This window comes from Gorilla gorilla, chromosome 13 (assembly GCF_029281585.2).
Source record: "Gorilla gorilla gorilla isolate KB3781 chromosome 13, NHGRI_mGorGor1-v2.1_pri, whole genome shotgun sequence".
In the NCBI taxonomy this organism is placed as follows: Eukaryota; Metazoa; Chordata; class Mammalia; order Primates; family Hominidae; genus Gorilla; species Gorilla gorilla.
In genome coordinates, this window is record NC_073237.2 from 16,572,608 (window position 1) to 16,699,145 (window position 126,538).

At 37.6% G+C, this 126,538-nt stretch overlaps 1 protein-coding gene and 1 pseudogene across 1 annotated transcript; both read right to left on the reverse strand.

Moving 5' to 3' along the window:
• Nucleotides 1-28,996: 28,996 nt before the first annotated feature.
• Nucleotides 28,997-90,534, reverse strand: LOC129524667 (B melanoma antigen 3-like). The gene is made up of 6 exons (XM_055350944.2): nt 90,475-90,534; nt 87,578-87,678; nt 48,056-48,218; nt 39,353-39,524; nt 37,385-37,499; nt 28,997-29,353 (listed from the first exon to the last, which is right to left on the reverse strand). The coding sequence occupies exons 1-4, from the start codon at nt 90,532-90,534 to the stop codon at nt 39,474-39,476; spliced, it is 375 nt and encodes a 124-aa protein (XP_055206919.1). The 3' UTR covers nt 28,997-29,353; nt 37,385-37,499; nt 39,353-39,473.
• A 9,976-nt stretch (nt 90,535-100,510) lies between these two features.
• Nucleotides 100,511-101,739, reverse strand: LOC129524500 (putative vomeronasal receptor-like protein 4; annotated as a pseudogene).
• Nucleotides 101,740-126,538: the final 24,799 nt, after the last annotated feature.

The following is a 126,538-nucleotide window of genomic DNA, read 5'->3' on the forward strand; positions in this document are numbered from 1 at the left end:
TATGTGGTCCTTAAGAAAATGGAAATAAACCAACCAATGAGACAGACAGACAGACAGACAGACAGAGATTCTGTTGCCCAAGTGTTCTGTCCTGTCCTCTGAATCCGCTTCCAAGTCGCAAGACGCTGTGAGCTCCAAGTCCACACAGAGTCCGCCAAACGCTCCGGCCGCTGCTCCGCTCTGCGAAGATCTGAGTACAGGCCAGCCAGGGTGGGTTTAAATAGCCTCGGGCACAACCTCGCAGCGGAAAGGGCGGAGCTTCACTCCTCCTTTCCATCAGTCACCCCCAACTTTCCCAGGCTACACCTCGTAGGAAACTGTTCTCCTGATTTGATTTCATGCGCCACCTTTGGGACAATCTGAGAACTTACAAGTTTTCTTGACCAAAGGTATGATGAATTAAATGCACGGAAACACTGAAAACCAACTAGGGGTTCTGTGGTTCCCACGTGGTGGTTTTGACACCAGCAGCATGCTTGTCACCCTAAAACCCCGGAGATCCACAGATCTGTGTGGTAACAAGCCCTCCCCCTGACCCTGATGCATGGCAGTTGAAGAATTACGCGTGTAACCGAAAAGACTTTGAAGAAGAGGTGAAGATAGGAGTTGTAGAATCATCCTTTGCTCTGGAACCCCGTAGAGGCTTGGGAGCCAGTTGGGTGGAGCATTCGTTGGATGAGGGTGCTCGGGTTAGGAATATCAAGGTGTGGCTCCAGATAATTCCATCATCTAGTTAAGTTTCCAGTTATGCTAATCTGTTTTAAAATTCCGTTTGTGTAAATTCTTTTACTCAGACTGAGAATGGCAAAGCCTCAACCCCAATTTCCAGGGAGGGTTGAGAGCCTCAGGTTGAGTTGATGACCAATAGCCTATGGTTTAACCCATCATGCCTATAGATGAGGTCTCCATAAAAACCCAAAAGGACTGGGTTTAGAGAGCTTCTGGATAACACTTCCTGGAAGGCAGTGCGCCCCTCCCCACATGCTGGGCCCAAAAGTTTTTTCTGAAGTTTTTGCAATATCCGCTAAGTACAGAAAATGGGAAATGTCAGTGATTCCCTGCGTGCTGTGAGCTCTTCCAGCAAATGGATGCAACTAAAACTGGGAGTGGTGGAAACCTGATTTATAGCCAGTTGCTGAGAAGCACAGGTAAAACAACGTAGGGCTTCCCATTGTTAAGAGTGTGGGAGGCCAGTCTTGCGGGACTCGGCACTTTGGAATCTAATGCTATGTACACCTGCTGTGCAGCTGCTCCTGGCTCTGTGGGCTGCCAGGTGGCAAAGCAGCACGTGCGGGACGGCCGCAAGGAGAGCCTCGATGGCTTCCTGGAGACCTTCAAGAAAGAGTTGTCCAGAGACGCTTATCCAGGAATCTATGCCTTGGACTGTGAGATGTGCTACACCACGCATGGCTTAGAGCTGACCCGCGTCACCGTGGTGGACGCCGACATGCGAGTGGTGTACGACACCTTCGTCAAGCCCGACAACGAGATCGTGGACTACAACAACAGGTTTTCCGGAGTCACCGAGGCCGACGTCGCCAAGACGAGCATCACCTTGCCCCAAGTCCAAGCCATCCTGCTGAGCTTTTTCAGCGCCCAAACCATCCTCATCAGGCACAGCCTGGAGAGCGATCTGCTGGCCCTGAAGCTCATCCACAGCACCGTGGTGGACACGGCCGTGCTCTTCCCGCACTACCTGGGCTTCCCCTACAAGCGCTCCCTCAGGAATCTCGCGGCCGACTACCTGGGACAGATCATCCAGGACAGCCAGGACGGCCACAACTCCAGCGAGGACGCAAACGCCTGCCTGCAGCTGGTGATGTGGAAGGTCCGACAGCGCGCCCAGATCCAGCCACGCCACCGGTCCGCCTCTCCCTCCGCCCTGGCCTGTCCTTAGCCCCAGGCCTCTTCCAAAACCGCCATCAGTCCCGAGAGCTCACCCTGTCCACCGCGCCGCAAAGCGAAAGAAACTGGAGCAGCCGGCGGCAGGAGAGGGCAAAAAGCCAAGAGTAACCCCAACCCCCCACTCCCAGTCCCCCGGAATCCCCGCCGCTGCCCCTCGGGCCTGTCCCCATCAATAATAATGGATTCTATACGTGGGATGGTTTTAAAGTACGTGGAAAAATTCTTTGATGGATTTTCCTTGGAAAAGTGAAACCTAAATCCACTCCGTTTGGAGGTGGGACTATTTACAGTTGGTGCTTACTAAACATAAACTACGTTTAGGCTGATATTTCAGACAATGAAACCTTTGAGTGCCCGTAGGGGGAAGATCTCGGTTGCTGAGTGCAGGGAAGGAGGATGTAATTCCATCATATATACTCTCTGTGCCTACCGCATTTTGAAAAATGCCAGTGATACCTATTTATAAAATAAAATCAACCAAGGAAAAGTACGAACTTAGCAACACTATATTTAGTTAATACAACGGTATCTTGTATTTCTTACGTCCAGGTATACTTATAAATGCCTAGAGGGATTTCACCACCTCAGGATGGAGAGACTGAATGCTTCTGAGGGAATTAGGATGGTGGAATATTGGTGGTACCAGGGAAGGGGGAGAGATGTTTGAAAATACTATGTTTGCTCGTTCTTGGGTTCCAATAAAGAAGGAACAGGGCACAGGAGTCGGAAGGACTAGTGGCAATAGTGATGAAGGGACCTTCTTATCATGCTGGCAGTGTTAATTACCCAGGTGTAGGATGCCATACACTGAGGCGGAAGATCGCAAGTCAGAGTGGCCGGCAGGCACAACTTCCTGGCACACCAGAGGCAGGTCTTCAATACCCACTGGTTTCCCCACCAGGCTGCATAAGCGAACCTGAGCCACAGGGAGTTGGTCAAATCCTCCTGACAGTGTGGAGAAACCAACAGGCAAAACGTGGGGGCAAAAGTGATGAGACCCCACACTTTTCACTAGTGGTCACAATGAGCTATGAAGTAACAGCTTCTCAACCTGTGCTGTTTCCTGTTGGATGCACATAATCCATTTGCATTGCAGACAATTTTAGGATGTGCTTTACAGTAAGGTGGAAAGTACCTTATGGCAAAAAACACTCAGAAATTTATGTGTGGATTTCAAGTCATTCCAGTCCTAGAACGTTGTGCTTTTTAGAGACGCCATAGCTGTTTTTCCCTTTGTAATATCAGAGCAGTAATCTCTTCTCTGGAGGCCTGTTGGGTGAATTTCATGGAATCAAGTTAAGTAGGTGCCAGAACCATTGCCGTTTTCCCGCCATAGCCCTGCCACCCACTGAAAAATGTTTGATGAGATTACTTAATGATTTCCAATTAAGTCGTATTTCCAAATATCATGATTTCCATTTTAATGTAGTTGGTACGGAGCTTTGTGAGTGTGTGCTTCTTTTATTATGGATCACGTTCAGCTCCTTTTTATTTGCCTCCCAGTTATAATAGTAAAACTCTACTCCTCTACTCCGAGGAGTCCCTACCACCCATATCATCACTTTCCAGCCCAGCACTCTTCACGCTCATTCATTTAAAGCATTCAACATTGTGTAAATGAATCTTGGAAGGCAAAAGCTACTGAATTTAGCGAATTTGTGGAGGCATTCCCACAAATCAGCCAGGTGAAGTTTCACACACCCGAAGACTGCACAACTCCTCTGAGGCAGCACTATGCTGCAAACCCAGACGGCCACTTTTCTCACCCCTCGTCCGTTTGCTGTTCTGGGTAATGAGGTTCAAAAGTCACCTAGGCAACTGCAAAAATAGCTGAAATGGAGAAAGGGCTTCAGGCTGGTGACCAGCAGAGGTCCACCTGACCCCCGTAAGCTGCTGAACAAGAAGGGCTGCCAGAAATGTCCCCCTAGGGAATTTGGTGGAGACGAAGACCCGCTCACTGGACAAGGGTTCCTCCCAGGATACGCCCGAGCGGAAGAAGCGGGCTCTGAGCCACGCCCTTTCACCCACCGCTACCCCGCCCTGGGCTGGTGAAGGTGCGCGTAAGGATGTGGACTACTGAGCCCTGAAGAAATAAGTCCTTCCCCTTTGACCCCATGGAGGATTGCCTGTGAGGATCTTAAATGAGTCTACCCGTGTCTAGACACGGGAGTAGGTCTGTCCGGTACAGCACCTCCCTCAAGGAGGAGAAGAGTGAGGAGAAAGGAAACTCAAGTCTGACCATTCTGTCCTGGGAGAGAAGAGGAGGATCTCATCTCTCATCTGTCCCAGCAAGGCAAGGAGACTTTCTCTCATCTTTCCAAGCAAGGCAGGGTGACTTATTATAATTAGGAATCAAAAAGAGTCTAGAAGGAATGAAAGCAGCCCGTAAGGTGAATTCCTAAGGACTGCCCATTGAAACTGACAAAATTGCCCTTGTTTGATGAGAGGAATGAGCAGAGCACTGAGGTGGTGAACAAGGATCTGGTGAGACTTTCCCAGCATGTTTCTACCAAAGCTTTATCTAAGCTTCTCAGATCACTCTCCTAAAAAGCAGATGTTTGGCCCTTCAGAAAGTCAGCAAGCAAAATGCCTTGAGTGTCCCAAAACACTGATGCCATGATGTTGGCTCCTGACTGGCCTCTTTTTCCTTTGACTGGACCACTGCCACCTCTTGGTAGCCACCGCTTTGATGATGCCTTGCCCTCGAGATCATATTGGTAAAGCCATGTTCCAACTTCCGGTTATAATCTGTCAGAGGGATGCGTCAGGATCGTGATCCCTCCTGTTTAAAATTTCCACTGATAGCTCTCGTCGTAACTGCAGCTGATCTGGGCACAGTGGTTTTCACAGCCACTGCAGGATTCATCTTCCACATCTTCTCACCTCTTCTTGAAACAAGCTATACATTCGTAGAGAGTTCATTTCTTTGGAGTAGTGTCCTTATCAGCTTTTCCGAAAACATCAATGATTTCTTCATTCTTCCACCCAAGCTTCACCAGAAATTTGATGTTTGCTCTTGCTGCAGTTTTCGTGGAATTCATGTTGCTCTGATAGGAGTCCTTTTCAGTGGATGTCTCATCCTTCTCAGTGCCTCAAACTAGATCTAGTTCAGAAAGGTGATAAGAAGTTAGGACAAGTTTATTTGAGTGCAAACCAGTGGAAATCCATGCATAGTTTCTTCAGCATGTGCATTTTCTATGAACCTTTGGAAGACCCCCTGTGTTGAACATTGCCCGAGTCCTGGGAGAGAAGTGGGTGCGGTCCACTTCCTGTCCTCAATTTGCCCACAGCGGAGGAGTGCACAGAGCAGGGAAAGGCAACCCCAGAGAGATCCTGCCCTCCAGCATGCAGCAGACTGCTGGATCAGTCCTGGCTCCATGGGGTGCTGTGTGGGCCCAAGCAAGTTGACCAACCTTCCTGAACCTTCATTTAATCCTAGGTAGCCCAATTCCAGTAGCCATTATAGGACTGCCCTGCACGGACAGTTAATTAACTCAGGAAAAGCAACCTAGCTCCAAGGTTAGCAACCAGGAGTTCCAGTTGATTCCGCTAGCGCACCCCCTGGGGCATTCCCAAGCTGGAGTCTGGTGGAAGATGAGGCTCAGTGTGATTGGATTGAAGCAGCAACCTATCAAGGAGAAGTCCCACCCACTCTGCCCTGTGCGTCTATAAAGGCGACGCGTGGCGGCCGCGGCACTCATTGAAGCCGCCAGTTGGGAGAGGAGCAGAGCCAGGCCGGTGCTCCCGAAGGCAGCAAGATGTTGCGAGCCACAGCTCCCTGCTGGTTCCCACCTGGATACCCAGAAGCTAAGAAGGTGGCCGAGGAGGCGGCCCTGGAGGCAAGCCGCTAGCTGGGAGTGGAGCAGAGCCAGGCCGGTACTCCTGAAGGCAGCAAGATGTTGCGAGCCACAGCTCCCTGCTGGTTCCCACCTGGGTACCCAGAAGCTAAGAAGGTGGCTGAGGAGGCGGCCCTGGAGGCTCCAGAATTCCCACTGCCCTCTCATCAGCCTGCCCAGAGCTTCGGGCTCCGGGTGCCCCAGATGCACAGCCAGGCCTCAGCATTTGTGGACATCCAGGCGGAGCCCCAGAACAGGGGTCCGGCGGTGCCCCCAGCGTGGCCCAAGATGGTGACGGAGGCGTGCTACTTCCCTGCGCAGAGGGGATCGGCCTGCTGCTTGCCAGGCGCCCCAAGGCTGTCAGAGAGGCCCTCGGGAGTCCGCATCGCAGCCCCCAGGAAGAGGAAGACGATCGCCCACTCTTCCAGCCCTTGCTTGGTCACAGGTTACACAGATGCCAAGAGAACCCGGGTGGCCAGCAGCAGCCAACGCTCCAGTGGCTCCAAGGTCGGCAGACAGCCAGGGAAGACGCGCAACAGGTCAGGGATGGCATGCAAGACCACCACCACCATCAGCTCTAAGCGAATCGTCCGTCGTCCATCCTTACCGAGTTTGAAGGAACCCATTATCCTCCGAAGTTCTGGGTACCAAGTCCCCACCGTCATATATATAATTTATACAACATATATTATTTACATGTCATAAATTATAAAATATATTGTATGTCTTTACATAACAAATATTATGTAATATATTTTGTCGTATTGTATATATTATATATTATATAAAATATAATATACATAATACATTATATATTATATATAATAAATATTATATATAATATATAATGTATAATTATATGTAATATATTATAAATTATACGAAATAAATATTACATATAGTACATATTTTATACAATGTTACCAAATATATATTAAATATTATTTATATTATGGTATATTATATCTTATATATGTATTATATATGACATCTATAATATATTATAGAATATATAATGTATATATGGTATATATTACATATATGTAATTTATTTTTAGACAGAGTCTTTTTCTGTTCCACAGGCTGGAGTGCAATGGTGCCATCTTGGCTCAGTGCAACCTCTCCCTCACGGGTTCAAGTGATTGTCCTGCCTCAGCCTCCCAGGTAACTGCGATTACACCGCACTGGGACTACAGCAGCTGCCACCATGACTGGGTAATTTTTTGTATTTTTAGTAGAGACACGGCTTCACTGCCTTGGCCACGATGGTCTTGATCTCCTTTCCTTCTGATCCTCTTGCCTTGTCCTACCAAAGTGCTGGGATAACAGGCCTGAGCCAAGATACATATCTTTTAAATGAAGAAAAATTTCAAAGGTACTCTGCTTGGTACAATAATCAAATATATAAGTTCAGGAATAAAACTTAACCATGAAACATATTTATAACTGCAGATGGAAAATACAGAGGACAATTTTTAAAATAACATATTTGGAAAGCATTAAATAGTAATTTGAAGAGATCGCATTTGACAGGCTAGTATGAACATACCTTGAATGCAGCAACACAGGCTCCCCAAAAGGAAAATCAAAATCAGGGAAAATGAAACCACAATCTGCTCTGACCTTTGAAAAACTCAGCACTGACAGTGGCACTGAGGACCAAGAGCAGGAGATCCCTAACCCCTTCACCATGGCGATAGGGCATAAACATTCCAGGGTGAAGGTACAATCCACATTGTGATGTGCAACTGCTGCCAGGCAGACAGCAGTGCTTTTACATGTACAGGAAGGTCACTGAATGCTCAGTGTTTTGTTCCAAAAACTGAAAACCAAGCCCACATATTACTATGCTGTGCTTCTTGAAATAAGTTATGAGATTGGAAATAGGGCAACCCCAAATATATATATAGATATATTTATATATGTGTGTGTGTATGTATATATAATTATACAAAACGTATTATATACAACATATATAATATGTATCAAATATATATAATTTCCTTTTAAATCCTGCATACTTATATTACATATAATATATTATGTATAATATAATACATAATAATATATTATGTATAATATAATACATAATAATATATTATGTATAATATAATACATAATAATATATTATGTATAATATAATATATAATAATATATTATGTATAATATAATATATAATAATATATAACTATTATGTATAATATAATACAGGTAAAAATATATAATTATTATATATATTACAACATATATAATTACATAAATAATTGTATGATTATATATTATTATATATAATATTTTAATATATAATTTATATAACATGTAACATATAATATATCATTCATTATATAATGTCTAATAGCTACTATTTAAAATATCATATAATATATGATATGTAATATATAATATACTATATAATATAATATATAATATATAATATATATTTCATATAATATGTAATATATTATATATTTCATATAATATGTAATATATTATATATGATATATAATATATTATACACTATATATTATTTACTAATATATGTTATATCATAATATAATATATAAGATTATATATAAGACATATATTACATTATATATAATAGGATACATAATGTTATACAATGTATACTAATGTAATGTAATATAATATATTATGATATATTATCTGTAATTTGTTATGATATATAATATATAAAATATAATATAATCGTTTATAATAGATTATATAATTATGTATAATACATAATACATATAATGTATATTATATATTACATAGTGTATACCACATATATATCATATATAATATATAATATATATCATATGATATATAATACATATCATATATAATATATATCAAACATGATATATAATATATATCATATACGATAAATAACATATATCATATATACTATATAATATGTAATATTATAATGTATGTCATACGTTATACATAACATATATCAGATATTACAAGATATATATCACATGTTTTATGTCATATATTATATATAATATATAATATGTTAAATATATATCATATATTGTATAATACATATCGTATATTACATTATATATCATATATTACATATTTATCACATATATGATATGTATAATGTATTAAATATATATCATATATTATATATGATATATATTGTATACGGTATATATTACATATAATATATAATTTACACATATAATATTTTTATATTACATAGTAAATTGTATATATTTTTTAACATATATTATATGTAATCTATGTCATATGTTGAATATATATAATCTATATTAAATATATAATATATATAATATGCTATATATAATGTATGTATCATGTATTTAATATATAATACATAATTAATATGTAATATGATATATTATATATAATTTATGTATTTTAAATGTCATAAAATATAATAAATATTATATGTCATTACATAGCATATATTATATGTTATATATTTTGTAATATTATATATTATATGTTTTATAATATACAATATGACATATATATTATATATTCTGTATATTATATATGATATAATATATAATGGAGATAATATATTATATATTATACCTATTAAATATATATAATATATATTATACCTATTAAATATATATAATATATATTATATATATTATATATAATATGACATAATATATATTAAATATTATATATGTTATCATACATCACATATATATGACATATATATTATATATGATATATAATATATGTGATATATTATATATGATATATAATATATATGATATATTATATATGATATATTATATATGATATATAATATATATGATATATTATATATGATATATAATATATGTGATATATTATATATGATATATAATATATGTGATATATTATATATGATATATAATATATGTGATATAATATATGTGATATATTATATATGATATATAATATATGTGATATATATTATATGATATATAATATATGTGATATATATTATATGATATATAATATATGTGATATATATTATATGATATATAATATATGTGATATATATTATATGATATATAATATATGTGATATATATTATATGATATATAATATATGTGATATATATTATATGATATATAATATATGTGATATATATTATATGATATATAATATATGTGATATATATTATATGATATATAATATATGTGATATATATTATATGATATATAATATATGTGATATATATTATATGCATATAATTCTTTTTCAGACAGAGTATTGTTCTGTTACACAGCCTGGAGTGCAATGGCGCCATCTTGGCTCACTGCAACCTCTCCCTCAAGGGTTCAAGTGATTGTCCTGCCTCAGCCTCGCAGTTAGCTGTGACTACACCACACGGGGACTACGGAAGCTGCCACCATGCCTGGCTAATTTTTTGTGCTTTTAGTAGAGACAGGGCTTCATTGTATTGGCCATGATGGTCTTGATCTCCTTTCCTTGTGATCCTCTTGCCTTGTCTTCCCAAAGTGCTGGGATAACAGGCCTGAGCAAAGACACATATTTTTTAAATGAAGAAAAATTTCAAAGGTACTCTGCTTGGTACAGTAATCAAATATATAAGTTCAGGAATAAAACATAACCATGAAACACGTTTACAACTGCACATGGGAAACAAAGACGACAATTTTTTAAATAGCATATGTGGTAAGCATTAACTAGTAATTTGAAGAGTTCGCATTTGAAAGGCTGGTATGAACATACCTTGAATGCAGCAACACAGGTTCCCCAGAAGAAAAAACAAAATGAGGGAAAATGAAACCACAAAGGTCCAATCTGCACTGACCTTTAAAAAACTAAGCACAGACAGTGGCACTTAGGACCAAGGGCAGGAGATCCCTAACCCCATCACCATGGCGATAGGGCATAAACATTCCAGGGTGAAGGCACAATCCGCATTGTGAGGTCCGAGTGCTGCCAGGCAGACAGCAGTGATTTTACATGTACAGGAAGGTAATAGAAGGCTCAGTGTTTTGTTTCAAAAACTGAATCCGAAGCCCAAATATTACTATGCTGTGCTTGTTGAAATAAGTTATGAGATGGGAAATAGGGCAACACTAAATATATGTTTATATATATATATATGTATATATACATATATATGTGTGTGTATATATATATAACTATATATAATATAATATATATAATATATATCATATGTATAACATATATATAATTTCCTTTAATATCTTGCATCATTATATTACATATATTATGTATGACATATAAAAATATATAATTATTATATATAATATATTACATATTATAATAAATAATTATTATATATAATACTATATATAATTACTTATATAATTATATAATTATATATATAATTGTATATGTAATATAATAACATAATATACAACATATATCCGTTATATAACATATTATATAATGTATAAAACCTAATATCTAATGTATAACACATAATATAGAATATATTACATAATATATAATATATAATATATTATGTAATATATAACATACATATTATATATCTTATAGTATAGGTAATACATTATATATTATATATTCAGTAATATGATATATGATATCATAATATAATATATATTATAATAGTATATATGACAGATTATATTATATATAACATGACATAATATACTATGTGTACTAATATAATATAACATAATATATTCTGATATATATAATCTAGTATGATATATTACATATCATATTTAATATAATTATTTGCAGTACAATATTATATAATTGTATATAATATATGACATATATGATATATGTCATATATTATATATCATATAAATCATATATGATATATCATATATCATATATCATATATCATATACATGATATATCATATATCATATACATGATATATCATATATCATATACATGCTATATCATATATCATATACATGATATATCATATATCATATACATGATATATCATGTATCATATACATGATATATCATATATCATATACATGATATATCATATGTCATATACATGGTATATTATATATCATATACATGATATATAATATATCATATATTTAACATTCATCATGTATTATATATATCATATGTTTTATATAATACATATCATATGTTATATACAATGTTTATCGTATGTTATAGATAACATATATCTTATGTTATATGTAATAAATATATATTATATGTTATATATCGTATATTGTTTTATATCATATATAATATATATCATGTTACATAATATATATCATATATTATGTAACATAGATCACATATTATATTATATATCATATATTATGTTATATTATATATCATATATTACATCATATATCATATGTATCATATATTAAATATATATCATATATTATATATCATATATTATACATATTGTTGATGGTCTATATTACATATAATATATAATTTACAAATCATGTAATATTTACATATTATATAATAAATTTTATATATTATTTAACATATATTATGTATAATATGTATCATATATTTAATATATAATGTATATTCAATATTTAATATGTATAATATATTAAATGCAATATATATCATATATTTAATACATATAATATATATTTAATACATTATATATAATATATTATATACAATGTATATTATTTACATGTCATAAAATATAATATATATTATATGTCATTACATAATTTATATTATGTAATATGTTTTCTCATATTATATATATTATATATTATGTAAAATGTGATATACTATATATTATATAATATATGTAATAAATATTATCTATAATACATAATATATGAGTGTATATAATACATTGTATATTACATGTAAGAAATATTATATATAGTATATTATATATATTACATATAATGTGACATACTATATATTATATATTATAGATATTATTATATATATGTATTGTATATGACATATATTACATAATATATTTTATATATTATATATATTATATATGTAATTTATTTTTAGACAGAGTCTTGTTCTGTTGCACAGGCTGGAATGCAATGGCGCCACTTGGCTCACTGCAACCTCTCCCTCACGGTTTCAAGTGATTGTCCTGCCTCAGCCTCCCAGGTAACTGCGACTACACCGCACTGGGACTACAGCAGCTGCCACCATGCCTGGCTAATTTTTTGTGTTTTTAGTAGAGACAGGGCTTCATTGTATTGGCCATGATGGTCTTGATCTCCTTTCCTTGTGATCCTCTTGCCTTGTCTTCCCAAAGTGCTGGGATAACAGGCCTGAGCAAAGACACATATTTTTTAAATGAAGAAAAATTTCAAAGGTACTCTGCTTGGTACAGTAATCAAATATATAAGTTCAGGAATAAAACATAACCATGAAACACGTTTACAACTGCACATGGGAAACAAAGACGACAATTTTTTAAATAGCATATGTGGTAAGCATTAACTAGTAATTTGAAGAGTTCGCATTTGAAAGGCTGGTATGAACATACCTTGAATGCAGCAACACAGGTTCCCCAGAAGAAAAAACAAAATGAGGGAAAATGAAACCACAAAGGTCCAATCTGCACTGACCTTTAAAAAACTAAGCACAGACAGTGGCACTTAGGACCAAGGGCAGGAGATCCCTAACCCCATCACCATGGCGATAGGGCATAAACATTCCAGGGTGAAGGCACAATCCGCATTGTGAGGTCCGAGTGCTGCCAGGCAGACAGCAGTGATTTTACATGTACAGGAAGGTAATAGAAGGCTCAGTGTTTTGTTTCAAAAACTGAATCCGAAGCCCAAATATTACTATGCTGTGCTTGTTGAAATAAGTTATGAGATGGGAAATAGGGCAACACTAAATATATGTTTATATATATATATGTATATATACATATATATGTGTGTGTATATATATATAACTATATATAATATAATATATATAATATATATCATATGTATAACATATATATAATTTCCTTTAATATCCTGCATCATTATATTACATATATTATGTATGACATATAAAAATATATAATTATTATATATAATATATTACATATTATAATAAATAATTATTATATATAATACTATATATAATTACTTATATAATTATATAATTATATATATAATTGTATATGTAATATAATAACATAATATACAACATATATCCGTTATATAACATATTATATAATGTATAAAACCTAATATCTAATGTATAACACATAATATAGAATATATTACATAATATATAATATATAATATATTATGTAATATATAACATACATATTATATATCTTATAGTATAGGTAATACATTATATATTATATATTCAGTAATATGATATATGATATCATAATATAATATATATTATAATAGTATATATGACAGATTATATTATATATAACATGACATAATATACTATGTGTACTAATATAATATAACATAATATATTCTGATATATATAATCTAGTATGATATATTACATATCATATTTAATATAATTATTTGCAGTACAATATTATATAATTGTATATAATATATGACATATATGATATATGTCATATATTATATATCATATAAATCATATATGATATATTATATATCATATATCATATATCATATACATGATATATCATATATCATATACATGATATATCATATATCATATACATGCTATATCATATATCATATACATGATATATCATATATCATATACATGATATATCATGTATCATATACATGATATATCATATATCATATACATGATATATCATATGTCATATACATGGTATATCATATATCATATACATGATATATTATATATCATATACATGATATATAATATATCATATACATGATATATTATATATCATATATATGATATATAATATATCATATATTTAACATTCATCATGTATTATATATATCATATGTTTTATATAATACATATCATATGTTATATACAATGTTTATCGTATGTTATAGATAACATATATCTTATGTTATATGTAATAAATATATATTATATGTTATATATCGTATATTGTTTTATATCATATATAATATATATCATGTTACATAATATATATCATATATTATGTAACATAGATCACATATTATATTATATATCATATATTATGTTATATTATATATCATATATTACATCATATATCATATGTATCATATATTAAATATATATCATATATTATATATCATATATTATACATATTGTTGATGGTCTATATTACATATAATATATAATTTACAAATCATGTAATATTTACATATTATATAATAAATTTTATATATTATTTAACATATATTATGTATAATATGTATCATATATTTAATATATAATGTATATTCAATATTTAATATGTATAATATATTAAATGCAATATATATCATATATTTAATACATATAATATATATTTAATACATTATATATAATATATTATATACAATGTATATTATTTACATGTCATAAAATATAATATATATTATATGTCATTACATAATTTATATTATGTAATATGTTTTCTCATATTATATATATTATATATTATGTAAAATGTGATATACTATATATTATATAATATATGTAATAAATATTATCTATAATACATAATATATGAGTGTATATAATACATTGTATATTACATGTAAGAAATATTATATATAGTATATTTTATATATTACATATAATGTGACATACTATATATTATATATTATAGATATTATTATATATATGTATTGTATATGACATATATTACATAATATATTTTATATATTATATATATTATATATGTAATTTATTTTTAGACAGAGTCTTGTTCTGTTGCACAGGCTGGAATGCAATGGCGCCACTTGGCTCACTGCAACCTCTCCCTCACGGTTTCAAGTGATTGTCCTGCCTCAGCCTCCCAGGTAACTGCGACTACACCGCACTGGGACTACAGCAGCTGCCACCATGCCTGGCTAATTTTTTGTACTTTTAGTAGAGACAGGGCTTCACTGTGTTGTCCATGATGGTCTTGTTCTCCTTTCCTTGTAATCCTCTTCCCTTGTCCTCGCAAAATGCTGGGATAACAGGCGTGAGCCAAGATAGATATTTTTTAAATGAAGAAAAATTTCAAAGGTATTCTGCTTGGTACAATAATCAAATGTAAAAATTGAGTAATAAAATCTAACCATGAAACATATTTATAACTGCAGATAGAAAATACAGAGGACAATTGTTTAAATAACATATTTCGAAACTATTAACTAGTAATTTGAAGAGTTCGCATTGGACAGGCTAGTATGAACACACCTTGAATGCAGCAACACAGGTTCCCCAGAAGAAAAATCAAAATGAGGGAAAAGAAATCACAAAAGTTCAATCTGCTCTGACCTTTGAAAAACTCAGCACAGACAGTGGCACTTAGGACCAAAGGCAGGAGATCCCTAACCCCATCACCATGGTGATAGGCGTTAGACCTTCCAGGGTGAAGGCACAATCAACATTGTGAGGTCCAACTGCTGCCACGCAGACAGCAGTGCTTTTACGTGTACAGGAAGGTAATTGAAGGCTCAGTGTTTTGTTTCAAAAACTTAATCCCAAGGCTACATATTACTATGCTGTAATTGTTGAAATAAGTTATGAGATGGGAAATAGGGTAAACCCAAATATATATATATATAGATGTGTGCATATATATATGTAATTATATATAACGTAATATATATAACATATATCATATGCATAACATACAGATAAATTCCATTTACCTCCTGCTTCCTTATATTACATATAATACATTATGTGTAATATAATATATAATATATCATTATATATAATAAAATAAGCATAATAATATAAAATCATTATACATAATGCAATATATAATTACATATATAATTACATATGTAATTATTTATAATATAACAACATATAATATGTATAATATATATCTAATATATAATATATTATATAATGTATATCTAATATCTAATATATTATATGATATATATATAATATTGAATACATAATAGGTTATGTAATATATAATATATTATGTAAGCCATAATATATATTATATATTTTATATTATATGTGATATATTATATTATATTATATATAATATATTATATTTTCTATATTATAAGTAATATATTGCATATGATATAAAATATATTATACATTATATGTGATACATTAAATAATATATTACATACATCATATGATATATATTATAACATTACATACATGACATATATTATACTATATATGATGTATATTATAGAATGTATACTAATAATGTAATATAATATAAAATATATTATCATATATTATATATAATCTATTATGATATATTATATATAATAATAATATAATCACTTTTAAAAGAATATTATATAATTATATATAATATATAACAAATAAAATACATATCATATATGATATATAATATATATCATATATGATATATCATGTATGATTTTTAATATATATCATATATGATATATCATAAGTGATATATAATATATATCATATATGACATATCACATATGATATATAATATATACCATACATTATATCTAATATATATCACATATTATAATATATATATCAGATATTATGTTTTCTATCATATATTATCTATGGTATATATCATATATTATGTAATACATATCATATATTATGTAATTACCATATATTATATTACATATCATCTGTTACATAATTTCTCACATATTATATTGTATGCATCATGTTTTAAATATATATCATGAATTATATAATGTGTATCATATATTATATATTATATATGGTATATATTACAAATAATATATAATTTACATATCATATAATATAATATTTATAGATAATATAATAAATTACATACTTTATTTAGCATATATTATATATTATATATCATATGTTTAATATATATAATCTATATTTAATCAAAAATAACTATAATATATTATATATCATATATATCATATATTTAATATATATAATATTTAATATATAATATATAATATGTTATACATATAACATATATATTTTACATGTCATACTATATATATTATATGTCATTACATAATATATTACATGTTATATATTTTGTCATGTTGTATTATGCAACATAAAATATATACAAAATATTATATAACATATAATATATACAATATATTATATAACAAATAATATATACAATATATTATATAACGTATAATATATGCAATATATTATATAACGTATAATATATGCAATATATTATATAACGTATAATATATGCAATTTATTATATAACGTATAATATATGCAATATATTATATAACGTATAATACATGCAATATATTATATAAGGTATAATATATTATATCATATATACAACTTATTACATTATATATATATTATATAACATATAATATATATAATATATTATATATTATGTAATATATATGTTATATAATATATAATATACATAATAATTTATATAGTATATAATATATAATATTTTATATATAATATATATAAAATATTATATTATATATAATATGACACAATATATATTATATATTATATGTATTATGATATATTATATGTATTACATATGTATTATTTATGACATACAACATATTAATATATACTATATATGATATATATTATCTACATATAATTATTTCTTAGAGTCTTGTTCTGTTGCACAGGCTGGAGTGCAATGGCGACACCTTGGCTCACTGCAACCTCTCCCTCACGGGTTCAAGTGATTGTCCTGCCTCAGCCTCCCAGGTAACTGCGACTACACTGCACTGGGACTATAGCAGCTTCCACCATGCCTGTCTAATTTTTTGTATATTTAGTTGAGACAGGGCTTCACTGCATTTGCCATGATGGTCTTGATCTCCTGTCTTGTGATCCTCCGGCCTTATCCTCCCAAAGGGCTGGGATAAGAGGCCTGAGCCAAGATAGATATTTTTTAAATGAAGAAAAATTTCAAAAGTACTCTGCTTGGTACAATAATCAAAGATATAAATTAAGGAATAAAACATAAACATGAAACATATTTATAACTGCAGATGGAAAATGCAGAGGACAATTTTTTAAATAACATACTTGGAAAGCATTAACTAGTAATTTGAAGAGTTCGCATTTGACAGGCTAGTATGAACACACCTTGAATGCAGCAACACAGGTTCCCCAGAAGGAAAATCAAAATCAGAGAAAATGAAACCACAAAGGTTCAATCTGCTCTGACCTTTGAAAAACTCAGCACAGACAGTCGCACTTAGGACCAAGGGCAGGAGATCCCTAACCCCATCACCATGTCGATAGGGCATAAACATTCCAGGGTGAAGGTACAATCCATATTGTGATGTCCAACTGCTGCCAGGCAGACAACAGTGCTTTTACATGTACAGGAAGGTCATGGAAGGCTCAGTGTTTTGTTTCAAAAACTGAATCCCAAGCCCACATATTACTATGCTGTGCTTGTTCAAATAAGTTATGAGATGGGAAATAGGGCAACCCCATATATATATAAATATATATATATATATGTGAGCGTGTATATATATATAATTATATATAACGTAATATACATAACATATCATACACATAACATATATATAACATATATATTATATAGCTTATAATATATTATACATGTTATATAAAACATATAATATACAATATGTCATAATATATACACTATATGTAATATATACGATGTCATATTTTATATAATATATATTATATGTATTATATATATTACATATAATATATAATATATATAATATGACATCATATATATTACATATTATATATTATTTATATAATATATAAAATATATAATATATATTTAATATTATATATGAAATCTATACTATTATAAATATTATATAACATATATTATGTATCATATAATGAACTATAATATATATTATATTTTATGACATGTATATAATATATATTGTATATAAAATATTAAATATATAAAGTATATATTACATATTAAGTGTACACTATATAAAATATAATATATATTATGTATAATATATGTTAAATAAAATAATGTATTATATAATATATAAATTATATATTATATGATATGTAAATAATATATTATAGGTAATATATATCATCTACATTAAATATATGGCATATACTATATAATATATGATATATATAATGCAATGTATAATGTATATTATATGATTTATGTTATATAATATGATATATGATTTATATTATGTAATACGCTATATACTATATAATGATATATAATATATAACATGCTCCATATTATATAATGTATAATATATAGTATATATAACATATGATATATATCATTGATAATATATGAAAAATAACATCTGATATATAACATATATGATATACATTTTATATAATGTAAGATATATGTAATATGATACATATAATATATGTGATATATATTATATATTATATATATCATATATTATATAATATATGATATATATTATATATAATATATGATATATATTATATATGTTATATAGTATATATAATTACATAACAATCTATTGTATATGATCATACTGTATATTATATATCTTAATATATACTATATATTATATCATAATATATTATATATGTCATAATATATCATATATTGTATATTATTACTCTACATAATGTAAGATATTATATGTTTAATCTAATATATCATATACGTAATATAATATATATTATATTATGATATAATATATAATATGTTATTGAGTATATAATATCTTATACACATTATATAATTTATATCTATTATATATTATGTATATTACATATTATATGTAATATACAGTACATTATATATTATATATGAAATATTACATGTCATATAATGTTATACATATATTATATATTATATAATATATTACAAATTATATATTATGTATTATAGATATTTATTCTATTACATGTAATTATGTAATTTTATACTTATATATATAATTATATATTATGTTATATATAATAATTATGCATTATTATATGTATTATATTGTATATAATAATAATATATCATACTATTTTATAATATACATAATATATAGAAGGATGCAGGATGTAAAAGTAAATTATATATGTTATACATATTATATATGATATATATATTACATTTTATATAATTATATATATATATATACACCCATATATATTTACATATATTTGGAGGTGCCCTATTTCCATTCTCATAACTTATTTTAAGAAGTACTGCATAGTAATGCTTGGACTTGGGATTCAGTTTTTGAAACAAAACACTGAGCCTTCAATGACCTTCCTGTACATGTAAAAGCACTCCTGACTGCCTGGCTGCAGTTGGACCGCACAATGGGTATTGTGCCTTCACCGTGGAATTTTTATGCCCTATCACGATGGTGATGGGATTAGGGATCTGTTGCCCTTGGTCCTAAGTGCCACTGTCTGTGCTGAGTTCTTCAAAGGTCAGAGCAGATTGAACCTCTGTGGTTTCATTTTCTCTGATTTTGATTTTTCTAATGGGGAGCCTGTGTTGCTGCATTCAAGGTATGTTCATACTGGCCTGCAAAATGCAAACTCATCAAATTACTAGGTAGTGCTTTCCAAATATGTTATTTAAAACATTACACTCTGTATTTTCAATGTGCATTTATCAATATGTTTCATGGTTGTTTTATTCCTCAATTAATACATTTGATTATTGTACCAAGTAGAGTACCTTTGAAATCTTTCTTCATTTAAAAAATAGGTATCTTGGCTCAGGCCTCTAATCCCAGCACTTTGGGAGGCCAAGGCAAGAGGATCACAAGGTGAGGACATCAAGACCATCCTGGAAAATACAGTGAAATCCTGTCTCTACTAAAACTAAAAAAAATTAGCCAGGCATGGTGGCAGCTGGTGTAGTCCCAGTGTGGTGCAGTCCCACCTACTTGGGGGCTGAGGCTGGACAATCACTTGAACCCGTCGGGCAGAGTTTGCAGTGAGCCAGGATGGCGCCATTGTACCCCAGTCTGTGCAACACTAAAAGACTCTGTCTAAAAACAATTATATATATATAATATAAATTATATATACGTATTATATATAATATATATAATATGTAATATATAATATATTATCTAATAATATAAACAATATATATAATATATTATGTCATATTATATATAATATATATTATATGTATTATATATATTGCATATATTATATAATATATAATTTATATATGACACAATATATATTATGATATGTATTAAAATTATATATAATATAAATAATAAGTACATTATATATATTATATAATATATGAGATGCATACTATATAATGAACTATAATATATATCTTCTTTATGACATTTATATAATTTATATTATATATTAAATATTATATACATATATTATAAATTTTATGTATATTATATATATTATATATTATATATTATGTATATATTAATTATATATTACATATATTATATATTAAATACATCATATATAAAATATATAATATATATTATATATATCATATTTTAAAACATATATTATATAATACTTAAATTATATATTATATATGTAAATAATGCATTATAGGTAATACATACCATATATAATAAATATAATATACGATATATAATATAACATATGATATATATGAGGTATGATGTATATTATATGATATATGGAATATAATATGATGTATGATATATATTTTATACTATATGCTGTATATTATATAATATGATATACATTATATATCATATGCTACATATTATACAATGCATGATATATATTATAACATATGATATATATTATGGATATAATATATGATTCATATAATATATGATACATATTATATATATGATATATCTTCTATACGTTATCAATTATACATAATTATATAATATTCTGTTATGTATGATTATATTATATATATATTATATAGATATATAGATATATATAATACATCTTAATGTATAATAAATATGACATTATATAGTATAAATAATATATCATAATGTTTTATATATTATATTATATTATTACTAAACAAAATATCATATGTAATCTAATATATGTCATATATATTATATATATTATATTATGATATATGTTATATAATGTTATATATTATATGATATATATTATATACTATGTAATATATAATATATTATATACTATATAATATATAATATATTATATATACTATATAATATATAATATATTATATACTATATAATATATAATATATTATATACTATATAATATATTATATATTATATACTATATAATATATTATATATTATATTTTATGTATAATATATTACGTGTTATATGTGATATATAATACATCATATATTGTATTTATTATATATTATATATTATATATTATACATATGATATTATATATTATATCATATATCATATATTATACATGATATATAATATACTATGTGATATATAATTATATGTAATTATATAATAATATATATACTCATTTAGTTATATAAATAATTATATATTATGTTATATATAATAATTATACATTATATGTATTATAGTGTATATCATAATTACACATTATTATACATTATATTATAGATAGTATATTATATAGAATGTAAGGATTCAGGATGTGAAAGGAAATTATATATGTTATACCTATTATACATGTTATACGTATTACATTATATATAATTATATATATATATACACACATATGTATATATGTATGTATATTTGTGGGTGCCCTATTTCCCATCTCATAACTTATTTTAAGAAGTACAGCATAGTAATGTGTGGGCTTAGGATTCAGTTTTTGGAACAAAACACTGAGCCTTCCATGACCTTCCTGTACCTGTAAAAGCACTACTGCCTGCCTGGCAGCAGTTGGACCTCACAATCTGGATTGTGCCTTCCCCCTGGAATATTTATGCCCTATCGCCATGGTGGTGGGATTAGGGATCTCCTGCCCTTGGTCCTAAGTGCGACTGTCTGTGCTGAGTTTTTCAAAGGTCAGAGCAGATTGAACCTTTGTGGTTTCATTTTCCCTGATTTTGATTTGTCTTATGGGGAACCTGTGTTGCTGCATTCAAGGTATGTTCATACCGGCCCGTCAAATGCAAACTCTTCAAATTACTAGTTAGTGCTTTTGAAATATGTTATTTAAAATATTATCGTTATCGTCTGTATTTTCCATATGCAGTTATCAATATGTTTCATGGTTATGTTTTATTCCTCAATTTATATATTTGATTACTGTACCAAGGTGAGTACCTTTGAAATTTTTCTTCATTTAAAAAATATGTATCTTGGCTCAGGCCTCTAATCCCAACACTTTGGGAGGCCAAGGCAAGAGGATCACAAGGTGAGGAGATCAAGACCATCTTGGCCAATACAGTGAAATCCTGTCTCTACTAATACTAAAAAAAATTAGCCAGGCATGGTGGCAGCTGGTGTAGTCCCAGTGTGGTGTAGTCCCAGCTACCTGGGAGGCTGAGGCAGGACAATCAGTTGAACCCGTGAAGCAGAGGGTGCAGTGAGCCTAGATGGAGCCATTGCACCCCAGCCTGTGCAACAGAACAAGACTCTGTCTAAAAACAATTATATACATATAATATATATTTTATATATGTAATATATAATATATAATATATATTATATATAATATATATAATATATGTAATATATATTATATATATTATGGTATATTATATGTAATATATATTATATATATTATGTATTATGTTATATTATATATAATATATATAATATATTATATATTATGTTATATTCTATATAATATATAATATATATATTATATATATTATATATTACATATAATATAATATATATTACATTTATTATATATATTACATATAATAAATATATATTATATTTATCATATATTACATATTATATGTAATATAAATATATGACATAATCTATATTACATATAATATATATTATTTATATTATATAATGAACTATAGTATATATTTTATGGCATGTATATAATATATATATTATATATTATATATTAAATATATAATATATATAATATGTATTATATATTATATATAATATATAATATATATAATATATATTATATATAATATATGTTACATAAAATATATATTATATTAATATATAAATTATATATTATATGATATGTAAATAATTTATTACAGGTAATATATACCATATATAATAAATATATGAAATATATTATGTAATGTATGATATATGTAATATAATATATGATATATATTATATGATATATGGTATATAATATGACATATGATATATATTATATATTATTCGCTATATATTACATAATATATGCTATATATTATGCAATATATGATATACATTATATAATACATGCTATATATTATACAATATATGTTATATATTATATATAACATATGATATATATTTTTTTAATATATGATATATCCCAGCACTCTGGGAGACCCAAGATGGGAGGATTGCTTGAGGCCAGGACTTTGTAACCAGCCTGGTCTACACAGCAAGACCCCCATCTATATAAAAAAATAAAAAATATTTTTAATTGCTGAAAAATGAAATACTAAATTATTTATGAATATATAACTTCAATAAAAGATGAGAAAATGCACCTAGGTCATTAGGACAATTTGTATGAAACAATATCCAATTTGCTGTCTGTTACTTCTCCTACCTTATCGTGTCTAATTTTTTCTCATCTTTGTGAATTCCTGCATCTACAGTAGGCAAAAAAACAAAAATCAAAAGGAATCTTATTCTATTCACAGCCATCAGAAAAATGTGTTACTATTCCTGTAGTCAGTTAGGTTCTAAATCATACATTTGAGAAATATTTGAAACACGTCATAAAGAAAATAAGCATCATATTTCTCACTAAATAGCACCTGAAATATTCCATATGAAAGGAAAAATACAAAAAACTTAACTTTTAATTACTAACCTCCTTAAAGAAAAAGAATTCTATGCGATTAGATATTTGATAATGGATGTCCTATACCTGAGATTTAAATCCCATTTTCTGTGTCCTAACATCTCACCTTCAGAAAATCTCCAATATTGGGTTATTTGGATTATATATTTAAAACTGAATATACTTGAAGATGTGAATGATTTGTTGCTGCAACAAATGGTTTAGCAATTATCTGCATTAAAATGTGTTCCATGAAGAACAGAAAAAGAATATTTCTACTTCAATCCTTAAAAATTGTGAAAGCACAGCCACAGTCTTAGTTTGTCAATCTTGAATTCTTTTGGTATTTTAATTTCACCAATAGTTCTGGAACTGCTCTTTTTGTATTTCTCAAAATGTTTTGTCTTGCATCGTGCAATAAGGCAGCCACCATCATATGTGACCACTGAGCACTTCTAATGCAGCTAGCCAGAACTGATGTTTTAAGTATAAAGCATCTTGTTCATTTTTATACTAAATCCTGAAATATTGTTTTGAATATACCAGGTTAAATAAAATAGATTAAAATTTATTTCACCTGTTTTTTTTAAGTGTAACTACTGGAAAATTTAAAATTACACATATGGTCTGCATCATATTTCTATTAGACAGCACTGGCTCACCGTTCTACTGGTTGGCTAGCTTGTACCTCCAGATAACATCTGATAATCCAATCACTAGCTATCACAAAATAGATCTTTCAGATGTTTCCTATTAAAATGTTCGTTTAATTTTGAAATGAATTCCTAGAAAAGCTCATATAATACTATTATAGAAAATCATTAAAATCAACTTAATAATTTGCCCAACATGAAACAGAACTTAAGGTAAATCTACATTTGTTTGGTTAGTATTTATTGTACTGGTAAAGACCAAAGAATTGGTAATGTTCAACAAAATATGAAAATGCCAGTGACGTTAACAAAAAATAGCTGGAAACCAAAGAATCTTGCTTACGTCACAATCACAGCCAGGAAAATGCAGCTTATTTTACAGCCAGTCCCCAATGTGAAGAATACGTAGAAGCAACAGTAAATAAAAAAAGAAGTATAATACAGAAATGCCTAATATCAAAGAAATTCATGTAACAGAATACTGAACTTCAGTATTTCTAATACATGTATATACACATTCCTGCTAACTGTAGAATATTTCCTGCAAGTTATGGTCCCAGTGCCTCACCAATGGAAGATCTATCTTGTACTATTCAATTCATACTCTCCCTAATAACAGCACTATACTAGCAGGTTCATCATCAAGTGAAGGCTGTTTGCTAGATAACCAAAACCAAGATTGGAAAACTAAAAAGCTGGAGGGAGGGAAAACACAGCCTACAAAATGCTTACAAGATTAGCAGCAAATGATGAAGTAGTAACAAGAGGGGCAGAAAAATAGAAAGATTATCATCGGACTTGGGAATTCAAAGAGAGCTCAGCAAAATACTAGGACATGGCTCATATAAGATGGAATAAGCCTGGAAATACACCCCCCTCCCCAATATTTCAGAACATAAAATCTACAGAAAGAGAGTCCTAATGTATTGAACCTGGTTTCTCCATTGAAACAAAAGTCTTCAAGGAAGGAGAGATACATAAAATTTAACAGGAATACATATGAAGCAGTATCTTTAAAGAATGTAAATATATCAACCAAAAGTAAATTTGAGATTCAAATTTCCATTGCTAAAGTCTTTTCAGAGTCAGAACGACATAATTATTATATAGCTATTCAAAACAAAACCAAAAACTTACTGGAAAGGAGAACAACTGGTTTGAGAAGAAAAACTTTTCGTGGTAGAGCAGAAATAACTGTCAAGGAAAATACTTAGAAAAAGGCATATATAAAGAGTGGCCTAGTTTTACTGCACACGTCTTTGCCATGCAGAAACAGCTAAATCCCATCTGACAACTACTTTCCCTTTCGTGTACCTTGTCTTTAGAGAATAAAATATATCTGGGTTTGATATAGAGGAGACTAATTTTCACATTAAAAAATGATTTTCTTAAAAGCCTGGCCTTACAGTTTAAAAATTATACGATTAAAATCAAGATATTATTCCTATAAAAAGCCAAACTTTAATCCATTTAAATCATGAAACTTAAAACTTAACTTGAAGCGATTTCAATCATGAAACTTAAAACTCCAAATTACTATTGTGAATTAACACTTCTCCACTATTTATCTTGCAATTTTAAAAACACTTCAGAAAGTAGCAAATTTGTAAAACAATAAATAATTCGTACCTATAGTATCCTCATTTTGCCATGCAGTTTTATTTAAATCTCACTTAAAAAGAAATGGAACTCATTCTTAAAGGGTAGAATGTACATGATGTAAAGCAGACACAGGAAGATTTATCTTTACTTACTGAAAATCAATAGTACAATTCTAAGATTTTTTCCATGAAACTATTGAAATAAGTCCTACTTGAAAAGAGAAATCCCACAAGAGTTAGCAATTAATAAAAACACCAAAATGAGAAATTCCCCAGCATGGAAAATTCCTGTCATAAATGTTGATGTTTATCCAGTTAAAAATATATACAACGAATAATATCAATAAATAAATGTATTAGAAGGAAATAATAGATGTTAGTTACGTATACCCAAAACTATACGTATTTTAGGCTCTATATTTACTGAGGCACAGAACTAAAAGAATTTTTAAAGTTCTTTCTATTAGAAACTATTATCAATAGGTTGCATCTTTATGGCCCAACTGAGTTGAAATTCCAAATAAGATCCCTTCAAATTTAATAAATGGCATTCTTCATTAACAGCATTTAAAAAATAATGGCTGAAACACATAATCAACATTACACTGAAGTTCTATCTGAAGACAGAAAAAGTTGCCATCCACACCAAAACTACACATATACCTTCTGATTTTATAGAATTGTTCCAATGTCTTTTCTCTCAATATCATTAAAATCACCCTACCTGTTTGGACCGAGGTCTACCAGGAGAAAATTTTCTCTTAGTAATAGCTGGTTTACCCATGCCAATTTTTGGAGTGACTGAGATGTAAGTTGTTGGCATGATGTTTCCAGCAGAGGAACTAAGAGCTGAAGGGTAATTATGCAGCATGTCATGTGAAGGCGAGTCTGAAGAAGGTGTTGGGGAGGAAGACACATCTGCCTTGCTTATGTCTGCTGATGATGAAAATGATGACTCTGTCTCAGATGATAACTTTATAGATTTGCCTCCTTGGTATGAAACATCTTTCAAACAACCCTCAATTTTAGGAGTCATTTCAGAGTCCATCAATCCAGTAGAAAGCTCAGAATTTTCTTTATGTTCCTTTTCTCCTTGTAGCCTTTCTATAACCAACTGTTCCTCAGGACATAATGAAGTGCTTTCCTCATGTGGGGACACTAAGGTTTCTAGTGGAAGAGTGACAGATTCAATGACTAATTTTGGAGGCCTTGATTCTTCTTTGGATACCACTGTTTTAGGTTCCTCTAACAACTGCAGTTGCTCTTGCTGCACAGTGATCTGGTGTGTAACGACTTCAATGTTTTCTGTCACTTCCATTTTATCTTCAATTTGATCTTCACCACAAATATGCTTCACTTCAGAAGACATTTTCATTTCTTCACTATCAACCTCATTAGAAATCTGTTTTTCCAATTCGGTATTCACTGTATGTTGGGATGATACTACAAAATTCAGAACATTTGTTATGGTAAGGTACAAACAAATTTTAAATTTTCTAACTATAGATATATAAAACATTTGGCTACACTAGAACTTAAATCAGAAGGTATTCATCAAAGCAGACAATTATTAAGTGAATGAAAGCCAAAGTATACAAGGATTTATGGATTAGAATTAGCCACATACCAGAAAACCTAATGAAAACATGTTTTATAACTTAAGTACTTCCAAATGGATTGAAAATTACACAGGAAAAGTTCTCATACTCATTTTTTAGTTAAGAAAATGAGGATCAATCATGTTATGTGAGGTACCTAAGTTAAAAAGTAAAGACTGATCTAGAATGTGTAGGCATTTTCTAATAGTAGATACCCAGATGTAACAAAGTTACTATAGACTCAAAAGCACAGACAGAAAAGATTTGCTAACCACCAATATTTATTTTGCTTAACCATACCTGCCAACCTAGCCAAAATATTCTTTGGATATAATCCTTGCTCTTCATCATTGTCTATAAATTAAAAGACTAATCTCAGAAAATCTAGAAACTTAGATATCAGAAACATAGTCACTGGTAAATTTTAAATCAGGATACCAGTATGTTAAACCTTTAACTCAATCTCATCAAGGTAATTTTTAAATTATAGTAAAAAGACACTGCTAGCCTCATTTACCAATCAGTGACTAAAATTTATCTATTTATCTATGTTCTTTTTTTTTTTTTGAAACAGGATCTCAATCTCACTCTGTGACCCAAGCTGGAGTGCAGTAGCACAAACATGGCTCACTGCAGCCTCAACCTCGTGGGCTCAAGTGGTCCTCCCACCTCAGCCTCCCAAACTGCTGGGACTGCAGGCATGTGTCACCATGCCCAGATTTTTTTTTATTTTTGTAGAGACAGGGTCTCACTATATTGCCCAGGCCTATACATGTTCTGATACCAAACTGAAATCTCATCTTCTTTCCCACTTTATTGAAAGACTACAGGTAAGGATAAAAGAAAACTACCAAATAACAGATCTGATAGTACAAAATATTTTTAATCATGACCTCCCCCCTCCAAAAAAAAAAACTTTCAAGAGAAACTAACCTACTTTAGATCCATTGTCAATTCTTTTCCAGAATCTCTTAACTAAAAGATTTAGTTACTGTAATGTATATACATACAGCAATTGCAAAAAAATCTTTGGGATAAAGACATTATCTTATGACTCAAACAAATTAGACAATATGAACATACTGCTTACCAGCAATGAGAAGACTATCTGTGTCCTCTATACCCTCAGTGTAGGGAAAGGCTTTCTGAATATGACTCAAAAATCCAGAAGCAAAAGAAGATTAATAAATCAACTCCATAAAAAAGAAACTTTTGCATGGCAAAAAAAATAATAAAAACAAAGTCAAAAGACACATAATACAGCCTGGATAACATGGTGAGACCCTGTCTCTACAAAAGTAAAAAATTAGCTGGGCTTCGTGGTACACATATCTCCTAGCTAACTCGGGAGGCTGAGGCAGGAATATTGCTTGAGCCCAGGTCAAGACTACAGTGAACTATGACCATACCACTGTACTATGGCCGGCGTGACAGGGTGAGACACAGTCTCACACAAATAAGCAAAAAAAAAAAAAAAAAAAAACAAGAACAAATAAGCTAGCAGAAAGTATCTGCATCATGTAACACATATAAGGGCTTACATCCCTCACTTATAAAGAACTCTTAAATTTAGGGAAAAATGCCAAAATCTTCAATAACAGGCAAAACACATGAACAGACAATTCATGAGAAGAAATAAAAACTGACCCTTAAACACATGAAAAAATGATCAACTTCACTCTTAGGATAAACAAAAATTAAAACTACATTGATACACTACTTTTCACCCAGAAGGCAGACAAACATTCAAAAGCTGAACAAGTCATCCTGTTAGCAAAGACGTAGGAAAAGTTCTCTCACACATCTCTGGTGGCAATGCAAAGTACCGTAAGCCCCAAAAAAGGGAATTTGACGGTATCTCACAAAGCTACATATGTGTACACTCCTGAGGCAATAATCCTAGGAATTTACCCTACAGATTTGTCCCTGAGAATTCAAAAACACACATGCACAAAGCCAGGGAGTGTAAAATCATTTATAATGCAAAATATCATAAACTACTGAAATACCATGGGTTACTGAGTAACCCATAGCACAGATACACAATGGAGTGCTATGCAGCTGTTTAAAAGGAGAATGAGATCTCTTGAACTTGCCTAACTTGCCTGGAAGTGATTTCCAGATTTTATTACACGAAAAAAGCAACATGCAAAAGAACATATACAACATGCTACCTTCACTGAAAGAGCAATATATCCTCTTATTCTTAGATGAAAAATAACAGGAGGTTTAAAACAGAAAACAATGAAGTTAGTTACTTCCAAGAGGCTGGGGAAAATGCGGCATAAGTAATAAACAAGAGACAGTGACAATTCTGAGTAAAACTTCATATAGTTTTGAGTTTTGAAAGTATACTCATACCTTCTATATTTAAAAAATTAAATCACTAAGAAAAGAAAGGGGAATAAAATCTATTACTGAGAGCAAACTGAAGCAGACTTGCTTTTTAGATTGAGCAACTGAATAAATGTGCTGTTCTACAACCCAGAATTTTTATTGTAGAAGAACAGACATGCAAGAATGAAAAGGCAAAGAACTCAATGGAGAAGGATAAGAACTGGAGGTGCTGGTATAAATTCATTATTTCTAAGTTATGTATATGTATATGAATATTTATGTGTATATACATAACATGTAGGGGTGTTCAATCTTTTGGCTTTCCTGGACCACATTGAAAGAAGAATCGTCTTGGGCCACACACAAGATACACTAATACTAATGATAGCTGATGAGCTACACACACACACACCCACACACACACACCCCCCAAAAAAGAAACACCTCATAATGTTTTAAGAAATTTTATGAATTTCTGTTGGGCCACATTCGAAGCCATCCTGGACCACATGTAGCCTGCGGGCCATGGGTTGGACAAACTTCTGTAAGTGTATACACAGGCATGTATTTCCTGACGTCACCTACTGAAAGGGTGAAGAAGCAAACACCCTCCGGTAGCAATGAGCACACCCAGCACCCATTCCCCACTAAAGGAATGTGGGTTACTTATTTAACAATGGACTTATTCCAGGACTGGGGCACGGGAGGTATAAGATGAGCTTGTAACATCTTGTTACACCAAAAAGTATGAAGTGTTCAAATAAGCAGTGAGAGCAGAACACCAGTGCCAGCTTGAAGGAGCAACTGACAGCAAGTATGGGACTATTTGAGCCAAAAAATAATTAGGTAATGAGTTGTAAATGATTGAAGATAATAGGAGTTCATGAGCCAATATTAATAGTAAGTAAGTTTAACATGTGAAAGAAGTGTTCTTGCTTACGAAAGAAAGCAGAGGGCTAACTGGTAAATGTGGTGGGAGTGCGAGAGCTGGAAATGCATCATTTGCAACCAAAAGAAAGCATGTTAAAATGGCATCATCAGGCAGTAAGTTTGTTGTTGTTGTTGCTGTTGTTGTTGTTGCTGTTGTTGTTGTTGCTGTTTTTTGAGACAGAGTCTATCTCTGTCACCCAGACTGGAGTGTAGTAGCATGAGTTCGACTCACTGCAACCTCTGCCTCCCGGGTTCAAGCGATTCTCCTGTCTCAGCATCCTGAGTAGCTGGGATTACATGGCACCCACTACCATGCCTGGCTAATTTTTGTATTTTTAGTACAGACAGGGTTTCACCATGTTGGCCAGGCTGATCTTGAACTCCTGACCTCAACTGATCCACCCACTTCAGCCTCCCAAAGTGCTGGGATTACAGGTGTGAGCCACCACACCCGGGCTAGGGAGTAAGTTTTTCAAATCTAGAAGGAAATTCTGAGGAAAAGCAAGATATTTGCATGGTCTTAAAGTATCCTCACATACTGCTTTATTAGATACAAAGGAGTGGGGAACAGAAATTGGGCAACAGCCTGACCACGTGATTCTCATGAGGGAAAGTGGAATAATGTGTGCTTCCAGCTGTGATACCCTGAGGATGGATCAGCACTTTGCAGTATTCTGGCCAATAATGCATGCCTCTCATCTAATTGTAAGGGGTTATCAAAAACAACATGGGGAAATTTCTGTTTGAAAAAAGAAAAAAGAAGTATATCGAGAAGAACTCTATTCTTCAAAAATACCAATGACAAAAACTAAATCCTAGAATCTACTTGGAGGAAGGGGTAGGCTATGAAGGACATAAGATCAAATGACATAACTGGAACATGGCTAGTACATTAGATAAACATACGACATTGATGTAAGTTTAGGAAGTTGATAGCAGGATGGTGATTTTTTTAAAGAATATTCCTACTATTAAGAAATACATACTGAAATGGTGGTAAAAAGGCACAATGTATGTAATTAACCCTCAAATAGTAGGGGGTTGGGGGAATAAAGACACACACACAGACACACACACACACACACACACACACACACACAGAAAGCGAGAGAGGGCATGCCCAATGATAATGAAATGCTAACAACTGATAAATCTGAGTAAATGGGATACACGTATTATTTTTATTTTTTCCAACTTTTAGAGTTTGAACTTATTTTCAAGTAAAAACTTTCTAAAAACGCATAATATACCAACGAACAGACATTCCTGAGATAAAAATAGGAAAAAGAAACCCATCTGACAATGACTGTTTTACAATAAAGATCCTGAAAAGATCACCCCCACTCCAGCTCACCAGGGAGCAGCCCCAAACTAGACTGACAGCCCTGTGGGGGCACACTGATTTGCCCCAACATCTCCAGCCTTCACTACAGTGATGTTCGCACACAGTAAACACTCAAATGTTAAATGCAAACAAATGAGCAAATTATGACTCAAGACTACAGAGAGAACTACAGAAGAATTCAACAGCAGAGAAAGATGATCATTCTTCAAATGGTTCAAAGGACAAACCTTTCAATCCATGAAAAACTCTATGGTAACTGTTTCTGTACTTACTTTGTGTTAGGCATTGTGCTGGGCACTTTATAGATACCACTTCAGTAAATCCAACATCCCTGTGAGGTAAGTACCGTTAACCTTCTGTACACTGACTTAGGGAAGTTCAACAGGTAGCCAAAGATCATCAATTTAGTAACTGAAAAAACTGCAGTTTGACTCCACAGCATAAGCTTTGAACCACCACACTATAGTGCCTTCATTGAGCAGAATAAAAAGATTAAGTATCCAATAGTATTCCCAGAATTTATGTAATTCTGTCACTCTCAAAAGAGAATAGCAGATTACAAAGAGCAAATCGAAAAGAAGCACACCAAAGGGGAGACAGAACAAGCTGAGAAAGACACCCAGAATTCTCTACCAGTTCTCAAGACAATGAAAACCATAATAAAGAAGATTAAGAGCAAGAGACAAAAATTATCCAGTAGTTACTAGACTAGATATTATTAGAGAGTGTAAAGAAGGTAATTTTTTAAGTGAATATATTTTTTTAAAAAGGTGCTGGGGCGGGGGGTGGGGGCGGGGATGGGGATTCACACATCTCCCAAAGCTTTCAGGAAGAAAAAAAGGATTATGATTAAATTTTTTCAAGTTAAGATTTTTCTCGTGACAGCATAAACTGAAAAAACTGAAGAAAATGTTTTCAGAGTATAAAAAAGAAAAATTTGTAATATGAAACATTATACTGTGCCAAGTTCTTATAGCCTAAAAGGAACAGTCTCTTTCCGACATGTAGGGTTTCAAAAAATTTATAATTATTTTTAAAGGATCACAACCAAGACTCCAAAAGATTGAGGGTAAAGTTGGAATTAACAGAGGAAATATATTTTTGCAAGAAAATTGTGACAAGGTTTACAATCTAGGTTAATCGAATCAGAGAAAAGGGGAATAAAAACTTCATTTTCAGTGGGGAATGGGAGAAAATTTATATCTTTAATATTTATAATCATTTACATTCACAAAATGAGATTCTGAATTATAAATCATTGCAGGAAGTAAAAGAAGAGAAAAATAGAAAGAAATTATAAGAAAAATTTTGCCTCAAAACAGCCAAGCATTTCAATTGCAACCATCAATCCAAACAGTGACCTCTATTAAGCTTTCAAAAGATACATTTTTATAACACAAAAGAATCCAAAATAAGATGTGAAAAGATAACCATTCAACTGTTAAACTAACACCCTACGTGGCCATAGTGTCAGGCAAAGCAAAATACCTGCCCTTCCTGATCCCTCAACAAAAAACACATTACATAGAATAAAGAACAATTTTATACTGGTAAAAAGCACAACATATTAACACTGTTGCTAAATAACAGCCACAAGTTATTTGTTTAAAAATATGATAAATTGATAGGAACAATTAATAGTGGTCAGTTGTAACTTGTTGAATCAACAAGTCAAAAAATAAGGTAAAAGGACTTCATCTAACTAAATGAAATTAATAAACACAAATGCTACACCTTTAAAAAGTCAATACTTCAAGTATCAAAACATTTATTTTAAAAAACCTACCTTAGTTAAATTCTCTGTTTAAATGAAATGAAAGCATAAATTAACATACTTCAGCACAACTTAAAAAAACATAAAGTTATTAGCTAAGGTATATACATACATAAAGTTACAAATACAATAAACTTGGCTTCAGCCAAAGCTATAGCCTAAGGTAAACTTATAGTCTTAAATGTCCTTTTTCCTTAGGAAAGAAAATGAATTACAAATTCAACTTCATATTAAAGTAAAAAGGCAAGTAGAGGAACTGAGTGAAGATAAGAGTGTAAATATACAAATCAGTCAAACAGCAGAGTTTTTCCTTTCCAATGATAAGTCATTCAGCAAGAGAAGGAATCTGAACTACCTGAGGAAGCAGGCCAGAGTTCATCACAATCCTTCAGCCCTCAGGCCCCACTTCCCAGGTAGCCACAGCTGAGCACAGTTACCCAGCAGCTCTTTTTCCCCCAAGGAGAGAAAGCCCCTCCCCTCAACCCCCACCACTCAGGCAGATGTCTAGTAGAACTTGCTGAAGACCACAGCAGAACCTGGTAATACTGCTTGCAGTTCTAGGTGCCAAACCTCACTGGCGAGGACAGGGTGCAGGTACAGGATCTCTCTGCGTCTGCTCCCACCTCCTCCCCACACCAGGGACCAGGGGTTCTGGCCACATCACCCTCCTTTCCCAGGCCCTCCACCTCCTCCCTAGAGAAAGCAGTTCCGAGAAGGGCAATGACAATGCTGTGCCTTCCACTCCCGCACACGGGCCATCACGCCCTCTCCAGCTCCAGGGAAAACCCGCTCCAGGCCCATGCAGCACCTGAGGGTCAACTCCATCCCTCAACCTCGCGACACCAGCAGCCCAGGAAGACTAAGCTTAAAAGCTAAACCGCACCTTGGATTCCAAGGGCTATCTCCACTACCCCACTGCCCCCAACCCGGCTCTGAACACCTCACCCTGAAGGGGCAGAAGCCAAGTGAGGTAGGAAGTTAGTTAATGAGTTCATCGGCATTTTTTATAATAGCTCAAAATTTTAACGACCCAAATGTTCACCAACAGGTGATTCAATACACAAATTGTGGTATCTCCAGCACTCAGTAATACAAAAGAATCACTACTGATCTGTGCAGCAATAGGGATGAATTTCAAAATAATTACACCGAGTTAAAGAAGCCAGACCAAAAACGAGTATATACTATATGAAGCTTTTATTAAAAATTCTAGGAAGTGAATACTAATCTATAGTGAAAAAGCAGACTAGGAAGACAGAGGGTTTGGGTTTGAACAGCCACAAAGCAAGCCAAGAGGCACCAGGAAACTTTGACGGTGATGACTATGTTCATTATCTTGAAGAGTGTACAGTTTGCTGTATGTCAGTTATATGTCAATAAAGCTGCTTTTAAAAAGGTGATGGTAATATATAGATTTGAATAGATATCCGATTTGTCTGTTCTCCATATAAAACATACAGAGGATTTAAAAAAGTAAATAAACAACTTACTTTGCATTTCCAGCCATTGGTTGGTACAGATTTCATAATTCGTTGAAGACAAAAAGTATGATACCCTTTGTCACACGTGTCACACACTAGCATCTTGCTATCTTCTCCCGATTGTCTAAAAAGTAAGATAGCATTAATGATGGCTTATCTTTAAACTTATGTTTTGCAACATAAGTAATCATGAAAATCATCAGTCCTGGGAACTGCACAGTTCATAAATACCTCAGTATCTGTTTTGTCTCTGCAGATAGTAACAGAGGTAACCCTGCTATAAGGATTGCCTCCTAAATGGTGATCTTTACTCAATGCTCACCTACGGTTAACTTGCTCTAGCCATTTTAGGATTCCTGCAAAGGAGGAAGGGTTGAGGCAAGATGAATAGCCTCTGATCTTTACTTTTAAAATATAATTTTTGAGAGGAAGGCGCTATAACTGCTAGGTGCTACTGTGTGGAAAGAACAAATCTTGGCACAGCAAATTGAAAAGACTGTCATATAACGTAAAGAGGATCAAATTTGGCATCAGATCTCTATTTGTATTCAGGCTGCTGTTTTCTAGCTGTGTCACTAAACAACTTAGACTAAAGCTCTCTGAGTTTCAGGTATAAAACGGGAATAATAAACATTACTGTGATAATTAAATGTAATGCAGTTTCAAGTGCTTAGGATGTCTATTAAGCAATTAAACGCTGAATAATTATTACAAAAGATGAACCTTGTCATAATTATTAAGAATTATAATTGAAAACCTAAAACCTTTCTTTAAACACTCTTCTGCCCCCAAAGATTGGGCCCCTGTCCTACAGCGTTATCTCTGTTGAGATTTTTGACTATAATCACTTTCAGATACTATGATTTTAAATTCAAGAGGAGGGGAAGAGAAAAAACGGGGAAAGCAAGAAGAGCTGAGAGAGGAATCTCTGAATGAAATCTGTGGGATAAACAGAAGTCAACAGGAAGATGGGTCAGTTGGCCTCCAATTATTATTCAGTTCAACCTCTCCATAAAAAGTCACATGTTTTATCTCTTCAGCTACATGGAAAGATCTTGGAGGACAAGTACTCTTCCTTCAAGTTCTTTTAATCCTTCCCAAGAAACTGATTGCAGATACAAGGTATTGAATAAATGTTTACTGAATATTTTATCTAATTTTTACCAAAATATGAAGGTACATATTCCTATTTATGTCACGTAACTCTAAGATATTGATGCTTATTTCTTATAAAACTAAATAATAAAAACAGGCTGATCATGGCAGTTGGGCATAATTCTTGCTGGTTTCAACAAAAATTCTCAGCCTGTAAATGAAGATGCTGGTAACATCCCCAAATTATCATGCTCATTAGAATCATGGGGGTGCAAGCGGAAATCACAGAAAAGACTGGAGAAATGACCAAGAGATGAAATACAATAGGAAAAGATAACCCCCTTACAAATTTTTAAATGCTACATATTTCATTTTCGAATTATGCTGACCAGGATCTATTCAAGGTGCCTTTTAGAGAGATGCAGATGTACATTAAAATAATAGTAGAAATTGTCCTTCCTGGAATGGAAATTCAAACACATGACTGACGTTTTGGCTCAACTCTAATTCTTCTACGTCTGTAGTAACAGGTTTAAATCCTATCACATCCCCTCCCCGGTGCCCCTGAAGACAAGCTACTTTATTCTTCTCATGCTTGTTTTAAATTGTTAATATCGCTTATTTTTTAAACTGTTGGTAAATTTAAATTAGCTCTTTAGACTACCAGAGCAATTTAAATGATTAAAATCAGTTTTGTTTAGACTTCTTTCAAAATAATATAAACGTTAATATCCAGTAATTTTCTTAAGTATGATGAAGTTACTCTGAATGAATACAGCCAAAATATGAACAACCTCTATTATATTACACAAACCTTTAGCGCCTAGTAATAGGGTCCCTCTTAAACCCAATACACAGCTTTGAATTGAAATGAAAACTTACTTGCAATTCTGGCACACTTTGCACTCAGGACATTGCCAACCTGCACGTTTTAATGGAGTAACCGCTATATCCAGGCACATTCCATGATAGTGCTGACCACAAGTAATACAAAAGAACTGATCTAAGAGGTCTCCCGGGCTGTCGCACACTGCACAGTTTGCATCTTCCTTCGCTATAATTAACAGTAAAACAATGAAATTGTTGTATAAGAATTTAAATTTTTTCTGACTATACAGTAAAATCATTTGAAAGGATTTGCATCATGAACCTTTCAGACATTTGAAGTTATTCACCTTGAATTGTCATCTAATCAGAAAGAGGCATCAATAAAAACACTGTAGGGTATTTAATCTAAATGTAACCACATTAAATTTAATCGTATAGTTTTGCAATTATTTGTGGCTATATCTACTTGAGACCATAAGCAGGTCTTCTTTAATTTTCTATTCCTAATGCCAATGATAATGCTGGACACCTAATTAATGCTCAATATATGCTCACTGGAAAGAACCAAACAAGGAAAATACCAACTAAGAAATGCTTTGCAGTGTAACATAAACATTTTCTTTGAATGTTAAATATATTTTGAAATTACAAAATCAGACAAGAGACAAAATTAAGAAACGTTAATATCAATTAGACTAAGATGCTTCTTAAGCATAAACAGACTATTCAAATCACATAAGGGCTTTTTTTTAATTACTGGAAAATGTCTTATGTGGAAGAACATTAAAGACAGAAGCTACATATTCATACACAAACACATTACTTAATATACTAATTATATATTCTTCTATATTAATTTCTAGTTGTAAAAGCATTAAAATCCACATCATTATGGGCATCATCCATCCCTAAATGTGGATTAAAAGAAAATGTACTAACAGTTCTTTTACCATAGAAAACAGAAAATATAAGGATAAACTGCCCTGCGAAATATACAGTTAAACTTATGCATATTGCAAAATAAGAAGGAAAATAATGTATTCTAAAATCATACCAATCTTAGATAATGTATAAAAAATATGCCTGTATATAACAAGTATCACAAAGTATATGAATCTTTTCATTTTTCGAAGGTTTGATCATTCCTATCTACTATTCTGACTCATATGTTCTTTCTTTTCCAGTCAAGCTTATCATACCAACCTTCGATAATATATATAAATATGCCTGTATTTAACAAGTATCACAAAGTATATGAACCATTTTTTTTCCTTTTTTTTTTTGAGACAGTTTCACTCTGTCACCAAGGCTAGAGAGCAATGGCGCGATCTAGGCTTACTGTAACCTCCGCCTCCCAGGTTCAAGGGATTCTCACGCCTCAGCCTCCCCAGTAGCTGGGATTACAGGCGTGTGCCACCATGCCCACCTAATTTTTATATTTTTAGTAGAGACGGTGTTTCGCCACATAGCCCAGGCTGGTCTCAAACTCCTGAGCTCAAGCAATCCTCCTGCCTCACCCTCCCAAAGTGCTGGGATTACAGGTGTGAGCTACCGCACTCAGACTTTTTTCCATTTTTTGAAAGTTTGGTCAATCCTATCAATTTCTCTCTGACTCATACATTCTTTCTTTTCCAGTCAAGCATCTTGAAACAGAGTAAAAATATATTTCTTTTATTTGTACCGGAGTCTGCAAACTTTTCCTGAAAAGGGCCAGACAGTAAATATTTTAGGCTTTGTGAGCCATAGCAGTCTCTGACAAAAAGTCAGACCTTTTGTTTTTATTTACACTCTTTTAAAAATGTGAAAATAATTCCTCGCTTGAGGGCAGTACAAAAACAGGCTTCAAAATGTGGACGCTGGCTGGACCTCTGACATACTTCACGAAGGCTGGCTTAGCACCTAATACTCATCTGAAGCTACATTAGTGAGGCTGCCAATGCCCATAGGAAACCCGATTTAGTCTTTGGCTTTTTTGCACTTTGCAGCATTTGCATTGCTAGCCACTCCCACATTAAAACGCCCCTTTCCTTAGTTTCTATCATGGCAACTCTCTCCTAATTTCTCCTTAGTTTTCCCCCACTTTCATCTCATCCTCCTTTGTTGGCTTTTGTACCTATACAATCTTTCTAAATGCTGGAGTTTCTTAGGATTTCATCCTTTTCCTTCTTTCCTAATCCCCCATAGTTTCCCTTTGTGATCACATCAACTCTCATGCCATAAAATGCCACCATGATTCCTAAATCTGTATTATTGGCCCTAGAATTCTTTCATAAACCCCAAACCTTTATTCTTCAAGTCTTACTGGATCTCAATAGCCAGGTGTTCTAAACACTCAATCTCAACTGCTCTAAAGTGAAACTTTTTTAAAAACCCGAAACATCATCCATTTTTCTCAAGAATAGATAAAGGCAGAAACCTTAGTATCATTGTTGACTCTGAACTCAGCCCTGACCCAACACATCCAGCCAGATCCCAATTCTTATGTATTAAACTTCCTACACATCATTCTTCCTTATATGTTTATAGTTTAGTCTATCATATTAGGTTAGTGCAAAAGTAACTGCAGTTTTTGGCATTACTTTTAATGGCGAAGACTGCAATTACCTTTGCACCTACCTAATACTCTGTCTCGCTAACTGCAGTATCTTCTGCATCAAATCATCTCTACTTACGGTTCTGACATCCTCTCTAAATCATTTTCTACACATCCAGAACAATCTTTCAACAATGTAAATCTAATTGTTAACCTCTTTATAAATTAAAACTCCACCAATACCTCATTTTTCACCTAAAAGAAAATCAGAATTTTCAAGTATGAGGCAAAAAGGTCCTTATCTCCCTTTCCAACTGAATCTCAGAACCACTCACTATTTTGTGGTCATGGTGGGTTGTCTGCCATGCACCTCACATAGCATGATATTCATGTCTGTGTGCTTTTACACATTCTGTTCCCTCTGCTTGAAATTTTGTTTTCCTGCTGTGCTCTCAGCCTTCAAAACTCTGCTCATGGCTGGGAACAGAGGCTCACGCCTGTAATCCCAGCACTCTGGGAGGCCAAAGCAGATGGATAACTTGAGGTCAGGAGTTCGAGACCAGCCGGGCCAACATGGTGAAACCCTATCTATACTAAAAATACAAAATTAGCAGGGTGTGGTGGCACATGCCTGTCCCAGCTACTCAGGAGGCTGAGGCAGGAGAATCGCTTGAACCCAGGAGATGGAGGCTGCAGTGACTAGAGTTTGTGCCATGGCACTACAGCCTGGGGGACAGAGTGAGACCCTGTCTCAAAAAAAAACTCTGCACATTATTTCCTGAATACCTATTACCACACCCAAATACCCATTTAGTAGTTGAATATTACTTTTACCCATATGCTTACAAGAAACTTCTGTTACATAATCATTTATTTACAGCACAACTCTGTGAATCCTTGAAGGACAGGGGCCTTAACTTTTTTAAATTTTTATCCCCAACTGCCTAACATGAATCAAGTCTTATTGAACATATTTTAAGTGAAGGACTTACTGCTAAAATCACTTTTAAATGGCTCTTTAAGTGATAGGCATTTAAAATAAATCATTAATCTAACAATGGAAGCATCATAAATTGGTTCATTTTTGATAGAAAAGACATAACTGGGATCTTATGTTTCTTAATATTAAGAGAGTACTAGTATTTATCTTTCAAAATATGTACATTGAAAAATTGATCTCTTTTTGCTCACCGTAAAACTTTTAAAAATTGGGGGAATACTCAACTAATTATCAGAAACTAATTATCAGATAATCAATTCATTTTTCTATTATACTCTCCTAGGAACACTAAAATGCTTCTGTGAAACTTTCTAGAGTTTGCTCCCCTGACACTTCAGGTTGCCATGGTAGCTACTAGCGACTTGTGGTTTCTGAACAAGTGAAATGTAATTAGTTCAAATCGAGGTATGCAGTAAGCATAAAATGCACACTGGATTCCAAAATCTTAATGGGGAAAAAGTATCTCAAAATTTGAAATATTACTATTTTGGATTACTGAATTAAATAAAATTTACTACAGTTGTTCCCAAATGTTTCCTTTTCCTCAAATTTTTAACATACCCACTAGAAAAATTACTTATGTTGCTCACATTATATTTATACTGCGCAGCACTGTTATATACAACAAAGTTCACTCTGCAACAAGACAACTGTCATTGTCACAAAAATCACTTTTTAGACTATGATGATCTCCACCAATTCCTTACTGACAACCTTGCTGTCTTATCTGATTACTATGGATCATTGGTAATAAATTAGTCAAAGAAAAACATCCATGTAATACATCTGGTGCAAAAGCACTTAATATGCCTTATGTGAAAAACAATATTATTTTTAAAAGCACTACACAAAGAAATGAGGTTGGTTCCAACCCTCCCAGTCAGGGAGAAGATGTGTGGGGATACTGAAACAACCTTATGGAGGTCATGTATAAGAAGATTATCGATACTACTAGATAGGTTTGGTGTCATCACAGAAATTAAATATGAATATTTAGACACACATGTCTGTAAGCCAGAGACATTAAGTTTAAAGCAATAATCAACTAAGAAATTTTTCTTTAAACAGTTGAAAAAGCAAAGAGACAGGCTATAACTAAAGATAATTTAAGAGGGGAGAGGAGTAAAATCCAGGTCTATTTGGCTTCTAAGATCAGGCTCTTGACTACTAATCAAATTGACTCCTCAGTAAACTTTACTAGTGATCAATGAAAGTGATGAGTATTTGAGTATACACAAAAGTAGACATGAAATGCCAACAGTGGCATACAATGAAGCTAAATGGAGTAAAGGGAGCAAGGTTCTTATGGCAGGAGAAAAGTGAGAGGAAACAAAATGATCATCTTTAGAGAAGGTCATTTCCTAAGAGACAGCTGTAAAAAGAGAAGAGATAAATAAAAAAGACAAAAACATTGAGCTTAAATTAGAACAGAGCTTATCACAGATCCTTAAACTTGATGAAACTATTGCTTAAGAAAGCCCAGACAACACATAAGAATAAAAGCATTGGTGAACAGCAAGAAAAGTCAAAATAGCTGTCATATAGTGTAAATTGAAGAAGGACCAAATCAGCATTGCTTTCTAATTTCCATCACACCCTACCATCTGCCAATTTTCATTACTGGCAGGACACTGGGCTGAGTGATTTGTCTATAAAAGAGAATCTCTGGAAAGAAAAAATAAATCATGGATGTCATCCAAAGAGGCTAGACCATATCATTGGCAGGTAGATAAGAAAGGTCAGAAGACTGACAGAATTTAGGGTAAAAGAAAAGCAGCAGGACTTAATGCCAAGAAATACAAAGATAACCAAAGAAAAGAGGCTGGAGTTAAAGCTTAAGTGAAGTAAAAGGAATTAAAGCTAAATGATGAGTAAATACATTGAGGAACAGGGGGTGAATTAAGATGTGTAGCATTTCCATGTTTAAACCTTGCAAAAACTTCTCATTGCAGGCTGAACAGAACCCAAACTCCTTCCCTTGCTTACAAGCCTACATGATCTAGCCTTTGTTCACCTTGACGATGTCTCTACTACCCCCACCTAGTAGGCTACTATGCTCCAAGTAAAATGACATGCTGTCTGTTCATGAATCATGCCAAGTCCACTCCTCAAGTTCTGTGTAGTGGTCTGTTCCCTCTCCCTGGAATGTTCTTTCCTCTTATCTTGCATGATTGGCTTCTTACCATTCACTTTTCCTATTCAGGAAGTATATCTGGTTGTATCTCCTAGATGGATTTTTAGTGTAAAATTTCCAGTCAAGGTTAATGTATCCTTGTATCATCATGAAAACAATGTTGCAACAATGACCAGCCATTTACCTATGACAGAGCACCCTAAAAGTGTTTCCTGATGAAAATCTTGGCCTTCTTCGCAGATACTCTCTTTAGTGGATTTCTTTATAATGAGATGCATGATTTTGTTAAATTTCTCAACTTTTATAAAAAGATGTCAACCTTACTCCTAACTCAGTCAACTATCACAGCTACTGCTCTGCCCTTTAGGAAGCAACAGAAAATACATATACTCAATATGTATTATCATTCTCATAACTTAAGCCTTAGATAGGAGGTAAAATAACTACCCTTTTTAAAGCAATTAATATATACAGGGCACAATGTTATGTGAATTCCATTCATTGTTTTCATTTAACCCTCATAATAACACTATGATTTCAGACAGTATCATTTTAAAAGCATAAAAAGTAACTTCTGCCATGACACACAATTAGGATACGAAGAAATATTTATAAAAGATGTTAAAAAGGTGACAAAACATCCTATCTGCAATATTCTTTAAATTATATCCTTGGAACTTAATCCAAGATTATGATCGTCTTAACAGATGGGTCAGAACGCTGTGTAGTTAGAATGCACTGTTTAAGATCCCCAAGGAGGCCGGGCACGATGGCTCACACCTCTGTATCCCAGCAGTTTGGGAGGCTGAGACAGGCAGATCATGAGGTCAGGAGTCCGAGACAAATCTAGCCAACATAGCGAAACCCCGTCTCTACTAAAAATACAAAAAATTAGCCAGGTGTTATGGTGTGCGCCTGTAATCCCACCTACTTGGGAGGCTGAGGCAGGAGAAATCGCCTGAACCCGGAAAGTGGAGTTTGCAGTGAGCCAAGGCCATGCCACTGCATTCCAGCCAGGGTGACAGAGCGAGACTCCGTCTCAAAAAAAAAAAAAAAAAAAACAAAACAAAGGAATCTAATTTAGTCATTTAGGCCTTGATTTTATACCACTGACTTAGTTTGAAGGCTGCTATAAGAAACAGCCCTATGAAACTGGTATTTTTCTACTGCAAGTTGGCTACTTTAAGACAATTTTTCATTGCATTCTATCAAGGGATGTCTTATTATTATACCATTATATCAAGTGATGTTATAAATAGTAAGAATCAGATTAAGGGCTCATATGTCCTTCTTTGTATTGACTGTTGAAAAGGTATGGGGCCAAATTTGTGGTTTGTCTGGAATTACATATTTTTGGGGGGTCTCTCTATTATCTTCATATTTATCCTATCTAAATTTTCCATTGCCAAATTTCCTTACTTATTTTTAGTTTTATCCTATTGCTCATGTATTTTTATGAGTCTCCATAAGTCTATTTTGGAAAAAGGCAGAGTACTCATAATTTTAGTATATCTTTTAGCTTTATGTTGCCATAAACCTTTCATTATATACATGATCAACAACAGCAAATTATCTCACCTCAGTATTTAGTTTATTATTTTACAAACTGATTTATGATTGCTAACATGTAACTGAAGGTATACACTATTAGAACACAGTTTTCAGTAGAAAGTAGCACTGCCATTGAGTAAAAAACTGTTCTAACATTAGAGCAACATTCTTATACAAGTTTGCATGTTGTTTACTGAGGTCTAAAGCATGACTACACAAAAGGCTGAATGAAATTCAGATTCTTACATACACATAAAATTGTTTTATTGAGATGACAAAGTATATTTATTATGCCACCCAGAATATAATCCACTCTGATAACTGCCAGTTTATGCACTTGCTGAAGTAACTCAGTACATAAATAGTAGCCACATCAGTCGCTGTGCATGAAAGTTCTTCTCTTCCAGATTGAATAGTGTACAATCTAAAGCATTTTAAAACTTTAAATCCCTTATTAGCTTAAATATAATTTAAAATTTTAGTTTGCCTTACCTATAATTTGTCTGTACACTAGGTTACTAAGGGTGATATGATTACATATGTGGACACAAAATAATTTTAATGGAAAATGAAATTAGGGTACTCAACAAAGATAAAGGGTAATGATCATGTACACTAACCATATTTGAGATTAGTTTAAGCCTGGGGTAGCTATACTTATGTTTCACAGACCTGGAGAAGATAGGAAAAAAAGCTTTTATCAACATTGCTAAGGAACAGGTAAAAGCTAACATTAGGTAACTAAGAGGTGACATAAAAAAGACTGAATAAAATATCATGGAGGTTTCATAATAAGATTGGAAATTCAATAGACTAGGAGAAAAAAGATCCCAAAATATACATGCTCATTGGGAAAACACATAGTAAGAAAAAGGAGAGATCTCTATTTAATGATACAATAGTAGAGTTATAATTTCCTGTATAATGTAAATTTCAAGCATTTAAACATTTTCATTGAATTATAAAATACTATTTGGAAAAGAAAGAAAAACAGCACAACTGCAGATTACAGATGACTAAGATAGATGAATCATGAAAATGTGCCAGCAGAGATTTCTATCACACCTATCAGGGATACACAATTTCCAAGAATTTCAGAAGTATTTGGTGTTCCTATTAACGTAAATCCTGAAATAACACCTGAGTGAACTGTCTTCTAATTCTTCAACTGGATGGCTTTTTAGTGTAAAAGATGTTGAATACTGATTGGCTTTTTAATAATTTTATAGTATATGTCAGAAATACTGCACAGTCCCTATTTACATCTTTCTACAGTGGTTTTTAAAATGTTTTAAGAATAAAAAACATGCAAACTTTATTTGATTTTTCTGAGGAAATAACTTTTTGGATTTAATTTCAATGAAACCGTTGATAACATTTCCCTCCCCAACAATCTCTGGCAACGATCCCTCAGATTTTAAAGATTATGTATTATTACCTTTTAATACAAGTAGAATAACACTCAGGGAATTTACAACATTTGTTATTTTCAGTAAATACATTGGTTGAAGTTTGAAAGTCTATCCGTAGTGAACTTACATCTTTCAGGAGCTTGGTCAATGTGTTCTGGACAAAGCAGGAAGATGTGACTGAAATCCTGAAAGGAGCCGGCTCCCGCAGCACAAGGATAATGATACATCTGGGTACATTTCTCTTCACAGCATTTGATAGTGGCCCCAAAGCGCTTACAAAATGCACATCGCTGAAAGGGGTAAAGGAGAGAAATCTCTTTATAAAACCTTGAAAAGGAATATTCAAATATAAGCTGGGAAGGTATAAAAAACTCTCTGTGCATCACAAGTAAACAAATTGAGCCTGCAAAATATTAAACAAAAGATTCGTTAAAAATAATAAAATCTACATTACTCAATTTAGTGCCTCGTGTGCTACGAACTCATCCTTCCATTCAAATTAGAAAGTTAGAATTTCATTCCTTATATTTTCAAAAATAAATTGTGAAGCATTTTTGAAACAAAACCTAAAGATTTTTTTTTTAAAGCAAATAGTAATATGGTTAAAGGGGCAGGTTTCTATATTGAGGATTATTATAAAGTTTTTAAATCCCACCAAAACTAGTAATAGGAACATATATTATTTATGAGACATATTACTATTTTTTACCCTGCCTAAAAATAAATACAAAATAAACTCATCAATTATAAGTTAACAGGGACACAAATGGTTAAAGACTCACAAAAAAAAAAACAACAAAACTACATACTTCAATGTAGCAATCAACTTCAAATTTCTTAACAAAAGATGGAAATGTGGGGGAAAAAATTAGTCATCTGGTATCTTTCCCATTTCAACCTGCCTCCATTATCTTGCAAGTGGTAAAATGCACAGAAATAAGCCCCAAAGAAGAGGGGCAGTCTAGGGCAAGTGAACACATAAGAAGTCAGAAGAAATTATGTAAAATGTTGCATTTACTTATTCAGTTTTCCCTTAGAATGATTCACAAACTCTTCCTCATTCTCCCAAGCCCATTTTGAGCATTATTTTCTTTGAAGAGAGTCTGATGGGCCCTGTACTATACAGTATTAAATCTCTCTGTGGGAAATGACTATCTAACATAAATTTTTGTTTACACCGTTACATGGTACCTACTTGCTTATGCCATTACATGATCAGTTTACCTTTTTCTCATCCTAATCCAAGATCCTTCAATTGAGGCAACATACTATCCTTGTATCCAAAGCACCAAAAATGCTGCTTCAAACAGGCCCTAATAGATAGGTGTTCCTATACATATACCAAAAAGACTTAACTTTTGGTGATCTTGTTTGTGAGTGTGGCTCATAAACAGCTTAGCTGAGATAACTGGAGCCTCACGTAGCAGAGACAGTTGGACCCTGCTAACATTACTGTGGATATCTTCACATGTTACTACACTGACTTTATATTCTGCTAATTAACCAGGGACTACAGTAGTTAAAATTATAATTGTTTTCAATGTTTTATGTGTAAATCTGTATCTCACATACTATCAAACTCTTCATCACTGTCATCAGTCTACTGCATTGAATCAACGTAACAAAGCTAAATGACTCCTGAGGGCTGAATCAGAAAGAAGAAAAGAAAGAGATACAAAACTTTGGCCGGCCCGGTGGCTCACACCTGTAATCCCGGCACTTTGGAAGGCCAAGGCGGGCGGATCACGAGGTCAGGAGATCGAGACCATCCTGGCTGACACAGTGAAACTCCATCTCTACTGAAAATACAAAAAATTAGCCGGACGTGGTGGCGGGCACCTGTAGTCCCAGCTACTCAGGAGGCTGAAGCAGGAGAAGCTTCTAAATAACTCATAAACACTAATTACTGTTGTGACACTTTAATTTTATATAATATTTATAAGTATACAGAATAACATTTCAGTGCTATTTTGGCACTCAAGGGTATTAATGCATTAGAAACACAGAAAAAAAATAAATATTTGTCTTCATTGATAAAGTGTAATAACCAGCTTTTACAAAACAGGTAATTTTTTATATTGTAACTCCCAAGGTATCTAAATATGTTTAGTGCATTAACAGAACCCAGAATTAACTGCAAATACAACACCTTGGTAGTCTAAATGTCCAAACAGAAAGGTCACATAAATGTCGAAAGAAAAAGTACAATCTGTTGAAAAATGTTTGTAACAACTCATTAACATAACTAATTTCTGCTAAATTGTTAAAATCTAAAATCGCTTATTTTGATACCATATGGCAAGTTTTGCAGAAGCCTTTTGCACTAAAAATAATCTTGGCAGATAAAATATAATGAGAGGTAAGTATATAATAACAGAAAATAATTTAAATTGACCAGCTTCTCAATGTCTTTCTCATTTTAGAAACACCAATATGTTCTCTTAATCATATCTTCAATGAAAAATATTATATTAGCTAAACTATTATGAAAAGTACTGGAATATATCTAACATACTAATTTACAATATCATATAAAGATATCAGTGAATAAAAGAAGGAAAATAAAACACTACATTTAGGGGAACGCCTCAAACCCATATGTTACAATTAAATAGCTAATAAAGAGCACTCGGCATTAAAAGAAAATGTTTACTATATATACACAGTCTGGAATGTATCTTCCTACACCAAATAAAAAGTACTTGTAAAATCATAGACAATATCAAAGAATAGATTTCTACAGGGAACTTCTCAAATATCAACACTCTTATATACTACACATAAAAGAAATCAAGCAAGTTAAGATATTAATAATATAATAAGTAATATATAATACATAAGTAACAATTACAAAGCAAATTAACATTTGGGGAGGAGGGATAAAGTAAACAGCTCTTGGCCGGGCATGGTGGCTCACGCTTTTAACACCAGCACTTTCGGAGGCTGAGGCAGGTGGATCATTTGAGCTCAGGAGTTCGAAACCAGCTTGGGCAACATGGTGAAACTCCATCTCTACAAAAAATACAATAATTAGGTAGGCATGGTGGCATGCACCTATAGTCCCAGCTACTCATGAGCCTGGGGTGGGAAAATTGCTTGAGCCCAGGAGGTTGAGGCTGCAGTGAGCTGTGATCACGCTACTGCGCTCTAGCCTGGGCAACAAAAGTGAGAACCTGTCTATAAAAATTAAAAAAAAAAAGCCCTTAAATGGTTTATCAACTAAATGGTTTATTTGAATCAATAATGAAAATTCCTAGACAGCATTTTTTCTTTTTACTTCTATTCATCATTAAAAAGACAGGGAGTAAGAAAAGGAAAAAAAGTAACATGTTATAATAATATTTTCCCATATTAATCCAAGAACACAATAACAACAACAAAAATTCAGTGAGAACTCATATTACCAATTTTAAGAATGAGTCTGAGGAATTTTGAAAACTTTTATTTAATAGATTGAAATAATCTGTCAAAATGTATCTATAAAACACAACAGAATGAACAAAATTTCTGAGATTAAAGTTGTATCATAAAAAATACCAAGAAGTTAAATATTCCACAGTTCATTTAATTAATTATCCAGTATTTATTCTGTACCAACTATAGCAATGGTTTTAAGCTACGTGCTCTAATAAATAAGTATTGTAAGGCTCCCCATGCTCCAAATTTGTTTTTAATCTTCACCAATCTGTTTCCAGTGTTAGGCAACTAGGATTCTCCCAGGATGCAGTAATAAAGAACAAAGATGGAAAGCAAGAGAAAGAGGTAGAATGACATGAAAATCTGATCCAGAAGGTGCAACGTCTGTTTTACATGAGTACCAGAAAGGGAGAAAATAGGAGGGATGATAATCACCAAAATTCTAAAGGAAAAGTTATGTATATATCTAATAATAAAAGCTAACATTTAATTAAGCATAATCCTCATTCAACAGATGAGGGACCTAAAACCCAAAGAGTCATTATCACTGTTCCACTTATCTCTATATCCCTACAAAAATACTCACTCTTGATCTGTAACAATGCCTCCTTAAACTCCCTGAATGGCAGCTTCAGGTAAAAACTTCCCAGAAAGTTTGAAATAACAAGGATAAAAGGAAAATTCTTGGAGCCACATAAAAAAGGAAACAGATCATTACAAAAAAAGAAGAATCGGGCATCAGTTCTCATTACCAATACTGAATTAAAAAGAAACCCCCAAAAAATCATTATTTTCCTAGGTCTATAAAAAATTATTTAAAACCAAAATTTTAATGTCTGTTAAGCTAACATTCAAGTCCATGGATAACAAATGTAAATAGGTTAAATTCTCTAGTAAAAGGCAGCAATTTTCAAAATATGCAAAATATACTACTTAACACATACACATATTTTACATGTAACTATACTACAGACTTCATTTATGTATGTGTGTGTGTGTGTGTGTACACATATATAATATAAAATGAATGAAATACTTTGGATATTTGTCCCCACCAAAATTTCATGTTGAAATGTAATCCCCGATGTTGGAGGTGGGGCCTTATGGGAGGTGTTTGGGTCATGGGGGCAAATCCCTCATGGCTTGGTGCTGTCCTTGCGATAACGAGTGAGTTCTCACAAGATCTGGTTGTTCAAAAGTGTATGGCATCTCCACCCGTCTCCTTTGCTCCTGTTCTTGCTATGTGAGATGCCTGCTCCCCCTTCTCCTTCCACCATTATTTCAAACTTTTTTTAAAATTTATTATTTATTATTTTTTTTTCTTTTCGAGACAGAGTTTCACTCTGTTGCCCAGGCTGGAGTGCAATGGCCCGATCTCGGCTCACTGCAACCTCTGCCCCCCAGGTTCAAGCGATTCTCCTGCCTCAGTCTCCTGAGTAGCTGGGATTACAGGCACCTGCTACCGCACCCGGCTAAATGATTTCAAACTTCTTGAAGCCCTCACCAGAAGCAGATGCCAGCACCACACTTCCTGTACTGTCTGCAGAATCATGAGCCAATTAAACCTCTTTTTGTTATCAATTACCCAGCGACAGGTATTTCTTTACAGCAACACAGGAGCGGCTATATATATATATATACTCATACATATGCACAATGCACAGTGACATACACAATTCAAAAACAGACTTGAGGGGAAAAAACACAAACGCTATCCAAAAAATGCAGGTACAGCAATAATTTCAAAGAAACAGAATTTAAACTAAAAAGCAGTGAACAAGTCAAAGATAATAATTCATAATAACATAAGTTTTATGTTACAGTGTAAATTCCAAAAGAAGCCATAGTCATTAAAGTTTATACACCTAATAAATATATGTCACATGTAGAAAGTGAAGCTGAGTAGAAATAACATGCACAGATTAGACTTTAACATAGCTCTCAAATCAGGATATTAAGTAGATATGAAATAAATAATAACAATGATCGGGTTTGATTCAAACAGACACATAAAATACACACAGATCTCTGAATTCCAAAAATAGAGAAAGCATTCTATTCAAATGTACATAGAATTTTCAAAAAAAAATTCACATGTATGGTCATAAAGAAATGTCCACATATTTTAAAAAGCAGGTATTTCCTAGGTTATATCCAGTAAAAGCAGATGCGTCCCTAGACCTAATACAATAAAAATTAGAAATTCACAATATAAGGAAAAACTTCCAAATCTATCCACTGGCAAAATTTAAAAGTCCTTTCTATATAACGGCAGAGTTTCAATCAAGAAGAAAAATCATGTATTATTTTTAAATGATTAAGAAACATCAAAAAAATCTCTGAGACGTGGCAAATGTGGTATTCAGAGGAAAAAAATATAGCTTCAAACATGCAAAACTGTAAGACTAAAGAATTACAATAAATAATGCCCGATTCAAAAATTAAGCCAATAAGAATCAACATATAATCCATGAGATTCGCAATCTAGGGAAGTAAACCCACCCTAATACTGTGTTTATTAAAATGCTGTTAATGAGATCCGAGGTTTAAACAACTGTTCACTTTAGAAAGTGAAATAAAGATGACTGAAATAAAACCTAATCTATGAAATTATTCTGTATATGAATTGACCTGAAGTAATGAACAGTTCAATGACTGACTCATGACTCTTGTTCTGGTCCAGGCTAATCATTCTAGTTGGCATACTATTAAACACACATTTCTGATTGAAACATCTGCTAAAAAATAACATCAAACGACATTACAAAATCAAAATGGAGACTGCTAAGAGTGGGATTTTTCTCCTGCCAGTATCTTTCCTTTCTGCCACATCCTCCTCCCTGCTGCCACAGCAATCTTTCTAAAGGAATACAAATATATTCTGAATCACACGCAAACCCCTCAATACAGAATGTGTGGTAGGCAGTATTCTAAAATGCCTGCATACCGCCAACCCCACCAAATTTCCTACCCTAATACAGAAGCTGTAAATATGATGAAATATCATGGCAAGGATAATGCCATTAATATATTATATGGCAAAGGAATTCTGCAGATGTGATTAAAGCCACCAATCAACTGCCTTTCAATTAATCAAAAGGGAGATTTGCCTAATCTAATCAAATAACCTCTTTGAAAGTGGAGTTTTCTCCAGCTAGTAGCAAAAGGGAAATTCATAGCAAGGGAACATTTCAATACACTGTTTGAAATACAGTGTATCTTTGAAGATAAAATGCAAATCTTTGAAGATAAAAAGAGCCAGGAGCAAAAACCAAAGAGTGGCCTCTAGGAACTGAGAGTGACCCAAGCCAATAGGCAGTAAGAAAATGGTGAGCTCAGCAGGGTGTGGTGGCTCATGCCTGTAATCCCAGCACTTTGGGAGGCCAAGGCAGGCGGATCACGAGGTCATGAGATCGAGACCATCCTGGCTAACATGGTAAAACCCCGTTTCTACTAAAAATACAAAAAAAAAGAAAAAAGTTAGCCGGCGTGGTGGTGCACGCCTGTAATCCCGGCCACTTGGGAGGCTGAGGCACGAGAATCACTTGAACCCAGGAGGCAGAGGTTGCAGTGAGCTGAGACTGCACCACTGCACTCCAGCCTGTGCGACAGAGCAAGACTCTGTCTCAAAAAAAAAAAAAAAAAAAAAAGAAAAAGAAAATGGCGAGCTCAGCCCTATTACTGCATAGAACTGAATTCCTCCCACACCTGAGTGCACCAGAAGAGGATTCACCCCTGGAGCCTCCACCCAGGTAACACCTTGATTTGAATCTTGTGAGACCTTAAACAGAGAGCACAGTTGAGCCTGCCCTGAGTTCTGACCTAAGTAAATGGGTGCTGTTTTAAGATATTAAGTTTATGTTAATTGCTTTATAATAATAGATAACAAATAGAGCAGCATTTCAAGGCCCTCCATGCTTTGGTCTCTGCCAAATCACTATTAGATTTTTAAGATTTTTTTTTACACATTATACTTACATTACACAATGTCTTAACACTATGAAGTAAAAATGTAAATATTTTAAACTCTGGCTTGGAAATGAAGAGGCAGAATCTCAGAAATTTTCCTAAAATAAAATAGGAGAGGCAAGCTTTCTGAGTCCACAAAAGTGCCCTCTACCTATTGGGTCAAAGAAAAGTAATTTCTCTATTTGTAACAACATACATAAATTATAAACCCTGAAGAAATAGGTCCCTAATAGCTATAATCTTTAACATAACCATAAATAAAAACATGAATAAATCTGACTACATAAAAATGTAAAAACTTCTATGTGGTGAGAACACACATTACAGAAAAAAAAAATCAAATGACAAAAAATAACCTCCAATTTGAATTACAAATATCTGGAATCCTGGATATATACAAATAAAGCATGTAAGTTATAAAAATGAGTATAATTTTAAAATAGACAAGGATACTTTATACAATTTCATAATTTAAGGAAGACATAAAGTTAGCCAATAAACTATGGGTAATATGCAAGAATCAGTAAGCATTATTATTTGCCAGCAGCTAAGCCAAGTACTTTATAAGAATTACTTTATTCCCATCTATGCCAGGCACAGTGGCTCACGCATGTAATCCCAACACTTTGGAAGGCAGAGGTGGGTGGATCACCTGAGGTCAGGAGTTTTAGACCACCCTGGCCAACATGGTGAGACCCCGTTTCTATTAAAAATACAAAAATTAGCTGGGCCTGGTGGCAGGCGCCTGTAATCCCAGCTACTTGGAAGGCTGAGGCAGGAGAATCAGTTGAACCCAGGAGGTAGAGGTTGCAGTGAGCTGAGATCATGCCACTCCACTCTAGCCTGGGCAACAGAGTGAGACTCCATCTCAAAAACAAAAACAAAAACAAAAAAAGAAATTACTTTATTGCCATCTAACCACCACCACTTTAGGTAGATATCACTATTTTTCATTTCACAAATGAAGCAGAGAGGTTAAATTTCCTTGTTCAAGTCCATGGAGTCAGGAAATGAAAAAGGAACTGAACTCAAGGAGTTCATAATTATTTATATACAAGTAATAAAGACAAATTCATCGACTATGGAAATGTACTGAGTATTTTGTCTTGTTTACATAATGGCTTTTATTTAGGTTGTAAGAAAATAACATATAACCAGGCACGGTGGCTCGTGCATGTAATCCCAGCACTTTGGGAGGCCAAGGCAGGCGGATCACTTGAGACAAGGAGTTCGAGACCAACCTGGCCAACATGGCAAAACCCCATTTCTACCAAAAAAAAAAAAAAATACAAAAATTAGCCAGGCGTGGTGGTGCACACCTGTAATCCTAGCTACTCGAGAGGCTGAGGCAGGAGAATCGCTTGAACCCGGGAGGTGGAGGTTGCAGTGAGCCGAGATTGCACCACTGCATTCCAGCCTGGACAGAGCTGGACTTTGTCTCAAAAAAATAAAAAATAAAAAAGAAAGTAAGAAAAGAAAGTAACCACTTTGGGGTTAGAATCCACAAAATACTCTCAGTGTCAACCAAAAGAAATGTACTGCAATGTTCACAGAACACAATTCATAATGACCTCAAATTGAAAGTCCTCAAAATGCCCAACGGTAAAATAAATAAATTATAGTACTCTTAACAACAGAATACTATATATCAAGGAGAAAAATAAACGACTGGAAGGAACAATTTGGATTTATCTCACAAATATATACGTGAAAGATGACAGATAACAGTACTTAGTAGCTCAATTATACGAAGTACAAAGCCAATTACGCAAAGTACAAACATAGTCAAGACTCACCTATGTTGTTACTAGATGATAGTGCATGTCTCTGGGGAGTTAGGAATAGTAACCAACAGGAGGCTTGAATGGAATGTCTGGGGCGCTATTATTTGTTTCCTGATGTGATTTTGGTATATAGGTTCTAATATTTTGGGTATTCCTAGAAATGTGTACCTATTATTCACTTGCTCTATATATAGCAAAGTGAATTTTATATATAATTCTTCAACATATTTTTAGAAAAATTAAGTTTTTTTAGAAAATTAAGAGAATTTTAGATAAAAACTCAACTTTTAATGGAAAATATTTTCCTTTATCTTTCTCACATGAAATCCTATATCAAGGTTAGTATCCTACCTGGCATCTCTCCAATACTGGGTTAAGAGTTTTTCTTCTCAAGTAACCTGTATTATATTAAGATGATATTAACTGAAATAATCAGATAGATGAATGCACCATAAAGCTAATTCTAAGATATCTGTCCTTAGCCAAAAGCAGAAAAGGGATACACATAACTTCGACATAAAACATCCACCCCCATTTTTTTGGTTATTCTTGAAAGCTCATAATGTATACAATGATAAAATTTATTGTTTCAAATTAGGGTTTTTGAAATTGAAATATTAATTTAAACATGTTTGCTTAACACAACTTTAAAGTTAATAAGAAAACACTGCATATTACAGAAGAGTTAAATACTTCAAAAAGTGGGAAAAAATTTAAAAGCTTTCATTTGAGTAGGAGTAAACACAGACACACTAAGAATCTAGTTGGATACACTTAAATTTAAATCATGTCTTTTAAGAACATAAGAACAGATTATTTGCTTCCTCTTTAGTCCAAAACCTTGGTGTAATTTTAGTCCAAATTTGAAACTAACAGAAGAATATTCAGCTTCTTAAAAGTTTTATTTCAAGAACAGTAAAAGAACTTCTGGTCTTACAAACATTACACAGATAAAACGAGTTTCTCCAAACAGATGTATGTAAAAATCTAGTACATATACCCCCAAGTTGAGTCAATAAGGTGAACCAGATTCTGGTTGAATGGAATCCTTGAAATATAACTTTGGTGAACAAACTGTTTGTGTTTTCCACTTTTCTTAAAAAAGAAGTGATAAAGCAGATTTCCTGTACCTGCCAGCTGACAAAATGTTACTTACCAGGGAAAAACCACTACCAAAAATCAGAATCACAGAAGGGCTATCAGTAAAATTATTAATGCCACAAATTAACATGATGTTAACAGCTGAATTATGCATCAAAAGAGTATTTATATAATCACAGCAAATAACTCAAATCTTTTACATCACTAGTAAACTCAAAAAAGATAGCAAAAAGCAACAACATTAAATTTCACTATTGATCTACTATCTTTAACTATTTAATACTAGTACACTTAGTTTTGATTACTTTGAAATTGAAACAAAAACAATAATCTTTTCTTCTTTTAATGACTTTTTCAGTTATAGGAAAGATGATATTAAAAGAAAGTATACAACTATAGCTTAGCTACAGGTATAAAATTGTTTTAAAGATATGTAATTGTGCTATTGAATTAAAATGAAAACATAAATATCAACTCATGATTTTGAAAAAAAGTCTTTTTTATGTTTGGTTTTGGTAAAAGGAGAGACAAATAAGTCAGAAGAACAGAAAATACAGAAATAGTCAAACTTTCCCATATTCAATTAGTTTTTGACCAAGGGGCCAAGATAATTCAAGAGAGCAATAAATAATCTTTTAGAATGATTTTGGAACTGCCAAATAATTCATATGGAAAACAAAGAAACATGAGTCTTATCTCGTATTCTCTTATCATGTGTAATTTAACCATAAATGGATTTTTTAAACCTACAAGTAACACTGCGGCAAGCAAAGATTTTTTAATAAAGCATAAAGAGCATAATTTTTTCAACTTCCAAAAAATTAACAAATAACAAATGTCATCAATATGAAACCCTCTGCTGTTCAATAAACATTGCTAAATAAATGAAAACAAGTCACACATTAGGCAAAAATATTTATAAAATGCATCTCCAATAACTGACTTGTGTGAATAATATATAAAAAAAACTCACAACTCAAGAAGATGACAAGCAAATCAACTGGAAAAAAATGGTGGTAGAGACAAAATACTTTAACAGACATGTCACCAAAGATACACAAATGGCAAAAAAACACATAAAAAGAGCCTCAATCTAATTAATCATCAGAGAATGCAAAATCAAACCCACAATAAATTGTCACTAAATGCCAACCAGATGGCTAAAATTTAGAAACAGTGGCAATATCCAGTGCTGGCAACAATGTACAGCAAATGGAACTCTCAGATCTCTAGAAATGGAAAAGTATACAGACACTTTTTAAGAAACTGTGAAACTGTTTTCCAAAGTTAAGAATATTATTTCCAACAAGTCAGAAATTCCAGTCCTAGGTATTTACCCAAGAAACATGAAAAGATACAGCTACAACGAAGCATGTTACATAAATGCTCACAGCAGCTTTATATACTGGCCAAAAATTGAACGAAACTTAACTGTAAGCTAGTGAATGGACCAATCTCAAAACGATTATGCTAAGCAAAAAAAAGGCAGACGGAAAAGATTCTATACTGTACGGTTCCATTCATATATTAGTCTAAAAAAGGCAAAACTATAGGAAAGCAACAGATCGGTGATTGCCAGGAGCTGGAGTGGGAGGTAGGCAATAACTTCAAAAGGTCATGAGCGAATTTATGGGTAAAGGGTCTATTCTGTATCTTGACTATGATGGTAATTACATGACTGTTCATATTTACAAAATCACATTCAATACACACCTTAGAAAGGGTGAATTATAGTGTATGCAAAATATACCTTAACAAAACAATGACTCTCACACATAAATTTATTTATTTATTGGGTAACAGCATAGGGACCAATATCAGAATAACTTTCCTAAAATGTCTCAAATCTGAAGAAAATGTAAAAGCTAACTAATTGAAGTTACCTGTAAATAACCAAAAACTGGCTGGAATGGGAGGACATTTTACCCTTGGAAAAAAAGCGGAATATCGTTGGCTAAAATCTATATTTAAATGGAGTTTCAGCCTGGGCGCGATGGCTCCTGCCTGTAATCCCAGCACTCTGGAAGGCCGAGGAAGGTGGACCACCTAAGGCCAGGATTTTGAGAGCAGCCTAGCCAACATGGCAAAACCCCACCTCTACTAAAAATACAAAAATTAGCTGGGTGTGGTGGTGGGCACTTTATAGTCCCAGCTACTTGAGAGGCTGAGGCACGAGAATCGCTTGAACCTGGGAGGTGGAGGTGGCTGTGAGCCGAGATCGCGCCATTGCACTCCAACCTGGGCGACAGAGACCCTGTCTCAAAATAAAAGAAAAGAAAATTCTACAACTAATAAGTATAGTAATTTCAATGAAAATTTTAGTGGATGGGCTTAACAAGAGATTGGTAGAAAATTGGTCCATCTCCTTGAAAATACATGAATAGTGTATCTATTCTGAGGAACTAAAAGTAAAAACACTGGGAAGAAAACGAACAGACCCTCAGTAATCTACAAAATATCAAATATACTAACATTCATGTAATTAGAGTTACAGAGGAAGAGGAGAGAGAGATGAGACAGAAAAAGAATAAGAAATAAAAGTCAAGCTTTTCACAAATTTGGTGAAAAATATCAACTTACACTTTCAAGAAGCTCAGCAACCCCCGAGCACGATGAATACAAAGAAAACCACACCTAGGCACATCATAGTCAGACTGCTGAAAACCAAAGATAAAGAGAAAATCCTGAAAGCAGCCAGAGAATATCGAAACATTATTATATACATGGGAATAATGATACTACTGACACCACACCTGACTTCTCATTAGAAACCATGGAAGACAGGAAACAATGCAACATCTTTTAAATGCTTGAAGAAGAAGAACATAATCATCCCAGAACTCTATATTCAGGGAAAAAAAGGCAAAAATGAATGCAGACTTCCACTTCCAGACAAAATGCAGAAAATGTACTTTTCCCTGTTCTTTCCACTAAATACAGCTTTAAAAACCCTTGGCCGTGATACATAAGACAAACAAAGGAAGGCAACAAAATGTAGAGAGATGGCAGACCAATTAGGGCTTCAGGTGCCAAGAAACACAAGAGGATGAATTCCCTAGGTTTCCTTTCTGACTCATATATACAAGAAAAGTTGCTAGAGAAGCAGACAACTCAGAAACACCAACAGGCACACACATATGTAAAACTCCAAGAAAATTCTGCTGTCTCTTGTCAAAAAAGCAGGGAAGCGGCAGGCTACCAAGAAAAAAAAACTCACAGACAACAACCAACCAGTTTAAGCCAAAGGGTACAAATAAAACCCCAAGCCATATACCTTTTGCAAAGACTTAAAAGGAGGACATAGTCAGCCATTCCCCACTCCTACCCACAGACAACATGATACCACAGCAGGCCAAGTGGGGACACAGGACACTCATACCCACTGAGCAGTAACGTGGCTTCCTCCCTCTAGAGTGTGGGTGGAATAAAAGTGGGGAGCCTGAGTTCAACACCCACCCAATGATAAGGACATATCCCTATCCCTCCCTCTACAGAGATATGACAGGAGAGGCCTACTGGAGAATCCAAACTCAAAGCACTGCCCAGTGATAACTTAACCACCCCTCCATCCCAGTGTCAGTGGAGGCCAAGTGAAAAGCAGGAACCTTTTGAGCCAGGATGGTATTCACAAAGGTATAATGCAAGTCCAGAGTTTTCATTCCGACTCAGCATTTACTAGGTGTACGTCTCCATCAATGAGTCAACAAAGGCCTACTATGAAACTGGAATCTTCACATACACCTGGGAGTAGTAACAAGGCTGTGCCCCACCTCCACCACAAAAGCAAAGTTTCAGATAAATCCTACTAAAAGGAGGGATTTAAATAAAATGCAGAGCTTCAAAACACAACACTTAAAATGCAAATGATTCAATCAAATATAACATGTCATACCATACTAAGAACCAGGAAAATGTGAACAAGAATTTGAAAATATAGTCAAAAGGTGCAAATAATGAGAATTTACAGATGTCATAATTATCTATCAAAGATTTTAAACTATATATTATAAAACTGCTTCAACAAGCAATTACAGCTGGACACAGTGGCTCACGCCTGTAATCCCAGCACTTTGGGAGGCAGAGGTGGTTGGATCACTTGAGGTCAGGAGTTTGAGACCAGCCTGGCCAACATTGTGAAACCCCATCTGTACTAAAAATACAAAAATTAGCCAGGCATGGTGGTTCACGCCGTGATTCCAGCTACTCGGGAGGCTGAGGTATGAGAATCACTTGAACCCAGGAAGCAGAGGTTGCAGTGAGCTGAGATCATTCTACTGCATTCCAGCCTGGGCAACAGAGCAAGAGTCCGCCTCAAAAAAAAAAAAAAAAAAAAAAAGCAATTACAAACATAATTTTGAAACAAAGGAAACATTACAAAGTTTTGCAAAGAAATCAAGAAAGAAACAAATACCAAGTTGAAAATTAAAAAATATGCTAGCAATAATAAAATACAAACTAAGCTGAACAACAAAATGGGAGAGATTACCCAACCTAGAGAAGAAAACGAACTGATTAAAAAAAAAAAAAAAAAACAGTGGCCAGGTGCGGTCGCTCAGGCCTGTAATCCTAGCACTTTGGGAGGCCGAGATGGGTGCGTCACCTCAGGTGAGGAGTTCAAGACCAGCCTGGCCAACATGGCAAAACCCTGTCTCTAATAAAAATACAAAAGTTAGCCGGGCATGGTGGCACACACCTATAATTCCAGCTACTCAGGAGGCTGAGGCAGGAGAATCACTTAGACCCAGGGGCAGAGGCTGCAGTGAGCTGAGATCGTACCACTTCACTCCAGCCTGGGCAAAAGAGCAAAACTCTGACAATAAATAAACAAATAAATATATATATATATATTTTAAAAAGGCATTAAAGACACTTGTGGGACTATAATAAATGATGCAACATTCCTGTCACTGGAATCTCAGAAAAGGAACATGATGCAGCTGAACAATTATTCGAAGCCCACAGATTCAAGAAATTGAATAAATCCTAAGAGGATACACACAAATAAATCAATGCTAATATATATCATAAACTTCTGAAAACTAATGACTAAACTTAAAAACCTTGAGATAAATAAGAGAAATGACACCTTATCCACAGATGAAAAACAACTCAAATGACAGCAGATTTCTCACCTGAAACCATGGAGGCCAGAACAAAGCAGCATAACATTTTTGCAAGTCCTAAAAGAACTGACAACAAAGAATTCTACATCCAGCAAAAACATCCATTAGTAATGAAAGGGAAATCAAGAAATTGTGAGATGAATGAGAACTAAAAATTAGTCATGAGACAAAACTACACCAAAAGAATAGTGAGAAAAGTTATTGAACCAGAAAGGAGAATGATAAAAAGAAGGATTCTCAGAACATCCTGAAGGAAGAAAGAACAAACAAATAGTAAAAATATGGGCAATAAAACAGGCTTTACTGTTCCTTGAGTTTCCAAAATAATGTTTAACAATTGAAGCAAAAATTGTTACATGATGCAAAAGCTATGGTGGGTAATACTGTTGATGCATTTCCAAAACTGAAGGCAGCTGGCACCAAGCTGTATTAGAAGTTGTCACATTCTCAACTGGCATTACAACTACAGTAAAAATAATGTAGAGTATCATTGAGCATATCACTGATGAAGCAGCAAAAATCTTTAATGTTTTAAGTCTTGATCCATGAATACACATCTTTTAATTATTTATGTGACAAAACGAGAAATAAAGCGTAAAATAATTGTTACACCATAGTTTTTCTTGAGGAAAGAATTTGTGATCATGTGATTTATAAACTGAAATAACTGCTTTTTTCATGGAACACTGTTTTTACATGTAAGAACAACTAAGAAACCACAATTATTAAAACTTGATTATCTGACATATTTCTTCAAAAATGAATAAAGTGAGCCTGTCACTTCAGGGAAAACAACTTAGAACATGAGTGGACAATAAGAAGATTTGAAAAACTTACAACCAACAATGTAAGCTTAACTAATTCCAATACTTAAAGACTTTTCTGATGAGATCAGTCGATTATAACAAATGTGAATTTTGTTATTTATTAAAAATACGTAGGACTAGGTAAGCTGGCTCACACTTGTAATCCCAGCACTTTGGGATCACTGGAGGTCAGGAGTTCAAGACCAGCCTAGCCAACATAGTGAAACCCCATTTCTACTAAAAATATGAAAATTAGCTGGGCCTGGTGGTGCATGCCTATAGTCTCAGCTACTCAGGAGGCTGAGGCATGAGCATCACCTGAACCCAGGAGACGGAAGTGAGGTGAGATCGCACCACTGCATTCCAGCCTGGGCAACAGAGTGAGATTCTGTCTCAAACAAGCAAAACAAAACAAATAAAAACAACCGTATCAATAGTTGGAATATCTGGATCACTCAGTGAACCAATATTTTCCAAAGACCACTTAGTAATCTTATAAAATCATATATGGGTAAAAGATCCCCTGAAATTGCAAGGTAGTCTAATAAATTATATATATATATATAATTATTTTTTGTCTGAGATGGAGTCTCACTCTGTCACCCACGCTGGAGTGCAGTGGCACAATCTCGGCTCACTGCAACCTCCACCTCCTGGGTTCAAGTGATTCTCTGCCTCGGCCTCCCCCGTAGGTGGGATTGCAGGTGACTGCTATGATGCCTGGCTAATTTTTGTATTTTTAGTAGAGATGGGGTTTCACAATCTTGGCCAGGCTGGTCTTGAGCTCCTGACCTTGTGATCCACCCGCTTCCCTCCCAAAGTGCTGGGATTACAGGCGTGAACAACTGCGCCCAGCCCATAAATTATAATTTTAAAGGGTAAAGATATAAAGTTCATTGATGGGATTGCAGTCTTCAGATTGCACCAAACCACTTGAAAAACTTGAGAAACTACCACTTCTCAAGCTTTGGTTTAGTATCAAACAGGAATATTCATTAGGGCTTGTGCTTTCATTCTTACAGTATCTTTTAATAAACAGAAGTTATTTCTCAAATGTAGTTGAATGCTCCAATATTTTCCTTTACATTCAGTGCTGTATCTCAAGAACTCTTTTACAAAAATATTATCCTATATTATCTTTTTAAGTATAAATAAAAATAATTATCTTTTTAAAAGCTTATGAGTTTAAGTGGAAATATGAAGGGCCAAAAGGAATTGGAAGACATTTCCCTACTATTTGTTCTTTCTCTTGATTTTCATGATTCATTATTCTTGTAGAAGTGACCTTACCACAGTATAAGGTTCACTTATAATCACAGTTCTGCCTTGTAATTTTAGGTGAATTTGTTACAAAATATTATGAAATCTATAGGAAAAGCCAACTTTCAAAGCTATTAAACATTTGACTTAACAGTTGAGGGCAATATTATTCAGAAAAATTTCAATCTCATTCCTCAGCGCAAAAAAGTGAAATAAAACTTTACCACTGCCAAGTCATTAAATTGCTATGTAGAATGGCAATTCAGTATATTCTGCCTCTATATCTAACAAAAATTCATAGGATTTGATGATGAAGTCCACAAATGCAAGTCAAAATCACTGCTGACACTATTATATAAGAGTTCACTAAAACATGACAGATTTAAATATTTTCTGCAAAGTACCTGCTAATAAATAATACAATGAATAATCAGGCTTTAAACACCTGACATTTAACAAGCTTTGTAAATTTGTCCAACTCAAGTCTTTCTGCTCCACAGTTATTTTTGCCACTATCAACTGTAATGCATCTTAGCGGATTCCACTTCAGGTTGTACTAAGTTAGTGTTTGCTCAACTTTTCTGAAAATATTTTCTTTTGTAGTTGTTTCACATAGACTATGCATAAACACTAATTCTTCAATGACTTCAAACTCAGCACTGACTTCTGGAATATGTAACAACTGAACAGTACTGGTAACACCTATTCATCCATCAAAAGCCTAAGAAAACCATGAAAAATCACTCACCCTTCTTTCCAAAATGACTTGATACTACTCCCAATGTCCTTAACTTTTAGAGCAATTACTCTCACTGAAAGGCTAATAGTCTTTTTTAAAGTTTATTTTCTATGGACACATCTTTGGTTACCATAATAAAACATAATTTAATTAACTACTGTTGGTAATGGTTTTCCTTGCTTGGCTAACAAGCCATTGAAAAACTTACTTTAATTATAGCCTAATTTCCATTTTTTGTTTTTGAGAAGAAATTCTTCTGTGATAAAATTTTGTTTTAATTTACTATTTTTTTTCTGACCTTTAGTTTTATTCCTGTTGGCTGGGAATATTGTGAGAAGTGCCCAGTCTGGCAATGTTGACATATATTATATTCTTTTAGCACAGCCATAGTCTTCTAGCATAACAAATATAATGCTTTGCTATCTAATTTGTTAATAATAATATACATTCCACTACGCCTCTAAAGTGTTACATATAAAGTCCACTTTTCTCCTTTTCTTGTTTTAACATGATAGGTAGGTATGCACTGGTAATGAGAGAAATAAATAAGATGCCAGGGCAATATGTGTGGCACACACACACACACACATACTGACAAGCAGTAACTATGTCATTGTGATTCGTAGCATGCAGAGCAGCAATTTGAAATGTATGTGCTCTCTGCAGCAACCAACTCTGACACTGTAGTGCAACAGAAGTCATATATAATGCCCAAACAATTCAGGGAAAGGAAAAGTCACGTGCCTCTCACTTTAACTGAAAAGCTACAAATGATTAATCTTAGTGGGGAAGGAATATCAAAAAGTGAGAAAGGCCTAAAGCTAGGCCTCTTGTACCACTCAGCCAATTATGAATATAAACGAAAAATTCTTGAATAAAATTAAAAGCACTATGTCAGTGAACATGAAACAATCTTATTGTTAATATGAAGAAAGTTTTAGTGGTCCATATGGAATATCAAACCAGCCACAACATTCCCTTAAGCAAAAAGCCTAATCCACAGCAAGGCTCTAACCTTCTTCAGTTCTATGAAGGATGAGAGAGGTGAGAAAACTGCAGAAGAAAAACTGGAAGCAAGTAGAGGTTGGCTCATGAGGAAAAATGCTCTTGTTATAACATAAAAGTGGAAAGTGAAGCAGCAAGTGCTGACATGGAAGCTGTAGCAAGTTATCCAGAATATCTATCTAAGATCATTGCTGGAGGTGGCTACACTAAACAAGGTGTTTTATGTAGACAAAAGAGCCTTCCATTAGAAGAAGATGCCATCTAGGACTTTCACAGCTAGAGAGGGAAAATCAATGCCTTGCTTCAAAGGTCAGGCTGGGGCCACACATGTTATTCCAGCACTTTGAGAGGCCAAGGTAAGAGAATCACTTGAGCCCAGGAGTTCAAGGCCAGCCTGGACAACAAGGCGAGACTCTTGTCTCTTTTAAAAATAAATAAATAAATAAATAAATAAATAAATAAATAAATAAATAAATAAATAAAAACTGACTCTCTTGTTAGGGGCTAATGCAGCTGGTAACTTGACATTGAAGCTAATGTTCATTTGCCACTCAAAAAGTCCTAGAGCTCTTAAGAATTATGCTATATCTAATCTGCTTGCTGTCTACATATGGAACAACAGTCTCCTGGATGACAGCACATCTGTTTAGAGGTTGGCTTACTGAATATTTTCAGTCCACTGTCAAGACCTACTGCTAAGGAAAAAACATTCATTTCAAAATATTAGCACTCACTAACAATGGACCAGGTCATTCGAGGGCTTTGATGGATATGTTCAGAAAGAAGAATGTTACTTTCATGCCTGCCAGTACAATACAACATCTATCCTGCAGCCCATGCATCAATGAGTAATTTCAATTTTTAAGTCTTACTGTTTAAGAAATACATTTCAGCCAGGCACGGCGGCTCATGCCTGTAATCCCAGCACTCTGGGACACCAAGGCAGGAGGATCACTTGAAGCTGGGAGTTCGAGAACACCCTGGCCAACATGGCAAAACCCCATCTCTACTAAAAATACAAAAATTAGCCAGGCGTGGTGGCACGCACCTGTAGTCCCAGATACTCGGGGGGCTGAGTCAGGAGAATTGCTTGAACTGGGAGGCAGAGGTTGCAGTAAACCAAGATCACACCACTGCACTCCAGCCACGCCAACAAAGCGAGACTCCGTCTCCAAAAAAAAAGTGATTCCTGTAGTAGATTTGGGCAAAATAAACTGAAAACCTTCTGGAAAGGCTTCACCACCGTAGATGTCATTAAGAACATTCATAATTCATGAGAGGAAGTCAAAATATCAACATGAACAGGTGTTTGGAAGAAGTTGATTCCAACTCTCATGGATGACTTTGAGAGGTTCAAGACTCAAGTGGAGGAAGTCACTGCAGATGTAGTGGAAACAGCAAGAGAATTAGAAGTGGAGCCTGAAGATGTGACTGAATTGCTGCAATCTCATGATAAAACTTGCACAGATTAGGAGTTGTTCCTTACAGATGACCCAAGAAAGTGGTTTCTTAAAGATGGAAACTACTCCTGGTGAAAAGGCTGTGAAATTATTGAATGACAACAAAGGATTTAGAATACTATATAACCTTAGCTGTTAAAGCAGTGGCAGGGTTTGAGCTGACTCCAATTTTGAAAAAAAGTTCTACTTTTGGGTAAAAAATGCTATCAAACAGCATCAAGTGCTACAGAGAAATCTTTCATGAAAGAAAGAGGCAATCAATATAGCAAACTTCATTGTTGTCTTATTGTAAGAAACTGCCAGAGGCACCCCAACCTTCAGCAATCACTGCTGGGATCAGTCAGCAGCCACCAACATCCTCTATCAGCAAGAAATCTTACAATCTACTGACAGCTCAGATGATCAGTAGCATTTTTTAGCAATAAAGTATTTTTAAATTAAAGTATGCACATTGGTTTTTTAAATATAACGCTATTGAACATTTAATAGACTGCAGTAGAATGTAAACATAATATTTACATGCACTGGTAAACCAAAATATTTGTGTGCCTTGCTTTATGGTGATATTCACTTTATTGTGGTAGTCTATAATGGAACCTACAGTATCTCCAAGGTATGCCTGTATTTACTTTGGTACCAATTCTAGATATACATCTGCATATACTTGGGTATTTAACTTCCTGGTCTCATGTTCCTTAAATAGTTAATAAGAAAGAGTAATTATGAACCATGCAGACCAATTAACAAGCCTAACTTCCAATATTTTCTTCACTCTGAAATAAATATTTCCAACAGTGTATTATGTCAGAAGTTCTCGGTTTTGGAGGTGCTGTATCTTAATTTTTCTGTACTCTATTTTCAACTTCACTGACATAATACAAGCTCTATCTTCCTTACAAATTTATAAGGCATCAAATGAAATGAAATATATAAAAGTTGTCCTCTTTCTCCCATCTTCAAAAAACTTCCCCCTGCACTTCATTTCCTGTTAGCCCTCTCTCCTTCAACAGACTGGTCTGTAGAAAGAGTCCATACATGGCCTCCCTCCACTCCCTCATCTTCCATTCACTCCTTGTTCCAAGGCCCTCCCAACACCACTGAAACTTTTTTCAATGCCCTTTTTTAAATTTTTTTTTAAAAGCAAATTCTGCCCCCAACTTTTCATTCTTTCAGTTGAACCACTTTTTTCCAAAACACTGTGCAGATGTAAAAAATATGTAGTTAAGGCCAGGGTCCAGTGGCTCATGCCTGTATTCCCAGCACTGTGAGAGTCCAAGGCAGGAAGATCACAGGTCTGGAGTTCAAGACCAGCCTGGTCAACATGGTGAAACCTCATCTCTACTAAATATACAAAAATAAGCCAGGCATGGTGGCAGGCACCTGTAATCCCAGCTACTCAGGATGCTGAGGCAGGAGAATTGCTTGAACCCAGAAGGCAGAGGGTGCAGTGAGCCAAGATCGTACCACTGCACTCCAGCCTGGGGCAACAAGCAAGACTGTGTGTGTGGGTGGGGTAGGGGAACCTGTTAATCAAAAGAAAAGAAAACAACTCAATTTCAAAATGGGCAAAGGAGGCCTGCCATGGTGGCTCCTATCTATAATCCCAGCACTTTCGGAGGCCAAGGCGGGTGTATCACCTGAGGTCAGGAGTTCAAGACCAGCCTGGCCAACATGGCAAAATCCCGTCTCTACTAAAAACAAAAAAATTGGCCAGGCATGGTGGTGCACACCTGTAGTCTCAGCTACTCAGGAGTCTGAGGCAGGACAATCGCCTGAACCCAGAAAGTGGAGGTTGCAGTGAGCCGAGATCATGCCACTGTACTCCAGCCTAGGTGACAAGAGTAAGACTCTGTCTCCAAAAAACAAACAAAAATGGGCAAAGGAGCCAGGCGTGGTGGTGCACACATAGAGTCCCAGCTACTCAGAGGCTGAAGCAGGAGGATCACTTGAGCTAGAGGATCACTTGACCCCAGGAGTTCAAGGCTGCAGTGAGCTAGAACTGTGCCACTGCAATCCAGCCTGTGTGACAGAGTAAGACTCCAAAAAAGACAAGGGCAAAGACATGATAAGAGAGAAAAAATAAGTATAAAAGTAAAGACAGAGAGAGCGAGACTTCAAAAAGGAGGACAGGGCAGGACACCGTGGCCCATGCCTGTAATCCCAGCACTTTGGGAGGCTGTAATGGGAGGATCACTTGAGCCCATGGGTTCGAGACCAGCCTAGGCAACACAGCGAGACCCCAGTATCTACAAAAACTAGCCGGGAATGGCTGGGCATGGTGGCTCACACCTGTAATCCTAGCACTTTGGGAGGCCGAGGCAGGCGGATTGCCTGAGCTCAGGAATTCGAGACCAGCTGGGTAACAAGGTGAAACCCCATCTCTACTAAAATATAAAAACTTAGCCAGGGGTGGCAGCATGCGCCTGTAGTCCCAGCTACTTGGGAGGCTGAGGCAGGAGAATCACTTGAACCCAGGAGGCAGAAGTTGCAGTGAGCTGAGATCACACCACTACACCACTTCACTCCAGGCTGGGCAACAGAGCGAGACTCCATCTCAAAAAAAAAAAAAAAAAAAAAAACTAAGCTGGGCACAGTGGCTCACACCTATAATCCCAGCACTTTGGGAGGCCGAGGCAGGCAGATCACCTGAGGTCAGGAGTTCAAGGCCAACCTGACCACTATGATGAAACCCCACCTCTACTAAAACACAAAAATTAGCTGAGCATGGGGGCATGAGACTGTAATCCCAGCTACTCGAGAGGCGGAGACAGGAGAATCGCTTGAACCCGGGAGGCAGAGGTTGCAGTGAGCCGAGATCACACCATTGCACTCCAGCCTGGGCAACAAGAGTGAAACTCTGTCTCAAAAAAACAAACAACAACAAAAAAAAAAACTAGCCGGGCACAGTATTGTGCACCTGTATTCGCAGCTACTTGGGAGGCTGAGATGGGAGGGTCATTTGGGCCCAGAAATTCGAAGCTGCAGTCAACTATGATTGTGCCAACGCACTCCTGCCTAAGTAACAGAATGAGATAATGTAATTTAAAAAATAAAAGGATAGGTAGGATTTACAGACTGGAAAATGGGAAAAAGATGAGAGTGGAAAAAGGAAGGAGGGGTAGCAAGAATGGCAGGCAGGTAGACAGAAAGGTAAAATTCAGTCATGTTCAAAAGGGAACAAATAAAAGCATTGAAAGGTAAGACAGACCTAGTATATTTATGACTTGAATCCCAAGCTAAGAAACTGGAACATAATTTAGCAGAGAGACTCCAAACGTTTTACGGCAAAAAGTATTAGAATCATTTATATACTGGGAAAAAATAGCCTCCTCATTTTAATAATCCAGATTGGGAAATCAGATCTAAAACAGATGTTCAAAGGACATCCCATTTCTTTTGTAAAAGCAACTTGAAAGGTCAGTCATCAAGTTTTGTTCTGTTTTTAATTCACAATGAAAATCTGACTACTCATTTATTCAACAAATATTTGAGTACCAGCCATGTGCTAGGCACTGTTCTAAACACGCCAATAACATTTATTTAGTGGTACTGATTCTGTACTCTAGAACAATGACTCTTAACTGGGGAGAGGGAGCAATTTTTGCTGCCCAAGGGACATCTGGCAATGTCTAAAGACATTTTTGGTTGTCACGGGGGCAGGGAGGAGGGGAGGGACGTGGGTGTGCTACTATATCTAGTGGGTGGAGGCCAGGCATGCTGCTTAACATCCTACACACAGGACATACTGCCCGTGACAAGGAATTAGCTAGCCCAAAATGTCAATAGTGCCAAAGTTGAATAAACCTGTTCAAGAGCAACACATTTCTATTCCCTCTTCCATAGTAACTGTTAATAAACATTAGTTCCATTTTCTACTATTTCTGTTCTACAATAGAGGCTTTAAAATAGCTTAAGAAATATAACACCATTTTAATAATTTGGTAAGTAGAAGTAAAGATACCATGAATCCTGAGATTTCACTTTCAAAAATGTATAAGCTACATTTATTTTACAATATAACTTTTAGGAACAAAGTTGTCTTCTCCTTCTGACACTGTTCTCAAAAACTGTGCTAAAAGCTTTGAGTGATGTTTGATTACTCCTTTTATTTTGGGGTCCTTATAGCAGTTAATTACCACATTCTGCCAGTTCTTTCCATGTGAATGCCTCACATTTCAATGGATCTTTTTCTAGTACCAATGTATTATCTGAAACATTTTACTAACTGGTTTTTCTGAAGCTCAATGTCCATGTCTCCTTCCCTCCCAAGCTATCCCTACCCATTAATACTGTACTTTTCACCTGCTCAAAAGTCCATATGGTTGCCTGTAACATACCAAATAAGAACCTAATTCCTAAAGCTTGACATTCAAATCCTTTTTTCAACTAGCTACAATCCACTTTTCCAACTCTTTTTTCCACTGCTCTCCCTCAGGAGTAGCCTTTTTTAGCAAAATGACTTATTCTGAGATACACAAACAACCTTTCCAGATCAGAGACATCAAAAGCCATTCAGGCTTCACTGAGACAAAAGATGTGCATTCAACTCAGAATAACAGTAAGGAATCAACTTATAGGGAAACCAGATCTAGCCATGTTCTTTAAATATGAGAGATAACCCCGTTGGCTCATGCCACTGTCCTTATTTATAACAGCCCCTATTTGCCTTTCTACTTCTCTGAACTCCTTATCCTTCAAATCTACAATCTTTTCAAAAACCCAAACACAGAGTCACCTCAGTCACCACTACCTGCCCTTCTCCTACCCCACCCAATGCCTGTGGCTTTCAGGTCATTTATTTTGCAATAAACTTGTTATCTCAATTTTACTGGTTCTCTTTTAGATTCAGACAGCTGAGATTATGATAGATTCATTAGTAAGCTGAATGGGGAAGAAAAGGATATTTACATTCCCAGGCCAATTTTCAGTGCTTTTTGGAAGATTCTGTTCAATTCACAATTTCCAGAACTGGCAAGTAATAGGTAAATATATACACTCATATATTACTGGTAAGAGTATAAATTGGTATAATTATCCTACAGTGATATCTGCCAACATTGAAAGTCTTTAAAATCTGTATACCCTTTGGCCTAGGGATTCAACTTGAAAATTAATCATAACTAAATTATAAAATGTACAAAGGTTTAACTATAAAGACACTCATCTCTGCATTGTTTCTAACTCTCAAAGATTGAGGGGGAGGGGAAAATTCCTTGTCCAATAAAAAAAGACTATTCCATGAATCATTTATTTAAGTAATGTAATACTCTGCAACTACTAAAATCCTATAGTATCATGGTTATTGACATGTAACTCTTTTAATGGCTTTCTTTCCTAAGCTAAAAAAATACAAACATGATTCCACATAATGTATTTCAAATATTTGTATACATTTTTCTACTTTTCTATATTTTCTACACATCTATGTATAATTTGTGTGTGTGTGTGTGTGTGTATGCATGCATGTAAATAAAATATACCTCTAAGTCTTTGTAACCTTAAGATGGCGGGGCAAAATATTTTTATTTTCTGTTGTTGATTATTTAAAATTTAGCTATATTAAATGTTTTCTGATTTAGTAAACATACATAAGGCCTATTTATAGTTGAATGGCAGTCTTACAAAACCTAAGCAACCTTGGTTTACTCTATCTGTGGGAAAAGCATTTTTAGTAGAATGCTTGCACATCTTCCTACATTCCTGTAATCAAACAGTATTTATCATCAACTATGTTGGTGACTCTCACTTTGACATAGGCTGAACCAGAAATCCTAGGAAAAACTGATGACAGAAAGCTAAGGGGAAGGATAGGAAGCCGGGAAACCCTGGGAAAGGAGGGATTATATTACACATGTTATGGGAACTAGTTTGTATGTGCGGGGCACAGAGCACACACTTGGATAAGAAGGGGGTCATAAAACCAGAAAGGCAATAAATAGAATGTTATGAGCATGAACTCTAGATGCAAACTGTTCGGGTTCAATCCCACCTCTGCTTCTTACTACATTTATTACCTTAAGCAAGTCACTTAACTTCTCCCTGCCGTTTCTGCCACATCTGTATAATGGGGATAACAGACCCTACCTTAGAGGGTTGTCACACTAATGAATTCTGAGAATAGTCCCTGGTACTACAGTTAAGTGCTCATTAGTTGTCCACACTCATCATCGTCGTTACTCCCATTACTATGACGTGAAGAGTTGTGCTGCTAGGACGGGAGCAGCAACTTTTCAACACCAATCACTTTTTTAGATGGCCTCCTTTCTAGCCTTGCTAGTTGCCCAAATTCGGAAAAAAACAAGAACTAAGACTCTAGAAGGAGATCCGAGAGGCAGACGTGTGTCTCTGTGTGTGTTTGTGTGTGTGTGTAGGTGCGTGTGCATGTAGACGAAGGAGGAATCAGGAGTAATGCCAAGAATGAGAATCAAATCTGTATAAGCAGTTCAGAAAAGGGGCATCATGAGTCGCTGTTCTCAGTGCTGCCCCAAGGGTTCCACAGTTTGTTCCTTCCACCATTCACTTGGATAAAACCTTTCAATGTCTCTCTATGGCCTTCAGAGTTAAATCAAAACTATTCCTTCAATGACTTAAAACCCATACTACCTCTAAAGCCTCATTTCTTGACTCTCTCGCACGAAGCTCACTGAGCTTCCAACCCTACCAAATTTCTTCAGTAACAAACTCTCACATCTCAGAGCCTTCGCACATGCTGCTCCCTCTGCCTGAAAAGTAACCTCTACCTCCTCCAAGAACAAACTGCTACTCAACCTTCAAAACACAGCTCAAGGATAACTCCAGAGCTCTTTCCTGATTTCAAGCTAAATGCCTCTGCTATATTATCCCCCATGTGCATAACACCACCACTACCACCACCACCACCATCGCCACTAAAACCACGACCACCACCACCACCACTACCACTACCACTACCACCACCACCACCATCACCATTACCACTACCACCACCACCATCACCACCACTACCACCACCATCACCACCACCACCATCACCACCATCACCACTAAAACCACGACCACCACTACCACCACTACCACTACCACTACCACCACCACCACCTCCACCATCACCACTACCACTACCACCACCACCACCACCACCACTACCACCACCACTACCAATACCACCACCACCACCACCACCACTACCACCATCATCACCATCACCACCACCACCATCACCACTACCACCACCACTACCAATACCACCACCACCACCATCACCACTACCACCATCATCACCATCACCACCACCACCATCACCACCATCACCACCACCACCACCACCACTACCACTACCACCATCACCACTAAAACCACAACCACCACCACCACCACTACCACCACCACCACCACCATCACCACTACCACTACCACCACCACCACCACCACTACCACCACCACCACTACCACCATCACCACTACCACCATCACCACTACCACCACCACCACTACCACCACCACCATCACCACTACCACCATCACCATCACCATCACCACCAACACCATCACCACCACCACCACCACACTGCACTGATCCACCACTAGCCAATGACTTCTTTAGAGATCTTATCTTTGGGTATTTCCAGATACTGTCCTATACAGTAACAGATACATTAAAAATAATAATTTTAAAAATTTATTAATCACAGCTGGAAAATACAGTGAACCTCCTGACTACACTGGAAACTGGTAAAGAAAGGTAAACAAGCAAACATTTATTCTGCCTTTCCCATATGAACAGTTACACTGGGCAACCAAGTAACAGGTGACGGAAACTTTTCTTTTTATAAAACAGTATTCCAGATAATAAAATGAAGGAGTAACACAACTAGAACATTATCATTTTACAACCCTTAATGAATCAAAGGATCTAGGCATTAGTCACCAACAGTTGCTAGTGTCACAAAAAGAGAAAATCACATTTTGTGACTCCTGATGAAAGAATGCACCACAACTACGAAGCAGTCTTGTAAAATAAGACTGAACCTGACTCTGACCAAGCCTCTGGTTCCAACTACGCATTTGGAAATACAGAAAATAAAGAAACATCAGGGATAAACCTGGTATTGAATCTCAGGAATCAGCAAAATCCTGACTACGGGAACTCTACAGGGCAAATAACCCATTTCTTTAACAAATAAATTGCGAGAATAAAAAGAAAGGTGGTAACCTACAGATTAAGAGACTTAATTGCAATATGTAAGCCTTCTTCAAATACTTTTAAAAACTGAGACATGTTTACCTGAACATAGAATATTTGATGATATTATGGATTTAACTGTCAATTTTTTTTAAGTATGATGGTGGTATTAGGTTTTTCTTAAGCCTTCACTTTTTAGAACTACATTCTCTAATATTTATAAATGATATCACATTATGCCTGAGGCCAGGTGCAGTGGCTCATGCCTGTAATCCCAGCACTTTGGGAGGCTGAGGCAGGTGAACCACCTGAGGTCAGGAGTTCAAGACCAGCCTGGCCAACACAGTGAAACCCCGACTCTACTAAAAATACAAAAATTAGCCTGGCGTGGTAGCACTCACCTATAATCCCAGCTACTTGGGAGGCTGAGGGAGGAGAAGTGCTTGAACCTGAGAGGTGAGGTTGCAGTGAGCTGAGATCAAACCACTGCACTCCAGCCCGGGCGACAGAATGAGACTCCATCTCAAAAAAAAATTAATAAAAATAAAAATAAATAAAAGCACAGACCCTACAGAAAAGACTGCCTGGGTTTAAATCCTGTGTCCATGACTCACTCTGAGCCTTAGCTTCCTCAGCTGTTAAAAAAGAAAAAAAAAAGGACAATAATAGTCTTTACTTCAGAGGACTTTTGTAAGAATTAAGTGAGTTAAGATGGTTATAACATATAGTTCTCCCAAAACAGTGCTTCACAGAAGTTTTCATTATCATCCCCCTTCCCACTTTACAGAAAGAAACACGGACCTGGAGAGGTGAAAAGTGACTTGCTTAATGACTTGAAAACCATCTTCCAGGAACTGTGCTTAGCACTGGTGGCAAAAACTGTCTATTTACCAAAGCGTTTCCTTTTCCTCCTGGCATATGGCTAAACTACATTTCCCAGCTTCCCTTTCACATGACTGGTCTGGACAATGAAATGTGGGCAAAAGTGAAAGATGCCTCTTTACTACTCCCAGGCCTTGTCCCCAAACCTCCCATGCAATCCCTCACCACTTCTCACCCTCATTTGCCAGGTGGACATCAATTCCTAGGGCAACGGAGAAAAGATTAGCCTGAGTCCCAGTATGACTTAACTGTTATTGTGTTACTCTTGAAATTTTGGCCACCATAAAGTCAGTAAGACTGTATTTTTTATGGACTCATCACAACAATCATTATTCCTATTCAACAGTTGGGGAAACTGAACTATAAAGAAGTCATGGTCAATTATTCAATGGTAGATCCAGAACTTGAACCAGCACTGGCTTAATACAGAGCTCAGGATCTTAAGTGACTTCTGAGATCATAAGACCAGTAAGTGCACCAAGATTTCTAACTTAGAGTAGATACATTTTATATAGAATTTGGTTAAGTATTCCTTAAAATATCACTTTAATATGCCACAAGAATAACCACAGAATAGTGTTACTTTAAAGTAAAAAGATGTAAATAGAAGCCCAAAATGTTAAGTGGGGTTTTACAATCAAGAAGACACACCAGAATAAGATATTTTTAAAATACCAAGTACGTTAAAGAGATCACACTTCCTTACCCTAATAGCCATGTAGTACAAGTTTTAACTTTTTAATCAAAAAAATTATTAAAAATATTAAATATACAACTTCTATTGGGTTTTACCTGAGCCATTCCTTTATACTGACAGTTACATAATGTGATTTCAGTTATATATGTAGTTATTGGTAATTTTTCAAAAATAGAAGATAATGAAAACTTCATTTCAATCATTACTGAACTGCACCTACATTAATAATGATATACCTATGAAAAGATGTATAACATATACTAGTATGCCAAAAAAAAGTAAGTTACAAAACAGTATTTATAGTATAATTCCATTTGGTTTTTTGTTGTTGTTGTTGTTTTTTTTTTGAGACAGAGTCTCGCTCTGTGGCCCAGGCTGGAGTGCAGTGGTGCCATCTTGGCTCGCTGCAAGCTCTGCCTCCCGGGTTCACGCCATTCTCCTGCCTCAGCCTCCCAAGTAGCTGGGACTACAGGCGCCCACCACCATGCCCGGCTAATTTTTTGTATTTTTTAGTACAGACCGGGTTTCACCGTGTTAGCCAGGATGGTCTTGATCTCCTGACCTCATGATCCGCCCGCCTTGGCCTCCCAAAGTGCTGGGATTACAAGTGTGAGCCGCCGTGCCCAGCCTAATTCCATTTGTTTTCAAAGAACATATTTGCCTATGTCTGTACTTTTTTTCTAAGTACATACATGTCTTATCTACAAACCAAAAACATCTGGAAAAATATACAAAAAAAGTTTCCAGTGATAACCTCTGGGGAGTAAAACTGAACTTGTGATGTATACCTATTGTTAGAATTTGAATTTATGAAAAGCACATATACCTTTAGAATAAAAAGTACTTTAAAATAAAGCTCTATCATTTACAGTAATGCAAAGTGATCCAACTCTCAAATTCCCACATAATCATGTTATGTAGTGAAGCTTTCTAGGCTGGGGGAAAAATGTAACCCCTTATAATGAATATATAAATATATATAATTTCATCAATTTCATTCATTATGGGTATACATTTATACATCTATTTACAAGTAAGTCTGTGTAAATACACATATCCAGACCTGCTAAATAAGTATGTTCTGGCCAGGCGTGGTGGATCACGCCTGTAATCCCAACACTTTGGAAGGCCAAGGTGGGTGGATCACCTGAGGTCAGGAGTTCAAGACCAGCATGGTCGACATGGTGAAACCCTGTCTCTACTAAACATACAAAAATTAGCCAGGCATGGTGGTGTGTGCCAGTAGTCCCAGCTACTCGGGAGGCTGAGGCAAGAGAATCGCTTGAACCCGGGAGGCTGAGGTTGCAGTAGGCCAAGATTGTGTCACCGCACTCCAGCCTGGGCAACAGAGCGAGACTCTGTCTCAAAAAAAACAGAAACAAATGAAAAAAGTATCTAATCAGGAGATTTTGGTAAGTTTTTCAAGCACACCCTTTTTTGTGAAACTGAGTTCTAACCTGAAGAATACCTGGGATTATATGGCGAAAAAACACAATATATTAAAATTTTAAAACAGTTCTTATTTGGGGCTCAAATTTTATGTTTTTGGGACTACTTAGACTTTTTTTTTTCCCCTGAGATGGAGTTTTGCTCCTGTTGCTCAGGCTGGAGTGCAATGGCGTGATCTGGGTTAGTGCAATCTCTGCCTCCCGGGTTCAAGCGATTCTCCTGCCTCAGCCTCCCAAGTAGCTGGGATTGCAGGCATGCACCACCATGCACAGCTAATTTTGTATTTTTAGTAGAGACGGGGTTTCTCCGTGTTGGTCATACTGGTCTCAAACTCCCAACCTCAGGTTATCCGCCTACCTCGGACTCCCAAAGTGCTGGGATTGCAGGCATGAGCCACCACGCCCGACCAACTTTTTGTATTTTTAGTAAAGACGGGGTTTCACCGTGTTAGCCAGGATAGTCTAAATCTCCTGGCCTCGTGATCTGCCTGCCTTAGCCTCCCAAAGTGCTGGGATTATAGGCATGAGCCACTGCGCCCGGCCGAGTGTCACTCTTAATTTTTTAAAATTAAAAGAAATTAAATTTCTCAATTCTGGAGGCTGGAAGTCCCAGCTACTCGGGAGGCCGAGGTAGGAGAATCACTTGAACCTGGGAGGCCGAGGCTGCAGTGAGCCGAGATCGTGCAGCCTGGCGACAGAGTGAGACTGCGTCTCAAAAAAAAAAAAAAATAGTGTCACTTATGTCACTCAGTTTGTGGTATTTTGTTATGGTAGCTCTAGCAAACTAATAGGAGAGGCCTCTAGTTTACACTATTTAAATTTTCTAATTATTTACTTTTTTTTTTTAAACGCCTGGTGGAGTGCAGTGGCACAATCACAGCTTACTGCAGCCTCGAACTCTTGGCCTCAAGCAATCCTCCCAAGTAGCTGGGACTACAGGCATGCACCACCATACCTGGCTAATTTTTATTTTTTGTAGACATGAGGTTTCACTATGTTACTCAGGCTGGTCTTAAACTCTTAAGCTCAAGTGATCCTCCAGCCTTGGACTCCCAAAGTGCTGGGATTACAGGTGTGAGCCACCATGCTCAGCCTACACGGACTTTTTTTAAACTAGCAGGGGTTATGTGAATAGGGGGATTACAGATATTTTCTTCATTATGCTGGTCCATATTTAAATCCTCTCCCCCTCGCAAAAAAGGTAAAAATATACAGCCATAAAAAACAATGGAATCATGTCCTTCGCAGCAACACGGATGGAGCTGGAGGCTACATTCTTTTTCATCCTTTATCCTAAAAGAAGTAACTCAGAACCAGAAAATCAAATACCACATGGTCTCATTTCTAAGTGGGAGCTAAACAATGAGTACATGTGAACATAAAGATGGAAGTAATAGACCAGAGATTCCAAAAGAGAAGGTAGAAGAGGAGGTACACAGGTTGAAAACTACTTATTGGGTACTAGGGTCACTTTGGATGATGGCTGCGCTAGCAGGCCAAACCTCAGCATTACATAATCTAGCCATGTAACGAACCGGCATGTGTACCCCCGAACCTAAAATAAAATAATTTTTTTAAAAACTGGTAAGGAAAAAAGTATTAAATGACATAACTAAATATTCCAGACATCATTCTACCATATGTTGTCCAAGAAAAACCACATTTTACCTTACTGTTTATCATTTGAAATAAAATATTATGTTAAGATATTTTAAATTTTTACCAGTTCCACAAGGGAACTGGGAAGTAGAAACTGAAGAACACTTTTTTAAACAAGTCCTTGGGGGTTAAAGAAGTAATAGCTACGAAGTATACAACAGTGTGATGAGTGAATCCTTCTCATATTGGGGTTAAAATGGTCTTGATAGCTACTGCGTACCACAAATCCAATCAAGTTAGGTATTTTGTACACATTATCATTTAATTCTCATTACAACCCATCACAATAGATGTTAATTAGTATGTCCCCTATTTTTCGGATAAGGAAATTCAAGATCAAAAGGATTAGATGGCCAAGGTCATACAACTAAGAAGTGAAAGTGCTGAGACTCAAACCCAAGTTCATGTCTTAAATCCCATGCTGTTTGATATTAAGGACCACTTGTGTTTAACAAATATTAAACACCTGCTACACACACACACTGTGCCAGATGTATAAGATAGAGCCGTGACCCAAGAAACACAGTCACTATTCTCAAAAAACTTAGAATCTCTGCCAGGAGCAGTGGCTCATGCCTGTAATCCCAGCACTTTGGGAGGCCAAGGCAGATGGATCACGAGGTCAGGAGTTCAAGACCAGCCTGGCTAAGATGGTGAAACCCCATCTCTACTAAAACTACAAAAATTAGCCGGGATTGGTGGCAGGCGCCTGTAATCCCAGCTACTTGGGAGGCTGAGGCAGAGAATTGCTTTAACCAGGGAGGTGGAGGCTGCAGTGAGCCAAGATCGCACCACTGCACTCCAGCCTGGGCGACAGAGTGAGATTGTCTCCAAAAAAAAAAAAAAAAAAGCCTTAGAATCTCGTCTTTAACATTCTGTTGCATGTATGTTTTTCCTAGGATTTTTGTTATTGTTTGTTTTTTGTTTGCTTTTTGTTTTTGAGACAGAGTCTCGCTCTGTCACCCACGCTGAAGTGCGCTGACGGGTGCCATCTCAGCTCACTGCAACCTCCGCCTCTCGGGTGCAAGCCATTCTCCCGCCTCAGCCTCCCGAGTAGCTGAGATTATGGTGCCTGCCACCACGCCTAGCTAATTTTTGTATTTTTAGTAGAGACAGGGTTTTGCCATGTTGAACAGGCTGGTCTCAAACTCCTGACCTTAGGTAATCTGCCTGCCTTGGCCTCCCAAAGCAATGAGATTACAGACATGAGCTACCGCGTGCCCGGCCTTTTTTTTTTTTTTTTTTTTTTTTTTTTGACACAGAGTCTCTGGCACACAGGCTGGAGTGCAGTGGCACAGCTCACTGCAACCTCTGCCTCCCAGGTTCAAGCAATTCTCCTACCTCAGCCTCCTGAGTAGCTGGGATTACAGGCACACACCACCACACCGGGCTAATTTTTGTATTTTTAGTAGATAACGGGGTTTCACTATATTCACCAGGCTGGTCTCGGCCTCAGCCTCCCAAAGTGCTGGGATTACAGGCGTGAGCCACTATGTCCGTTCTTGTTTTTCCTGTCTTTGTAAATAGACTTTAAAGCTCCTCAAAAGAGCTGGAGTATAAATGAAAATACAAAGAGCTTTGAGTCTCAGATCTGGAAAAATTCTAGCTTTATCATATGCATACATAAATTTAAATGCTGGATTCCTCACCAGTAAGAGGGTCTTGGATTAAGTGATATAAAGTAGTCCTGTGCTTATCCATAGGAAATACATTTCAACCCCATACCCCACCCCTGCCTGGCTCCCATAAATGCCTGAAACCACGGATGCTACAAAGCCCTATATACACTATGTTTTATATTTTTCTTTGCCTCCAATGAATTCCCTCTCTTGACAATGCCTTATAAGTTACCATGCAAAAAAATATAAATGTATCTCATTTATCTGTTCTCCCCTACCCCCCACAAACCTATCTACCTCTCACGGGACTAAGAATTGGAAAGGCCTTAGTGCAGCCACCACCTAACCATAGAAATGATCCAAACTCACATACTACTACTTCTTTATTCTTCAGTAAAGTTCTCCAAACTAAAATGAAATATGTAGTTTGAAAATATGTAGTAAAAATACAGCTTTTTATATATATCCTCTATGCTATTTCATAGCCACTTCACAGTGACCCTACTTCCCCATTTATAACTCACCCAGTTAGTTATTAGTATACAACTCTTAATCAAAAGTAAAAATGAAGGGCTATGGAACTGTTCTCATATCCCGTTAAGTGCCTTAAAGGCACTGTACTCAGCATTCCACATGCATTATCTTATTGAAAGCGCAGTGTTTAATGAACTTGCCTAAAGCCACATCAGAACCACCAGGAAGCACAATTTCATTGTATTTTGTGTGAATGCCCTCCCCAGCACAAGAACAGAGCTGTACAATGAAGTGGTCTGGGTCACACAGCTAATTAAGTAATGGAGTTAAGGCTCAAAAACTCTTCAGTGTCTGATGAGAAAGCTCACACTCAAAACCTCCAAAAAACACTGCTTCGCATCACTGAAATTAAAGAATAATAATACAATATAAATAGAATAAAATGAGAATTCCTTGTTATATAATAAGCCAGTTTATCAGCTTTTTTTGGTGAAGGAAGAAAGGGCAACATAGTGATATCTTGTCTCTACTAAAAATTTAAACATTAGCTGGGTGTGGTGGTATGCACTTGCAGTCCCAGCTACTGTGGAGGCTGAGTAGAGGGAGGATCACTTGAGCCAGGAAGGTTGAGGCTGAAAGGAGCCATGATTGCATCACTGCACTCCAGCCTGGGTAACAGAGTGAGATCCTACCTCAAAAAATAAATAAATAAATAAATAAATAAATAAATAAATAAATAAATAAATAAAAATAAAAATTGCCTCTGGCAAAACTGCACATATAGAGGCACAGGGTGTTTTTTTTCCACCACCCCAATGCTACGTCTATAACTCAGAAATGATAGTTTTATAAAGATAACTACCTGGCATTCAGGTTAAAATGACAACTGCACCCAGAATAAGAAAAACTATAAATTATGCATTGGACTCTGCAATCACCAGCCCCTACTTGTAAATTTCAATGGAGATTCACTATATTTCAAAATTAGAAAACTGATCTCAGAGTTTAAAACCTCATTTACAGCTTCAAAATATTTAGAATCTAGAATTATATAACAAATACTTATTTTCTTAGCATGCAAAAAATATTTACAAATCATTTAAAAAGGATGATCAACTTAACAGAAAAATGCCTGGCTCATTTTTGTATTTTTAGTACAGAAGAGGTTTCGCCATGTAGGTCAGGCTGATCTCAAACTCTAGACCTCAGGTGATCCACCCACCTCAGCATCCCAAAGTGCTGGGATTGCAGGCGTGACCCACTGCACCCGGCCTTAACTATTTTTCATTAAGGTAATGAAATAAGTTAACTTCTCAATACTTTCTTTCTTTTTTTCTTCTTTTTGAGACAGGGTCTTGCTCTGCCACCAGGCTAGAGTGCAGTGGCATGATCACAGCTCACTACAGCCTCAATCTCCTAGGCTCAAGTGATCCTCCCTCCTCAGTCTCCTGAGCAGCTGGGGCAACAGGTGCATACCACATGCAGCTAATTTTTTATTTTTTATTTTTTTGTAGAGACGGGATCTCACGATTTTGCCCAGACTGATTTTGAAATCCTGAGCTCAAGCTATCAGCCTGCCTCAGCCTCCTGAAGTGCTGGGATTACAGGTGATGGCATCCGGCCTTCAATATTTTCTTGATGAAAGAGAGGACTTATCACTAGTCCTAGATTGTTATGAAAAACAGCAATATCGTGATTAAATTTTTGTTCCTCCTCCCAGTACTGTGTTCTACTAATTAGATAAGAAATGGGAATGAACAAAAATAGACATTAAATCAAATGTTTTTTACTTTCTAAAAGTCAAAAATTCGAATGCTTTGTTTACCTAATCTACAAATATTTATCTTACTACTTCTATAAATAATTGAATAAAATCTTAAAGGAACTAAAAGAAATAATGGGACTTTTCACTACACAAAAGATAATTACCTATACAATGAAATGAGGTGAAATTCTTAGAGCAAATGTCTTAAAGTATGTCATACAACAAGCTTAAATTAATAATATGAAACAGTTAGAATGCCCCCACCCTAATAAACTACGGACAAAACACGACTGGACAATTCACAAGAAACACAAATAATAAAATTCAAAAAAGGCTGACGCGGTGGCTCATGCCTGTAATCCCAACACTTTGGGGGGCCAAGGCAGGTGGATCATGAGATCAGGTGCTCGAGACTAGCCTGGCCAACATAGTGAAACCCCATTTCTACTAAAAATACAAATAATTAGCTGGGCGTGGTGGTGGGTGCCTGTAATCCCAGCTACTTGGGAGGCTGAGGCAGGAGAATTGCTTGAACCTGGGACACAAAGGTTGCAGTAAGCCAAGATCACACCACGGCACTCCAACCTGGGCAACAGTGTGAGACTCAGGTCTCAAAGAAAAAAGAAAAAGAAATGTAAAATATTCGTTAGTCCTACTAATCAAGTAAGCAAAAACTTAGAACTAAAGTACTTTTTTTCAGTTGTTAAGATAAAGATTTTAGTATATTATACTTGACAAAGGTTTGATAAAACTAGACCTATCACACATTGCTAATGACATTACAAATTGATGCAGCCTTTTTAGGGAGTGGCATTTCAAAACTTTAATAAAAATAAGAGATCAGAGCTGGGCATGGTGGCTCATGCCTGTAATCCAAGCATTCTGGGAGGCCAAGGCAGAGGAGATCACTTGAGGTCAGGAGTTCAAGACCAGCCCGGCCAACATGGTGAAACCCTGTATTTTTAGTATTCTACTAAAAATACAAAAATTAGTCAGGCATAGGCCAGGCACGGTGGCTCACACCTGTAATCCCAGCACTTTGGGAGGCTGAGGTGGGCAGATCATGAGGTCAGGAGATCAAGACCATCTTGGCTAACACGGTGAAACCCCATCTCTATTAAAAATACAAAAAATTAGCCGGGCATGGTGGCAGGCGCCTGTAGTCCCAGCTACTCGGGAGGGAGGCTGAGGCAGGAGAATGGCGTGAACCCAGGAGGTGGAGTTTGCAGTGAGCTGAGATCACGCCACTGCACTCCAGCCTGGGCAACAGAGCGAGACTCATCTCAAAAAAAGACAAACAACAACAACAAAAAATTAGCCGGCCATGGTAGCGCACCTGTAATCCCAGCTACTTGGGAGGCTAAGACAGGAGAACCGCTTGATCTCAGGAGGTGGAGATTGCAGTGATCGGTGGCCATAGAAGCCCTCCTGAGCAGCAGGCAGAACAGAATCTGCTATAGCAATCAGTCTGCCGGAGAAGCCTCTGCCCCTGTGGCCTGAGGTTCCACTTTCCCCAGGTGACACCATGGGCAGGTGGGCTGAAGAAGTGGGAAGGTCAAATCAACTGGCCCAGCCAGGATGCCTCTATGATGATACAAGTGATACCGGTCTAAGCCTCCCCTCTTCTACAGGGGAAACTAGGTGTCCCAAAGGGTGCCCAGAGGCAGGGGACCTGCCACAGCAGCCACCTTCCTGAGAGGTTCCCTTTCTTCCCCTTGGTGAACTCCCTCCAACACACAGCTTGCCAGGAAAGCACCCTGTGTCTTACATGGGGGGATCCCACCACACCAAAACCCAGCCAAAGAAGCCTTTTGTCCCTTAAGGGTTATCACAACCAAAAACAAAAAGATACACAAATAGCAAGCCCCTAAATTCTGTTAAGAATGAAACAATGCTGCCACTCACACCTGGCTCAGATGCCAGCAGGAGGGCACCGTCCAGAGACCAGAGACCACAGGAGAAGGGGGAGGACTCCTCCTTGCCCTGGCTGCACCTCCACCACTGTCACTGAGGCCTACAGTACAGAACCAGCAGCTTCTTACCCACCCCAGGCCGGGCCGGGCCCCAAAGCTCTCCTACTTCTCCTTCCTGGCCCCTAGACTTGCTGCTGCTGCCACCATTAGCACCGACGCCAAAGGAATCAGCGCTGCTGTCACCCTCCATGCACCTGCCCACCCTCCAAGGCTCCTACCACTTGGCCTCCACGGGTACCCTCCTACCGCTCCTGTTGAGCTGCCGTCTCCATCACCGTGGCCGCCACAACCACAGGAGATGAATCACAGAGCTGTGCCATCTTCAGGCTCCAACCTCCAGCTCACCACAGGGGACTCCTCCTTCATCAGCCTGGCTTGGAGCAGCTGGGCAGACAATGCCAGAAAAACCTACAATAGGGTGCAGAAAGTGGCAGTGTTAGAGCCTCACCCTGTCATGCTGCCCACTGGGTGGCTGGGGCCAGTTTCAGCGAAGGCACTCACACCCACCCTCCAAAGTCCAGCCTCTCCTCCTAGACCAAGCTGGCCTCCTGACCTGGGGTGGGGACTGGAGACACCACAGTGTCTGTGGCTCCTTGGGGAGCAAGAACAGCAGAAACTCAGACCCAGCCAGTCCTCCCCACCCAAGTACCAGTTCCCATTCCTGACTCCTCCACCCACAGGACCCTGAGCCCCCGTGGTGCCCACTACTCCATGCCTGGGGCTCCCAGATGGTCCCCACAACACAGAGCAAGAGGGCAAGGGCCGGGTAACCATGGTGGGTGTGAGGGCCCTGCGGTGGTCAGAGGATTGCCGCAAAAACTCTGTGCACCCTCCGCGCTCCAAAATGAGCAGAAGTTGTTCACCCTCTAGAGCCTTGAGTCCGGGAAGAGGAGAAGGGCCCCTTCCTCAGAGGCCACCACTGTCGTGGCCACCTCCACAACCTGCCGCTGGAAGCAGCAGTGCAGCTTTCCCCCATAGCGCCCCTAACCTGCCCCCTCCACCACAAACTTAGCCCCCGGATTGTGCCCACAACACACCCAGAGACTGCTGCAGGCAGTGTAACCCTGATAGCGCCCCCAAACGACCCCTCTGCTCCTGGCAGTGTAACACTCGATAGTGTCCACAACCCATCCCTGCCACGGGTGTTGCAGCACCAAATAGCACCCCATTAAACCCGCCCCCCACCCGGACCACAAGCAGTATAGCCCCAGATAGCGCCCCCAGTCTGCTCCTGTCGCGGGCAGTGAACGCCCGGGGTAGTGCACCCAACTAACCCCCCGACCCCACCTTCCCCTTTCCCCCACGGACAATGCAACATTTCACAACTCCCCTAAAGCACCTCCGACTGCCTGCCAGTTGGCATTGTTGCTGACATTGTAGCTCACGATAGCTCACCCAACCCGCCCCCTGCATCGGCCAGTGTAGCAGCTAATAATGCCCCTAACACCCCACCACCCGCCGCTGGCAGTGCACGATGTCACACACAACCTGCCTCCAACCCCCCGCCACCTTAGGCAGTGTAGACTCTGATAGCGCAGCAAACCTGCCCCACTGCCAGCAATTCAACACCTGATAGTGCCACCCACCAGCCCCCCGCGGCAGGCAGTGCAGCTCCAAAAGCACACCAAACCCGCTCCCCCACCACCCCGCAAGGGGGCAGTGTGGCCACAGAGAGCGCACCTACCCTGCCACCTTTCTACTACTCTAACAGAGATGCAGTCTCCGTCGCCACCACCAACCACAGCCAGGCGAGCCACGGTGGCCAAGGCTCCAGCCGCCAGCGTTGGGCACGGTCCCCACCTTCTCCTAGACCTCGAGTAAAGAGGGTGGTTAGTGCCAAAAGGAAAAAAGGATGGCGAGCCGGAGAAGGCATTGCATAAAGACGGTGAGGAAAAGATGTTGGGAAAAAAAAACTGGGGGGTAGATGGAGGGGGAAAAACAGGGTGGTGAACAGGAGGGAGAGAAGGTTTCACAGAAAGATGGTGGGGAAAAAGTTTTTGGGTAGATGGAGGGGGGAAAAGGGTGACAAGTGGGAGGAGAAAAGAGGGTGCAGAGAGGGAGGGGGAAGAGAGAGTGGCGAGCAGGAGGGAGAGAAGGTTTTGCGAAAAGACAGTGAGGAGAGAAGCTTTTGGGTAGATGGAGGGGGGAAAGAGGGTGGCCAGTGGGAGAAGGGTAAAGAGGGTGGCGAGCGGGAAAGAGAAAAGATTTTGCGAAAAGATGTTAGGCAGAAAAGAAAGTGTAGAAAGAAAAGACAGTGGGTAAAAAGTGTTTGGGTAGATGGAGGGGGAAAGGAGGGTGGCAAGCGGGAGGAGAATAGAAAGTGTGGCCAGAGGAAGTGGGGAAAGAGGACTGGGAAAAAGGCGATGGGGAAAATACTTTGGGGTAGATGGAGGGCAAAAAGAGGGTGGCAAGCAGGATAGAGGAAGAAGAGGGCGAGCGGGAAGAGGGGAAGGCTTTGTGAAAAGATGGCAGGGAAAAATTGGGGAGGTAGATGGGTTAAAAGAGCGTGGTGAGCAGGAGTAGAGAAGAGGCTTTGCAAAAAGACAGCGGGAAAATGTTTTTGGGTAGATGGAGAAGGGAAAGGGTGGCAAGGAGGAAGGGAAAAAAGATGATAGGGAAACAGTTTTTGGGTAGACGGAAGGGGAAAGAGAGGGTGGCGAGCAGCAGGAGTGGGGAGAAGGCTTTGGGAAAAGATGAGGGAAATGTTTTTGGGGAGATGAAGGAGCAAAAGAGGGTGATGAGAGCGGGAGGGGAAAAAAGGGTGGCCAGAGAGAGGGAGAAAAGACGGTGGGGAAAAGTTTTGGGGTAGATGGGTGGGGAAAACGGAAGTGAGCGGTAAAGTATAGAAGGCTTTGCAAAAAGGCAGTGGGGAAAAAATGGTGGGGAAAATGTTTTGGGGTAGATGGAGGAAGAAAAAGGGTGGCGAGAGAGGGAGCCAAAGACGGTCGGGAAAAAAATTCCTCCTGTTACTGATTTTTTAATACTCTTTCACTCCGGTCAGAAAAAATAATTGATATGATTTCAGGTACATCCCTGTGGGTCTCAGAGCCGCCCCCTCCTTGTCTGCAAAGAGGGAGGTGCGGTACCCACCCCGGGGACCCCCTCCATCTTTGGGTCACTCAGCGTGCCAGTCAGCTTGGCCTTCTCCTTCACAGACAAGTGGCATTGTCACAAGAGAGCGTGGGCCATTCAGAGGACTCTCACCCTCATGAGGCTGGCATTGCGTGACACCGCGTTGGAGCCAGAGGCAACCTCAAAACGCATGGGCCCTGCTTCCCTCTTCTCAGAAATGAGGAGAACCTCTGGTAGAGATGACTTTTGGGGGCTCACTGGGTCGGTGCAGGAGGGGTGTCTGGGGCCGAGGTGGGACCCGGCTCTCAGGAGCCTCTTTACACTTCAGGTTGTCTGTGCCGAGCAGATCCTGGGCTGTTGAATCATGGTAGGCAAACCACAGAACGATCTTTTGGGGTGAAACTTCAGGCTTTGTTCACTCACTGGCGTCGTCAAACCACACCTGCAAAGAGCTGGCAAACTATTCCCTAAGCACAGAAATCCTCACGCTTATTTGCGGCCATTCCGAGACCTGCAGGTGGCTACGGAGAGAGCCATAAGGTATTTCTTGTGGCGGAGGCGGGGGGCCCTCCCTGGCATTCCCAGGGCTGCCCCCAGGACCTGGAATCAAGCAGGAGAAAGAAGGACATAACCGAGAGAAGGCTTCCTCTCCATGAGGCCGTGGAGTCCGGCCCCGGCGGAAAATAAACTTCTTAATACGATTGAGATCAACAGACAGGGCTTTTCTCTGTGATACATTTAAGCAAATTGAATGCAATTACCTCAATTGAATTCAGAGCAAGGCCTGCCCTGACCTTCCGCTGAAGCGTTCTGACCGCTTGGAGAGCAGGCTGGGGCACACATGACATCATTTGGACAATTTGCACATATTTATACAATTTGTCATGATGCCGTCTGCACAGGCTGGAGGCTGCGAGGTTTGCCTCCAGCACCGCTGTGAAATCAGGCCTGTGAGAATCACGCGCTGGACATATCTCTTGTGTGTGCTATTTACTTCGAATTCAAGTGTACCTAGTCACTAGTGGGGGGAGTGGGGTGGATGTGCCTGTGTGTGTGTGTGTGTGTGTGTGTGTGTGTGTGTGTGTGTGTGGTGAGCAGAAGAGGCAAATCCGTTGATACAAATCAACAAGCAATATTATGGTATAAGGGAGGGAAACAAAGCAAGCAGGTGCTATAATACATGTCAAAAAAAATCTCTTTTATGCTTATGCCACTGTAAGACAACAGACAGCTGTGTAGAGGTGTGGCTTCAGCGACTGCCGAGGAAGGGTTATTTGCAGGTACAGCCATGGGATGTCAGAGGTGTCTCTATTCTGACCTCAGGCACTGAGGTCCTGCCCACGAATGGCGTGGTAGCGTGGGGAATATTCGAAGGAAAACAGAGAGATGTCTGGATGATCTGTTTTGTTGCAGGAAGCAAACCAGCATGATGCAGGCAGCCTGAACTGAGAAAAGGAGGTTTCCGGATTTCCAAAGACACACTGAGTTTGCTGACATGTATCAGGGAGAAAAGCTCATTCAGGGATCTCCGCTGTATTACAAATTTTAATTTCTCCTGGCGTGGGAGTTCACAGCAGCCTTATGGAGGGAAATTCCTCCAAGCCTGCGTGTCATAAACTGAACTACAGGGTTTAGGGTCCTCAGGCTGCCCAGGGATGCTGGAGGTCCACAGGTCAACTGCAGGGAGATGGATTCCCCAAATGAGCAAGAGGGTTCTGATGCTCAGGAAATAGATTAGTAGCTCCAGGCAGGTGTGGCTTCATGACCGTAAGGAAATGGAAGCAAAGAGTTGTTGGGCATGTAGAACTTTCATTTCTTGCACATTTATTCAGAGACAGAGCGTATGCATTTTTGGTAGAAAATTCAATATTGCTGTTGATCTCAAATGCAAGTGTAGCTGGGCACACATGCATACAGCTGTTTACCTTGAATTCAAGTGTACCTGGGCTGCTGTTTACTTTGAATTCAAGTGTATCTGGGCATGCATGCATACTGCTGTTCACCTCGAATTCAAGTGTAGCTGAGCACACATCTGTTCTCCTGTTTATCTTGAATTCAAGTATTATCTGGGGACGCCTCGTGCTGCTGTTCACCTTGAAGTCAAGTGTACCTGAGCACGCATCTGTTCTGCTGTTTACCTTGAATTCAAGTGTAGCTGAGCACACATCTGTTCTGCTGTTTATCTCGAATTCAAGTGTATCTGGGCATGCATCGTGCTGATGTTTACCTCGAACTCAAGTGTAGCTGGGCACACATCGTGCTGCCGTTCACCTTGAATTCAAGTGTACCTGAGCATGCATCAATACTGCTGTTTATCTCAAATTCATGTGTACCTGGGCACGCATCTTTTCTGCTGTTTATCTCGAATTCAAGTGTAGCTGGGCACGCATGCATACTGCTGTTCACCTCGAATTCAAGTGTACCTGAGCACGCATCTGTTTTGCTGTTTTATCTCCAACTCAAATGTACCTGAGCATGCATCTGTTCTGCTGTTTACCTCGAATTCCACTGTACCTGGGTACGCATGCCATACTTTTATTGGTTAACTAGAACAATTTGTAAAGCAAACTATCATCATTTTCCCCAAGTTGTAACCCTTGGCAAATCATTTCCCCCAAGTTTCAACTTTGTTGAAATGGAAGCTAAGAAATTCCACACAATGTATATATTCCTGGTAAAGTTTGCCCAGTACCTGAGCCAGCACCTAGGGAGGTAAGAGCAGACAGTGGAGGTTGGGGTACAGACAGATTTGGGTGACCCAGACCAAATCTGATCTTCTAGAACCAAGAAATCCCACAGAGACAGGACAAATTGGCCCGTTTGGGGCCAGCGTCCTGTGGGATCCCAGACGCTTATGTTATGTGTATTTTAACACAATTTTAAAAATTGGAAAATAAAACAAAACACCTAGAGCCATGATCTCTAAGGCCATATGTGTTCTGCCCCTATTACTCCTCACTTATTCCATTTCAGCCCCACTGGCCTTTTTCTGGCTCCTCAGACATGCCAAGCACTCCCTGCCTCAGGGCCTTTGCAGTGTCTGTTGCCCTCACGTGGAATGCTCTTCCCACAGATCTCTCTATGACTCTCTCTCTCTCACTTGCTCTGCTCTAATGTCTCTTTTTCAGTGAGGCCTTTCCTGATCACCCTACAGAAAAGCACCCAGCAATATTCTCTATTCCTTTTCCTTGCCTTGTCTTGGTAGCCCTTGCTCCTTGCTGACATATAGAAAGAATATGTGTTTATGCAATGGTGGATGTGATGACCACAGATTTTTCCCCAGCCGTGTTCTAGGAAGAGACTGGGAAATGGGTCATTCTTGTCCCCTATTCCAGTTCTCTCCTTCTATAATGGCTTATTTTTCCTTTTTAATGTTCTAACCTAATGTCGAGCAATTTCAGTTGATTTTTTCATAAGCTGGAAGGCCCATGAAATCTCTTTCTATGGCCATTATTTTCTCAAACACCGCAGTGTCTTTTTTCAGTGTTTTCCATATATAATGATATTCCTAGGAATATCTCCTTGGCCTTCCTATCTAAATTCACCCAATGTGGTGTTCTTCATATTTCAAGTGAATTCAATACTGCCTTCATAATTGTTGGCCCCTTTAAACTTTTATTGTCCCTGATAGGTAGGTGCTCATCTTATTGGTTAAATGAATGATTTTGGCAATTTTGCTTTTTAAATTATTTTTATTTTTATTTTGAGACAGGGTCTCAGTCTGTTGCCCAGGCTGGAGTGCAGTGACGTGATCTCAGCTCACTGCAGCCTCGACATCCCAGGCTCAAGCAATCTTCCCACCTCAGCCTCCCAAGTAGTTGGGATTACAGACATATGCCACAGTACTCCACTAATTTTTTTTCTATTTTTGTAGAGACAGGATCTTGTTATGTTTCCCAGGCTGGTCTGTAACTCATACACTCAAGTAATCAGCCCATCTGGGTCTCCCAAAGTGCTGGGATTACAGGCTTCAGCCACAATGCCCAGCCTAAAATGTCTTTTTGATAGAGTGATTTTGAAGATTAAGCAGGCTAGTGGGTCAAGCACGTAGTACAACATTTGAAGCCCAAAGGCAGGGAGTGTGAGCCCCAGGTGGTGGTGGCAGGGATGAAAGGAGAAGCAGGAGGCAATGGGGAATGAGACACTTGAGACTGGAACTCAGGGCTCTTCAGAGAGAGAAGCTTCCAGGTCCTGGAGAAGGGGCGAGACCCATGCGAGTCCCCTGGACGCTCAAAAGGAAGGGCCAGGTTTCCCTGACACAGCGGGCTCCGTGGTCTCCTCCCCTCCTTTTCACCTCAGGAGGGAGGGAAAGAGGGGAAGAGAAGGTCCTGCAGAGGAGGCAGGATGGCCGGTTGAGGGGGGCCTTGGGCGCTTTTTCCCAAGGGCTGCCTCCTGTGGCTGCCCCAGGGGCTTCCTTGAATAAGAATTCCCTGCTCACCCGCTGAGAGCCAGGGTGGGTCCTCTGTCCCTCACCATGAAGTTCAATGAGTATTGGAGAGTCCCCATGAGGCGAAGGGGCTTCAGCCCAACCATTGGTCCCTGCTGCACTCACTCTTCAAGAAGGACCACCAGCTGCCTGATGGTGAGCATGGAGCAGGTCTGAGTGGACCAGACTAGGGCCAAGAAACACACAAAATTGAAACACAAAGAAGTACAAAACATGAACAGACCAATAACAAATAATGAGATCAAAGCTGTAATAAAAAGTCTCCCAGTAAAGAAAAGCCCCAATATTCTATGGCTTCACTACTGAATTCTAACAAATATTTAAAGAACTAACACCAATCCTACTGAAACTATTCCACAAAATAGAGATGGGGAATACTTCCAAACTCATTCTATAACACCAGAATTACCTTTATACCAAAATCAAAGACACTTTAAAAAAAGAAAACTACAATATCTCCAATTAATATTGATGCAAAAATCCTCAACAAAATGCTAGCAAACCTTTAAGCAATACATTAAAAATATCATTCTTCATGATCATGTGTGATTTATCACACCCTTGTGATTATCACAAGGATGCAAGAATGGTTGCAAATCAATCCAAATGATACATCACATCAACAAAATGAAGGAAAAGATTATATAATCATTTAAATTAAGGCATTTTAAAAAAAGCATTTGCTAAAATTCAACATCCCATCATGATTAAAAACCCTGAAAAACCTGGGTAGAGAAAGAACATTATTAACATAATAAAAGCCATATATGACATACCCACAGCTAGTATCATACTGACAAGGGAAACACTGAAATCCCCTTCTCTAAGATCTGGAACATGACCAGGATGCCCACTTTCACCACTGTTATTCTCCATAGTACTGGAAGTCCTAGCAAAAGCAATCAGACAAGAGAGAGAAATAAAGGGCATCTAAAGGGAAGAAGACAAATTATCCTTGTTTTGCAGATGATATAATCTTATATTTGTAAAAAACCTGAAGACTCCACAAAAACTACTAGAACTGATAAATTCAGTAGAGTTTCTGGATACAAATCAATATATAAAAATCAGTAGCTTTTTTTTTTTTGAGACAGAGTCTCGCTCTGTCACCCAGGCTGGAGTGCAGTGGTGCAATCTTGGCTCACTGCAAGCTCCGCCTCCTGGATTCACATCATTCTCCTGCCTCAGCCTCCAAAGGAACTGGGGCTACAGGCACCCACCATCACACCTGGCTAACTTTTTTTGTATTTTTAGTAGAGACGGGGTTTCATCGTGTTAGCCAGTATGGTCTCGATCTCCTGACCTCGTGATCTGCCCACCTCACCTTCCCAAAGTGCTGGGATTACAGGCATCAGCCACCGCGCCCAGCAGGAATCAGTAACATTTCTATATGCCAAGAGTGAACAATCTGAAAAAGAATTTAAAAAGAAATACCATTTATCATAGCCACAAATAGAACTAAATACATAGAAATCAACCAAAGAAGTAAAGGATTTCTACAACAAAAACTATAACACAATCATAAAATAATTTGAAGACACAAAAATTGAAAGATATTCCATGTTCATGGATCGATAGTGTTAGTATGTTAAAATGTCTATATTACCCAAAGCAATTCACAGATTAAATGCAGGAATCACATTAACTGACTTCAAATTATATTACAAAGCTATAGTAACTGTAGCAGCCTGGTACTGGCATAAAAATAGACACATAAACCAATGGAATTGAACAGATAACCCAGAAAAAAATTTTATACATTTTCACTGAACTCATTTTCGACAAAGGTGCCAAGAACTTAAATTAGGGAAAAGACAATCTCTTCAATAAATCATGCTTGGAAAACTGGATATCTACATGCAAAAGAATGAAATTATAACCCCAACTCTTGCCATATACAAAAGTCAAATCAAAATGGATTAAATACTTAAATCTAAGACCTCAAATTAAAAAACTACTGCAAGAAAACATTGGGGAAAGTCTCTCCAGGTCTTGGCAAAAATGTCTTGAGTAATACCCCACAAGCACAGGCAACGAAAGCAAATATGGACAAATGAAGTTACGTCAAGTTAAAAATCTTCTGCATGTCAAAGGAAATGATCAATAAAATGAGGAAACAACCCACAGAATAGGAGAACATATTTGCAAACTATTCACCTGACAAAGGATGAATAACCAGAACAGATAAGCAGCTCAAACTACTGTATAGCAAAAAAATCTAGTAATCTGATCTTTAAAATGGGCAAAATATTTCAATAAACATTTCTTAAAAGAAGGCATATGAATTGCAAGCAGTTATATTATCAGAAACATGCAAATCAAAACTACAATGAGATATCATCTTACCCCAGTTAAAATGAATTTTGTCCAAAAGTCAGGCAACAGCAAATGCTAGCGAGAATGTGGAGAAATGGGAAGCTTGGTACTCTGTTGGTGGAAATGTAAATTAGTACAACCACTATGGAAAACAGCTTGGAGGTTTCTCATAAAACTAAACTAGAGCTTCCATATAATCCAGCAATTTCACTGCTAAGTATATACTCACAAGAAAGGAACTCAGTATGTTGAAAAGATGTCTACATTCCCATGTTTGTTGCAGCATTGTTGAAAATAGCCAAGATTTGGAAGCAACATAAGTGTCAATCAACAGATGAATGGATAAAGAAAATGTAGTATGTATACACAGTGGAGCCAGAAAAAAAGAATGAGATTCTGTCATTTTTAACAACATGGATGAGGGTTATTATGTTAAATGAAATAAGCCAGGCACAGAAAGACAAACTTTGCATGTTCTCACTTATTTATGGGCGCTAAGGATCCCATTGAGTTGAACTCAACGGAGATAGAGAGTAGAAGGATGGTTACCAGAGGCTGAGAAGCATAGTAGGGGGGCAGTTTGGTAGGGCCATGGAGGGAAGTGAGGATGGCTAATGGATACAAGAAATAGTTAAAAAGAATGAATAAGAGGTAGAGGTACTATTTGATTGCACAACAGGGTATTTGTGCTGATAGCACAACAGTAGTATTTGTACTGATAACACAGTTTGTACTGGTAGCACAACAGTAGTACTTGATACCACAACACTGCAATTGTCAATAATTGACAATTATTATAATCAATAATAATTTAGTTGTACCTTTTAAAATAACTGAAATCATATAATTCAATTTTTGTAATACAGAGTAAATGCTTGAGGAGATGGATACCCCATTTACCATGCTGTGATTGTTACACGTTGCATGCCTGTATCAAAGTATCTCATGTACCCCATTTTTACACACAACTACTGTATACCCACAAAAAATAAAAATAAATGTGATATAATAATCAGGTATGGTTTTGCTGGGGTATATATTACATTGTTGTATTTTGCCTAGTCTATAGGATTAGGGGGAATAGCTGTGGTAAATTCCCACAGAGGCAGTTGCAAAACTCCCTACACTTCTCTCTCCCATTTGCACTTTAGTTTGTTAAAATCTGCTAAAGCTGTTTCTAATTCACTACTTTGTAGCATTCTTCGGCTTTGTTTTGGAGGACTAGTAAATCAGTTAGCTGATATTGGTTTGAAAACCCTGAACCATAGGTCTTAAGCATTATTTGGAATTCCTTGGCAAACCTAAGGTGTCTTGAGTCAGATCAGGAAATCCAAACATCAGAGCACTTAATTCGGACTTGGTGTAAAGTGTATATCTTATGTTTGAACCCACTCTTCCTGTGGGTTTTGTTTTAAAAGAAATGACTACTATTTTGTCTTCTGTAGCTATTTCTGGACCCTTTGTGGTTTAAGAAGGAATACAGGGTGGAGAAAGAGAAAAAAAAGAAATCATCCAGGCAAGGAAGTTTGGAAAGCAGAGGTTTAGGAGAAGAAAAAGAAGAGACAGTTTCTGGCAGCTTCCTGATTTTAGAAGCTGATTTTGCTACTTTTCTTTAATTCTGAGGTAGTTTCAAATATTTTGTTGTTACCTTTCTGGAAAGAAATAAGTTTGTCATTTCTACTTTTGGATGTTTTTAGGTGCCAGCTAAAATACAACCCTCATTTATTTTCCTTGATGCGGAAACCTAACTTCTCTAATTTAGCATACGAGAAGACCAGTTTGGGAATATTTAAATTTCTTCACTTTGGGAACCTTAGATGTTGGTCGTCCTTAGTAAAATCCTCCCTTTACATAAATGTTTGCAAGAAGAGGTGCTATAATTATCACACATAAAACCAGCTGGGGTGCCCAAAGGGGGACACTCTCCTTGCCTGTCCTCGATTTTAGAGACTTTTTTTCTCATTTTTCTTTAAAAGGAGTAGTTGAACTGTGGCTTGTCATTTGGTTAGAGGATCAGAGTGTGCCGATTGTGGATGAGACTCCATGGTGTCTATCACTGAGTCATTTCTGTCCTCTTGTATCTCCCAGTTTCTCTGTCTTGGCGTTTATCACCTCCAGGGAGATGCAAATCAAAACAATACCAGACATTACCTTATCTTAAGTAGAATGGCTATAATCAAAATGACAAAAGAGAACAAGTGTTGGCAAGGATGTGGAATAAAGGGAACTCTTATAAACTGTTGGTTTGAATACAAATTAATACAGCCACTATGAAAAACAAGTATGGAAGTTTCTCAACCTAAAATGGAACTACTGTATGTTCCAGCAATTCCACAACTAGGCATATAGCCAAAAGAAATAAAATCAGTATGTTAAAGAGATAGCTACACTCCCATGTTTATTACAGCACTATTGACAATGGCCAAGATATGGAATCAATCACAGTGCCCATCAAAGAATAAATGGATAAGACAACATGGTATGTAAACATAATGAAATACTATTTGGCCACAAATATATGGCATAATAAAATAAATGGCAGAATAAAATTCTGCCATTTAAGACAACATAGATGAACCTGAAGGACATTATGTTAAGTGAAATAAGCCAGACATAGAGAGACAAATAACACAGGAATTTATTAAATGTGGAATCTAAACAAGCTTATCTCTTAGAAGTAGAGAGTAGAATGGTGGTTACCAGAGCCTGCGGTGGTTAGTGGGGAGGACAGGATGGAAAGATGTTGGTCAAAGGAAACATAATTATTATTAGATAGAAGCAATATATTTTACAAGATCTGTTATGCAGCACGGCAGCCATACTTAATTATGATATATTGCAGTCCTGAAAAATGAAAAGGTAGTTGATGTTAAGTGTTGTCACCACAAAAAACAATAACTTTTAGATCATGCATTTGTTAATTAGCTAGATTTAATCATTTTATAATCTATATGTAATTCAAAACATACATAATAAACTTACACAATGTTATTTTCAATTAAAAACAAATTTTAAAATTATGCTTAAAAAATTTTTTATTCAAGCTAGAATTTGAATATAGCTAAATATCTTCAATAAATAAGAAAAATTAAAATAATTTCAAAAATTAAAACTAAGAGATTTGCTTGCCAAAAGGAGCTGCGTAAGAGTGTACTCAAGAAGAAAATAACATTTTCCTGTATAAAGGTAAAATTAAAATGAAGGGGTGAGAGACAGACCTTGAGAATACAAAATCATAGTGGACATTGAATTGAGGAAAGCACAAAGTTCTTGGCACCAAAAAATTAAAAGATATTGAGATATTATAAAAGTACAATTCACATGTTTTATTTAAATCAGAAAGAAAATTATGTGCTTTTTGTATAATTTAATTGATTACAAAGAAATAATTTTTAGAAAATTTTATCACCAACTTGTTAAAAATAGATGGCACTTCCATTGCAACTTTTGCAGAATATTGATGATTCTTTTATCAGATCTGATTAGCACCAGAGGACTGACAGTGGCATAGGCATTGACCAAAAACTTGTGGACACCATAGGTGACAGGGCCAATTACCCATAACAGCATTGCGGATGATGAGAGGATGAAGTCCACTGAGTACATCAGCACAAAGAAATTCACCAGCATCAGGATGGTCTTGGTGGCCATTTTCACTAGAGAGGTCCTTAATATAAGGCTGCTGCTGTGAAAGTGCTGGGAGTGCCTCTGATGCCTGGACAAAAGAATGACCATGTATATAATTGAGAGCAGCGTGATTCCTATGAAGAAGGCATCTCTGGATAATGACAGCATAAGAAATAGCGCCCTGATGAGGACATTCATTGGGAAAAATGTGCAATATTTGCTGATATTCAAAATCATCTGGGTCATTGGAATAACCTACAGTGTAGATTATCATGTCACTGCTGAAAGACAAATTGCTAAACCAAAAAACGAATAAGCCCAGGATATCGTATTTTGTAAATTTATGTTTAAATCTCACCAACCAGGAGGTGCTGGGGCTGATGGTAATGGCCTGGAGCATGCTCAGGAGGCAGGTGGTGCAGATTGAGAGGCCCCTCATCACCTTGTGCAAATAGAAGAAAGCTTTAGGCCGGGCGCGATGGCTCACGCCTGTAATCCCAGCACTTTGGGAGGCCGAGGCGGGTGGATCACGAGGTCAGGAGATCGAGACCATCCTGGCTAACATGGTGAAACCCCGTCTCTACTGAAAAATACAAAAAAATTTAGCCGGGCGTTGTGGCAGGCGCCTGTAGTCCCAGCCACATGGGAGGCTGAGGCAGGAGAATGGCGTGAACCTGGGAGGTGGAGCTTGCAGTGAGCTGAGGTCGTGCCACTGCACTCCAGCCTGGGCAACAGAGTGAGACTCCATCTCCAAAAAAAAAAAAAAAGAAAGCTTTACATCTAAAGTTATTCTGAAAATTCAGTGACTCAAACATGTCTGGAGACAAAAACTCCATTGCAGTGAAGAGCATTACTAGGTGGACAAAGGCCAAATGACAGGTGACCAGGTCATGGGTCTTAGGCCTGTGATCCTGAAAGAATGTAAAAATGTGGAAGAGAAGATGGAAGATGTTGGCTGAGATTCTAATGCTAGCTTGACAATTAAAGGCATTTTTAAAAGATAACATAAGTGAAAACTGTGTTCATCCTAATGGCATAGAAGAAACATATTTTGTAGATCTGAAAAAAAATGACTTCATATCATCAATGTTCTTTCTTCAGTGTTTGAAATTATTACCATCATTATTATTTTTATTTTACTCACTTATTCTTGATTAACCTTGACACTAAATTCTTGATAATATACCCCCTGCACTCTTTTCTAAGCCAAATAATTATATATATATATAATTATTACTCTCTATATATAATGAATACATTTACAATCATGCCTGTATAGGGTGCACACTATCTATATTCCTAATGCCCTTTGCCCTCCATCTTTAGAAATCAATTTTTGTTATTTTGTGTTCTCTCATTTTATTTTTAGCACCCAATTCAGTGACAGGCATATAAAATGAATCACATTTGCACAGTTGAATTGAATAAAATGTATGCTAAAGTGGAAAGACTCACTAAAGCAAACAATTAAAAATATATCCAATTGAGTCTTTCTCATGATCCATCACTTTGATACGGTTTATTCTTCACTCTTCCATGGTTTTTGATGCTTATGATTCTACTGGACCCACCATGATAATTCATAATAGTCTTCTTATTTTTCATCAGCATATCAGCAATTTTGATCCCATTTGCAACCTTATATTCTCTTTGCCATGAACTGTAATGTATTTCCAGCATCTAATATCTTTTTTAGGGAGTGGGGAACATTATTCTGTTTATCCAAACCCTAATTAACTGTATGTCTTAGAAATGGTCCTGGTGCTTTCCCAGTTTAGTTCACATCCCAGAGACTTACCATGTGAACTCTCTTCATCTCAGAACAAAATTTTTAATATTTGCCTCTCAGTTATCAACAAGATAAACACTACTTTTAATCATTTTATTACAACCGAGGTTGCATTAAAATAGTCACACATGGTTCTTTTTCCTGAGACTTTACTTGATACAGGAATGTCAGTCTCCAATGAGAAAGATAATGCCTCTCAAGTTTTCTTGGGATATCCTCAATACCATAATACCTTGTAAAATTTTGCAGAACAATTTTGCAGTTGCCGTTTCATGTTATTTGGCCAGGATTCAGGTATCATTGTATCATTTTGCTTTAATCCATGGGTAAAAACAATTTAGCTTCATGCATGAAATATAAAAAACAGTAAATTAGCACAGATTTGGGGGTGTATGAAGGTGTGTCTGGTTATATATTCAAAGTCATTTATCATTACACTGTCCCCTAAATAAAAATATGAAAGGCAATGCAAACATCTTGACACTTAGTATTCTTGTCTAATAAACACAAGTGACTTAGGTAAAAAATATTGCTCTAAAACCACCAGATACGTTTGATTTAATAAAGGAAATATCACCTAGGTGATTAAATGGTTATTACTCTCTCTATAAAACTTTAGTAAGTGAATCCATGTATCATAAATGTCAGAATCAAACAATGAAAAGTTCCCACCAACATGTGTCTGCACCATCAGCATGGTTGAGTTCTGCTGTTAAGTTGAAATCAGAAAAAAAAAAAAAAAAAAAAAACAAGGGGAGGCACCAAGATGGCCAAATAGGAACAGCTCTGGTCTACAGCTTCCAGCACTATCAACACAGAAGACAGATGATTTCTGCATTTCCAACTGAAGTACCTGGAACTGGTTGGACGGTGGGTGTAGCCCATGGAGAGGGTGAGCTGAAGCAGGGTGGGGCATCACCTCATCCAGGAAGTACAAGGGGTTGGGGGATTTCCCTTTCCTAGTCAAGGGAAGCCATGACAGATGGTACCTGGAAAATTGGGACACTTCCACCCTAATACTGCGCTTTTCCAACAGTCTTAGCAAATGGCACACAAGGAGATTATATCCCGCACCTGGCTCGGAGGATCACACGCCCATGGAGCCTGGCTTACTGCTAGCGCAGCGGTCTGAGATCGAACTGGGAGGCAGCAGACAGGCTGGGGGAGGGGCATCCACCATTGCTGAGGCTTGACTAGGTAAACAAAGCCACCGGGAAGCTTGAACTGGGTGGAGCCCACCACAACTCAACGAGGACTGCCTGCCTCTGTAGACTCCATCTCTAGGGGCAGGGCATAGCTGAACAAAAGGCAGCAGAAACTTTCTACAGCAGAAGTTTCTACAGCCTTAAACTTCCCTGTCTGACAGCTCTGAAGAGAGCAGTGGTTCCCACAGAATGGAGTTTAAGCTCTGAGAATGGACAGACTGCCTCCTCAAGTGTGTCCCTGACCCCCAAGTAGTCTGAGAGACACCTCCCAGTAGGGGTCAACTGACACCTCATACAGCCAGGTGCCCCTCTGAGACAGAACTTCCAGAGGAAGGATCAGGCAGCAACATTTGCTGTTCTGCAATATTTGCTGTTCTGAAGCCTCTGCCAGTGATACCCAGGCAAACAGGGTCTGGAGGGGACCTCCAGCAAACTCCAACAGACCTGCAGCTGAGGAATCTGTTAGAAGGAAAACTAACAAACAAAAGCAATAGCATCAACATCAACAAAAAGGACATCCACACCAAAACCCCATCTGTAGGTCACCATCATCAAAGACCAAAGGTAGATAAAATGACAAAGATGGAGAGAAACCAGAGCAGAGAAGCTGAAAAGTCTAAAAACCACTGCACCTCTTCTCCTCCAAAGTGTCACAGCTCCTCCACAGCAATGGAACAAAGCTGGATGGAGAATGACTTTGATGAGTTGACAGAAGTAGGCTTCAGAAGGTTGGTAATAACAGACTTCTTCAAGCTAAAGGAGGATGTTCGAACCCATCGCAAGGAAGCTAAAAACCTTGAAAAAAGATTAGATGAATGGCTAACTGGAATAAACGGCATAGAGAAGACCTTAAATGACCAAATGGAGGTGAAAACAATGGCACAAGAACTACGTGACACATGCACAAGCTTCAGTAGCCGATTTGATCAAGTGGAAGAAAGGGGAGCAGTGATTGAAGGTCAAATGAATGAAATGAAGTGAGAAGAGAAATTTAGAGAAAAAAGAGTAAAAAGAAATGGACAAAGCCTCCAAGAAATATGGGGCTATGTGAAAAGACCAAATCTACTTATGATTGGTGTACCTGAAATTGACGGGGAGAATGGAACTAAGTTGGAAAACACTCTTCAGGATATTATCCAGGAAAACTTCCACAACTTAGCAAGGCAGGCCAACATTCAAATTCAGGAAATACAGAGAACACCACAAAGATACTCTATGAGAAGAGCAACCCTGAGACACAGAATTGTCAGATTCACCAAGGTTGAAATGAAGGAAGAAAGGTTAAGGGCAGCCAGAGGGAAAGGTCGGGTTACCCACAAAGGGAAGCCCATCAGACTAACAGCGGATCTTTCAGCAGAAACTCTACAAGCCAGAAGAGAGTGGGGGCCAATATTCAACATTCTTAATGAAAAGAATTTTCAACACAGAACTTCATATCCAACCAAACTAAGCTTCATAAGTGAAGGAGAAAGAAAATCCTTTATAGACAAGCAAATGCTGAGAGATTTTGTCACCACCAGGCCTGCTCTACAAGAGCTCCTGAAGGAAGCAGTAAACACGGAAAGAACAACCAGTACCAGCCACTGCAAAAACATGCCAAATTGTAAAGACCATCGATGCTAGGAAGAAACTGCATCAACTAATGGGCAAAATAACCAGCTAACATCATAATGACAGGATCAAATTCACACGTAACAATATTAACCTTAAATGTAAATGGGCTAAATGTTGCAATTAAAAGACACAGACTGGCAAATTGGATAAAGAGTCAAGACCCATCAGTGTGCTGTATTCAGGAGACCCATCTGACATGCAGAGACACATATAGGTTCAAAATAAAGGGATGGAGGAAGATCTACCAAGCAAATGGAAAACAAAAAAAAGCAGGGGTTGCAATCCTAGTCTCAGGAAAAACAGACTTTAAGCCAACAAAGATCAAAAGAGACATAGAAGGCCATTACATAACGGTAAAGGGATCAATTCAACAAGAAGAGCTAACTGTCCTAAATATATATGCACCCAATACAGGAGCACACAGATTCACAAAGCCAATCCTTAGAGATGTACAAAGAGACTTAGACTCCCACACAATAATAATGGGTGACTTTAACACCCCATTGTCAACATTAGACAGATCAACGAGACAGAAAGTTAACAAGGATATTCAGGATTTGAACTCAGCTCTGCACCAAGTGGACCTAACAGACATCTACAGAACTCTGTACCCCAAATCAACAGAATATACATTCTTCTCAGCACCCCATCTCACTTATACTTAAATTGACCACATAGTTGGAAGGAAAGCACTACGCACCAAATGTAAAAGAACAGAAATCACAACAAACTGTCTCTCAGACAACAGTGCAATCAAATTAGAACTCAGGATTAAGAAACTCACTCAAAACGGCCCAACTACATGGAAACTGAACAACCTGCTCCTGAATGACTACTGGGTACATAATGAAATGAAGGCAGAAATAAAGATGCTCTTTGAAACCAAAGAGAAAAAAGACACAACATACCAGAATCTCTGGGACACATATAGAGCAGTGTGTAGAGGGAAATTTATAGCACTAAATGCCCACAAGAGAGATCAGGAAAGATCGAAAATCGATACCCTAACATCACAACTAAAAGAACTAGAGAAGCAAGAGCAAACACATACAAAAGCTAGCAGAAGGCAAGAAATAACTAAGATCAGAGCAGAACTGAAGGAAATAGAGACACAAAAAGCCTTCAAAAAATCAGTGAATCCAGGAGCTAGTTTTTTGCAAAGATCGACAAAATAGATCGACCACTAGCAACACTAATAAAGAAGGAAAGAGAGAAGAATCAAATAAACACAATAAAAAATGATAAAGGGGATATCACCACCGATCCCACAGAAATACAAACTACCATCAGAGAATACTATAAACACCTCTATACAATAAACTAGAAAATCTAGAAGAAATGGATAAATTCCTCGACACATACACCCTCACAAGACTAAACAAGGAAGAACTTTAATCCTTGAATAGACCAATAACAGGCTCTGAAATTGAGGCAATAATTAATAGCCTACCAACCAAAAAATGTCCAGGACCAGATGGATTCACAGCCAAATTTTACCAGAGGTACAAAGAGGAGCTGGTACCATTCCTTCTGAAACTATTCCAATCAATAGAAAAAGAGGGAATCCTCCCTAACTCATTTTATGAGGCCAGCATCATCCTGATAACAAAGCCTGACACAGACACAACAAAAAAAGAGAATTTTAGACCAATATCCCTGATGAACATTGATGCAAAAATCCTCAATAAAATACTGGCAAACCAAATCCAGCATCACATCAAAAAGCTTATCGACCAAGATCAAGTTGGCTTCATCCCTGGGATGCAAGGCTTGTTCAGCGTATGCAAATCAACACACATAATCCAGCATATATACAGAACCAATGAAAAAACCACATGATTATCTCAATAGATGCAGGAAAGGCCTTTGACAAAATTCAACAACGTTTCATGCAAAAAACTCTCAATAAATTAGTTATTGATGGGACATATCTCAAAATAATAAGAGCTATCTATGACAAACCCACAGCCAATATCATACTGAATGGACAAAAACTGGAAGCATTCCCTTTGAAAACTGGCACAAGACAGGGATGCCCTCTCTCACCACTCTTATTCAACATAGTGTTGCAAGTTCTGGCCAGGGCAATCAGGCAGGAGAAAGAAATAAAGGGCATTCAATCAGGAAAAGAGGAAGTCAAATTGTCCCTGTTTGCAGATGACATGACTGTATATCTAGAAAACCCCATCATCTCAGCCCAAAATCTCCTTAAACTGATAAGCAACTTCAGCAAAGTCTCAGGATACAAAATCAATGTGCAAAAATCACAAGCATTCTTATACACCAATAAAAGACAAACAGCGAGCCAATTCATGAGTGAACTCCCATTCACAATTGCTTCAAAGAGAATAAAATACCTAGGAATCCAACTTACAAGGGACGTGAAGGACCTCTTCAAAGAGAACTACGAACCACTGCTCAATGAAATAAAAGAGGATACAAAGAAATGGAAGAACATTCCATGCTCATGGGTAGGAAGAATCAATATTGTGAAAATGGCCATACTGCCCAAGGTAATTTATAGATTCAATGCCATCCCCATCAAGCTACCAATGACTTTCTTCACAGAATTGGAAAAAACTACTTTAAAGTTCATATGGAACCAAAGAAGAGCCTGCATTGCCAAGTCGATCTTAAGCCAAAAGAACAAAGCTGGAAGCATCACGCTACCTGACTTCAAACTATACTACAAGGCTACAGTAACCAAAACAGCATGGTACTGGTACCAAAACAGAGATATAATCCAATGGAACAGAACAGAGCCCTCAGAATTAATGCCGCATATCTACAACCATCTGATCTTTGACAAACCTGACAAAAACAAGCAATGGGGAAAGGATTCCCTATTTAATAAATGGCGCAGGGAAAACTGGCTAGCCATATGTAGAAAGCTGAAACTGGATCCCTTCCTTACACCTTATACAAAAATTAATTCAAGATGGATTAAAGACTTACATGTTAGACCTAAAACCATAAAAACCCTAGAAGAAAACCTAGGCAATACCATTCAGGACATAGGCGTGGGCAAGGACTTCATGTCTAAAACACCAAAAGCAATGGCAACAAAAGCCAAAATTGACAAATGGGATCTAATTAAACTAAAGAACTTCTGCACAGCAAAAGAAACCATCATCAGAGTGAACAAGCAACCTACAGAATGGGAGAAAATTTTTGCAACCTACTCATCTGACAAAAGGCTAATATCCAGAATCTACAATGAACTCCAACAAATTTACAAGAAAAAACAACCCCATCAACAAGTGGGCGAAGGATATGAACAGACACTTGTCAAAAGAAGACATTTATGCAGCCAAAAAACACATGAAAAAATGCTCATCATCACTGGCCATCAGAGAAATGCAAATCAAAACCACAATGAGATACCATCTCACACCAGTTAGAATGGCGATCATTAAAAAGTCAGGAAACAACAGGTGCTGGAGAGGATGTGGAGAAATAGGAACACTTTTACACTGTTGGTGGGACAGTAAACTAGTTCAACCATTGTGGAAGTCAGTGTGGCCATTCCTCAGGGATCTAGAACTAGAAATACCATTTGACCCAGCCATGCCATTACTGGATATATACCTAAAGGATTATAAATCATGCTGCTATAAAGACACATGCACACGTATGTTAATTGCGGCACTATTCACAATAGCAAAGACTTGGAACCAACCCAAATGTCCAACAATGATAGACTGGATGAAGGAAATGTGGCACATATACACCATGGAATACTATGCAGCCATAAAAAATGATGAGTTCATGTCCTTTATAGGGACATGGATGAAGCTGGAAACCATCATTCTCAGCAAACTATCGTAAGGACAAAAAACCAAACACCACATGTTCTCACTCATAGGTGGGAATTGAACAATAAGAACACATGGACACAGGAAGGGGAACATCACACACCGGGGACTGTTGTGGGGTGGGGGGAGCGGGGAGGGATAGCATTAGGAGATATATCTAATGCTAAATGACAAGTTAATGGGTGCAGCACACCAACATGCCACATGTATACATATGTAACAAACCTGCACGTTGTGCACATGTACCCTGAAACTTAGAAAAGTATAATAATAATAATAATACATTTTAAAAAAGAGAATTTCTTTGTTAGTTTTCATCACAATGATTGATCTGTCTAAAGCTGTCAGTGGGATGTTCAAATCCCCCACTATTTTTTTTTTAAATTATACTTTAAATTTTAGGATACATGTGCACAACGTGCAGGTTAGTTACATATGTATACACATGCCATGTTCGTGTGCTGCACCCAGTAACTCGCCACCACTATTATTGAGTGGCTGTCTAAGTCTTTTTGTAGGTTTAGAAGTATTTGTTTTATGAATCAGAGTGCCCTAATGTTGGATGCCTATATTTTCAGGATTTTTATGTCTTCTTATTGAACTAAATGCTTCATCATTATGTAATGCCTTTTATTTGTTTTTTTTTTACTGTTGTTGGTTTAAAGTCTGTTTTATATGACATAGCAATAGCAGCCTCTGGTCTTTTTGTTTTTCATTTGTATGAGAGATCTTTCTCCAACCCTTTCCTTTCATCCCATGGATGGCATTACATATTAGATAGGTCTCTTGAAGATAGTATATGGTTGAGTCTTTCAACTTACCACTCTGTCCCTCTTAAGTGGGGTGTTTGGACCATTTACATTCAAGGTTAATATCGATATGTGAGATTTGTATCTTGTCATTGTTTTGTTAGCTGGTTGTTTTGTAGATTCAACTGTGTAGTTGCTTTACATGGTCTTTGGGCTATGTATTTAAGTGTGTTTTATGTTAGCAGGTTTTATTTTTCGTTTCCCTAAAGAACCTCTTGTAAGGCTAGTGTAATGATAACAAATTCTCTTAGCATTTGCTTGCCGGGAAAGGATTTTATTTCTTCTTTGCTTATGAAGCTTAGTTTGGCAGGATATGAAATTATTGGTTGGAATTTATTTTCTTTAAGGATGCTGAAAATAGGCTCCTAAGATTTTAAGGATTGTAAGGTTTCTGCTGATAGGTCTACTGTTAGCCTAATAGAGTTCCCTTCGAAAGTGACCTGACCGTTTCCTCTAACTCCTGTTGAGGCTTTTATTTTCATGTTGACCTTGGAGAATCTGATAACTGTGTCTTGGTGATTGTTGTCCTGTATAGTACTTCACAAAGGTACTCTAAATTTCTTGAATTGGCATGTTGGCCACTCTAATGTGATTGAGGATATTTTTGTGTGGATTATATGCCCAACAACTTTTCCAATTTTTTTTTTTTTTTAGATGGAGTCTCGCTGTGTCCCCCAGGCTGGAGTTCAATGGCACAACCTTGGCTCACTGCAACCTCCACCTCCCAGGTTCAAGCAATTATGCTGCCTCAGCCTCCCAAGTAGTTGGGACTACAGGCATGCACCACCACACCTGGCTAATTACGTACTTTTAGTAGAGACTGGGTTTCTACATGTTGGTCAGGCTGGTCTCGAACTCCCAACCTCAGGTGATCAGCCTGCCTCAGCCTCCCAAAGTGCTGGGGTTAGAGGCATGAGCCACCATGCCCAGCCTGTTTTAACTCTTTGATTATCTGAATCTTCCAATTCCCCCCAACCACCAGTGAATTATTTCTGCTAATTATTTTTTGTTTTTGAAAAGAGAATGATGGAAACCCACCCTGTTCCAGTGGGAGAGTACAGGGATTCCCTGGAAAGACTCTGGCTTAGAGCCCTCAGACCAGAGTTTAGGTCCAGTGGTCCACTTGGTGACTCAGGAGAAACCCTGGACCCACCTCAAGGAATCTTGGATCCCCTGGTGGGGGTCTCAGAAGCAGGAGGCTGCTGGGCCACGGCAGGGACAAGGCTTTCTCCGGCACCCCCATGCAAGGTTCCTCCATAGAAAGAAATCATGTTGCCCGTTGCACAGCAGGCATGCCATCCCAGGCCCCTAAGACCCCCAGGGGACATCCCCGCTCTGCCAACTGTGTGAATACACTCTACCTCCCAGCCTCTGCCATGTCACAGATGACTTGAGGCTTCAGATAAGTGACTCCCTAGAGTCACATGGGCCTATGCTTGGGTCCCAGCCTCTTCTATGACCCTTGAGGTGGCTCTCAGCACAGGAGGCTGATTTCTAGGCCTCTATGTGCTGTTCTGTGAATGGGACAGGTAACAGACCTCTATGGCAGGCATGAAATGCCAAGCGCCCACCACAAGGCCTGGCAACAAACTCTCAGGAAATTCAGGTCATTCTCTGGGAGTGGCCACAGATGCTTCTCAGAACCCCAACCCCTGGCACTGCTCCAGCCCATGCTGGACCCTTCATCATCCAGGTGTCCCAGGCCCACAAGTATCTGACACCTCAGGTGGCACTTGTGGCCCACTGTGTGACCCTAAGCATACCTCCATATTCTCTGGGCTGAGTCTCTGAGCCGCCACAGCTCTGCAGAGCCCAGGCTGTGGGCTCCAGCCCCTGACCTCCAGCTTGACTTACTAAATGTAATCTCCAGGGCTAATTTTAATCCTGGGCAGGAATTGGACACATTCCCATGGCTAGGATGAGTCCCTGGAGGCTGGAGATGACACCATCCCACAGGACCCAGTGCCAAGATAATCCCCCAAATGACCCCTATGCCTGTGGTCTCATGAGAGCAGGGACTGGGGCTGAGCTTGGGCCTGAGTCTCTTGAGCACAGAAGGCTCAACTAAGCCCCTTCTCAATCTGTCTCAATTTTAGTTATAGGGACACTATGGCTAGTGCAGAGGTCACGTAACAGGGGAACCCCGAGAGGCAGGAAGTTGGGGGCCTTTCTGGACTGATGTCCTAGAGCTGAGACAGGAAGTGAATTCCATGCAGAAGAAACAGCAGTTACAAGGATCCCAAGAGGGAGAGAAACAGCAGTGAGGTTGGAGTGGGTGGGGAGGGCACGAGGCCGCAGAGGCTGGGCCACACTGGGCCTTCTGAGCTGCAGGAGGCTCTGGGTTTTAGTCTAAGAGCAAAGACGAGCTATGAGAGGGTTTTGAGGAGAGAAGGGATGGGGCTGATTTATCATTTTAACACGCAGCTCATGGCTACCATGGAAAGCAGGACTATCAGGGCTGGGGTGGAGATGACAGGAGGCTGGAGATGAGGTCAGGGCTGTGTCCATCTGAGCAGAGCCTGTGGCGGTACCCTCTCTGTGCTGGTCTGTACCTCACACTGTAAGTCACTGGATCCCACGGCTTATTTGGCCCTCCAGAACATCAGGAGGTCCCCCACCAACTCTGGTGCGAGGTGACAGGTGCAGATGAGTTGATGCGGGGCTTAACTCTCCTGACCCCCTATGACACTGGAACTCTCCTGATCCCATCACCAAAGAACCAAGCTGTCCCCTACTCTGCCCCTGAGAGATCAAGCTCTAATCATGGCCTCCCTTGCTCACACATTCTCCATGGTTCCACATTGGCCTTGTAAGAAAATTTCTGCATCCAGCCTGACATTCAAACACCTTGCCCTAATCAGCTCCTGCCTACTTCTCTCTATCTTTGACAAATATTTCTGTCTAGAAGGTCCTTTTTTCCCTTCTTCACCTAGCCAACTCCTATTCACACTTCAGAACTCAGCTCAGGTCAGACGAGGTGGTTCATGCCTGTAATTCCAGCACTCTGAGAGGCCAAGACAGGAGGATTACTTGAACCCAGGAGTTTGAGACCAGCCTGAACAACATGATGTAACCCCATCTCTACAAAAAATACAAAAATTAGCTGTGTGTGGTGGCATGTGCCTGTAGTCCCACCCTGAAGTAGGAGGATCAATTGAGCATGGAAGGTCAAGGCTGCAGTGAGCAGTGATTGTGCCACTGCATTTCAGACTGAGCTACAGAGAAAAAAAAACTCAGCTCAAGAACAAGCATTCCTCCAAGAAGCCCTCCCTGTTGTTCCTCTGGAATCCCACAGTCCCCATCCTTCCCCTGTAGTTCTGACCCCATGGGGCTGGCAGTAGATATATCCAACTTTGTCTCCCCTAGACTAGACAGCCCTCTAGATCAGGCCTAGGAGTGGACAGTAAAATTTAGAGAGTGCAACAGGTGAAGAGAGACGTGACTGACTCCCTCCTCTTTAGCTTCCCTTGACAGCTTCCTCTCAGACTGCCCCAGCTGATATCCTGCCCAGAAACACACATGCTTGCAAATCCAGCCACTAACCATTGACCTGTCTTGGACTCAAGTGTGAAGAGCCAGCCAAGGAATGCAGACCTGGAAGCCTAGGGTGTATGTGTGTGTATTTGTAGTCAAGTGACAATCCCACCCAAGCTCCAGACAGACCCTGGCAGCCCATTCTGCAGATGTTGGTGAGGTTGGTATTTCTGTGGAGGTGTCAGCAAAGGTTGAATGTGCCAGGCATGAGGCAAAGGCCAAGGTTTAGGGGCATTTCTACACACCCACCTGCCCCCTTGCCTTGTCCAGCCAGAAAGCAGAGAGCAGTGGCATCTGCCCAGCACAGAGGCAGATGGGTGGATCCACTCACCCGAGGATACAGCAGGGAAGATGGGACAGGAGAAATCCAAGAGGGCTTCTCAGGGGAGGAGGCGTGTAGTTTGGCTTAGATACAGAGGCTAGACAGGGGCCTGAGCAGATGAGTAGGGGACTGGGCATTTGAAGCCAAGAGTCTTGCACCTCCCTACCCCTTTCTTTGCACCCTCATACTCGAGCATTTATTAGCAACTTGTGCTAACCACTGAGCTAAGCTGACCTCCAAGTAATTAGAAAGCTTAAGTAAACCAACATCTGTAGATGAGAAAGGTGAATGAGGACCTACTGTTACACAGGCAAGGTAATTTGAGGCTGCAATGAGCTATGAGCAACTGTGTTCCAGCCTGGGAGACAGAATGTAAAAAAATAGTAATAACGGAAAGTATACATCAATCTCAACTTTTTTTAAAAAGGCAGATGGTTTTACAGTTGTTTTATCAAAACTCAAAGAACAGGAAAGCCCAAATTATTTCAACAAAGTCGGACCTTTAAAACAGATGATAGCTGCCCAAGTCATTTTTATGAAACTTCTTTATATCAAAACCTAAGTCTAAAAAGAGAAAAGTGTTGACCTTGATACGGGCTGTGTTAGGCAGAGATTTCAATGAAGTCCTCTCTGAAGAGGTGACATTTGATCTGAGACCTGAAGCACCAGAAAGAGGCAGCCAAGCCAGGAAGAGGCAGGAATGGGAAGGTCTAGGGAAAGACTGGTCCTGGCAGGCGGAACTGCAGTGGCAAAGGCCCAGCGGTGATCAGGAGCTTGGCATTTGGAAAAATAAAGAGTGTGTGTGACTGGACAGCGTGAGCAAGTGGGCAGAGGGGGGGATTGTGATAGGGTGTGCACTGGTCAGGCCACCTAGGTGCTGGAGTCCACAGTGAGAAGCATGGGCTTGACTCTGAAGGCAAAGGAGAGCCACGGAGAGTTTGGGTAAAGGGGAAAGTTGGCATTTAATTTTATAGCTTTTTGAAGTTTGTTTTGTTTTCTTAGAAACAATGTCTCAGTCTGTTACCCAAACTGGGGTGCAGCTCAAAATATTTTCCAATTTATCTTGTGATTTTTTTTTTTATCCAATGATTTAGAGGTGGGTTGTTAAATTTTCACATATTTTCAGATGTCCAATATTTCCTACTGTTGTTAGTTTCTAATTCTGTTTCAGTCAGATAACTTACTTGTTTTCCCTGTCTCTCCTGTCTTCTGATCCTGTTTTTCCATTGACTACCATTTTTAAAAGAAACTTATTTCAGTGTGTCATTTACAATCCTATTTTAATGTTTTGCTCTATCTCTGAAGTGGTTGTTCCAGGGATTATAATGTGCTTTTCCATTTTTCCAACGAATGAAGAACGAAGTGATCGACTTCTTGCCTCTGCTGGGGCTCTGAAGCGCTGCCCCGAGGCGGTGGATGGAGGGTGTCAGGTGTGACATCAAGAGCTCTGCAGCCAGGGCCTGGGGCAACCTCCCGCTCCACCTCCCCGGAGCCTCGCAGCCAGCATCCCCAGCGGCCCGTGCGCCCCGGCCAGGCGGGACCTCAGCGCTGTGGCGGCCGCAGACCTCACCTGGGCAGGCCCCGGGCTGCATGCGGACTGCCGGGCGCCCAGGACCCTAGAGGCAACCAGCGGTCTGGATCCGCACAGCGGCCCTGGGGAATGGATGGTGTACAGGGGACAAAGCTACACATGTCTTTCATTTTGGAGTGGGGAAAAAAGAAAAAACGGAAATGAAAGATAGAAAATGTGTGGGCTCTCCGTCCTTTCCTTTGCTCCTGAGCGCTCTATGCGGTGGGGGGCTCAGCAAGCTTCAAGAGGTGGCCGAGATTACCCCACCTCGCCCCCAGATCCCCGGGAGAGGTCAGCACGGCCCCTCCCGTGGGTGTCACAGAGACCGATGCGGGTCCCGCTCCCCGGGAAGGAGTGGGTCTGGGTCCAGTCCGCACGACCCCCTCGCGGACGCTGACGCAGAATGGAGTTGAGGTGGGGGCAGCGCTGGACCCCAGGGTCCCTGCCTGCCTCCTGGGGAGCCCGGCGACCCAGGCAGCCCTGGTGAGGCCGCAGGAGTCTGGGCCCTAGCGACGCCCCCGGGATTCCACAGGACGAATGTAGACGGTGAGGCCAAGGACGTCCTGCTGCCCTCCGGACTGTCCCTCCAGCCCCCAGCTTTCCGTGGCTATTGGGCCCCCTCTGCAGAGAGGCAGGGGAGCCCACCCTGGATCCTGAGGCGCCGAGCTTGAGGGACCCCAGAGCTGCAACCAGGCCGCTTTCTTTGCGGATGTGAAGCTGAGGTCCCGAGGAGGGCAGGGGCAGGTCCCGGGCGCTCCTCAGGCAAAGGGAGCCGATTTAGGGGCTGGGGTCACAGGAGGGGCTTCTGCGACCTCTAGGGCCCTAGTGCCCGGGAGGATGAGAGACTGGGGGCCTTTCGTCCACCCCTGGGGCTGGGCAGACGCTCAGCCTGTGCAACCCGAAGCTGCTTCTGCCCAGTCCCAGCCGCGGCCCCTTTAAGAGGGGGTGGTGCTTCAGCCTGGCGCCAGGGACGCTGCCAGCACGCAGGCCCCGACGGAAGCCGAGACTGCGCTTCGTGCGAGGCCCGGGCAGCATCGGCGGCGTGGTCAGAGCGAGTCTCGGAGAAGATGTGGTGGCTTCCGTTTGTTGGTGGAGGAGGTGGCAGGCCTCGGCGGTAAGTGGAGGGGGATGAACCCCACCTGGAACCCTCTGGGTCTCCCTACTCCTTCTCGGCCGCTCCCTGCTTTCGGGCCCTGACTTCTAAGTGGGCACCTGGGCCCGAGTCATCAGCGTTGGGGCGGTTGTGGGATCCTGGCCTTGGTAGCGTCCACACCCCCGCGGGGAAGGCTATGCCCCTGTCCGACCCGCGTCCAGCCTATAGGAGGGCCCTGGCCCAGAGCCGGCGGTGAAGCGCTGGGCTGGGTCCTTCCGAGCCCCACGGGCCTCTGAGCTGGGGTGTAGGGTTATTTTTTATGCCTCAGGACCTTTAGAAAGAGACCTCGCTAGAGCAGGGGACATCTGTAGTTTCAATTCTTTGAGGAGTTTCCAGCTATTTAACTGTTTTCCATGGTGTGTACCCTAATTTTCATTTCCACCTACAGTGTATGAGTTCCCCTTTCTCCAAAACCAAACCCCCATTCCAATTTGTTTTTGTTTTTGTTATTTTGAGACGGAGTCTTGCTCTGTCTCCAAGGCTGGAGTGCAGTGGCAAGATCTCAGCTCACTGCAACCTCCACCTCCCGGTTTCAAGGAATTCTTCTGTCTCAGCCTCCTGTGTAGCTGGGACTACAGGCGCCCGCCACCACGCCCGGCTAATTTTTGTATTTTTATTTTTAGTAGAGACGGGGTTGCACGATATTTGTCAGGCTGGTCTGAAACTCGTGACCTCAGGTGATCCGCCCGCCTTGGCCTCCCAAAGTGCTGGGATTACAGGCGTGAGCCACGGCTCCCAGCCCCTCCTATTTTTAAAAAATTTGTCTAGGAATATTCAATAAGTGTGAGATTATCTGCTTGTGGTTTTGAATTACAGTATTCTAATGAATAGTTAATTTTGAGGACCTTATCTCTTATCTGTTGTTCGATTTTATATCTGTGCAGAATTGTCTGTTCAGGTTATTTGCGAAATATTAGATTGGATTCTTTTTCTACTTTGTAGTGTTTTTTGTGTACACGTTAGTTGACAACTCCTCGTGAATTGCATGATTGCCTGAAATTTTTGCGTAATCTATGGGATGCTTTTTTATTTGGAAAGTAGTTTTCTTTGCTATGCAGAGACTTTTCACGTTGATGTAGTCCCATATGCTTTTTTTTTTTTTTGCGTTTTATGCGTGTCATAATGGTCACCCATATTAGAAAATATGCATCAGTAACAAAGCATTTAATTTTCAATGAGGTTTTTCTTCCAGGGTGTTTGTTTCTTTTCCTCTTTGCAAAGGTTAGCAGAGATTCAAGTGACCTAAAATATATGCTCAACCTGTGTTTTACTTAAAAACATTTTGTGGTTTATGGTATTTTGTTTTGGCCTTCAGTTGATTGGGGTGCGGTTGATTTTCATACATCGTGTAAAATAAGGGTCCTGTTTCTGGCCTTTGCATCCGGATATCATTTTTCTCAAAGGTATTCATTGATCAGACTCTGCCTTCCACGTTGTGGTGTTCTTTATCAAAGTCAGTTGACTGTGTCCATATTTGTGTTGTTTTTGTCCTCCCTGTTTTTGTCCATAGTTCTAGATATTTCTTTTTATGCAAGTACCATATATCTACTGCATAACTACAACTTGGCAATTTAATTTGATATCAAGGATTGTGGGTTCTCACTTTGATTGTATTTCTCAGGATTCCTTTAGATATTCATTGCTTTTGTGGTTCCCTGTGATTTTTAGCACTATGTATTTATTTCTGTTATTTTTTTTACAACATAAAGGGCCATAATTAGGGGTACATTTTTATACATATAAATTGGGTAATGATCAAATCAGGGTACTTAGGATCTCTATTCCCTCATACAGGTATTATTTTTGTGTAAAGAGAACATTCAAAATTCTCCTTGCTCTTTAGAAAAATGTAATACGGTTAAGTCCAGTCACCAGGCTGAGGAGAACACTCAGATTTATTCCTTCAATGTTAAGATAACTTTGTTTCCATAACCAATCCTTCTCCATTCCCCTTCTGTCTCCCAGACTCTGGTAACCAATATTGTGCTTTCTACTTCCTTAAGATAAACATCTTAAGATTTCACATGCGTGGTATCATGCAGTGTTTGTCTTTCTAGGCCTAGCTCATCACATTTAACATAATGTTTTCCAGGTTCATCTGGGTTGCTCTAAATGACACTGTTTGATTATTCTGATAGCCGAAGAATATTCCCCAGTGTATGTATGTGAGAGTTTCTTGATCTCTTTATCTGTGGGTGAACAGGTAGGTTGAATGTATAGCCAGTAGTGGGACTGCTAGATGGTATGGTATTTCTTTTTTTTCCTATTGTTTGCAGGACCCCCAACTGTTTTTTATAGTGTTAATACCAATTTACATTTCCACAAACAGTCCCCCTTTCTGGAAATTCATACCAGGAATTTTCTTTTTAAATATTTTAATCTTTTTGTGATGTTCATTCTAGTTGGAGTGAGATAAGATCTGAGTGTGGTTTTGATCTACATTTTTCTCATGAGTAGTAATGTTAACCACGTTTTTATAAATGTTGAATCTGTTTTCTGTCTTCTTTGCACCAATATCTACTCAGGTTATTTGCCCAATTTTGGTCTGGTTATTTCTCTGTTGTTTTGGTTTTTTGCCAGCTGTTCGTGTTACTGGCTTGCGCCTTTTCAAAAGTAACCTGTTATCCACTGTATGTTTGCCCAAACTTTTCTTATAAGTTTTAGTATGCCTTTTCATTTTGTTCGTTGTTTCTTTCCTTTTTTGGGCACAAATTCTTCGGTTTGATGCGGCCCAACATGTGTATAATTTCTTGGTTAGTGTGCTACTGGTTACTAATCAAGAAAAAAAAAATCACTGCCAAAGCAGTCCATTGTCAGTGATTTTTCCCTTGTATTTTTGTTACTTTTTGCAAACCATGAGCATACATCCAAGTTTCCCTAAATATACACACACTCGAGGTTGTGTTTATAAGAGCTTTATGGTTGCAAGTCTTGTGAATTATTTCTGTATTATTTAGTACCACACTTTTTGTATTATTTAGTACACTAAATATATTTTGTATTATTTAGTATAAATACAAAATAATACAAAATAAAAATATTTTTTATTATTTAATACACACTATTTGTATTATTTAGTACCACACTTTTTGCAAACTGTGAGCATACATCCAAGTTTCCCTAAATATACACACACTCGAGGTTGTGTTTATAAGAGATGTATGGTTGCAAGTTTTGTGAATAATCTTTAATCCTTTTGAGTTAAAGTGTTTTTTTTTTGGTACCACAAGAGTCCTGTATTATTTAGTACAACAAGAGTCCTGTATTATTCTTTTGCATATGGATATCTAGTTTTGGAAACCTTCCCCATTGTGTTGTGTTGGTAGTGTTTCGAAAAATGTGTTCACTCTGTGTAAATTTGTGTTTATTATTGAGCGCCCTCATTTTGCTCACTGGTCTGTGTTTCTCTGTGTATGCCAGTAACATATGGGTTGGTTAACTAGGGATTTTCGTTTAATTAGAGCTCAGGGAGTGTGATGCAGCCCATATGGTTTGTATTTCTCAGGATTGCTTTAGAAATTCAGGGTGTTTCATATTCCCACATAAATTTTGGCATTGTTTCTTTGTATTTCTTAAAACACTATTTGCTGTATACTAAGTGTATATAAGTAGAGGGTACAAGGAAGATTTCGATACATATATATGTTGAGTAATGAAAAAATCAGGTTATTTAGCATCTCTTCACCTCATAGTTACTACTTTTTGAGTGGTGACAACATTCAGAATCTTTCCTTCTAGCTACTTTGAAATATATGATACATTTTTATTAAGGCTAGTCACTCTGCTGTAGAATAGAAGACCAGAATTGATTACTGTCATCTAAGAGTAACTTTGTACCCATTACTGATTCCTTCCCAGACCCTCTCCACCTCCCCAGCAGCCTCTGGTAATCCCTATTGAACTTTCTACTTCTAGGAGATAAAGCTTTTTTCAGTCTACATGTCTGAGATCACGTGGCATGGGACTTTCTCTACCAGGCTCATTTGTTGGACCTGATGTTCTCCAGGTTTCTTCATGTGGCTGCAGATGGCAGGATTTCCCAAAGCTTTATGGCTGAAACATATTCCGTGGTGTATCTGTATGGCAGTTTCTTCATCCCTGCAGCTGTGTACGGACAGGTAGGTTGGTTTTGTACCTTGGCCACAGTTCGGAGTGCTTTAGTACCCATGGGAAGGCGGGTAACTCTCTTCAACCTAGGGATTTCAAGTGCTTTAATTGTGGAACCAGTGATGGGGCTTCTAGCTGACATGGTAGTTGTACTGTGAATTTTTTCAGGAGCCTCTAGCTGTTTTTCATAGTGTGTATACTAATTTACATCCCCACCAATAGCATTTAAGAGGTTTCTCTTCTGTAAGTCTACACTGGCTGTCACCTTTAAAAATTTGTGTTTTGTTTGTTTTTGGTAGTATTCATTCTGAGTGGAATGAGATGGACTCTTAGTGTGGTTTTTGTGGACATTTTTGTGAGGATTGGTGATGTCGAGAAAGTTATTTGAGAAATCCCCACATCGTTTTCCATGGTGTCTGAACTAGTTTGCATTTCTACCAACAGCAGACCAGCATCCTCTCCTCCTCTGCCTCGCTGGCATTCATTCTTGTGGACTGTGTCATAATTGTCATTCTGACCAGTGTGAAATACTATCTCATGGGCCTTTTGCTTTGCATTTCTCTGATGATTACTGAGGTAGAAAAATGTCCTGTCCGTTGGTTGCTATAAACCTTCCTTTGAGATGTGTGTTTTCATGCCCTTTGCCCTTTCTTCACTGAGTTTTAGTTTTGCTGATTTATTTGCTTAACATTTTTGAGGTAGATCCTGGATATCAGACTTCATGAGATGCATATGTGGGGACATTTTCTCCCATTGTGTAGGCTTTCTGTTTACTCTGTTGGTAATTTCTTCTGCTGTTCAGCAGCTCTTTTGTATATGAGGTCCCACTTGTCAATAATTGTTTTAGTTGCACTTGCTTTTGGGGACTTAGGCATATCCATGCTGTGCCAAATCCTCTGTCAGGAAGTGTATTTCCTAGGTTCCCTTGCAGGCTTTTAATAGTTTGAGGTCTTGCATTTACAGCTTTCATTCATCTTGAGTTAATTTCTGTACATGGTGAGACACAGGGGCCCACTGTTTTTCTTCTGCAACTGGCTAGCCATTTTATCCCAGCACCATCTATTGAGAGGAGGGAGTTCTTTCTCCAAAGCTTGTTTGTGTGGTTTTTGTTGAAGATCAAGAAACAGTGTCAACCTGGTGTTTGATGTCCAATGTTCACCAGGCTCCAGGTGGACACCTCTAGAAATAGATCTTTACAGATGAGAATCTGGAACTGGTTTGCTGACCTGTTTTAGTCAGAATGAATTCCTGACCTTCTTGTCAGGAGGAGACAGAAACCTGATCATCTGTAGTGTACGGTGGTATTGTGATTACTTAAATCATCAAATGTGGTTATTGGGAATGATGTGTTTTTTCAAGTGGTATATGAGAGGTAAAATTGCTATTGTAGTTGACTGTTGCAGTTATAATTTTGTCAACATGGTCTGTAAGAGTGCAATGGAGTCGGCCCGGCATGGTGGCTCACGCCTGTAATCCCAGTACTTTGGGAGGCCAAGGCGGGCCGATCATGAGGTCAGGAGATGGAGACCATCCTGGCTAACACAGTGAGACCCCGTCTCTACTAAAAATACAAAAAATTAGCCACGCGTGGTGGCACACGCCTGTAGTCCCAGCTACTCGGGAGGCTGAGGCAGGAGAATGGCGTGAACCTAGAAGGCAGAGCTTGCAGTGAGCCGAGATTGTGCCACTGCACTCCAGCCTGGGCGACAGAGCAAGACTCCATCTCAAAAAAAAAAAAAAAAAGAGTGCAATGGAAAGCTGGTACAAAATGGACATTGTTTAAAGACCAAAACAACCACACTACTTTGCTAATCCCTATCAGCTAAAGCCTAGAGAATATATGAGGCATCGGTTTACATGGTGTTTGACTAAGGCATGCAGAATATAATCTTGACATAGGCTAAGTTTATCAACATGGATACATAGAGATTCTGAAGTTAAAGTCTTAGCCCAGGAAGTTAGAAGGGGTGCTCAAGTTTGTCTGACAGAAACTGTGAATCCACACTGGCCTGCTTATTTTGAGGTTGTGTTGCCAGAGCTTTCCTAGCATAATAAAGAGAGGTGCATACAAAGGAATAGGAATAGTAGGAGGTGGGGGTAAAAATATCAGGTGTGATCCACATGCCAAGCCGACCCCCACTGTGTCCCACAGGAAGCCCCAGAAGATATTTCTCTAAGAAATTAAGGATTCGTTTGTTGGGGAGGGCTGCTGGCATGCTTGAAAAGTACTGTGATGGCTGAATTTTGTGGGCTTGGGGAGATTGCGGGTTCTCTGATTTCAAGGGGAATGATGTGATCCTAGAGTTGCAAAGAACAAGTGACAGTGGAGGCGCTTATGCTTTGTGACTGCACTAGAGACAAGGAAGACACAACTAGAATAATGGGGAGCAGGAATGGAGTGGCCAACAGAATATCTGACTGTTAAGGATCTTTGATGAAGGCTGATTCTCAGGGAGTGAACTAGATCAGTGACCAACCATTTGTCTTTATATAACTGGGTAATGTGGATGGATTCTAATAAAGGGACTACTTACAGCACAGCAGGAAAGACACAAAGGAACCAGACAGAAGAGTGTAAGTAGTAAGGGGCCAAGCAGTCACCTGACTAGAGACAGTGCCAGCTTGCCAAGAAGGCCCCAGACAGAAGCTGTGATCTTCAGCAAAGGGACACAGTCTGCCTGTGCTGACCCTGCAGGGGCAGAGGTGGGGGATAAACACACTCTTCTCTCACCTATCTTCTGCCACCCCCTCCATTAGCTGAACCCCAGTAAAAGCATGAGGGTAAGGGAGATCTCTGCAGTATCCAATTCAGGTGAGTCTCCTAAGGAAAAAAGCAGAACGTAGAAAAATTAAGAGTGGGTCTAGGGAATAAAATAGAGATATGCACCGGAGTATGATGATGTGTCTGGGAAAGAATATACAAATACTTTTAAAATTACTAGACAATAAACCTGAGATGACACTAATACAGGTAAATCTCATTTAATGGTAACATATTCCAAGAAATGCATCATTACGTGATGTTGTGGCTGTGTGGACACCATAGAGTGTAGTTTATACAAACCTAGACAGTGTAGCCTACTACATACCTAGGCTATATCGTACAGCCTATTGCTCCTGGGCTACACACCTGTGCAGCATGTCACTGTGCTGAATACAGTAGGCCAGTAGTCCCCAACACCCAAACCATGGACCAGCACCGGTTCGTGTCCTGTTAGGAACTGGGCACAAAGCAGGAGATGAGTGGCTGGCCAGCCGAGCATTACTGCCTGAGCTCCGCCTCCTATCAGATCAGCAGCAGCATTAGACCTTCACAGGAGCGCAAACCCTATTGTGAACTGCACATACAAGTGATCTAGGTTGTGTTCTCCTTATAAGAATCTAACTAGGCTGGCTGCTGTGGCTCACGCCTGTAATCCCAACACTCTGGGAGGCCGAGGCAGGTGGATCACAAGGTCAAGACAATCCTGGCCAACATGGAAACCCCATCTCTACTAAGAATACAAAAATTAGCTGGGTGTGGTGGCGCATGCCTGTAGTCCCAGCTACTCAGGGGGCTGAGGCAGGAGAATCACTTGAACCCGGGAAGCAGAGGTTGCAGTGAGCCGAGATTGTGCCACTGCACTCCAGCCTGGCGACAGTGGGAGACTCAGTCTAAAAAAAAAAAAAAGAAAAAATAGAATCTAATACCTGATGATCTGATGATGTGAGGTGGAACAGTTTCAGCCCAAAGCCATCCCCACTCCGTGGAAAAATTATCTTTCACAAAACCAGTCCCTGGTGTCAAAACTTTGGGGACCACTGCTGTAGGCAGTTATATCACAATAGTAATATCCAAACATGGAAAAGATACAGTAAAAGCATAGTACATTGGGAGACCGAGGCGGGCGGATCACCTGAGGTCAGAAGTTCGAGACCAGCCTGACCAACATGGAGAAACTCCATCTGTACTAAAAATACAAAATTAGCTGGGCGTGCTGGCGTGGGCCTGTAATCCCAGCTACTTGTTAGGCTGAGGCAGGAGAGTCACTTGAACCCCAGAGGCAGAGGTTGCAGTGAGCCAAGATCGTACCATTGCACTCCAGCCTGGGCAACAAAATAAAACTCCTTCTCAAAAAAAAGAAAGAAAGAAAAAAATATATATATATTACAAAAGTTAGAGAGAGTGGTACACCAGTATAGGACACTTAGCATGAACAGAGGTTGCAGGACTGGCAGTTGCTGTGATGAGTCAGTGAGTACTTGGTGAGTGAATGCGAAGGCCTAGGATATTACTGTACATAACTATAGACTTTATATGCACTGTACACTTAGGCTACACTAAATGTATTTAAAATTTTTCTTTCTTTAACAAGTTCATCTTAGCTTATTGTAACTTTATAAACTTTTAATTTTTTTAACTTTTTGATTCTTATAATAACACATCTTAAAACAAAAACACATTGAACAGCTGTACAGAAATACTTTATATCCTTATTCGATAAGCTTTATTTATTTTTATTTTTTATGTTTTAAACTTTTTTGTTAAAAACATACAAACACACACACTAGCTTAGCCCTGTAAGGGTCAGGATAATCAATATCACTGTCTTCCATCTCCAAATCTTGTCCCAGTGAAAGGTCTTCAGGGTCTTCAAGGGCAATAACATACATGCAGCTGTCATCTTCTATGGTAACAAGGCTTTCTTCTGGAAGAACTCCTGAAAGACCTTCCCGACGCTGTTTTATAGTTAATTATTTTTAATGAGTAGAAGTACTGCACTCTAAAATATGAATAAAATGTATAGTATTGTAAATACTGTTGATCCTTGAACAGTGCAAGGGTTAGGGGACCAGCTCCTGTGCAGTTGAAAATCCATATATAACTCTGGGCTATCCCCAAACTTAACTACTAATAGCCTATTAACTGCAAGCTTTGCTGATCAAATAAACAATTAATGCATACTTTGTTAATTGTATACTGTATTCTTATAATAAAGAGAAAAGAAAATTCTATTAAGAAAATCATAAGGAGGAGAAAATATGTTTACTGTTCATTAAGTGAAAGCGGATCATCATAAAGGTCTTCGTCTGCATATTCATGTTGAGCAGCCTGAGGAAGAGAAGAGGAGAAGTTGATCCTGTTGTCTCAGGGGTGGGAGAAGCAGAAGGAAATTTGCATATAAGTGAACTTGCACATTTCAAATCCATGCTGTTCAAGGAGCAACTGTACATAAACTAGTCACATGGTCATTTATTATTATTACCAAGTATGACATATGGTACATAATTAGATGTGCTAACCTTTAATGCCACTGACAAATGTAGTGGGTTTGCTTATACCAGCCTCACTGCAAACACATGAGTAATGCGTTGTGCTATGATGTCATCATGGCCACAGTGTTACTAGATGGTAAGAATTTTTCAGCTCTGTTATCTTAAGCGACCACCATTGTATGCAGTATAGCATTTACCAAAAAACCATTGTGCCACACAGGACCATATTTGGGGCTTTTAGTGTCCCCTGTCCCCAAGATCCTTCTATTCAAAATGTGAGCTCATGCATGGTTTAAAATTTGTGATGGTGTGCAGTGGACACATGGGGGATTGACATATTTTTTTTCTTTACTTTTGAATAGTTGGATTTTTTTTTTTTTTTCAAGACAGAGTCTCACTCTGTCGTCCAGGCTGGAGTGCAGTGGCGTGATCTCAGCTCACTGCAAGCTCCCAAGCTCTACCTTCTGGGTTCATGCCATTCTCCTGCCTCAGCCTCCTGAGTAGCTGGAACTACAGGTGCCCACCACCAGGCCCAGCTATTTTTTTATATTTTTAGTCGAGACTGGATTTCACCGTATTAGCCACGATGTTCTTGATCTCCTGACCTCGTGATCCGGCCACCTTGGCCTTCC

What these genes read in the sequence shown, in the direction of transcription:
- LOC129524667 (XM_055350944.2), bottom strand. Translation starts at nt 90,534, where the DNA reads ATGCGTTTTGAGGTTGCCTCTGGCTCCAACGCGGTGTCACGCAATGCC. An exon ending in CCTGAAGATGGCACAGCTCT is followed by an intron (nt 48,219 to 87,577) that starts GTGATTCATCTC and finishes TACCCCTTTCAG; the next exon opens with CGATGTGCATTTTGTAAGCG. An exon ending in TGACCAAGCTCCTGAAAGAT is followed by an intron (nt 39,525 to 48,055) that starts GTAAGTTCACTA and finishes TGTTAATTATAG; the next exon opens with CGAAGGAAGATGCAAACTGT.